General features: G+C 44.5%; 1 protein-coding gene across 2 annotated transcripts; it reads right to left on the bottom strand.

Moving 5' to 3' along the window:
- Nucleotides 1-35,015: 35,015 nt before the first annotated feature.
- On the bottom strand, nt 35,016-140,417 carry LOC143975199 (dual specificity testis-specific protein kinase 2-like). Of its 2 annotated transcripts, none has more exons than XM_077477321.1 (9): nt 140,251-140,417; nt 96,354-96,553; nt 65,057-65,178; nt 61,550-61,598; nt 59,838-59,987; nt 52,675-52,860; nt 44,832-44,915; nt 42,867-42,953; nt 35,016-41,176 (listed from the first exon to the last, which is right to left on the bottom strand). In XM_077477321.1, the coding sequence occupies exons 2-9, from the start codon at nt 96,537-96,539 to the stop codon at nt 41,072-41,074; spliced, it is 969 nt and encodes a 322-aa protein (XP_077333447.1). In that variant the 5' UTR covers nt 96,540-96,553; nt 140,251-140,417; the 3' UTR covers nt 35,016-41,071. The 2 variants fall into 2 exon arrangements, with proteins under 2 accessions (XP_077333447.1, XP_077333438.1); XM_077477312.1 differs by having other exon boundaries at nt 140,261-140,411.
- Nucleotides 140,418-144,179: the final 3,762 nt, after the last annotated feature.

Below are 144,179 nucleotides of genomic sequence, written 5' to 3'. Positions count from 1 at the left end.
GCGTTTGTGGACCAAGAATTGGTTGCGCCAGCATGACCAGTTCTCACACATGCCTTTGCTCCGTGAGATCCAGGAGAATAATCCTGATGATTTCAGGAATTATCTCCGGATGACGGACCCCGTTTTTCACCGTCTGCTGGCTTTGCTGACCCCTTATATCACCAGGCAGGATACCTGCATGCGGCAAGCCATCACTCCGGAGCAGAGGCTCATCGCCATGTTCCGCTACTTGGCGACTGGGAGAAGCCTTCAGGACCTCAAGTTCTCTACAGGCATCTCCCACCAGGCTCTGAGGATCATTATTCCAGAGACCTGTTCTGCCATCATTCAGGTCCTGCAGAAGGACTATATGAAGGTAAGTTTTATCCTTTAACATCACATACTATGTATTTCATGATTGCTAATGTTTTGAATTTCTTTCCTCATTCCCTAATTACCATCATTGCAATATGCTCTAATTTATATGCTGTGCCCCTTTATCCTCAGACATATTTGCCTCACTAACTTCACCACCATGCTCTTCTTGGCCTATAGAGTCTAGTCACTTAACAATGTCTTTTGTCAGCTCTATAGTATTGCTTTACCCTAAACACCCCCTAAAATGTCTACAAATGTGATGTGTGTGCTTCAATTCATGCAGAGTGTTTATTTTTTATTTTTTTGGGGGGGTTGTGCCAAACTCATTAGGAACCCCCCTCCCCCCAACTGCTAGCTCAGCTGATAGCAATCCTCTATCTGTTGACTTTACCAAACTCAATACACACTATACCTACCTTTTTGATGCTCACATTTATGGATGAATTCACCTAAGCATGTAGTGTAAGGGCCTGCCTCAATACGTTAACCTTTTTTTTTTATTTTTTTTTTTTTGCTTTTAACCTATTAATTATCTTGATATGTAATATGAGAATCTCAAAAAGTGCTTACATTTTGATTCATTTTTTGTATTCTGACACTTCTTACCTGTCCGGTGGGCTGCCAATAGTGTAACTAAGGAGGGGCTTCCCAAAGTATCACACATTATTTAGCTATTCAGCTCTCAATCAAGTGGAGAGGGTTACCTGTCCTAAACATCCCCCCCTCATTTTTTAGCAAGGGCCCATCAGATGGGGGGGGGGGGGTGATGACTCTCATAAGGGGACATTAGACTTTAGGCTTTAAATACTCAGTTCCCAAAATGTTTAACTAATTTTGTCACAAAATGTTTGTGTATAATCTGCTTGGAATGTTGATTGGTCAAATTAATCATTTTTGTTCTTGTTTCACTCCACAGTGTCCTTCAATGCCACAGGAATGGCAGACTGTGGCCTCCCACTTTGCCAGTCGTTGGGACTTTCCCAATTGTGGAGGAGCAATAGATGGGAAGCACGTCCGCATCGTCCCCCCACCCAACTCGGGGTCATACTATTTTAACTATAAGGGGTTTCATAGTATCGTGATGTTGGCGGTGGTGTCTGTGACATATGAGTTTTTGTATGTGGACGTGGGGCAAAATGGACGGATGTCGGATGGTGGAGTGTTCTCACGGACGGAGTTCTACTGGCATCTCCAGAGTAGCAGTCTGGGCTTGCCACCCCCAGAGGAGAATCAGGAAGGATTCCCGTTCGTCTTCGTCGCGGATGAGGCGTTTGCCCTGATGCGGCTTTTCCCCATGAGGACCCTCACCCCAGAGCAGAGGATTTTTTATTTCCGCCTGTCCAGAGCCCGAAGAGTGGTGGAGAACACTTTTGGTATACTGGCCAGCCGATTCCGCCTTTTTCTTACGCCTATTCACATGGCAGAATACAAACTGAATCACATAGTGCTGGCGTGCTGTGTTCTTCACAATTATTTGAAAAAAGTTTCTGCGAACTATGCGGTCTCAGTTGGCCAACAAGAAGCAGACTTGATGGAAAATGCAGATAACCTCACGGGCCTTCAACATGCTCATCCTGGCTTGCCCCCCCCAAAGCGCCCGTGAGGTTAGAACACAATACATGGACTACTTTGTGGGTAGGGGGGCCATTGATATGCCAGACAATGTCTGAGCTGCATTTTAAAAATAAATTTTTATCTGAAACTCCTTCATTTACTGCTTGGCTTGGTTTTATGTGTCTTGTAGGTATAATTAGGTTTGATGAAGTTGTGCCTTTTTCACCAACAGTGCAAGATGAGGGGACAGTCTCTTCTTCAGATAATGTTATTATGTTGTGGGTCTGCTACACACACACCTTCTTTTTTGTTAACTAATGTATGTAGTGCATTACTGACCCAAATCGTGCTCATTTTCAGCACCATGGCAGGAAAATGGCCTGATTGACCAAATTTACACATCACTGTGGGTGTTTTTTTAGTAAAGGCACATCCACTATGCACTACAAGTGCACTGCAAAAGTACACCTGAAACTGCCTTGGGAGTGCAAAGTGGAGTTGCCTTTATTAAATCACACTCCTTCTCAGCACAAACTTAAATTGTACTCCAAATACATTTTTGTTGCCATGAAAAAAAAAGCCACACATTGTTGCTAATTGAACTGTTTAATCCAACCACATTCACATGTGCGTTTTGAAAAGGTTTGTACAACCAACCTAAAAATTGTGTTTTTCCAAAACTGAGTTTATTCAAAATTTGGCTTAATTATTGTTTTTGTGTAAACAGGCATGTATCTAACTGTAAAATACAGAACACAGGAACTTACAAAGTTCAACTTTGAAAAGTGAAGACAATATCAGACATGAGTATGTACAAACTGGGCTGATATTGCCTTCATCACATGGGGTGTCACCCCTGAAAAATCAACATGTGCTATCTCCCATCATGGGGGATCAATGTACATGCTTTGGGGCTGCAACCCCTTCATCTCAGACACTAAACACAAAACACATACATTGATCCCCCATGATGGGAGATAATGCATGTTTACACACTCTGTGCATCTTCCAAATGTCGAATTTGGAGAACTACAACATTTTGTTATTAAAATTCCAAAAATAAGACCCTATCTAGTTTGGGGTGTTTCACACTCTCCCCAAAACATCAATGATGTTTTTCAAATTTAAATTAACATTATTGATGTTTTGCAGGATATGTTCCCAATACTTATTGCACCCCATTATCTCCCCGATCTGGGCACTTTCACTGGTAAAACGGAAATCTTCTTCCACATCACCTACAAAACAAAACAAAAAAAAACATGTAATTTAAATATGGTGACATACATTGATGAGCTTACCGGAGAGAACACAGGTGCGCACTAATAATCTGTAAACAGAGGGAGAAGCTAAGGCGAAGAAAGCGCAAACGAAGGTAACATTTTGAACTTGGCACATCACTAGGCTACACTGCTTCTAGATTGAGGCCTGCATTAGTGGAGTTTAGCCTGACATTAGGGTTTGTCTTGTGTTGTGTCTTGCAGACATGGATGGGTTTAATGACTACAGCTTCCTCCCTCTATTCGTCGATAAATATCGAGACATGCCAGTCCTGTGGCAAAACACCCATCCTTTCTATAGTAGCAGACCAAAGAGGAAGGCAGCACTGTTGGAACTGGTTGAGTTTGTGAAGCCGGTGGTTCCCAGGGCAGATGAGAAATATATCAAAAAGAAAATTGGGAACCTCAGGAGTACATATCTGAAGGAGAGGAATAAGGTGCTGAAGTCCATGAAATCGGGAGCTTCAGCAGCTGAGGTTTATGTTCCCACCCTGTGGTATTATGACAGGATGAATTTTCTCGCAGACCAGGCTGAGGCCAGAGAATCCCTCTCTACTCTTCCTTCCACGCGTCCTTCTATGCTCCATTCCACACCCGCTGAGTCTTCCGACGCCCAACCTGGGCCTTACACTCAGGAAGAACTGGAGGAGCCCAGCTTGAGCCAGGTATAGTATTGTTGTACATATTTGTGGATTTAAAATGAATGATGTTAACTTGATTTCTGATCCCTAATTGCTGAGTTTTGAAAGTGTTTCACATATCAATAGACAGTAGTGGCCAAAACCTTTGGGACAAGAAAGAAAAATGCTGGGCTCAGAATGATAGTCTTTTCTATTGGTTACCAATTTGCAACAGTGTTGATGTGAAAATTGTGTGTGTTTGATGAACCAAAAACTCAAACTATGTCCCTTTTTCATACACAGGAAGAACTCAGCCAGGACCAGGAGGGTGTGGAATGCAGCAGCCAGGAGGTGGCTGTGGAAAGTGGCAGCCAGGAGGAGGCGGGGGTAAGCGGCAGCCAGGCGGTGGGCAGCCAAAGGAGCCTCACCGAATGCCAGGTCCCTCCCCTCCGCCTTCCACGTAGAAGGGCGAGAAAGGGGGGGAATGTTGAGGAGTCGGCCCTGAGGCTGATTGGTGAGGCTTCTGCGGCCCTCCAAGCAAAACCAACCCACCAAGAGGCCTTGGCCGCCTTGTTTGTGTGCAAGCTTGAGAAAATGGAGCAGGGGCAACAGATCTTGTGTGAGCAGGTTATTCTCCAAACCCTCAACACGGGTCTGTTGGGCCAAATGACACCAGAATCACACTTGTGTCATTTGGCCCATGCCCCTACTCCTCCTCCTCCTCCTCCTTCTGCCACACCTCCAGCACCACAGCCACAGCCTGGAAGGAAGCATGGAAGGAAGACCAGAGTGTGATGACCTGGGTTCAGTCTGGTCTGCCAGAAGATGCAGCCTGTTGTAGTACCACAGCCTGGGAACATAGATGTCATCTGCTGCTGTTCTGGGTTTCATGGACTTCAGGACCAGACTTCTCTCCCTCAGATATGTACTCCTCAGGCCACCAATTTTTGCGTTGAAATATTTGATGTGTGCCCTGGGGGCCAAAGGCTTCACAAATCTTCCCAGTTTCAACATTGCTGCCTCCCTCTTTATCTGTTACTGACACCGAAATAAAGGTATTTTTTGTTTGGATGAAATACTTGCATATGTGTTTTCCTTCCAAAAGGCCAGTTTATTTGTGAGCAGGCAGGTACATTTCCAAAAAACAAAGTGAAATAAATAACAAGGGGTGTTAACACTAAACAACCTCCTGTAGATTAAAAAAGAAAAACAAAATCTCAAAAATCGAATAATGTTGTTGTTGTAAGTTTACACAAAAATAAAAAATAAAAATAAGGAGAAATGAGCAAAGTGTCTTTAAAGGAGAATTTTAGGGAATCCCCCCACAAAAACATCCAAAAAAGAAAAAAACCTAATCTAAAATTGTGTAGATGTGACGCAAACTAAAATTGTATTGCTGAAATGGTTAAAAAAGAGTAATGAAATCCATTCGGGAGAAGTGTGTGTGACTATGAGCATCAAAAGAAGTTGGTTGTTGCAGCATTGTAAAGAACAAGAGAATGCGCTTGATGAATGAATTTTTAACATTGCAGCGTGACGAATGTGCTATATCGCTTACGAGCAGTTTTACCTGAACGAGCGCTTCCGTGTCGGAATTTGAATGTGAGCATGCGTGGCACTTGGTCCGATGAAAATGCCCTACACATGATCGGATTTGGTCCGACCGGCCCAGTTGGTCGGGAAATATTTCCAACATGTTGGAAAATTGGGTCGGACAGAGATTCGGACGGAATCAGTCCGATGCATACCACACACAGTCGGATTATCTGACGACACGGTCCGATAAGACGCATTCCGACAGATTCTCCGACCGTGTGTACAAGGCTTAACAATGACTGATCTTACTCTCCCTCTTGGGGGAAAGACTCTCCCTCTTGGTGAATGAAATCTTATGACTGTCAGGAACCATGAAACAGACAGAGACAGAAGTACAATCAAATCACACTTGTTTATTAATAAAATAAAAAGGTAAATAGGAAAAAGCGTAGTCAAGCAAGCCAGAGTCCAGTAGCCAGATCAGGTAGTCAGCCAGTCCAAAGTTCATAAACCAGATCGGGTAATCAGCCAGTCCAGACGTCAGGGATCCAAGATGAGCAACTGCAAGCAGGATGGAAGCCAGGTGGGATGTCAGCAAGCCAGTCTTGCAACAACAGCGGGAGATGGTTCCTAGTGATGTGACCAAACGTGAAGGCAATGGAGAAATGAGCTGGAGACTTTAAATAGGCTGGCCAGACGAGCATCATCGGAAACAGCTGGTAACAGTGGAGAGAGAAGAGAACTGGCAATTAGCCGACAGCTGAGCGGCCAGCCCAGAGGAGGAAGGGCTAAACCAGCCCTGACAATGACTACCAATATAACCGACCCTTGCAACTTCAATGAGTATAGGTTAAGGCCCATGTCCAATCTAGCATAGAGAACAACTAATGCAGTCGCCACTGGAGGCACAGCAGGATCAAAGCCGAGAAAAAAAGAAGCAAATTGTTTCAAACTTCAGCCCAGATGCCATAAGCATAGTGTCCTCTAGCATTCAACAAAGTAGAAATCACTCTGGAGCAACGCGGGTTCTACAGCCTTTCCCCTCACCCGCCATGCCTGCTGCTCCAGCCTGCACATGTGCAGAGGGGAATCAGCCTCGGCATCCTGAAGTGAGTGTTCAGGGAAAACCAAGGTCCTCGCGGCCAACATGGAGGAATGGCCATGGCTACCCTGCTCTTTCAGGGCAATCCCATTATGAGAGATGTCGGTGGGAAGATATATCGGATAGATTGCAGTTCCAGGAGAGACCAGAGCATCTGTCCCCTCCTGGGGATACCAAAAATAAAAAAGGCTGCTTGAACTTCCAGCACATTTGAGACCACCCCCTTTTGTTTGGGAATCTCCACTTGCCTTGAACCGACAGTCACTCACAGTGCGCCCCCCCCCCCCCCCGACTGTCTTGCTGACATATTTTATATCAGCAACCAGTCTGCCAACAAAGCAGCCTCACTGTGCCCATCAATGCAGCCAAACTGTGCCAACAATGCTGCCTCGCTGTGCCCATCTGCAGCCTCATCAGTGCCTACAATGCAGCCTCACTGTGCCCATTTGCAGCCTCATCAGTGCCAACACTGTAGCCTCACTGTGCCCATCTGCAGCCTCATTGTGCCAACAATGCAGCCTTGTCAGTGCCCATCAATGTAGCCTCACTGTGCCCATCAATGCAGCTTCACTGTGCCCATCTGCAGCCTCACTGGGTTCAACAATGCAGCCTCACAGTGCCCATCTGCAGCTTCACTGTGCCAACAATGCAGCCTGACTGTGCCCATCTGTATCCTCATCAGTGCCCATCTGCAGCCTCACTGTTCCCATCTGCAGCCTTACTGTGCCCATCTACAGCCTCACTATGCCAACAATGCAGCCTCACTGTGGCCATCTGTATCCTCATCAGTGCCCATTTGCAGCCTCACGAGTACCTTGATTACACACAGCGGGTATCTCCCACTATGTCATGCAGCCGCAGTCTTAACTGTTTGGCGTCCACTGTAACAAAGTCCCGTCTCCTCGTCCATGATAGGCGGAACACTGAACACTGATACAATGCAGGGAAATTGAATCAGTGTGCCATCAATCACAGATGAGGAGGCAGGGCTTTGAAACAGTTAAGACTGCTGCTGCATGACACAGTGGGAGACACCCGCTGTTTGTGATTATACAAACAGAGAGAGGGAGAGGACTCTGCATTTGGATAGGTCCTGGGCACCACTGCAGCTGCAGCTCAAAGAGACCCCAGGGCAAGCGGCCTACTGGGAAATTTCTCGGTTTCCTGGTAGGCCAGTCCAGCCCTGGCTGCCTGGCCGGAATAACTGAAGTGTGTTTAAAATAGAATCTCGCACCATAAATAATAAAGACATTTGGTGGGCAGTCTTTACTCACCAACGTATGAGGTTGCTCTGGGGAAGAGGCAATAAAACGTCTTCCTTGAAACTTTTTCCCTTGGGTGGGTGCGGCATCCATGGCCACACCAATAGATACGGTAGTTTATTTGCTAGCGCTTTGCCAACACATATGCTGCGAGGGAACACTTAAGGCAGCAATTTGCATGTACATGTACAGATGCCTGTACTAAAGAAAAAGACAAATAAAATAAGTGAAGAGAAAAAACAGGGGAGAGCAGGGGGGACCTTCTGCATGTCTTCCAAAGAGTGACTGTGAAGTAATTTCTGGTGGCTTTGGCGGGCTCACAGCTATTACTCGCCCTCTGCCTCTCTCCATAGGACACAATGCTCAGTCTGTTCCCTCCACAGTCATGTCACTCTGTGCTTAAAGGCACAGTGTGATCCTGGATTGCAGTTGGTTCTGCACTCCTGTGACCCATTTCAGCAGACAACGGGCTTAGCTGTCAGCTGATGTGCCAGAGCCAGTCCAGACTGAGAAGAGTTGGCGACCATATGGCACCCAGAACCCTGGACCAGCACCTGGCTCAGCCTCTCAGCGAGCTGCTGAGAGCCTGAGCCAGCCGTCTCGACAGTCCAGCGCTCCAGTGAGTGCCAGAGGGGCAGAGCAGAGAGCGGTGACTGACAGTCACTAGTTCTCTGCTCACAGAGCTGTGAGAACCAAGTGATCAGCGGTGATTGATTGCTCAGTTCTCAGTCTTAGAGGAAGCAGGGGACAGATGCAGCATTGGGCCGATGCTGAATCCACCTAGGTAAGTATGATTCTTAAAAAAAATAAAAATAAATCCTGAACTTTTAAGCAAGGATGATTATTTTAAAGAATGCTATTCCAGTTTGAGCAAGTTGAATGGATTCAATTTAATAAAAGCACAGATGTATTGTACCTGTGCAGTTCTCTCCCTCCTCTAGTCCAGACTGTTTGTGTGTAAATACAGAAGAATGTGGAATCAGTATACATATAGCCAGTGGTGAATAATATGAGGCAAGAGTGTGCTGTGGTGGTTAAGCAGACCAGTAAAGGCTGATATAATAAGCTCCTGGGGACTTTGACAGGGTGATAATGACCAAGGAAGCAGGAGGGTGCTTTCCTCCATGCCGATACAGAGCCAAGGACTCCATGGAAAGAACAGGCCCAGAGCAAAAGGGAACCTGGGAGAAGGGCTTGCATGACTGGAGGGACAGCTATGGAGGTAGCACAGGTTAATTCCTAGTTAAAAGTGGTACAGGTCAAAGGGGGGGGGGGGGTATGGTCAGTGGGGAGTTGGCAGGTGGGGCATTAGATCATTTTGTCCCTGGTGGGGGAGGGGTCATGTCACGTACCTGGTGGTAGAGCCCGACCTGCAGGAAGAGACCTCTCTTGCGGCTCCGACTCGAGGGCCCTGGTAGAGTATACAGGTAGCACAAGAGTCTGGAGTGGCACGAGTGCCTGGCAGGATCAACAGCAGCAGCGGGCTCTGGAGCCCAGGAAGAACTCGTAGCAGGACTCCCAGCTGGATCAGGGGATGGCTGAGACCAGGAAGGAACAGGATCAGCAGGCAGGTGCAGGAAGTTGAAGACACCAATGCAGGAACTCACGCAGAAGCAGGACTTCAGGTAGGAGCTGGAACCAAAACTGGAGGTAGAGCAGCAGACGGGCACCGGAACAGGAGGCTGGCAGCAGAGCAGTCAGACAAGCCGGGTCGGAGGTCAGGCAGTCAGCGAAGGTACCAAGGATCAAGCAGGTGAGTAGTCGGACAAGCCGGGTCGGTAAACATGCAGGCAGCAGAAGTACCGAAGGATCAAGCAGAGGGGAAGTCAGACAGGCCGGGATCAGATACAGGCGGATAGCAGGAGTAGTAGGTAGACAAGCCGGGTCAACAGGTCACAGAAGGCAGGTTCTCAGAATCAGGATACTCGCACTCTGTAGATCAGACAGTAAGAACTGGATGTGACAGACTGAGTTAAATAGCCTGCCTGGCGCCAACAGGCGCACGCACACGCGCACCCACGCACACAGGCGCGCACACGTGAACACGCGGCGGAAGGTCCGGACTGATTTCTGCTGGCAGGATCTTCCTGACATTGCCCCCCCTCAAGGGGCAGCCTCCGGATGCCCAACCGGGCCCATCTTTCAGGGTGAGATCTCTTGAAAGCTTGGATTAAAGTCTTTGCATGGATATTCTCCTCAGGCTCCCAAGAATTCTCCTCCGGGCCATAGCCTTTCTATTTGATTAAAAATTGGGCTTGATTATTCCTTTTCCTAGAATCCAGGATAGCTTCAACTTCAAATTCTTCCTCCCCATCCACTATTACAGGGTCCGGAGGATTCACATTCCGGTAAGGAAAAGGATTGGGACAAAGGGTTTCAACAGGGAGATGTGAAAAACAGGATGGATCTTGAGTGAATCCGGGAGCTCCAGCTCATAAGCCACCTCGTTAATTCTCCTTTTTACAGGAAAAGGGCCCAGGAATTTGGGGCCCAATTTCCTGGAGGGACAAGAGGACAACCATACATGGTTACCCGGTTCGAGCACCAATTTACCCCGCTTCTTCCTGTCGAACACTTCCTTATTTTGCTCCCGGGATCTTGCCATGGTCTTCTGTAATAATTGATTGTTCGAGCAGAAAAAATTTATAGTTTCTAGGACCGCTGGCACAGAACATTCAGGAATGGAATTAGGAAGGAAAGCTGGATGAAAACCGTAATTAGCAAAAAACAGGCTTTGCTTTGTAGCAGAATGCATGGAATTATTATAAGCAAATTCGGCCAAAGGAAGCAGTGTGACTCAGTCATCTTAAGAAAAGGATGAAAAACAACGCAGGTATTGCTTGAGGGTCTGATTGGTCCTCTCAGTCTGGCCATTAGTCTGAGGATGGTAAGCGGTGGAGAATGATAGTGCAATTCCCAGGACTTTACACAGCACTCTCCAAAACCGCAAGGTAAATTGCACTCCGCGGTCAGAAACTATATTGGAACTATTGACCATTTACTAGGCCCTCCCAAGGCACAATCTAGTATTGGTAATGCGACCACTTACCCAACTCAAAAGACTGTCCGATCGACATAATTACTTTGACCTCTATACCCTCTATAGGTTACGATGCTGAAACACATCCTCAAATGGGATATTCCTTTCACTCTATTTATAATATACACCTGCTATGGCACCTGGCAGTTACCCACTCCCCCTCCAATTTTTCCCCTTTCTTAATCCCCCCCACCCCTCCCCCCCCCCTCCCCCTCTTTTAAAAATCTTGGTGGTGTGCTGGACACACACACCAGTTATAGCCTCAGACAACAACCTATGCAAAACATATTAGATACGGTCATCAAAGCTTATCATAAATTATTATCCCATACCGGTTTCCTTAGGTAACTGCTTCAATAATGGCAACAACTCATATATATTTTTTCATCAGTTACTTGTGGGTTGTCCAACTGACCCGCTGCTCTATTAGATATCCAGTTACTTCACAACGTGACCCACTTACCCTCCTCTTGCTTTATAATAGTCATCAGGATGATTAGTAACAAGGGTTTGTTTGTTGTCCTTCCCTAGGTTGTTCAAAATGTTGTACTTGCTATTATGACTAGTCATATGTACCATATACACCTGTTTCCATGGTATATATAACGTTGTGTTATGTATTGTTCCTTTTTCTCCAATAAAAAACATATAAAAAAAAAAAAAAAACTATATTGGCCGGGATTCCATGAAGTCTAATTATTTCCCTGATGAACATTTGGGCTGTTTCAGAAGCCGAGGGAGTACCCTTCATCAGAATGAAATGGGCCATTTTAGACAGCCGATCTACCACCACAAAGATGGCAGTAGGCCCAGCTGCCGGGGGTAGGTCGACAATGAAGTCCATAGACAACATCTTCCAAGGCCTGTCTGGAATGGGCAGAGGTTTCGATAATCCCCAGGCTCTGGTCCTACGGGGCTTGTTCCGAGCAGAGGTGGTGCAGGACTCCACGTAACCCCTACAGTCCTTAAGTACTTGGCGCCACCAGAAAGTGCGCTGGACAAGATCAGCAGTCTTGGAGACACAAAAGTACCCTGCTTGTACATGGTCATGGCAAATTCGAGAATAGACACCCGTAAGCCTTCAGGTACAAAGATTTTGCTCCCGTACCAAAACAGTCCATCCCTGGCCTGTAACTCTGTTCCAATGGTGGGTGCTGACCCAATTGAAGCTTGCTTCAACCATGAGAGCAGATTTTCCTGTAGCAGGAGGAAGTTCCCTGGGGCCAGGATAGTGTCAGGGGGCGAAGTTTCCTCGGATTTGTGGAACATCCTAGAGAGGGCATCGGGTTTCGTGTTTTTAGAGCCTGGCCGATAAGTAACATGGAACAAGAACCTGGAAAAGAACAGGGCCCACCTGGCTTGTCGCGGTCTCAACCTCTTTGCAGGCTTTAGGTATTCCAGGTTCTTGTGATCTGTGTAGATCAGGATAGGATGAGCGGCTCCTTCTAACAGGTATCGCCATTCTTCCAGGGCAGATTTTATGGCCAGTAATTCCCGATCACCTACATCATAATTCTTCTCCGCGGGGGACATTTTTCGGGAAAAGAAGGCAACTGGGAACAGTGAGGCTTTGGTACCTTGTCGTTGGGAGAGGACAGCTTCAACTGCGATTTCTGAGGCATCTACCTCCAGGACAAATGGCAGAGAAGAATCAGGATGTTTCAAGACATCAGCGGAGGTGAACAGTCTCTTGAGGGACTCGAAGGCGGCTTGAGCTTTTGGGGACCAATGAAAATGCACCCCTTGCTTGGTTAGTTGCGTGATTGGGCAGATGATAGCGGAGAACCCCTTGATAACTTTTCTGTAAAAATTGGCAAAGCCAACAAAACGTTGGACCCCTTTCTTGTCTGTGGGAGCTGGCCAGTCAAGAATTGCAGACATTTTTTGTGGATCCATCCTTATTCCTTCTACAGAAATAACTAGGCCTAAAAATTAGATACTTTCTTGTTCAAAGGCACATTTTTCAGCCTTGGCGTACAGTCCGTGTTGTCGGAGCCGGTTCAGGACACATTTAACATGTTTGCGGTGAGAGTCCAGAGAAGGAGAAAAAATGAGGATATCATCTAAGTAGACTATGACGAACAAGTCTAAATAGTCCCGGAAGACATCATTTATGAAATACTGAAAGGTAGCGGGGGCATTACACAATCCGAAGGGCATCACCAGGTATTCAAAATGCCCAAAGCGGGTACGAAAAGCTGTCTTCCACTCATCCCCACTTCTGATACGGACCAGTTTGTAGGCCCCTCTGAGGTCCAGCTTAGTGAAGGTAGAGGCAGTTCCCAATCTCTGAAATAACTCTGGTACCAGAGGAAGCAGGTATCGATTTTTAACTGTTATTTTATTTAACTCTCTATAGTCAACGCAGGGCCGGAGGGTATGGTCTTTCTTCTCCACAAAGAAGATGCCCGCACCCGCTGGGGAAGTGGAAGGTCGAATGAAGCCCTTCTTCAGGTTTTTGTCAATGTAAATTTTCAGGGTCTCCTGTTCTAGTTCGGTCAGTGGAAAGATCCTGCCAAAGGGAACCTCGGCTCCGGGAAGGAGTTCAATGGAGCAGTCATATGCCCGATGGGGAGGCAGAGCTTCTGCCTCCTTCTTACTGAAGACGTCTAGGTAGTCATGATACACTTCAGGAACTGCTTGGCGAAGTTCAGAATCAGAGTCCAGACATAGTAAAGCAGGGGATTCGCCAGGATTCTTCAGGATACAGTACTGCTGGCAATATGGAGAGAGGAATGTGATTTCCCCGGTAACCCAGTTTATAGCAGGGTATGGGCCTGCAGCCATGGCATGCCAAGAATGATTGGAAACAAAGGAGATGTAATAATGTCCAAACGAAGCAGTTCTTGGTGCAGGTTGGAGATAGAAACTGAAAGGGGAGTAGTCTCTTGTGTAACTGGCCCATATTTTATTGTTGAGCCATCGGCCAGGTGGATAGAGAGTCCTTGAGCCTTGTGCAGCAGAGGGATTTGGTGTTTACTGGCAAAGGAAGAGTCAATGAAACAACTACAAGCCCCCGAGTCAATGATAGCGGGGACTTGCAAAGTCCTTCCTGGGAGCTGCAACGAGACAGAAAGGGCAAGGTGAGAAGAGGTCTTAAGCCAAGCAGTAGTAGCGCCAGATGAGACAGACATGCACTTACTGAGCTTGGTAGGGCAGTTCCTGATATAGTGCCCAGGTTCCCCGTAGTAAAGGCACAAGTTGTTGACCCGACGACGTTGGCGTTCCTCCATCGTGAGAGCAGGGCGAAGAACTCCGAGCTGCATAGGTTCAGAAGTATCAGGTGCCGGAACAGGACTAGGAGTGGGAGCCGGATGGGAATAGTTAGGTACCCAAGGCAACATCCAGGAGGGGCGAGTAGACCCAGCACCTCTTTCAGCTCTTCGCTCCCTCAGCCGTCGATTAATTTGAATGGCCAGGTTAATCAGGGCATCCAGGGTTTGTGGGATTCCCACACGAGCCAGTTCATCTTTCAGAGGGTCTGAGAGCCCCATACGAAACTGGTAACTGGCACTCCAACGGCGGAATTCAGCGACATAGTCCTCTACGGCCCTACGCCCCTGCTGGAGGGTATGCAGGGCGGCTTCTGCCGTGGCGGAGAGTTGAGGGTCCTCGTAGAGCTGGGCCATTGTATCAAAGAAGGTGGTCAGGTTAGTTAGGACCTCTGCTTTCTGTTCCAGCAAACGATGAGCCCAAGCTTGAGGATCTCCCAGGAGCAAAGACACCACAAACCCCACTTTGGTGGCCTCAAGTGAAAAGGTGCGAGGTTGTAGGGCAATGTACAGTTCACAAGAGTTCCGGAATGCCCTGAATTTACTTTGCTCTCCAGAAAACTTTTCAGGCGTGGGGACCCTGGGTTCAGGAGGCAACATTACCACTGTCAGAGAAGAGGTGCTGGAGGCAGAAGCGGACAGAAGAGGAGGCCCCTGAGTGGTTGTGGGTGAAGCTTGGACCTTTTCTTCCAAACGAGTGTATCCCTCCTGGAGACTCTTGACGGCCTGGGTAAGGCCAACCAGATGCAGACAAAGTTCGTCCATGGGAGAGGCTCCCTGCACAGGCTCGGTCATGGCTGTCTGATACTGTCACGTACCCGGTGGTAGAGCCCGACCTGAAGGAAGAGACCTCTCTTGCGGCTCCGACTCGAGGGCCCTGGTAGAGTATACAGGTAGCACAAGAGTCTGGAGTGGCACGAGTGCCTGGCAGGATCAACAGCAGCAGCGGGGTCTGGAGCCCAGGAAGAACTCGTAGCAGGACCCCCAGCTGGATCAGGGGACGCTGGGACCAGGAAGGAACAGGATCAGCAGGCAGGTGCAGGAAGTTGAAGCAGAGCAGCAGGTGGGGTAGCTGGACCTGGGACACCAATGCAGGAACTCAGGCAGAAGCAGGACTTCAGGTAGGAGCTGGAACCACAACTGGAGGTAGAGCAGCAGACAGGCACCGGAACAGGAGGCTGGTAGCAGAGCAGTCAGACAAGCCGGGTCGGAGGTCAGGCAGTCAGTGAAGGTACCAAGGATCAAGCAGGTAAGTAGACGGACAAGCCGGGTCGGTAAACAGGCAGGCAGCAGAAGTACCGAAGGATCAAGCAGAGGGGAAGTCAGACAGGCCGGGATCAGATACAGGCGGATAGCAGGAGTGGTAGGTAGACAAGCCGGGTCAACGGGTCACAGAAGGCAGGTTCTCAGAATCAGGATACTCGCACGCTGTAGTTCAGACAGCAAGAACTGAATGTGAAAGACTGAGTTAAATAGCCCGCCTGGCGCCAACAGGCGCACGATCGCGCGCACGATCGTGCGCACGCACCTGCGCACACACGTGCACCCACGCACGCGCGAACGCGCGGCGGAAGGTCCGGACTGATTTCTGCTGGCAGGATCTTCCTGACAGGTCAGCTCAGTCTGGGGGCAACAGTAGAAGAGGCAGCACAGAAGCAGGAATATTGTTTTTCTGTGTGCTAATGGAGGCATTTGACAGACTTCTAGGCCAGTTGCGGACGGCTGCAGAGAAGAATAGTACATAGTGGCTGAACTCTCATCTGACTGTGTTGCTGCCGAACACCTCCCAGTTCGGCTTGCATCAGAACATGCGAAACAGGCAATAAATTTGTTCTAACATCCGAACACCATTAAAGTCTATGTACAGTTATGGGACTCGAACATGAAAAATCTGAACATGAACTCGAACATGAAAAATTTTGATACAAAAAGGTTTTAAAGGCTTATGTGCAAGTTGTTGTCATAAAATGTGTTTGGGGACCTGGGTTCTGCCCCAGGGGACATGTATCAATGCAAAAAAAGTTTTAAAAGCTAAAGTTTTTTCGGGAGCAGTGATTTTAATAATGCTTAAAGTGAAACAATAAAAGTGAAATATTCCTTCAAATTTTGTACCTAGGGGGTGTGTATAGTATGCCTGTAAAGGGGCACTTGTTTCCCATGCTTAGAACTGTCCCTGCACAAAGTGTCATTTCTGAAGGAAGGCTATAATGAATTGTCGGCTCCCGTAATACAGAGAACAGTCATTGAAAGGCATTGATAATAAAAAAAAAATGTGTGGGGGTCCCCCCAAATTCAAGTACCAGGCCCTTCAGGTCTGGGATGGATATTAAGGGGAACCCTGCGTCCAATTTTTTTTAAAAACAACGTGGACCCTGGACCTGGAGAGGAGAGATCATCCATCGCTGGACCCTGGAGAGGAGATCACCCATCGCAGAATACCGAGAGTGGATTACCACCATTGGAATTATTATTATTTTTTTTTAATAAAGGACTTATCCCAACGGTGTCTGTATGTTTTTTTACAATTTTTTACACTTTCTTTGTGAAATGGTAGGGGTACAATGTACCCGTTACTATTTCAAAGGGGGGGCAGGATCTGGGGGCTTCCAGATTCCGCTAAGCCAATAAGGCAGTGGCAAAGTTTGTGGTGTGTAATGGGGGACTGGTGGTCCGCCACGTGCGAGTTGGAGGGGAACAACGGCCTGTACTTAACAGCTGATGGGGTTCACTTGTCAGCAGTGGATATTGACATGTGGTTCCTGGGACTGCAGCGGGCCTTGCGGCTGTTGCAGGCCTCCCACATGTGAGGTGGTCACTGGTGGGAGTCTGTAGCAGGGGTCCCTGGTTCATGAAGGTTGGAGCAGTGGAAGGTAAGCACGATATGGTGTGTAGACAGGTTGGACCTATCTCGGTATGGGTACCCTCCCTATCTGGAAATAATGGGCTATTGGTCATCGAGCTGCATTGGCAAGAAGGTGGCAATAGTGTGTCCCTGAGCTGGTGGGATCGCGGCTGGGGGCCAGGAAGCCGAAGTGGTGGTGGTACAGCCAATGCAACAGAATACCTTCCATCATGAATCTCAGACATAGCAGCCAGTTTAAAAAGTTGGGGTTATATATGTTGTATATATATATATTTCATTTATATATATATATATATGTAGCACTTACCCCTGAAGGCTGAATTTTTTCTGGGCTTACCGATTACTTCCACCAGTTGTCCTTGTCTAGGGGTTCCTAGGGTTGATAACCCAGTAATTGTAGAGATCGACACTTGAATTCCTTGTTAGGACTTTTATTTTGCATAAAACAGTTGAACAAACTCAGTCTCTAAGTTTGGAATAGAGGGTATCAGGATAAAGTTTAGCTCAGGTGCTCGGAACTGCTCACTTCAATAAAGGTCTCTCTCTGTACATAATCCAGGGAATAGCCACTCGCAGCTGGACTCTTTAACTGTTGGATAAATCCTTGAGCTTGGATTTAGCAGCCAACAGGTAATTCTAGCTTCGCAAAGTCTCTCACACAGACTTGGTTGATAAACTTAGTTGTAACCGGAAGGATAGAAGTAGGAACTTTTCTTACTGTACCAGAATCTTTCAGCCAGTCCGGCGATACCGTAAGAAATGTGGATTTAATCAATGTCCATGGCAGCTCAGCTTCCAGGCTCTTACCAAGCAGCCAGCCTTGTGCATGGCTCTCTTACTGAAGAGTCCTGCCCTGGTTGCATGTAGAGTTGCTGGGTCTCTCCAAACCCGAGACGGCACCGGAACACCTTAGAATCCTCCTTCCAGTTACTGCACCTCAGACTAGCCAGTTCCGAGGCTCGAAAACGGACGGATCCGCACCCCAGGCCATGAGGGCCCTCGGGGGCTGGTCAGGAGGACCAGGACCACGGAGTCAGCAACAACTTCTGGACCGGAACCCAGAACCATGTGACTTCAGCACCTTAAGTACCCTCTCCCAGAATACACAGCGAGACAACTGCCCACTGATTGGCTCCGAGAGAGAGAAAGATTGGTACCTAATGCGTCCAACCAGACTGCATTCCAATGCCACTCACAGGTGCGAACCCCACCTATGATCAGGCCGAACCTTAATACAGCCCAGCCAAACTGATGCCAAAGCACAATTTAGCACAATTAACCCCAAAAACTACATTTACGAACATAGCGCATACTCATTAGGAGTACCGGCGCTACATATATATATATATATATATATATATATATATATATATATATATATATATTTATATTTAAAAATGTAGTTATTTTTATGGAAATTTGTTATATGTTAATAAAGGGACGGCCATTTAATCTAGATGAAGTGGTGTACTTATTTCTTTACGTAAGTCAAGGTAAAAGGTTGGGTTATGGTTTTCAGGTGGGCAGACGGGACATCAGCTATACACCAGTCAAGGTATTTGGGAGGATTCAGGCAGAGTGAGAATAGGGGACGAAAACAGGTTAATGCGAGGAATTAGGCATGTTTCATTTGTGGAAGAACGCAGCCACAACTTAGGTTTCAGTGGTGCATGGCCGACGACCAACGCCCATATGGCTGCCCAGAAGGGAACCTCCTCTCATTGCTCAGTATTACTGGTGCTACTTGCTCCTCTCCGAGAGATGCATTTTTTGAAGCCTTCAAACTTCGAATGTATAATTGGAGTCTCACCACACTGCTTGACCACTCCTACACTGACCATGGGTATTGACAAAGCTAAACTGCAAACACAATGTGCATTTTTAATAATCCCAGGGTGATCAGTTAATCTATTGAGACAATATTTGATTGGTGTACTGGCCATGGTTTATTGGCATAGACTCAGAAAGGGGTGGGCCGATAGTCTCTTCTGTTTATTTCACATCCTTTGAAGGCAAAAGGCATTAACCAGTACTGTAACATGACCACTTGTATTATGAAAGACATTGTGGACTATTCTCTTGCAGCACTCCCTCCCACTTTACGAGTCCCTTTCTCCACAGATCCAGGACACATCTCTTGTACACCTTACCAGGCCGTAATGAACACAGCGTCCAGACCAGTCTTCATTAAACAATATCCCCTTTCGGAGGAAGGTATTTAGGCTGGTTATTAAGACATTATTGACAAAGAGAATTATTGCATGCACAGTTTTACCTTATAATATGCCTTCATTAATATATTATTCTATTCTAAAACCAGGAAGAGATTATTACAAACACAGGACTGGAGAGTGGTGAATGCTCTCGTCCAACCACTTGTAATTATTATACCAGATGTTAATGCCATGCTTATATGTATACCACATGATTCTTCCCACTTCAATGTAATCAACCTCAGTAGTGCCTTCTTTATCATCCTGATAGACCCTGACACAAAGCCACTGTTTGTTATCATGTATAACGGGGGTTAATACATGGAATAGATTGCCCGTCCAATGGCTATTGTGACTCCCCTACTGTCTACTCTGCGGTGGTAAAGAAAACGCTGAAGTCATGGGTCCTGAAGCATGGTTCCGCCTTTCTGTTGTATGTGGATGGTCTTCTCCCCTGCAGCCAAGAGGTGTGTCACAAAGACTTCATTGCTCTCCTCAAGCACTTAACAGACCAATGTCACTCTAAAAAAGTTACAGTTTTGAGGTCAAGGTGCCTGGCTTTCGTTCTCACCGAAGGCCAATGTGTCCTGGCTTCAGAATGCATTCAGGCTACTGTGACTCTGCCAAAGCCTACTACAAATGTTGCCATGGTGTGCTTGGGAATGGTAATTTATTGCCATCAATAGATTGCTGACTGTTCACACTATGACTATATATTGAGAGTGTCAACGAAGAAAGCTGCTCCCGGTGTCATTGACTGGACTTGTGAAATGGACGATGCATATCAAGCCTTTTAAAAAGGTACCGTGTTCTGCTTCAGCATTGTTGCAGGAGTCCTGATCCAGGTCCACAGTAGTGGATATAGATCTGTCGCATTTTATTTTAAGCATAAATTGGTTCAGGACGTTACAGCCTGCTTATAGTATTACTAAAGCCAGGACCCTGCATTCACTATATGCGGTCTCCCACAGTACACGGAACATGCAATTATTTTAGTAAATAGAAACTGCTAAATATCTTTTCTCATCAGCAGTTAGAGCAGTCTTGCAACTTCTATAAGTGTCTGGTTAAAGTTTGTAGGGTGAGTTTTCATTCTCCTCTGACTGTCCTATGAGGCTGCATGACCCCTGACCCTCTGTCTGAACAGTGCTGATTGGCCCTATGCTGATCACATGCACTCTCCCAAAAAAGAAAATAACCTATCTGGCAACACACACCACACACTTTCAACAGATAGATTGGGAACTGTGGAAAAAGGGGGGGGATTCAGAGGAGACAGGATCAAACAGCCTTTTTACACAATGCAGAGGATTAACTCCTTAGGTTCCATAGAGAGTATAACAAGCATGATTTACTGCATATACAGACTGATTCTACTGTTCTGGGTTTAGTTACACTTTAAGGGCAGTGGCCGCCTGTGCCATTATGGTCGAGACATGTCAAAACCTTGTTCTCACACCCATTGATACTGTACAAAACACATCAAGTTATTTATGTACATGTATTTATGTAACATCACTACACGTCATACAATGTCCAAAAAGGGGTCTGGTTATGAAACTAGTCTTACCTGTACTCAGAATCTTACTGTTAAATATGCACCTTCCATTTCAAGCCCAGCAGTTTTGTTACACAACATGTTAACTACCAACGACCCTTCCATAGAAGAACATGACTGTTTAGAACTTATTCATGTAGAGACCTCACCCAGACATGACTTGCAGAATAACCCATTGGGGTATGGATAGACAGTCTTTGTAGATGCTTCTTGTTCAAGCCCATCAGACAGGGTGTTCCACGTGGGATAAGCCAGTGTATAATTGCCATATAAGGTATTAGAGGCTTTTTCCATTTATTTTGTCTCTGCTCAAGCAGCCGAAATCATTGCTCTCATGCAGGTATGCAAAAGCAGGTCACACCTGAAGACAATGATTTTGGGTGATAAAGATTTAACAAGCACTACTTTCATTTTTGTGATTTTTGACATATAGGGATAGGCCAGACACATACTTCTGAACATTAGGTTTATGTGCAGAGACTTACATCAACTTATACAAAGTTAGGTAGGTAGATGCCATGTGCAAGAAACAAACCAGGAGGACTGACATTTGAAAAACATGACCATATACCTCTACCAGATGGACCAATGCAAGATTTTCAGATATACTTCACCCACATGCCTTGATGTAGAGGATTCCAATATCTGTTAGTTATTACTGAACAGTTCAGCATGCAGGCAGGTTGCCTACAGAGATGCTTGTTTTCTTTGGTGGCTGGCCCAGGCTGGAGAGAAAGAGTTGATGTGTGTGCTGCAGTTGCCGGGCTTTTTGCTTCGGTGGTATCAATTTGGGGGAACCAGAGGTCCGGAGATCAACCAGCACATGGAGAACACCAATATGGACTACTAAATTACTATGCCTGGAAAGCCAGCTAGGGATAGTTATGGATATTCTGAAGCTAATGTTATTGGACTGTAATGCTGAAAGAATCAAAGTAAATTATTAACTGCCCTAAACCTGGTCTGAAGTTATTTAAAGGGGTGCATGTTGGTCCTGGCATATTAAAAGAACTTGGTTCAGAAAGGCACATGTAGGGCATGAAACTCTACTGCTACGAAAGGTCAACAAGACAAGCAAAAGGAGCAATGTAGCTTTGTGTAGCTCATAATGTCGCTATGGGTAACCAAGTGTTAGAACAAGTTACATTGCAACCAGACATTAACCGTGGTATCTGGTATAGGTAACGGCCCTCCAGTAGTGAGGGAGTTGATATTCTGGCTTTCTCCCCAGCGGCTGGTCTCCAGTAACTGGAACCGAACCCGCATTACGGAGATCTATGACCTGTTCACATGGGTACTTGAGTGAAGGAGTTAATATGTGCACGGTTTGACCCCATTCTATTCTGTCACTGGGAGTGAGGTGGCAAAGGTACTCTGGATTGGTGGATAGGGCATAGGCTCAGCGATGTCCCTCTCTATGCAACACATATCAGGCAACATTAAGCAGTGACATGGGACAGCACTTTTCAGAGAAACCACCCTTTTTTTTACTGCAAAGTGATACAGCTCATCTATAAGTAGAGGAACTGCCTTAATGTTAGAGTTTTACATGACTGCAGTCCCCGCCTGGTCACGGGCTTTAGTGAGTGCATTCATGAGAAAGGTACCCCCACAAGTGGCTGTCGCCGCCCTGCCCCAACAAGCAAATGTCCAGAAGTTTTTTTCTGTAGGATCAGAGAATGCCAGGACAGTTTCCAAAATGTAGTTTTGTTTTTATTTTGTGTCAGAAAAAAAAATACTAGTGTGTGCTAGGCTTTACCTAGAAGATATATGAATTACTTTGTATTAATTGGAAGTTTCACATCCCCTATCACCCACAATCTTCAGCACTGGTAGAAACATGCAATAGAATCCGTAAGGACACAATCCCACAAGGTAGCTATCATTGCAAGGCCATAGATCAGAACCATTTACTATCGCTTTCGGCACTCACCAGGGGTGCCCGCTTTCTCCTCTACTATTCATAATATCAGTGGAGATCCTGGCTATAGCAATTCGTCAGGACCCTAACATATCAGGAATAATGAGTGGGAATCAAAACCACAAATGCACACTATTTGCAGATGATCTGTTGCTATTTGTTACCTTCCCAGATACCACCCTGCCACATTTATTCTCGTTGTTGGATCAATTTGGTTAGATCTTGGACCTATTGCTTAACAGTTCCAAATCAGAGGCCTTAAACCTTAACCTACTGGAACCAGTGCAAAGGATTCTTCAGGCTCAATACTCATTTAAGTGGCAAACTGCATATTTTCCCTACCTTGGGGTCAAATAGACTTCCCAGATTTCGTTACTCTATAAAGCAAACCAACCCGGTGCTCTTTAATAAATTGTTGGAGAATGTGAGGACGTGGTCTGATGCAACCATGTCTTGGATGGGTAGAATCTCAAACCCGGGAAGATGATAGTATTGCCTAAAATATTATACTATTTCAGAACGCTACCTATTTCAGTGCCACTGGAAGCATTATGGCAGTTCCAAACAAAGATTTTATCTGGGAGTCCAAAGGCAGTAGACTGGCTTGGACTACAATGTATGCACCTAAGGAGCTGAGGGGCCTGGGGGTCCTAGACTTTTGGAAATAATAGGATTTTTTGTACTCACCCTAAGAACATTTTCTCTGTAATTCACTGACTGACACAGCTGATCTCTTTAGACCATTGGGTTGTCATGCCACCTTCAGGAGAGGACTAGGCATTACATTATACGTTAACATATGATAATAAAACTAGAACTTTCTAGTTCCGCCCAAGGGGCGGTCCCTTAGGTAATAACTCCTCAGCATGCTACTGCAGCCTCAGTACTTCAACAAGCAGTATAACATAAAGAAAAATATGAGGGGCGGGTGCTATGTCAGTCGGTGAATTACAGAGAAAAGGATTTTACGGTGAGTACAAAAAATCCTATTTTCTCTTATATTCACCGACTGACACAGCTTATCTCTTTAGACCATTGGGACGTCCCCAAGCAGTGCCAAAACGAGTGATGGGAAAACAGCAAAAAACTTCATCCACCATGGCATGTGGGAGATAGTACAAACTTTACCCACATAAAAACTACAGTGTGTGGAATAACCACCACAAAAAAACAGGGTGCTCCTCAACAAAGCGCTACTCTCAAACCACACCAAAACTGCGGCAACAAACGCAACAGTGCATTAACTGAAAGGTACTGTGTTTTTACGCAAAAAACAGGAAAAAAAATTGTAAGTGCAATTGCCATTATCCAGCCGCCTTCAAAACTTTGCGGCCAAAACAGGCATCAGCCAATGCACTAACATCTACCTTGTAGAATTTTGTAAAAATGTGAACAGACGACCAAGTCGCCGCTTTACACACTTGAGCGACAGATGCTTGATGTCGGAAGGCCCAAGACGTTCCGATTGTCCTTGGAGCGTGGGCCGTGACCGGAAAGGGGGCACCTGCCACTTCAAGGCGTAGGCCTGTACAACAATCTGTCTAATCCACCTGGAAAAGGTGGCCGAGACTGCCATGCCTTTTTTCGGACCAGACACCGAAATAAACAAGGAGTCTGACTTCCGGAAGGGAGCCGTGACAGACAAATACCCCACAGAGCCCGAAGCACGTCCAGGGAATGGAGGGCCACCTCCTTAGGATGTGTCGGCTTAGGACACAGAGATGGTAACAAAATGCTTCATTGATGTGGAACGTCGAAAACACCTTCGGCAGAAAAGACGGTTGCGGACGCAACACCACCCTATTCTGTGGATAACCAGATAGGGCGACTTGCAATGCAAGGCCGCCAGTTCCAAAACCCTCCTGGCCGAGTGATGGCCATTGGAAAAAACACTTTCTGGGAAAGAGTCAACAGGGGAATCTCTTTGGTATATTCAAATGGCAGTTTCTGAAGCGCTGCAAACACCAGATTCAGACCCCACAGGGGTAACATTGGACGCACCGGAGGAACTACATGTCGGACCGTTTGAACAAAATTGCTCACTAGAGAGTGAGACGCCAGGGGTCGCTGAAAAAAGACAGCCAAAGCTGATATTTATCCCTTAATGGTGCTTAAAGCCAATTTCTGGTCTACACCTTGCTGTAGAAACAGCAGGATCCTGGATACAGAAAAGGAGCGCGGACGCCATCCTTTCTCTTCACACCTGGAGATGTAGGCCTTCCAGGTACGATGATATATCTTCTGAGAAGAAGATTTCCGTGCTCTCAGCATAGTTGGGATCACCGAGTCCGAAAGACCCTGGTTCCTCAACACCTGGCTCTCAATAGCCATGCCGTTAAAGCCAGCGATGGTAAGGCAGGATGGAGAATTTGACCTTGAGACAGAAGGTCCTCTCGCAACGGCAGTCGCCAGGAAGCTTCTGCTCCCAGATGCACTAGGTCTGCGTACCAAGGACGCTGAGGCCAATCTGGGGCAATCAGTATTGCTGGGATCCCTGCGGCTTCCACTCTGCAAAGCAGACGTGGTAACAGTTTTAGTGGAGGAAAGGCGTAGATCAGCTGGTACTGATCCCACTGAGCCACCAGCGCATCTGACGCGTCTGCCCACGGATCCCTTGTCCTGGACATGAATCTCGGCACCCTCTGATTGAGACGGAAGACCAGAAGATTCATGTCTGGTGTGCCCCACTGCAGGCACAGTAGCCTAAACACCTCCGGATGCAACGCCCATTCTCCTGGGTCCAGCATCTAGCGACTTAGATAGTCCGCCTGCCAGTTCTCCACTCCCGGGATGTAAATGGCCGACAGGGCCAGTACATGTTGCTCTTCCCACTGAGGTATGTGAGCGACCTCTCGTACGGCGGCCGAACCTCTTGTTCTTCCTTGGTGATTGACATGTGCCACAGCTGTGGCGTTGTCTGACTGGATCCTGATCGGACGCCCTCGCAGTCTCATCGACCATGTGGAGAAGCGTAGTAGTAGAGCAAGCCAGAGAGGCTGGCGTCCGTTGTGATCACCATCCCTTTTAGAGGTAGGAATGACTTCCCGGTCTGAAATACCAGGGACCTCAGTCACCAGATCAGGGAATCCCTGACTAACTGGCTCACCTGAATCTGTCGATCCAGGGACAACGGCGATTTGTCCCACTTCTTCAAATTCTCCTTCTGCAGAACTCTTGTGTGGAACTGGGTATATGATACTGCCTCGAAGGAGGCCACCGTGAGCCCCAGGACTCGCATGCAGAAGCGTAGTGATGGTCACTTGCGGTTCATCAGCAGTTTCACAGCAGCTCTGAGTCAGCTTGTCAGAAGGGAGAAACACTGGAGTCCAGCAGCAAGCCTAGGTACTCCAAACGCTGAGTCGGTACGATCCCCAACTTTTTTTATGTTCAACACCCACCCAAATTCTTGCAGGGTCTACATGGTGATCGCCACATCCTCCTCTAACTCTGAGGCGGAAGATGCTCTCAGGAGAAGATAGTCTAGGTAACCCACAATCACGATCCCGCGTTGTCGCAGCAACGCCATAACAGGAGCCAATACCTTGGTAAAGACTCGAGGGGCTGATGCCAAACCAAAGGGAAGAGCCACAAACTCGTAGTGGGCTTCCCCAACTGCGAATCGCAGAAACCTCTGATGCCGAAGGCATAAGGGTATGTTCAGGTACGCATCCTGGATGTCCAAAGACTCCAGGGAGTCCCCTTGATGGAGTGCAGCGACTACTGAGCGAACTGATTCCATTCTGAACCCCTGTACTTTTACAAAGTAATTGAGGGCCTTTAGTTCCAAGATTGGACGTACCCCTTCCTTCTTGGGGACGACAGTTTGAGTAGAACCCCTGGAAACTTTCCGATTCTGGAACAGGTACTATCACCCCACGATTCAGCAGCTCTCTTACCGCCCCCAAGAGGGCCTCCCGGCGAGCCGGGAGTACACGTATGCCGGAGGGGAAGAATCTGTTTTGCAGCCAAGAGAGGAACTCTATCTTGTAGCCAGAGTAAATCAGATCGCAGACCCATTGGTCGGACAACTGAGAGGTCCCCCGGGCTGCAAACTCCCGAAGGCAAACACTTTTGCTCACAGGCTTGTTAGGCTAGAGGTTCCAGGGACATTTTTGTCCTTCAGAAGCCGTCCTGTCAGGCTGGGGATGTTTGCCTGAAGCTCCGGGTGGACGAAAGCTGCTTGTGAGCGGAAAATGAGGGCCCTTGCCTACGGCGTGGCTTCTTAGCCTTCCTGGCCTGTGGGAGTAGTGTACTCTTACCACCTGTGGCATTTTTAATAATGTCATCCAAAGAGGCTCCAAAGAGTCGGTCGCCAAGGAAGGGTAGATCCGTCAGGGCTTTCTTGAATGCCTGGTCAGCCGACCAGCATTTTAACCAAATTAGGTGGCTCAGTACCATTGCTGACACTGAAGCCCTGGACAACAGAGGGGGAGTTTCCAGGTCCGCGTCACAAACGTACTTAAGGCCTGCACTAGTTGGTCTGCTAGTTCCACGCAGACAGGAGAAGCCTGTTCTCCCAGTTCACGGTGCAACAGTTTTGTCCACTCAGTGTTTGTGACACAAGTGCAGATGCCAGTACTGGTCGCATGGTTGACCCCACAACCGTAAACAAGGAACGAGCCACTGCCTCGGCCTTCCTGTCCATGGGATCCTGAAATGCAGGGGTCCCCTCTACCGGGATCGTGTTTACTTTGTTTAATCTGGATACTGGGGGGTCCACGACCGGAGGAGCCGACCACTTCTTGAGAAGGCTTTCCTCAAAGGGGTTACGTACCGCCATATATTTGGGGACCGAAAAGGTTCATTGAGGTCTACCCCATTCCTTGTAAATGAACTTGCCAAAATAAGTCAGATACGGGAACACCTTAGGTGAATGGGCTGGCTTACGGGACCCAAAAGGGACCGCTACATCAGAAGAGGGATCTGCTGGCTCCTGAATTTTCAGGGTATCAAGCACAGCTGTGATAAGTGCTCCAACAAGCGGTTTATTGTGCACGGACCCGGACGGGGACTCATCCTCACTGTCCAAACGGTCCTGATCAGCGTTGTCTAAAATGACAGAGCAGGGGTCACCAGCCTCAGCAGGGCCCGAGTCTGCGCCAGAGTTCTCCCCGGAGGGCGGGGGGGCAGGGGCCACTTTATAGCACCCTGTGCCCATGCACCGCCTCCATCTTGGCAACGACCGAATTGAGGACCGCCGACAAAGCGTCCAGGGGCACTGCGCATTCCGCATGCGAACTGGTTGCAATTGCCTAGATTTCAGCGCAAGAAACACCAGTTTCTGAAGCCATGCTGACCCTACCCTGTCTGCCACCTGTTGGGGACTTAGGACAGTGATGGTCCCACCCTCCTTACTGCTGCTGGTTGAGGGGCTCTTTCCCGCAAGACTCGCCACCCTGACAGGTTCTGCGCTGTCCAGCAAGTAGTGCCCATGTTCTCTGACAGCTCCCAGGTGCAGAGGAATTTGCACTGTGTCATTCAAAGTTGCTGCTTATGGCGCTAAAACCACTCTGAAATGTTCTCGGGCTCAAAGAAAATGTCCGCCAAGCGTCCAGCATAAGGACAGAAAGCGCTGGGAAACGGACTACAGGGACACATGCTGCCTCCAGAGAATGCTGAAAAAACGTGCTCAGGCTTCAAGAAAATGGCCACCGGGCATCCAGTATAAAGGACAAAACCAAAGGGAAAATGTCCGTCGAGAAACAGGAGAGCACACTGCCCATACCTTAGATGGCCGCTGATAATGAAAAACCATGAGGTACAGTGACTGAAAATGGCGGTGATCAGCGCTGCAGAGATCACAGACACAGCCTCACGGGCACCTCCAGGGAAATAAAAAAACACATCACAGGACACAGCCAGCCAGCGCAGCCCCCCACAGGTGAGAGCCCCCCACCCCCGGAGAGCCCATGCACAGACACACACACCGCTCAGCAGCCACATGCAGCATCCCCCACAGGGAGGGGGAGGGAAGATAGGGACAGGGAGACAAGAGAGGGAGGTGAGGGACCCCCGAATCGACCTCCCAGGGAATGCCCAGCTGCTCAGCCCCACCGAGGCAGGGAGAGCTGTACTTACCAGTCCTGAAGAGCTGGGAGACATTCCATCACAGACCCAAACTCTGATCAGTACAGGGTGGCTGCTGGCCTCGGCACACTGACGCAGACATCAGTAGCCCGGTCACATGTGCGCCCCGGACCATAAAAGCTCACCGACCACGCCAGGCTGGAGAGACTACCAGGATAAGAGTATCCAGCCTGTCACCCAGCCCGCTACAGATCACAGGCTCATTCATCTTGCCCAAAAAGCAAAGTTTCTGCAGAAAAAAACAGGAAGCGATGGGCCCATCAGGGTTCCTAGGTCCTTCTCCTTCACTAGACAAAATAAAACTGAGGCTGCAGTAGCATGCTGAGGAGTTGTTACCTAAGGGACCACCCCTTGGGCGGAACTAGAAAGTTCTAATTTTATTATCAAATGTTAACATGTAATGCCTAGTACTCTCCTGAAGGTTGCATAACAACCCAATAGTCTAAAGAGATAAGCTGTGTCAGTTGGTGAATATAAGAGAAACTACATTGCAGCCCAATTAACACAACTGTGTCAATTTCACTACAATCACTATAGGACAGACTGGGTGTCAGCAGAGGGCCAAGCCTCATTGCCAATAGACTTGGTGCTCTGGCTTCCCTCCAAATTTCGAAAGGCCATTTTGTGCCCTACACGTTCCCACTCAATTGGCCTGTGGGAATCAACCTATAAACGATAGACTCTCTGTTTTGCCCATACTCCTGTAGCGCCCCTATTTAATAATCCTCACTTTCCACCAGGAATGTCACCTGCTCTTTTTAGATTGTGGACAAACAAGGGACTTCATCGCATAGGACACTTCCTCGATCATATAGGGGTATGTCCCTCTTCGTATTTTGTGCAAGATTTAGAGATTCCCCCTCTGAGAATTTCCATTTACAACAAATACATAATTTCCTGCATTATCTGCAGAGAAATAGTACCGATCTTGCAGTTTGAAAACAGATGCATACAAGTGACTCTCCGGGGGGGGGTTGCATTTCCATGTTGTACAAATCCTTTGTCTCTCCCTCCTCAAAATTTCACTACCAAATTGCTTGGGAGAGGGACTTGGACATCGCTCCTAAGTTGGGGGACTGGCAAACCTGGACTATGCAAGTACATAAGGGCATTGTGAATGTAGCCCTGAGCAGGGTATAAGGTGCTCACAAGATGGTACTTAGGGCCAGAATGTACCCGGATTTGTTAACCCCCTGCTTCAAAGGCTATGGCCAAGTGGGCTCTGCTCTCTGCATATGGTGGACCTGCCCTAAAGTCCGGCAATTCTGGATACGAGTTAATTACCAAATTTACTTGGTTACCTTGGTTAACATTATAAAAGATCCTCGGATTGCACTGCTTAATGAACCCATAGAAAATATTCCTAGATCAACACAGACTTTAATATATTACATGTTTTTGGCAGCCAAAATAGCCATGGCTACTGCATGCAAAAGGCCAGTGATCGATTTGGCCCTAATTAAACAAAAGCTTACTTGAATGGTTAGCGTCCTATGGGATAAACCATACCTGTTTGAAAAGGTATGGACCCCTTTGTTCTCTTACCTACAAGTGCTGGACACGGTTGACATTGGATTGTTGTTGACAAACTCCTGGACAAACATACCCTAAGGCTACTTTCACACTGAGGAGCTTTACAGGCATTATATCGCTAAAAATAGCACCTGCTTAGTGCCTGTAAAGAGCGTATCCTCTCACTCCAGTGTGAAAGCCCGAGTGCTTTCACACTGGAGCGGTGCGCTGGTAGGACATCAACAAAAAGTCCTGCAATCGCATCTTTGAGGTGCTGTAGGAGCGGTGTATACACCACTCCTACGGCGCCACTGCCTATTTAAATCAATGGGCAGCGCTGCCAAAGGGCCGGAAAAGCGCCGCTAAACACAGCGGCGCTTTATCGCCTACGCCCCCAACACCCCAGTGTGAAAGTAGCCTTACTCTTTGTTTTTTCTCTCTTGCCCCCCTGCTTCCCCTCCCCCTTTTTTTTGCTCTTTAATTGCTTGAATTACCTTTATACTTTAGTACATTATGGGTCTTTTAACCGGACATTTGAGCCATTGTGGATCATTTGGGGCTATGTCACTACCACCCTCATTATGGGCATGAGCTCCCCAGTGCTCCTTTGCCTTCTTTTTGTCCCCAGTCTCCTACTCTAGATTATTTTCATTATTAATATTGTTGAAGTATTTTTGTGAGTTTGTCCTTCATTTCCTTTTTACATATTCTGTTATATTCTTTGTAACATTTAAATAATGATAGTGTTTCTTCCTTTTTATACATTTTTAAAAGCGCTTTTCTTATTATTTAAACCTTTTTTTTTAACATTGGCCGTGAGTCACATTTTGTTTTTAGCCCTTTATACTTTGCAGGGAGTTTCCCATTTCTGTTTTGTGCTCATCAATGCCAAGTCCCAAGTCTAAGTCTTGGAGAGCAGCCCTCATCCTTGGAAAATTTGCTCTCTTAAGGTTAAGTGCTTTTAGAATTCCCGTATATGTTTGTAGCTTACAGCAACATTCCCCATCCGTCTGGCAAATTGGATTGGATGACAGTTGGATAGAAACTGAAAGGCGGTCTGATCCATGTGACCACCCCATAGAGAACAGTTGGGCTGTGTTCCTGTCGGCTTTGCATAGCGGAACGGACACAGACTTGTCATCCGCCTGCTCAGTAGGGATCAGCGGAAAGATGCCCTGCTGAGCAGGTGATGCGCTTTACCGAGTCTGCCCCCCCATGTGAAAGAGGCCTTAGATCTCACATTATTGCTAATTGTTCCAGTCTACCTGGACATTTTGTGTGCATTCCAGCTCCTTCTATCACATTCTTGATTAAATAAAATAAGCAAATGCAGAAGGATTAGATATAAGAAACTATCAGGAAAGTAGACCTGAACTCAAACAAATGTTATAAAAAATATTTCTATGTACTGTTTTATTATTTCTCTATCTGATCCCCAGTCATCAAGAGGGCAGTTCTGATATAAGGTAGCAAAGACCAGCCTTTATCACAGAGACACAATGCAGCGCAAGGTATGTTAATTCACACCTGGAGAAAAAAAGCCTAACCTTGTTCTGGGCTCAACCACCACAGTTCATGTCGTTTTCAACTTTCTATCCACTTTTTTATTATTATCTAAAAAATAAAATGCAGAACTATTCATCCTGTGAAACTGCATGTACATTTGCTTTTTACAAATGGGGACAAAATTGAATGTTCTATCAGACTATTTCTCTCCAGGTCAAATGTCATACATTCATACAGAATACAGTGAAATTAGGAAAATACTGCGTTATGGACACTAGATGGAACTGATCATAGGAAATACATACTTTAGTTCCTATGATCATCAGCTCTGTCTACTGGCCAAAATATGGCATTTTCCTGATTCACTTGATGCCTGGATGAATGAAGAACATTTGACCTGGAGAGAAAATAGTCTAACACTCGATTCTGCGCCCATTTGCACAGAATGAATAGGCATGCAATTCACAGGGCAAATAGCTCTGCATTTATTTTTATTTTTTGTATATAAATACAACCCTAAATAATAACTAGTGTGCTGACCTTTGAATGAAAGATGTCAAAAAATATTTTACATCGTATGAAGATAGATATTCAGTCACCAAATTTAAGCTTGCATTTTCAATGAAAACTATTCTTTTATTTTACTCAGAGAAATAGGCATACAGAAGTTTCTTACAAATATTCAGGACCTGGGGCGGGGGTATGGCACAACAAAATGTTGCTGATAAAATTAACTGAAGGTTGATATTCAGTTTTGGGTGGGTATCAGACAGACACATTTCTGAGGGGTTTTCATTGGTGAGATTACCAAGGAGGGTTGGGCGGAGTTGGGTATTCTGGTTGGAATGTCTCACCAATGAATTTCCCAATATCTAGTAGAGACTGACACAAAACTCGGTTTGCAGGTGACCACCTAAGACTAAAAATCTGTGTTGGACCCTGCCATGGCAAATGTCTCCTCTTGAAAATGATTGTTACCAGACTTTGTTGCTGATCAAAACACATTAATCATTTCTGTTTTATCAATCAAGAACAAGTATGTGGACAATGAGTTTTGGCTTCTTTTTTGGTCAGAAAATAAATAAAGAAAATGGATCAGCATGAAAGCCAGGCACCTAGAACAATTTGTTTGTTAGGTTCAGGTTTATTTTAAATGTAGTATCTCAGGATGTTGATTAGATTTCATTAGTGGTTGCAGATGCAAATTGTAGGCAATCTGGAAAAGCAACCGTGGACTTCCACAAGGGGAAGATACCATGTGGAGGGGTAGCCAAGGCCTTTGGAGTTAATTCACCTTTTTTTATGAAATGGTGAACTTAACCTCTAAGGCTGGATTCACACCTATGCATTTTTAGTGCTTTTTGCAGATTTGTACTACAGAACATGTTCCATAGGAAGCCATGGTAAATGTTCTGTAGTGCAAATCTGCAAAATGCAAAAAGCACTAAAAATGCATAGGTGTGAATCCAACCTAAAGCTGCACTTCAGTCAAACGGAACAGTACACAGCTTAAATACCTTTATACGAGACACTCATTTTACCTACTAAACGGATTTGTGTCCAGCCATTCCTAAAATTTACACAGGACAGCCAAGTTGCTGACCTAATTTTTCTCTGCTGCAATTAATTAAAGTGGACCTTCCGCTCATTGGAACCCTCTCCCCCTCCGGCGCCACAATTGGCACCTTTCAGGGGGGAGGGGGGTGCAGGTACCTGTACAGTACAGGTATCTGCACCCACTTCCGGCGTAGATTTTGCAGAAGGTACGCCCCTTTCCGCAGAATCTACGCCCCTTTCCGAAGGTCCCCCGCTGCCTGCTGGGAAACACACAGATCCCAGCGACAGCTGGAACCATCCTTATTGTGCAGCGCGACTCGCGCATGCGCAGTAGGGAACCGGGAAATGAAGCCGAAAGGCTCCACTTCCTGATTCCCATACCCAAGATGGCGGCGGCAGCACCCGAGAGACGATCGAGAGGTTGGCTTCGGGTGCCGACATCGCGGGCGCGCTGGGCGGGTAAGTGTCATTATTTTAAAAGTCAGCAGCTGCAGTATTTGTAGCTGCTGGCTTTTAAAAAAAAAAAAAAAACGGCGGACTCCCGCTTTAATACACCTTTGGTAACTCTCCTGTCCTCAAACCTATGATCGGATAATAAAAGGAAGAGCAGCAGACTAATGAGACCATCGTGCTGCTCTCTCCTATTTTCAGTATATTCATGGTCAGCACATACTGTATGCAACTATTTGCACCTGATTGGTTCTCATTGCTGCCTTTCCCTCTACCAATTAAAAATAATTAATCACAATTTAAAATAAAGAATTCATTGGATCTTTAACACAACTAAATAACATTGTATTTTCTTTTTTTGCCTGGAGTTTGGTTTTCATTTATAATCATATAACAAAACTGTAGATTGATAGTGGTGAGATAAAATATGGGAATAAATGTTTTTTAGGCCAAAAATATTTTAGCTGTCAGCTTTTTTTTTTTTATGGGGTGTCACGTCACATTAGGCTACCCATTACATTTTGCTAGGGAAGAGACCACCCACTGCATATACTGTGGTAGGGCGGCTCTATTGCGTGAAACAACATACCTGTATGTTGTTTTGTGCACTAGATACTGTGGGCACATGGACGCTGCACAGCGGAGAGCCAATCCGCTGGTCCAGCGCACCTGATGTCTGCCAGCCACCTGCGATCGCTCCACAGAAAGGCAGAATGGGGATATGCCTATGTAAACAAGACAGATTTCCATTCTGACATGGAAGTACACTGAGATCCTCTGTTCCTAGTAATCAGCAACAGCGATCTCTGTGTTCTTCCTGTCAATCCATCCCCCACACAGTTAGAAAACATGAGCAGGGAACAGTTAACCCTTTGATCACCCGTTATCCCCTTCCCCACCAGTGTCATTTATAGTGATCAGTGCATTTTTTTTTTAGCACTGATCACTGTATTGGTGTCACTGGTCCCCAAAAAGTGTCACTTAGGGTCAGATTTGTCCGCCGCAATGTTGTAGTCCTGCTAAAAGTAGCTGATCCCCACCATCATTAGTAAAAAAAATAAAAAATACAAGTAGAAAAATTAAAAACCCCTAAAGCTATCCCATAGTTTGTAGATGCTATAACTTTTTGCGCAAACCAATCAATATACATTTATTGGGATTTTTACCAAAAACATGTAGCAGAATACATATTGGCCTAAATTGATGAAGACATTTTTTTTGGTTATGTATTATAGCAGAAAGTAAAAAATATATATATTTTTCTCAAAATTGTTGGTCTTTTTTTGTTTATACTGCAAAAAATAAAAACCGTAGAGGTGATCAAATACTGTTGGAAGGCAACATGGTTTAATATCACATTTCTGGAGTTTCACTTCTTGGTTGTTGCAGACAGGTAGCCTTTGGAATGTAACAAGTTGCACATCAAAGATTTGTAACACAAAAGCTTGGCTCCTGTCCAACTGGTGTGATAAGATGAAAATCCTCGATTAGAACTCTGCAAGCAAGCTTCAAAAAGGACCATGGCTGACGCGATGAATATCCTGCTACAGAAGATCAAAGAGCCAGCTAAGCCATGGACGCATTTCTTGGGAAATAAATAATGTAGCGTGCACAAGACCGGACTTCGACGGACTAGGTCCGACAGTCTTCCCGACAGACTTTAGTCAGTGTTCTGATGGACTTTCTGAACAAACGGACTTGGCTACACACAAGCACACCAAAGTCCAACGGATTTGAACATGATGACATACGACCAGACTAGAATAAGGAAGTTCATAGCCAGTACCCAATAGCTGCCTTAGCGTCAGTTTTCGTCCATCGGACTAGCATACAGACAAGCAGATTTCTCCATAGGAACTGGGTCCAGCGGAAAAATTCAAAACATGTTCTATTTCTAAGGTCCGTCAGATTTTTGGACAGCAAAGGTCCAATGGAGACCACACACACGATGGAATTGTCTGACGAATTAGTTCCGTCGGACCTTTGCTGTCAACAAGTCCGGCCGTGTGTACGTGGCATAAGACGTTGTTTTAAGCAGTGTGTTTGTTTTCATAGCTAACCTTATATTATTGTGCAATCAACAGTAGCATTATCAGCATTTTAATAGACTAGCTAACTATAGGAAGAGACACATTAATACATACCGTATATACTCGAGTATAAGCCGAGATTTTCAGCCTCTTTTTTGAGGCTGAAAGTGCCCCCTCGGCTTATACTCGAGTCACCGCTGTCTGACTGCTCGATCAGCGTATCGAGCAGACAGACGGCGGACATTAAAATTCAAAAGCCGCGCCTCCTTCTCCGCCTCCGCCTGTGATAGGCGGAACACTGAATTTCCCAGCAGTCAGTGTTCCGCCTATCACGGACATCCGCTCATTCTCATACTACGGACGAGTATGAGAGGATGTCCGTGATAGGCGGAACACAGGCTGCTGGGAAATTGAGTGTTCCGCCTATCACAGGCGGAGGCGGAGGCGCGGCTTTTGAATTGTAGAATGGCCGCCGAGAAGAGCGGCGATCCTGGAGCGGCGATCCATCGGCACGACACGGGACGGAGGAGGCACGGCACGGGACGGAGGAGGCACGGGACGGAGGAGGCTCGGGACGACGGCGGCTCGGGACGGAGGCTTGGGACACAGGTAGGCTGGACACACACACAAGGCTGCACGGACACACACACACACACACACACACACACACACACACACACACACAGGGATGGATGGATGGATACACACACACACACACACACACACACAGGGATGGATGGATGGATGGATGGATACACACACACACACACACACACACACACAGGGATGGATGGATGGATGAATACACACACACACACACACACAGGGATGGATGGATGGATGGATACACACACAGGGATGGATGGACGGACACACACACAGGGATGGATGGATGGATGGATGGACACACACACAGGGATGGATGGACGGACACACACACAGGGATGGACGGACACACAGGGATGGACAGCCATGTCTCACCCTCGGCTTATACACGAGTCAATAAGTTTTCCAGTTTTTTGGGGGTAAATTGGGGGCCTCGGCTTATATTCGGGTCGGCCTATACTCGAGTATATATGGTATATGGAATAAATAGAGGGAATCTGTAACCACCCTCGTAATAATATTTATTTTAGAAGTTATTTCAAATACCATCAAATTTGGGGGGGAAAAAAAGGACATTGATTTAATTTGGGTACAGTGTCGCATACCCACGAAATTGTCAGTTAAAGTAACGCAGTGCCGTATTGCAAAAAATGGCATGGTCATTAAGGGGGTAAAACCTTCCCGGGGGTGAAATAGTTAAACCAAACCCTTTACCAGTGGTCGCCAAACTGCCCTTGCCTTTGAGGCATTATTCCTGCCATGGACACCAACAATAGGGTAAAATTCCTGCCACTGACACCAACCATAGGGCACGATTCCTCCCGCTGACACCAGCAATAGGGCATGATTCTTCCCACTGACACCTACAATGGGACATCATTTCTTCCACTCACACCGGCAATGGGGCACCATTCCTCCCACCAAAGATGGGGCATTTTTTTTTACATCCACTAGACATAGTCCAGCCTCCCTAGAGTCTGAACGACAGTAAATTAGGGCTATGTTTAGAAAGCATGGAGACCGACCCCTGCCCTATACAATGCAGATGCAGCCCTCTACTTGCCTTCCTTCCACTGACACAATCGGGCATATTTCCTTCCACAGACACCAACAAATCGGGCACTACTCCTCCCTCAATGTCAAAGATGGGGCATGGTTTACTCCCACTGGGCACAGTCCAGCCCCCCTAGAGTTTGAACGGCAGTAAACTGGGGCTTTGTTTACAAAGCTTAGAGATCCCTGTCCTATACAATCTGATTGTAGAATCCCTGTGCAATCTCCTTTATCTTATTACATTTGGTAAATATAAACCTGGACAATGCATTCAAATTGTATGAAATAAGGCAGGACCTTATACTACACAGTTGATAGTAGATATAAAGGAGATTATACAATCAAATTTTTTCTTGTATAGTGACCTTTATGCAGGCAAAGTCACATGCGTTTCAACTGCAACAGACACACAGGGTGCACTAATGCACTTAAAAAGGAAAACTAATACAGCCACCACATCCAAGGCCCCATTCGCACCTTGAAGTTCTTCACTCAGAGACACACAGAAAATGCACTCAAAGGCGCACTGTGCTTGCGGTGCCATTAATATTTAATGGTACTCCAAACACAGGTAATTTTCAAGCATTTTAGCGTACAAAACGCGTAGGTTCACTGCAAAGAAAAGATACAGGAGCTACTTTGGCGCAATTGTTTTGCATAGGGCAGCCCGTTCAAGCGAATTGGCTGCCCTATGTCATGCAACGAATGCGCAAAAAAACAGAAAGCACTACAACATATCGCACAGGTGTGAATGCTTCCTAAGAATTTGTAAGCTACAATACATTACATTTTTGTTTTTCAGCTTAAAAAAGCTTCATGTCAGTGCACACGTTTAAAGAAGTAGGATTGTTCGCTTTTAAGTGTAAAAAAGAACCACAGGCAGCAGTGAATAGGTAGGTATAAAAGGATCGGAACATCTCACACTGTTTTTTGCCCCAGCTTTGGCCATAAATAGAACAGTATCTATCACACAAGCCTCCCTCTGTTAAGGCCGGGGAGAAGGGAGGATAAGGTGCTTCCATAATACAGACTGCCCTGAAGCCGGCTTGGATTAGGGAAGACATCACATAGGGTCTTCTGTCCTGTCAAGTTGCTTTTCCCCTGGAACTAAAAAATATCTGAGGCATATCCTGTCTATATGCTCAAAGCTTACCAGTCCTTAGATGTGGTGGCTGCACTAGTTTACATTTTTTTAGCCTTTTTTTTAACTTATTTGTCACCTGGTAATCTTGTGAAGAACACACTTCCTGTTGGCTACACTTACTCTTCCACTGTATCTATGGAGGGAGCCATTGCTGTCACCCAGGCTGGACTACAAACATTTCTGCTTCTCTTCAACACATATAGGCTAATGGGATCAGTAGTACACGTAAGAAAGATAAGGTTGTTTGTGCTTTCAGTTCATCTCAAAAGAAGAGACAAGGACACTGCATTTCTGGTAAACTGCAATATATTACGGTTTTGTTTTTGGGTTTAGTTATCCTTTAAAGAGAATCAGTCACTCCCAGTAGGTTAGTAAACTGCCTGAAGGTACCCTACTTTCCCTTTCATTCAGGAGCCTCAAAATCCTTGGAGCTTAAGCTGCAAATAGCGGAACAGCCAGTTTGGGTGCAGGAGATTAGAAGCCACAGTAAGAATGAAGGAGAGGGAAACTGCATAATTACAGATAAGGTCAGTCAGGCCTTTAAGGTAAAGTGTGGGTCCAGGCATTATCTTAATTTACCCACACCTCAAAATATGTCCAAATCTTTTTTTTTTCTTCCTTTTATTCCTTTCTGTGATATCACCAACAGGCTTAAACGATTCTTGCAGGGAGCACTACTGAGGAGGTGGACAGTTCCTACTGATGCAAGCACACCCCCAGAAATACATCTGCCAAAAGTCCTTTCCATCCACCAAGTGTGTGTAAAGGCTCTTGGAAGGCAAGGCAGCCATAATGTATTGCTGGGAAAAAAAGAAAATCAATGCATTCATGTGAAGAGGGGTGGGGAATGGGTGGAGTTGTGTAGAACCGTAGCCTGGGCTAACAATGCTGGTTGGGATTTTTGGGTTGGATGTTGTCAGATCTAACAGAAGTTAGGCGCACAATTGATTTTTGGCAGATCAGCAGGTATTGTTTTGTAGTTACAGCATTTTAAAGGAATAAAGCATAGGGAACACCTTTATTTCACAGATTTGCTGATTATGTTTTTTTTTTTTTTTGCTCCGCTAATCACATTACCAATACTGGGGTTTGGTGCTGAAAACCCCCTTTCCTTCAAGATGGCCAAAAAAATAGAGCAGCCATTCTCAACCAGGGCTCCTCCAGAAGCTGCTAGGGGTTCATTAAACTGTGGCTGGTTGACCTCCCAGCTGATGGTGCTCCAAAGTTTTGGGTCCAATGCCATTCGGCAGAGCCAGCAGCGTGCCACTAATAATCTTTTTAGCTGTTTGTATGGTTTCCATTCTTTCCACTGATCACCAATGTAATAACCAATTTCAGCAGGAGTTCCCCCAAGCCCTAAAAAAGCTCAACCAGGGTTCAGTGAAACCTTAGAATTCCTCCAAAGGTTGACAGGGGTTCCTTGAGCTGTGTCAGATTGACACCCCCCCCCCCCCCCCACCACCATCTGATGATGGGTAAACACAGAGCCAGCTGCATGACACCACTGATCTTTTTAGCTGTCTGTAAGGGGGGCAATTTGACCATCACTGTAAAGGGGGCATTCTTCCATTGACCACCAATGTAAGAAACATTTTTTATTTTTTTGCTAACCATTACATTTGTTTTCAGCAGGGGTTTCTGAGACCTGAAAATTATTTCAAAGGATCTGGTGGGGTAAAAAGGTTCAGAAAGGCTGGCTGAGAGTAGAGCACACCCTGTCTTGGAGCTTATGCACACCCCGATGCAGAGATGGAGGCTGTCATTTGGATAGAATTCATCATGGGATTGGAGCTTCATAGGTGCTCTACAAGGGAAAGTAGATAGAGGTAAAACAAAGTGCTCTTTTAAACTTGAGCTGGCAGTTGACCTACCAAATATTAAGGAAAGGTTCCCTTTAACCTGTGGGGTAGTCCCTCTGTTTTTTCCATAGTGCTGTGAGCACACTAATAACCACATAATTTCTAGACTTGAAAGCAGACTTCTCCGAAAAACCAGAATGTATGTGTCCACGGTGTAGTCTACATTCAAGACCATACCTTGAGAGCCACTTTTTGTACAGTCACCATGCCGTTAAAGCAGCACACAATGACCATCTCACTCATTTTAGTTGTGAATCTTACATGTGTTTTTCCATTTACCAATTTAACACAATGAAATGTGTTTTCCAGAAAATGCAACCAACTCAACTTTTTTGCCAATGAACTAGTATAAAATGATCTCAAATGAAAAATTCTGCGCCAATATTATTTGAGAGAAGACAATGGTCCAAACTGGAGGCCACCAAGTGCTAATCTCACTTGGTGAGGCTTTGTCCATTGAATGTTCCATTTAAACTTGAAGAATCTCCTGTACACTTTATTGTCATCAAGTGCAAATCTCACATGGTGAGGGTTCATCCATTGAATGTTCCATTTAGAGTGGAAGAATCTCCTGTAAGCTTTAATGTCCAGAAAGAAGAATGAAATAAATACAAAGTCCAGATCTCTCCCTGGGATCTGCAGTCCATCTGTACAGTTATTTACATGAAGGCAAATTTATATGTAGATCCTCAACATGACAAATTCTGTGTCTCTGTCTGGGATTCTAATGTCTCTGAAATGTCTTCAAGTTCATCCAAAACCTCACTGAATGACGGTCTCTTAAATGCCTCCAACTGTATAAAAGAAAAGAAACATGTTTTATACAACCTGAATGGCTACTCAAAATACAGCAACAGCCAATAGCAAAATGACTTGTGTTTGCTTACAGAGGGATGCACAGGTGCAACACTCACCCCTGTGCAATTAGCCCTATTCATGTCAGACAGTGTACATTTGTGGCTGTGCAGCTGTCCAATTGACATGAATAGGACTGCCTGCACAGGAAGCATGAATCACCTGTGCATCCCCATGCGGAAAAACCCAACCCTCGCATGGGTTTACTCTGTAGTACACCTATGTGAACGAGGCCTTATTTTTTTTTTTATTCCTGACCATAATTAAAAAAAGGAATGTATAAAAACATTCTCCTTCATTTTATAGGTCCTCTGTATTCAAAACATACAGGTGCATCTCCAAAAATTTGAATATCGTCAAAAAGTTAATTTATTTCATTATTTGAATGACAGCATTCAATTCAAAAAGTGAAGCTCATATTATATAGATTAATTACATGCAGAGTGATATAATTCAAGCATTTCTTTCTTTTCATTTTGATGATTATGGCTTACAGCTAGTGAAAACCCCAAATTCAGTATCTCAGAAAATTAGAATATTACATAAGACCAATAAAAAAAAAAAAGGATTTTTAATACAGAACTGTTGGCTTACAGAAAAGTATGTCCATGTACAGTATATAGTATGCACTCAATACTTGGTTGGGTTCATTTTGCATGAACTATTGCATCAATGCGGCGTGGCATGGATGCGATCAGCCTGTGGCACTGCCGAGGTGTTATGGAAGCCCAGGTTGGTTTGATAGCGGCCTTCAGCTCGTCTGCATGGTTGAGTCTGGTGACTCTCATCTTCCTCTTGACAATATCCCACAGATTCTCTATGGGGTTTAGGTCAGGCGAGTTTGCTGGCCAATCAAGCACAGTGATACCATGATCATTAAACCAGGTATTGGTACTTTTGGCAGTGTGGGCAGGTGCCAAGTCCTGCTGGAAAATGAAATCAGCATCTCCATAAAGCTGGTCAGCAGAGGGAAGCATGAAGTGCTCTAGAATTTCCTGATAGAGGGCTGCGCTGACTTTAGACTTGATAAAACACGGTGGACCAACAACAGCAGAGGACATGTAATAGTCTAATTTTCTGAGATACTGAATATTGGGTTTTCACTAGCCGTAAGCCATAATCCTCAAAAAGAAATGCTTGAAAAATATCACTTTGTGTGTAACGCATCTTTATAAAATATATTACCGTAGTTTCACTTTTTGAATTGAATTTGTGAAATGAAATAACTTTTTGATGATATTCTAATTTTATGAGATGCACCTGTATGTGGTTTGCAGGTTCTTTAGGCGAGTAATGTGTATTCATGGGGAAAATTGGCTTGGCAGTGAAAGCATTAAGTCCCAAATCACACTGATGCAGTGTTTCACGCACCACATCACAATCACACTGTGTTCATGCAAACCCATGAGAGTGTCAATGTTCATTTAACGACACCCCAAAAACGGTTTGCAAAATGCAGTGTGATTGGCTGGTTTAGATCCGATTCCAGTGTGAACTGGAAAAGGTGCCTGCACCTTTCGTGCGGGTGTGGTGCGATTTGCTGTGCGATTTGAGCCATACAAAATAAACGGCTCAAGAATCTCATGTGATTTGAACAGGATACCTCAGCCCAAAAATATTAACCCTTACCCTGCAACAGCTGGCTGCTAAGTCCAGGACTCGTTTGGGACAGTCTTTAACTAGCGCTTGAAAAGCCACCACGTCCAAGCCATAGTCCTGAAAAAGAAAGCATACATAGAGCTCAAGCATTACATAAATGATAATGAATGCCGCTCCAGACATAAAACACAGAACAGAAATGTAAAGGCGGACCGCTATTTCAATTATTATAATACAGGATTTGTATAGCGCCAACAGTTTATGCAGCGCTTTACAATATGAAAGGGAGATGGTACAGTTACAATACAATCAAATACAAGAGGGTTAAAGAGGACCCTCCTCATAAGAGCTTACAATCTAAGAGAGTTTTGGATATTTCATAGAAACCTCGAGAAGAAAACGCTAGGTCTTCAATAAATGGTGGAGCGGAGTCCAGGCCGGACCCAGTGAAGCTCCAGTTCCGGAACATCAGCCCACCAGTTTGCAGCGCTAGATCCCAGCTGCACTACCACCTATGGTTGCTAGGATCGCCAGTGTCCTAACAACCAATTACATCACTTGTGTGACCCGTCCCCTCCAACAAATTTCTCCGCCCACCCGCCTCCGGGGGTCACGCCGATGGGGACACCAGCTCCATGGGGTCGCGCCGATGGGGACACCAGCTCCATGGGGTCGCGCCGATGGGGACACCAGCTCCATGGGGTCGCGCCGATGGGGACACCAGCTCCATGGGGTCGCGCCGATGGGGACACCAGCTCCATGGGGTCACTCAGATGGGGATAAAGGAACCAATGAATCTAGTCATGTATGTCAACATCATTTAAGAAAATCATTACATTTATTTAAAATTCTTGTAATCCCCTGCACAGCAGCACAGGGAGGAGGGAAATAGGCATTAGCCAGGGTCCTGAATTTACATGTGCTGACATGCTGATGGGAGGAGACAGCAGAGCGATAACTCCACCAGTCTGTTTGCGGTTTAATCACAGACAATGAGGTGACCCAACTGTGTTTCTTAACTGCAGCAAAGTCAGGTTACCAAGCTGGCCATACTGTGTGGTAGAGCTATGTAAATCTCAAGACTGGATGGGCCGAAATGTATTTTTTTTTGGCAGGTAAGACAGTTATTATACATGTATTTAAACTCTGTATTTAGTTGTTTGACTTTAGCACATTATACAACCAGAACATGGCCACTATAAACTGCCTGAAAATATTTTCTTAAAGAAGACCTTCACTCAAAAGTGAGCGTGCCGTATAACTCCTTTCCACCGCTTAGGCCCCTTTCACACTGGGGAGGTTTTCAGGCGCTACAGCGCTAAAAATAGCGCCTGAAAAAAACGGCCCCTTCCACTCCAGTGTGAAAGCCCGAGGGGCTTTCACACTGGAGCGGTGCGCTAGCAGGACGGTGAAAAAAGTCCTGCTAGCCGCATCTTTGGAGCGGTGAAGGAGCGGTGTGTATTCACTGGGACAGCGGTGCTTTGCGGGCGGTTTTAACCCTTTTTCGGCCACTAGCGGGGGGTTAAAACCACCCCACTGGCGGCTGCAGACCGCCGCTAAAACAACGGTTTACTGCCGACGCCCGCACCGCCCCAGTGTGAAAGGGGCATTACAATTTTACTGGGGGGTTTTTTGGAGCAGTATCTGCTCCCACTTTCTCAGTCCGTGCCTAGGCGAGGATAACGTCTGCTTGGGCACCCTCCCCGCCCACACCTCTCACCCACAGGTCAAATCCCAGGAGGCTGCAGAACCAGTCCCACAGTACCATGCAATTTTGCAGATACACAGAGGGAAGCCAGCTGTAATTTCTCAGGAAGTCACAGCTTGTTCCCAAATCCAAGATGGCTAAGCCAGGAACCAGCAATGGTGAGAAGAACTAGCTGTGGGAAGACAGTGATGGTCTCCAGTCATTGAAAAGTACTGATAGTTAGCATCCCAGCACCTGTCCATGTACCCTATATAATACCTAGTGCTCCTGTGATGGAGTTCACTTACTCTTGTTCTCGGAAGGATCTCAGGATCTGCTGGAATTCGACCGATAATCTCACAAAGGACAATTCCAAAAGAAAAGACGTCAACCTGAACAAAAAAAAAAAAAAAAGGGGGGGGGGGTCAATACATTTTGTAATGGTTCCAATTATTTTTTTCTGATTTGCACTGCAACAAGCAGCAATCCAGTTCAAACATTCACATTCCAAATGCCATTTTGTCCCTGCAGGTATAAATCTGAAAAATTACTAATGGCCAAATAAAAAAATAAAAAAAGGGAGACGGCTTCATTAAAAAGGGCCAGTTCACCCAGAAAGGCTACTTCAGTTCATGGCAGACCCTGGAGGATAAAACCATCCAACAGTTCTTTTTATCTCTCGGAAAATCTATTGGTGATATCTGTGCACTAAGTTCCCAGGTCTATACACCTGCTATGACCAATATCAGGGTCTCTCCCACTACCCCTGCAAGACTTTAAATAATAAAATAGTGAAGGATACTCCAGTGAAACTCCATTCACACAGGGGCAACACGACTTTTGGAGGCAACTTGGACACGACTTGAGTATGAATAACAGGGAACTTGGAGCGACTTCAACATGACTTGGGGCGACTTACAACACGGCTTTAAGTCTACCCAGGCCAGGCGACTTTAGCCGTGGCCAATCAGAGAATAATAAATCAGGGAATAATCAGCTCTCGAGGGGGAACTCCACGCCAAATTTTAAATAATAAACCGGCATGGGTTCCCCCTCCAGGAGCATACCAGGCCTTTAGGTCTGGCATGGATTATAAGGGGAACCCCCACGCTGAAAAAACGGCGTAGGGGTCCCCCCAAGATCCATACGAGACCATTATCCGAGCATGCAGCCTGGCCGGTCAGGAAAGGGGGTGGGGACGAGCGAGCATCCCCCCCTCCTGAACCGTACCAGGCCGCATGCCCTCAACATGGAGGGGTGGGTGCTTTGGGGAAGGGGAGTGCCCTGCCGCCCCCCACATCCCAAAGCACCTTGTCCCCATATTGATGAGGACAAGGGCCTCTTCCCGACAACCCTGGCTGTTGGTTGTTGGGGTCTGCGGACGGGGGCTTATCAGAATCCGGGAGCCCCCTTTAATAATCCCGGCCCTCCACCCTATGGGAATGAGTATGGGGTACATCGTACACCTACCCATTCACCTGGGAAAAAAGTGTCAAAAAAAAAAAAAAAACACAACACAGGTTTTTAAAGTAATTTATCAGCTCCGGAGGTCTTCTTCCGACCTCTCCGCTCTGTTCAGCCTCTTCTCCTGGTGTCCGGCCTCTTCTCCCGCTCTCCGGCGTCGCCTCCCGCTCTTCTGCCGGGTCCTCCACTATCTTCTTGCAGCTCTTTTACTAGCGGAGGAGCCCGGTCTCCTCCATCCTTCTTCCTTCTCTCTTCTGTCTTCTTTCGATGTTGACACGACGCTCTCTCCTGCTAAATGCAGTGTGCGACGTGCCCAGCGACTTATATAGGTATGGGGCGTGGTCACCGGGTAATGTCACATGGAGACCACGCCTCTTATGACGTCAAGTCCCGGGGCATGCTGGGACATGCAGAGTGGAGACAGCCAAGCAAGTCTGGGAGAATGACAGAGCCAAGGTGACTAGGCAAGTCCAGGGGACTGAGAGAATCTGAAGTCTGGGACTGAGTCTCAAAGAAGTGAAAGAGCACAGGGCGTCAAGAGAACCCCAAGAGGCCAGGGAGTCGGCTCCTGCAGCAAAGTGCAGAAACTGAAATGGCAGAGATAGCCAGGAGAGCTGAACGATGGACACAAAAACACAAAGATACTGACTGTATGAGACGGTCTGAGGGACCAACCCAGGACCAACGTTTAATGGCTAAATAGCAGCGTAGCTGAAAAGAGCCAGGTGGCTCTGTATTTTGTTAATGGTGAAAATCCTCTGTGTGGGCAACCATTTTCTGTTGAACTTTAATTTTGTTTAAAGTGGGAGTAAACTTCCATGCATGACTTTTACCTATAAGGTAAGCCTATAGCAAGGCTTACCTAAAGGTACAGTAAATATCTCCTAAACAGTTAACCCTTTCATCGCCCCCTGATGTTAACCCCCTTCCCAGCCAGTGTAATTTTTACAGTGACAGTGCATATTTTCAGCACTGATCGCTGTAATGACAAATACGTGTCAAAAGTGTCAGTGTCCAATTTGTCTACCACAATATCAGAGTCCCACTATAAGTCGCTAATCGCCACCATTACTGGTAGAAAAAAAAATCCATACACAGATCCCATAGTTTGTAAATGCTATAACTTTTGCGCAAACCAATCAATAAATGCTTATTGTAATTTTTTTATTTTATTTTTTTACCAAAAAATATGTAGCAGAATACAAATTAGCCTAAATTGATTTGATTTTTTTTTATTTATTGGACATGTTTTATAGAAAAAAGTACATTTTTTTTTTCAAAATTGTCATTTCTTTTTTTGTTTAAATATAGATTTGTAGCGCAAAAAATAAAAACCGCAGGTGTGATCAAATACCACCAAAAAAAAAAACTGAAATTTTATTTGGGTACAGCCCTTGCACGACTGCGCTATTATCAGTTAACTACTTAAGGACCAGCCGCTGTCGTTACACGTCGCTACTTTAAAGTTAAATACCATTGTTATGGCAGCAGCTGTCCCCTTTAAGATAAAAGTGGTCTCTGTGGCAGATTCGCTGCAAAAATCACTTTTATCGGGGGTGGGAGAGGGACCTCCCCCCACCACCACGCTCCAGTCATCTCCACTGCTTACTGGACCCCTCACTGCCTGGATGTTGAATGAGGGGAAGATAGCCCCAGCTTGGCTCCATAGCTTTGGAGGGAAGAAGTGACACCAAACGTCACTTCCCCCCCAATGGAGAAATTTTTTAATTTTTCAAATCTCATTTAAATTTTTTGGGGTTTTTTTTTTTTTTATGCATTTTAGTGTAAATATGAGATCTGAGGACTTTTTGACCCCAGATCTCACAATTAAGAGGTCCTGTCATGTTTTTTTTTTTTTACAAGGGATGTTTACATTCCTTGTAATAGGAATAAAAGTGACCACATTTTTTTTTTTATAAAGGACAGTGTCAAAATAAAAAAAAGTACGAAAAAAAATAAAAAAATGAAAGAGCACCTCCCCGTTGAGCTTGAATGCCGGTCACGCCCGCATATGAAACCGGTAGTCAAACCACACGTTAGGTATCGCTGTGATCGTTAGAGCGAGAGCAATAATTCCAGCCCTAGACCTCCTCTAACTCAAAACTGGTAACCTGTAGAAATTTTTAAATGTCGCCTATGGAATATTTTAAGGGTAAAAGTTTGTTGCCATTCCATAAGTGGGCACAATTTTTAAGCGCGACATGTTAGGTATAAAATTTACTCAGCGTAACACCCTTTCACAATATAAAAAAATTATTGGGCTAACTTTACTGTCGTTTTTTTTTTTTTTTAAATTCAAAACAGTGTACTTCTAAGACCACTGCGCAAATACGGTGTGACAAAGTATTGCAACGACTGTCATTTTATTCTCTGAAAAAAATATATAATTTATTGTGTGTGGGGGTTCTAAAGAATTTTATAGCAAAAAAAAAAAAGAAGATTTTAACATGTAAACACTGAGTCTGAAAAATAGGCCCGGTCCTCAAGTGGTTAAAGTAACGCAGTGCCGTATTGGGGGGGAATGGGGTAAATATTCTGGAGCTGAAGTGGTAAATAAAATTAGGCTGGCATGGCCTCACTAAAACTGCTTCTACCACTGAGAAAACAACCCCAATATCACACCAAATAAAAGTTTTGAAAAGTGTTAATTTTGCCAACTAAATTAACACTATTTTAGTTGACTAAAATAGGACTAAAACAAACAATTCAGATGACTAAAACACAAATAAAACTTGAAAAAAAATAATAATTTTTTAATATCAATCAGTTTAGGGTGTATGGCACTTCTGTTTGTCAAAAAGCAATATCTTTTGAGTGGATGACCCTTTAAGTAATGATAACAATACCTAAGTGTCCATTGCAAATAACAAACGGAATCTCCTTTAAGAAATCTTGGCGGTAAACAAAAACGTAGCTTTTGACGTTAAGCAGTTTGCTTACCTGAACCATGGATTTAGTAAAATTACATTATCTGGTAGGTAAAACATAGAGCAATACATGCTGAATCCTGGTACAGAGACACATTACACCTTTCACTGCACAATCCTAACACAGAGACTGAGCTATCAAAGACAGCTCTTGGTCCAGGCTAACGATCGGTAGCCGGCGGGACCAGCTCCCGATCATATGACCACTGTGACAGCCAACCACAGTGTTAACTGATACAAGTGCTGCACTTCACCTTAAAATAAAAAAAACTGCGTGTGTGTGTATTTATGTCAATGTGGACCCTGCCACTAAATTGCTTTAGACACTTAGTGCCAATTAACTGTAATTGTGTGCACCTCAAATCATGCTACAGATGAAAAGGAATACGATATGTCAAATTTAATAAAACTACAATAAAATGAAAATAAAAATGCCATCAATTAAAAAAGTTCAATATATGTCACCTGATGATACAAGGCCAAATACATGAATCCCTGTGATAATTCAGTGTACTTCAATCAGTTGACAATCTATTAAAATACGTATTTCTCGTGCAACATGCTGTGCTCTATTCCTCCACCGGGTGTGCTCTCACCTGGAATAATGGATCATATATGAATGATCAGATAATGTTTGTGTCCCTTCCCAGGGGTCTAGAGGCGTGGTTTCTGTGGATCAATACTGCAATCACTTCCTCCTTCTCCTGCCAGGTCTCTCCCATCAGCCAAGAACATATAAATATATAAAAACACCAATAGTGCTTTATCTTTCAAAACACTCCATTTATTGCTAAAAATCTTCACACATTACACTTGCACGTATAAGGTGCTTGCAGCACATCACACTTAGAAATGCATATCAGTTATATACACCAGCGTGGACTATGGAGATGTTGTGTTACCACTACTAGCTATTCAAACTCTGTGTTCCTCTGTGATCTCTGGTTGAGCATCGTGACATCAAAGCCACTCCCCTACGTGTTGCGCCACAGGGGCACATGGCTTCCTCAGGGGGATAAGATATTAGAAATAGAGCACAGCATGCAGCAAGAGTGATGCACATTTAATGGATTGTCAATTGATTGAAGTATGGTGAATTATCACGGGGGTTTGTGTGTTTGGCCTATCATCAGACAACAGATATTGGACTTTTGTCATTGACAGACTTTTTTTTTTTTTTGCATTTCCATTTTATTGTAGTATATTCAGTTTGACTACCGGTATATTATATAATTACTTTTCATCTGTAACATGATTTGAGGTGCACACGATTACAGTTAATTGGCACTAAGGCTGGGTTCACACTGCTGTGGCTGGGAGACCCGGATGTGATTCGCACCGCACTGCAGTGCAAATCACATCCGATCTCTGTGCGATGCGAGTTCAGCCATACAGATAGTATGGCTGAATTCGCATCGCACCCGCTCCAAACTCGCACAGGACCTCTTTTTTGGTCCGCAGCAGAATCGGATCACATGGGTGTTCACACCATGCGATCCGATTCCTGTCCGAGTTTGCAGATCGCACTGCGATATGCGAACTGATCTGGGGGTGTCATTAACATTTCACTGACACTCCCAGCATTTCGCATAGGGCAGTGTGAACTGCCGCCGGGAGGCATGCGATGCGGGAACCCGCCGCGGATTTGCGGCGTTCCCGCATCGCTGAAATGTGAACCCAGCCTCAGTGTCTAAGGCAATTTAGTGGCAGGGTCAACATTGACATATATACATACACACAGTTTTTTATTTTAAGGTGAAGCACGCTTGTATCCATTAATATATATATTACAGTGCCTTGCGAAAGTATTCGGCCCCCTTGAACTTTTCAACCTTTTGCCACATTTCAGGCTTCAAACATAAAGATATAACATTTTTATTTTTTGTGAAGAATCACCAACAAGTGGGACACAATTGTGAAGTGGAACGAAATCTATTGGATTTTTGAAACTTTTTTAACTAATAAAAAAATGAAAAGTGGGGCGTGCAAAATTATTCGGCCCCCTTGCGTTAATACTTTGTAGAGCCACCTTTTGCTGCGATTACAGCTGCAAGTCGCTTGGGGTATGTCTCTATCAGTTTTGCACATCGAGAGACTGAAATTCTTGCCCATTCTTCCTTGCAAAACAGCTCGAGCTCAGTGAGGTTGGATGGAGAGCATTTGTGAACAGCAGTTTTCAGCTCTTTCCACAGATTCTCGATTGGATTCAGGTCTGGACTTTGACTTTGCCATTCTAACACCTGGATACGTTTATTTGTGAACCATTCCTTTGTAGATTTTGCTGTATGTTTGGGATCATTGTCTTGTTGGAAGATAAATCTCCGCCCCAGTTTCAGGTCTTTTGCAGACTCCAACAGGTTTTCATCCAGAATGGTCCTGTATTTGGCTGCATCCATCTTTTCCTCAATTTTAACCATCTTCCCTGTCCCTGCTGAAGAAAAGCAGGCCCAAACCATGATGCTGCCACCACCATGTTTGACAGTGGGGATGGTGTGTTGAGGGTGATGAGCTGTGTTGCTTTTACGCCAAACATATCGGTTTGCATTGTGGGCAAAAAGTTCGATTTTGGTTTCATCTGACCAGAGCACCTTCTTCCACATGTTTGGTGTGTCTCCCAGGTGGCTTGTGGCAAACTTTAGACAAGACTTTTTATGGATATCTTTGAGAAATTGCTTTCTTCTTGCCACTCTTCCATAAAGGCCAGATTTGTGCAGTGTACGACTGATTGTTGTCCTATGGATAGACTCTCCCACCTCAGCTGTAGTTCTCTGCAGTTCATCCAGAGTGATCATGGGCCTCTTGGCTGCATCTCTGATCAGTCTTCTCCTTGTCTGAGCTGAAAGTTTAGAGGGACGACCAGGTCTTGGTAGATTTGCAGTGGTCTGATACTCCTTCCATTTCAAAATGATCACTTGCACAGTGCTCCTTGGGATGTTTAAAGCTTGGGAAATCTTTTTGTATCCAAATCCGGCTTTAAACTTCTCCACAACAGTATTACGGACCTGCCTGGTGTGTTCCTTGGTCTTCATGATGCTCTCTGCGCTTTCAACAAAACCCTGAGACTATCACAGAGCAGGTGCATTTATACAGAGACTTGATTACACCCAGGTGGATTCTATTTATTACCATCAGTCATTTAGGACAACATTGGATCATTCAGAGATCCTCGCTGAACTTCTGGAGTGAGTTTGCTGCACTGAAAGTAAAGGGGCCGAATAATTTTGCATGCACCACTTTTCAGTTTTTTTATTTGCTAAAAAAGTTTAAATTATCCAATAGATTTCGTTCCACTTCACAATTGTGTCCCACTTGTTGGTGATTCTTCACAAAAAATTTAAATTTTTTATCTTTATGTTTGAAGCCTGAAATGTGGCAAAAGGTTGAAAAGTTCAAGGGGGCCTAATACTTTCGCAAGGCACTGTATATCACATTAATTTGAGTGTGTGGAAGGTGTGAGCTGATCACCAAATTTTCAGTTTTGAAGCACAAATTTTATTGATTATAACCCCTGGCAGCATGGAGTATCATTATATAAAATTTTCAATAGTCAATTACAGTGGTCACATGACCTCTGACCCCCCCCTTTCCCCCCCAACTTTTTAAAGCGATGCAAAGTCAGGCAAGAAGGTGTTAAAACCAGCACTGGGAAAACTAGGATGCCCACAATCTAGTGGTAACATTTTAATGAGGTTGGACAACAAACGAAAAAGCACATTTCCTTTTGGCAACCTAAATTTGATAACGTATCATTTAAACAAACCTTGCGGTCATAAGGTTCCCCACGTAACATTTCAGGAGCCATCCAGAAGGCAGAACCCACAAGAGACAATTTTCTTTCACCATTTTTTTCACCATTTTTTGCAGGCAGGTCCACCACCTCCCGGGCAAGACCAAAATCTGTCACCAGAGCTTCCCGCCCCCGCGGAGCCACTCTGATGAGGCAGTTCTGTAAAAATAAATCATGATTTAAAGTTTATTTCTGGAGGGGAAGGATAGGGATTAACATATGTGTACCATTTGTTCATAGGTTTTCATTTAGAAAAATGAATTACAAATTCAAAAATATATGGTTTATTATATATATATTAGTGATCGTAACCTAGCACTTGATAAATTGCTACTCCATGTATACAGTAACTCTTCTGATACAGATTGCATTTTATTATGTACAGAGTACTTACATTTTTCCATTCTGTCCAGAAGAAGCAGAGTTTGGTCTGTGAAATGCATTTCCAGGGTCTCGCTCTCTCTGTTATATATATATATATACATATATATACATACATACATATACACATACATACATACATACACACATACATTATATATATATATATATATATATATATATATATATATATATATATATATATATATATATATATATATATATATATATATATATATACACACACACACACATACACACACACACACACACACACACACACACACATATATATATATATATACATATACACATACACATACATACATACATACATATATATATACACACACACACACATACACATACCTTCAAAAACACATTTTAGAAGTATGCCCTTTCACACTTGTGCGATTTGTCCTGCGATTTAGGACTGCAAAGTCACATGGCAAGTTGTACCCCATGATTTCCAATGAGTATCTGTGCGACTTCAAGTCTCAACGACTTCAAAGTAGCCCCTGCACTACTTTGGTCCGACTTTGATGTGACTTGAGGTCCACAGACCTCAAAGATTACACTGGCATTGCATCAAGCTGCATCAAAGTCGCGCAACTTTCAGGTCGTACAAGTGTGAAAGGGACCGCTGTTAAGATAAGATATCAGTCACTCAAGGAGTGCATTGTTTTCAGCTCACTCCTAGGGGTCTATTTATAAGATTCATTGAAAAAAAAAATGTCAGAAGCATATCGGTCAAGTTGAAAAAAATGCTCCATATCTTTGAATGATGCCTGTATTGTCAGCTCCATATAGTGGTCAAAATGCAGTATAATTATCTGAAATATCTCAAGGAGATAACTATGCTACATTTTGGCCACTAGATGGTGCTTACGATACAGGCAATGATTTCTTGGGAAAACTATGGGACATTTTGTTCAACATGCACAAATGCTTTTGAAATTCAAGCAATGTATGTTATATAAATTGAGGGGTGGACTAAAAATGGAGCACACAGAATCTGGTATTCTGCATACTAACCAATCAGCTTTCAACTTGTTGAATTAAGCTTTGAGAATTAGCACACGTTCACGCCGGTGCGACTTATCATGCGATTTGACAGGTCAGCAATAGCACTGTTCAAACTGGCGTGACGCTGACTTTGTGGTGCCACACTGATTTGAAAAAGTATTTCCTGCACTACTTTTGGCAATTTCTGGTGTGACTTGCACAGATATCTGTGCATGAAGTCGCACCTGAAGTCTTACTGACATGCAGCTTTGAAATCGTGCCATTCAAAGTGAAGTCGCACGATTTCAAAGCTGCATTCAGTATGAACCAGGCCTAAAACCTAGAAGATGAATGCTTTCTATGCACAGCTGCACCAGATTCTGTAATTCAGTTTTTAGCAAATCTCCCCCATAGACCCCTTAGCCTTGTCTTGTGAAAAGGAGCAGTAAAGCACAGCCATTGTGTAGCCCTTCAAAGCAGAGCCTGCGCATTTAATGGACAAATATGGCTGCCCTCGGGTATATACATGATTACATATTTTAAACACAAAGTTAATATTTAAACAAATTGAGGATAATATTTACATCTTTTACACATATATCTCAAAGGGGAACTTAATTTTTTTAAATAAATTTTCAACATCAGTTCTGTAAAACCTTTACTTAATTTTTTATCATTTGCCTACCCGTTCTAGCCTCCTGATTTGCATCATGATGATTTATTAGACTATTACTGTGCACATTTTTTCCACTGTATCTGCTTAGGAAAAGTGCCAGCATACATTCAAGTCTTTGGAGGAAATAGTATTAATCATTCATTGTTTTCCAGTTGTGAACTTGCAAACTCCTTATAATGAAAAATGAATCACTGACAGCATTAAAAATGCATACTGTGAATGTATGATCCCAAAGGAGAGCTGGTTTCAGAATCCTGACATGTTCTCAGAACTCTGGCTATTAAAATTTGCCTGGTGCTCAGTGTGGTCATAGATTTGACATATAGCTAGCACTTTATTTTTATTTTTAAATGACATTGGATGGCGCAGTAGCTTACTGACTAGCACTGTTGCCATAATAATAATAATAATAATGCATTTTATTTATAGTGCCCTTTTCATCAAAAGATCTCAAAGTGCTACATGTAAAAAAATAAAATAAAAAAAAAAGTGTAATTTATACAATGAAAATTAACATCTAAAAAGGGACGAAAAGCTTTGCTAAAAAGAAATGTCTTAAGACCTTTTTTAAAGCAGTCAGTGGATTGAGGAGCCCTCAAAGTGTCAGGTAGGGCATTCCTCAGGCGCACTGCACAAAAGGCCCGGTCTCCCATTGTCCTAAGTCTAGTTCTGGGTATATGAAGAACGTTTGAATGAGTGGAGCAATGGTGACGTGTTGTGTTTTGTGATTTGAGAAGCATGTCTATAAATGCATTTGTGCGCGAGGAGGGAAAACTTTGTACTCAATCCTGGTGGAGACAGGAAGCCAGTGGAGTGAGTGAAGAATGGGGGTAATGTGCTTATGTTTCCGCACTCATCAGGATTAGAGGTATATCGGCCGATATTTGCCGTTTTTTAATTAATCAGCATCGGCCGATTGTGCTGATAAAAAGCCGATTTAGAACTACAGTGTGACTTTGAAATTACTTCTGTAATAGAAGTCAGTGTAAGTTGCCTGAGTCCTCATAGAAACGTCTTTCCTCCTCTCTGGGCAGGCTGCCAAGAAAAGAACAGAAAGATACAATGTTTACACTTCAATGAATGAAGTCATCTTAGTGTGTAGAAGTTCTCAGTTTAACCATTTAAAGACTAAATCTTTTCTGACACTTTTTGCTTACAAGTAAAAATCCTGTATTTTCTGCCAGAAAATCACTTAGACCCCCCAAAAATTATATATATTTTTTTAGCAGAGATCCTAGGGAATAAAATAGCGGTTGTTGCAATATTTTATGTCACACGGCATTTGCACAGAGGTCTTTCAAATGCATTTTTTTGGGGAAAAAAAATACACTATTTAAAAAAAAAAAAAACAGTAAAGTTAGCCCATTTTTTTTTTTCGTCCAAAAGTTTTGACTACCTGTTTTTATTTCATATATATATATTTTTTTATTTTTATCTAAATCATACATACAAGTAAACTGATTGGAGGTTTGTTTTGTTTAATAAATGTTTAAATGTAAGAAATTTTCTGTATCACTTATGAAGGCTGCCTTCACACTGGAGCGGGCAGGCGTTGATGGTAAAACGCAAGTTTTAGCGGCTCTTTACCTTTCATTTTAGCGGTGCTATTTGGCTGCAAGTGGGGCACATATAACCCAGCTAGCGGCCGAGGAAGAGGTTAAATGCGCCCATGAAGCACTGCTGCCAAATCGCATTGCATGTGCTTCGGCAGTGGTGCCCATTCATATCAATGGGCAGGAGTGGTGGAGGAGCGGTATACACCACTCCAAACGTGCTGCTTGCAGGACTTTTTTTTTTTTAAGATCCTGCCAGCGCATCGCCTCAGTGTGAAAGCACTCTGTCTTTCACACAGACTGCAGGGGAGCCATTTTGCAGGCACTTTACAGGCGCTATTTTTAGCCCAAAAGCACCTGAAAAATGCCCCAGTGGGAAAGGTGTGTTAGATCAAGGGGGATTAAAAAGAAAAGAAAAAAGAAAAAAAGAAAAAAAAAGAAAAAATAAAATAAAAATCGGCCTAACATATCGGCCCAAAAAAAAAAAAAAAAAAAAAAAAAATCGCCATCATATATCGGCTATCGGCCGCCATGATTTCTAAATATCGGCATCGGCCAGAGAAAAACCCATATCGGTCGACCTCTAATCAGGATCCTTGCTGCAGAGTTTTGGATGTACTGAAGCCTCTGCAGACTCTTTCTAGGAATCCCAATGAGAAGTGTGTTACATTGGTCCAGTCTGGAGGAGACAAAGGCATGAACCAGTTTTTCGGCGTCTGGGAAGGAAATAATAGGATGGAGTTTAGAGATGTCTAAACATCTAGAGAGCCTAGTTTAGAGAGCCTTACAAATACTGAAATCCTGGGTTCCAAGCCTTACAGTGCTGAAATTCTCGGTCCAATGCCTTACAGTGCTGAATTCCTGGGTTCAATGCCTTACAGTGCTGACGGTTCAAAACCTTACATTGCTGAAATCCTGGGTTCAAAGCCTTACAGTGCTGAAATCCTGAGTTCAAAGCCTTACATTGCTGAAATCCTGGGTTCAAAGCCTTACAGTGCTGAAATCCTGGATTCAAAGACTTACAGTGCTGAAATCCTGGATTCAAAGACTTACAGTGCTGAAATCCTGGATTCAAAGCCTTACAGTGCTGAAATCCTGGGTTCAAAGCCTTACAGTGCTGAAATCCTGGATTCAAAGACTTACAGTGCTGAAATCCTGGATTCAAAGACTTACAGTGCTGAAATCCTGGATTCAAAGCCTTACAGTGCTGAAATCCTGGATTCAAAGCCTTACAGTGCTGAAATCCTGGATTCAAAGCCTTACAGTGCTGAAGGTTCAAAGCTTTACAGTGCTGAAATCCTGTGTTCAAATCACACCAGGATATCAATGTTTATGCAGGTTGCAGTGCTGAAATCCTGGATTCAAAGCCTTACAGTGCTGAAGGTTCAAAGCCTTACAGTGTTGAAATCCTGGGTTCAAATCACACCAGGATATCAATGTTTATGCAGGTTGCATTTTGGCTCGAAAACTGTCCTAATTCAAATTAAAAACATAGCATAGATTGAGGAAGATCTCTATTAAGCAGTGTTAATTTCAAGTTGTCCACCTAATGTATTTTTTTTCAATGTTGTGACTAACATTTGAGGCTCTGGGGTCTAACACAGGCTATGATGCAGAAAGCTCAAACATGCATGTATCAACCCTGTCCTCAGGGCCCACTAAGGCCAGGTTTTATGTATTACCTTGGGGATACGCAGGCGAGAATACTGCAATCACTGAGCAGCAAATGATATCACCTGTGATGTATTTCAGTTATCTTGCAAACCTGGTCTGTTAGTGGGCCCAGAGGACAGGGTTGATGACCACTGATCTAAGCGAAACCTTACAGCAGGCAATGGATGTACACAAATAAATAAAGCCTAGTCTACATTGGTTCCCTACAGATATGACTCTACAATTCAGCCACTACTAGATGGTGCTGTGTGCGTATGAAATAAATCATCACTGCACACATAGATTAAAAAACAAACAAACTTGTCCCCCAGAGGCTGAAATTCACATATTGCCCTTCTCAACAGAAAACAGCCATGACCCATATGAGGACAATGAATTATTTTGGTTGTTGGGTTTGCCAGGGGGGAGCTCATCTGCATATTTACAGCTTAGGCAGAGCTCAGTAAGTACAAAAAATTATACAACAATATACTTTTACATACAGAGTAGTATTACAAAAATAGGTAGCAGTTTTGGCTGACTGTAGAGTTCATCTTTAACTGGCCTTAAATCAGAATGGATAGAGTAACTGAGCAAAGAATTGTCTTATATTGATCATTGATCTATGAGTCACTATCACTTTATATTCACCCTCTGATTCAGCTCTATTTACTTTGGCTGAGATTAACTGTAATCTGGCCATAGATGGTTCAGTTATTATTGATAAGCCAGACAACTGATCAAAAAAAAAGAAAAAAAAAAAAAAAGATAGAAGAATGGATTTCCATATCCACACATTCGAGGTGGTTGAAGGAATCCTACCCGCTGTGTCAATGTATTCTGACAAATGGGGAGTCCTCCACTCCCAGAATACACTGATCAGCAGTGCAGCTGATTGCACTGATCAAATGCAAAATTCTCCAACATTCCCATTCCAGAGGAGTCGATTACTAGATGGACTCCTCTGGAATAGTTACGATCATAGATGGATCAAAAATCAGCCTGTCCCTGCTGAACCGACCAAATTTTGATCCATCTATGGTCAGCTTTAGAGTAAGTAACAGGACAAACAACTATGGGACCTATCGCTAAACACCACTATGCATACCAAGGAGCTGGGAGACAACATGTGTTCTTAAAGTGGTTGTAAAGCCTTAGAATTTTCACCTTAATGCAATCTAAACATTAAGGTGAAAAACCTGAGCTACAGCTGCCCCTCCCCCCCCCCCCCTTTTCCTTATCTGAGCCCGATCCGATCCAGTGATGTGCACAAGCACAGTGGCTCCAGCCGAGGCTGCCACTCTCCTCACTGGAAAGATTGATAGCAGCAGAAGCTAATGGCTCCTGCTTCTGTCAATCAAAAGCTGCGACACAGGAGCGGGCCCCCCCCCCCCCCCGTCCCTCTGTCTGTGTCAATGGATGCAACAGCAGTACTCAGAAGTGAGCCTACATGGGGGGTGCCCCCATGGAAAGTGGCTTTCCATGGGGGCACCCGATGAAGAGGAGGGGCTTGGAGTGCCCTGTAGAAGAGGAGGATTGGGGCTGCTCTGTGAAAAACCACTGCACAGAGCAGGTAAGTATAGGCATGTTTGTTATTTTTTATTGTTTTTTGTTAATTGAACGTTTACAATCTATTTAATATCGGGGCAAGAGCTGAACAGCAGCCATCAGATAATAGGAGCAGTCGTTGACTCTAAAGAAATAATTGTAACAATTTAACAAAGACTATTCCCATTTTCTATAAGTCCAAATGTGATTGATTTTATTTTTAGGACAGCAGCCAACCAGATTTCTGCCTGCTGTAGACAACCCTGTGATGCATTCTGAGGAGCGGCTAGGCCATGCAATTTGCACGTGAACATGAATACCTTAGAGTTCAGGTCCCGATGGTAAATGTTTTTAGAGTGTAGGTAGACCATCCCCCTGCTGATGTCACATGACAGGTCCACTTTTTCTTTCCAGGTAAGAAAAATGTCTTTGTTGGCAAGTAATTCTTCCAGGCATCCCCCATTCACATACTGAAGACAGAAAAAAAAAATTAAACAGGTTTTTGGTGTCCACAGCAACTACAGCTACTGCTACTTCATTTCGTGTATGTAATATATATTAACAAGTATGTCCACCCAGAACTTCAGTTTTTGGAAAATCCTAAAAAGTGCAACCATCTAATGGTTTCTTACACCTTTCTAACAGCAAGATCTCGCTGCCTGTACATTTGCGGTGAACACAACAACAGCGTCACTCTCCATGTTGGCTTTTCCATCTTATATTATGCAATATGGAACAGCAGGAGAAGGGACTTACAGAAGGGACAGAGGTGGGCAGGAAAACCAGAAACTCTAATGGGGTTCCGAACGGAGTCAGAACTATGGCAAAGAGATCTCAAAGACCAAAGTCCCCAAGAAGCTCAGCAGACTTAACCTCCAAGTCCAATACAACTTTAATCAGACCTGATCCAGTAAAAAAAAAAAAAACCCTGGATCATGAAAATCCCTGCAAAATCTCTACGTATCAAATGCTTCCACTGGTGAGACTCATTATCAGCCCATATGAAAGATATGAGAGGAAGCAGCAGCTTCAATCAAAAAGATCTAACCAATGTATCTTTCAAAGGGAATTATAGCCAAAGCCAATAGGGCTGTCCTCCTCTTGTCAGTCATAAGAGTGCAGTTCATTCTGCACTCTTGTGACCCATTTTCAGCCGACAACAGACTAAAGTCTACTGTCGGCTGACGTCACTCAACCAGTCCAGGCTCAGGAAACATCCCGGCCATATGGGATGCACCCAGGCACCTGGCTCCGCCTCTCAGCAATCTGCTAAGAGCCTGAGCCAGCCCCTCCCGCCCCCAGCACAGCCCTGCGCTCCAGAGAGCGCAGGAGAGGAGAGCGCTGACAGAGTCATGGCTCTCTGCTCAGAGCGGAAGGGGAGAACTGAGCAATTAGTGGCGTTTAACCACTCAGTGCTCATCAGAAAACCGGCAGGGGACAGACACATTATCAGATCACTGCTGCATCTACCTAGGGGAGAATAAATGTTTTTGTTTTTTTTCTAGTAGTCCATACTTCTCTTTCAAAGTGGAGCTAAACTGAAAATGCTATTTAGTTCATTTTTAATATTCAAAGCAGGCACACCAATTTATTCATGTCTCCATGCTGTATTTTGTTGAGAAATCACTTTAATAGCTGCTGCCATCTTGAGTAAAGGCATCTGTCCTTAGCTCAAGCATACAGACAGCAGGGTGTTTTTAGCTGAGGGAGCCCATCCTCCAGATGAAAGAACAAAATTCCCATGGACACACCTGAGATGGATGACATCATATGGCCTAGGTCAGAAACCAACAAAAGAAAAGAAAAAAAAAGAAAAAAAATTCTGCTTTAACGGTCACTTGTTACAAAGCCTCCATTTAGCTGTGGCTCAGTACTAGAGATTCTTGGCTGGGCCATCTCAGTAGAAGGGCCCTTTAATGTATACCCGGAGATAGTAGTAGAACTTTTATATTAAGAGGGGGTCAGCTGCTCCTATTAAAAAGCTGGAGGGAGCCTCAGAATGTCTGATATATAGACTGCGGAAAATGCTCACCTCCAGAATTGGATAGAGTTTTTCATCTTTGACACATATCCCAAGATACCTGCAATTATTAAAAGAGATAAGTTCAATTACATACAAATCCTACATAATTTCCAAAGGCCATTACGTTTAAGCTAAAGCATCACAAATTAGGGTCTGGAAGAAGACCGGTGATAGGATTGTAAAGTATGGTCAATCAGAACACTTCCGTCATTAAGTTAGCAAGTTGCTGGTTGTTCCAAAATATAGTAGCAAGCTCTGTGTTTTCGCTTTCTGATTTCTCTGAGTTTAATAGGAAACCTACATTTTGAGAAATCCAGAGGCAATCATTGCTGACACATTCTGAAAATACTATGCCTGGCTGTCCCTGGCTCCAATATACTTCTTCCAATAGTTCTGGCGACAGCCCCGGGATTTTCTCTCACTTGCTGTTTTGGCTATGGGACAGGAAGTGAAGGGAAATCTCCCTAATAGGACACAGATGGCAAAAATGAAACCTGGCAGGGATTATAACCCTCCCTTACTTTATACAAAGGGGGAAAAAAGTTTTGCCTTAGTTCTTCTGCCTTGCAATAGTCTTATTCTGCCACAAGATGGTGACAAAGACATCAGCTAAATCATCTGTATTCAACTGGTGTCAGCAGTGAGTAAAAAGAACTCTCTCCATTTAAATAATTCTACATCTAAACATTTGCCTGAGGGTTATGTGCTGGAAGATCAGTTTCTGAAATAAGCCTATAATCATTTACTTGCCGATCTGACAAAAGGGGAAGAAAAGCAGCGTTAGCGCAATATAAATAGATTTATCCACGCATAAAATGTATTATTTATATACAGCGCTGGACATTCTCCACTGCAGTATGAAATTCTCTTCCACTAGAAGACGCAGCCTGCAGATGTAGTAATAAGTGTCAGATAATGAACTGCACTGGGCACTTTGGTTTAGTGATCAACCCTGGGGTCTTGCAGTGTTAAAGTCCTTGGAGCTGTGTACTAAGGACCTTGATACTACAAGACCCCAGTGCTGACCATCCAGCCAAGAGGATCCATTATACTGAGTTATGATTTATAACACAATAGTGGTGTAAGCTGCATTTAAGTGTAAATATATGTGGATACCGAAAAATTCATCGGGATGGCTGTGTGTCAGGATGTCCTTATCTATTATTTATTAGAAGAGGTATTCATATACAATTTTGAAACACTTTACATACTGTACATTCACATTAGGCCCTGCCCTCAAGAACCTTACAACCCATTTACTACACAATCTCATATCCATATATTACACATACTACGGCCATTTTGGAAAAGAAGCCATCTAATCTACCTGCAAGTCTTCAGAGTTTGAGGAAATTGGAGTACCCGGAGGAAACCCACACAAGCACTGGGAGAACATGCAAACTACATGCAAGTGTAGAACCAGAATTCAAACCAAAAACCCTAATAGTGTACCAAAATTGGACATTGTTGTACACAAATGTGCATATATGGAAGGAGCGCCAGACCAAAAGATAAGAGAGTCTAAATTAATTTATTGACCTTGTGTTCAAAAGACATCCAATGCTTTTCGGGGATCAATGGAACTCCCCCTTCATAAGGGGTTCAGTTAAAAATGAGAACCTTGAGTGGATCCAAAGTAAGATTTTCCTATTTGAATCTGTGCAGGGAAGATAACTGCTGGATTAGGATCAGCTTCTTATTTTGACTGCTGATGCAGATACTGCTGGCCAGGAATTCTAATCCAGCTGTTCTCTTCCCTGCACAGATCCTAACAGGAAAGCCTTACTTTGAGTCCACTCAAGGTTCTCATTTTTAACTGAAGCCCTGATGAAGGGGGGTTCCTTTGACCCCAATCAACACCCACTCACCCCCCCCCCCCCCCAGAAACGTGTTGGCTGTCTTTTAACACAATATCAATAAATTAATTTGGACTCTTATCTTGGTCTGGCACTCCTTCCATATACACACACACACACACACACACACACACACACACACACACACACACACGCGCGTCTTTTCCTGGTACCCTGCTGGAGTACCCACAGTAAGGTAGCCTTGCGTGTTGTAAGCTGCCTAACTTGAGCGAATGGGCTCTTCAAATGTTTTCTTGCCCTCTCACTACCTTTATAAAGTCCCAGTGCCTCTTGGATGCCCTTTTACTCATTGGATCCTGGACATAAATGAGCAGCTATTTCTTGCTATGTAGATACAAGCCCACAGCAAGGGAGAACTTTTCCTTTTACCAGCCCAGCCTAGGCAATTCCAGCAAATGTGGGAGCGAATACTCACCAAAACCAGGTACCTACTCCGCTTAAAAAGTATAATTGTCAGGCCTGGGCTCAGCTCTTCCTTTTCGGAGCTTGGCGCTCAGCTGTTGGATAATTGCCAGCTCCTCTCTCGCCACAGTTACTCAGCTGTTGATGATATCCTGCTTGTCATCCTGCCTGCTTAACCCATCCAGCCCAGAGGATGTCTGCCTTCACCTTAGTCAACATCACAGAGATGCTCTCCTGCATTCCTGTTAAGATTTACTTGGCTGACATCCCTTCTGGCTCCTGATCCTGCTTACTGTTTTACTACGCTCATCTCCGGCTCCCTGACGTTTGGTTTGTTTGACTATCTGTTCCGGTTCAGGTACTCTGGCTATGTTTTGACTACATTTGTTCTATTTACTTTTATTATTAAACAAGCGTTATTGAACTGTACTTCTGTCTCGGTCTGATTTCATGGTTTCTGACAATTTGCCAAAAATGTTTGGGAGAGGAACAAGCGGGACATCTAGCGAAACTTCCTCTTTAGGATTTGGTTCAGTGCAAAGAAAGTTACATGGATGTTGGAGCAACATTTTTTTTTTTTAGTTTCATAATTGCAATATAGACTTGCCTGGAAAATAAACTAGGGCAACCACCAGTTTCATTATATTTACACACCTTTTGCAGAACCTCCCGATAAAGATTTGGTTACGTGGGGGTGGAGCTGCTCGCTTGTCCCCACCCCCTTTCCTGGCCGGCCGGGTAGCTTGCTCGGATAAGGGTCTGGTATGGATCTGGGGGGGGGACCCCCACGCTGTTTTTTCGGCGTAGGGGGTTCCCCTTAGAATCCATACCAGACCTAAAGGCCTGTTATGCTCTCGGAGGGAGAACCCACGCCAAATTTTTTTAAATAAATTTGGTGTGGAGTTCCCTCTTGAGAGCTGATAATTCTGTCAGAGTCGCCTCCGTATAGACGGAGATCCGACTTTGAGGCGACCTCCATTGAAATCAATGGGTACCGGTCGTCTACAAGTCGGATTGAAGTAGTACAGGAACCTTTTCTGAAGTCGGAGTGACTTCAGTAGTGTGCATTAAGACGGCTCTCATTCACTTACATTGATTTTTACATGTTGTCCGACCTGAGGCGACTAGGGGCGACCTGAAGTCGGATCTGAGTTGCCCCTGTCTGAACGGACCCTAAATAGTTACTAAGGAAGAAAAATTGCAAAGTAAGAATTCACAATTTGCAAGACATGCTCACCTGACGATGTTGGGGTGAGACAATTTCTGCAGAAGAGATATCTCTCGGACGATCCCCTCCTCATCCACCTCATTTTTATAGATCTTCACCACCATGGCCTTGGAGCCCGCACTATGAGACACCTACAAGATGACAAAACAGAAGTACCAATCCTGAATGGCTGACCAAAGGAACCAGTCAAATTTAATTTGGCATTCACACAGTGCATGTTGGAAAATAAAAGGAAGAATTTTGGGCTTATCCAATAAGTACTCAAACAAACAAGAATTCACCCTCGACTGATTCTGTCCCCCTGCCATAGGTTAGTAGAGGGGTGGTGGAGCAGACTAGAACCTCAGATTCCCAGGAGTTGGTGTCTCTCTCCACCTTGAAAAAACCCTTCTAGTTTTTACCATCGTAGTGAGTGGCTGGGGAGCAAAGAGAAGGCCTTTAGGCTAAGTTCACACTTATGCAGGTTGGAGTTGATGCATTTCCTGATGCATTTTGCACTTTTTCACAAGCTTTTTTGGGATGTGTCTGTTATGCGGGAGAAACCAGCAACAACGCAGCGGAAGTGCTTCAAAAACACAAGTACTGCGTTTTTTTTTATGCATTTCCATTGCACACTATGGAACCAATAATGTAACCAGCTGCAGGCACAAAAAAAAATCAATGATCAATGTAAACATGAGAAATAGAGAAGGTGAATCTCCCTAACAAGGACACAGGTAACAAAAACTGTCAGGTGTTCTAATCCATCTGCACTCTATCCAAAATGAAAAAAAAAAAGAAGTTTTGCTTTCAGTTACATTTTTAGACTCCAAAAATGAGAGGGTAAAATCGTATAATTCAAAGCAGAACTAAATGTTCTCAATCAACATTCACTATTAAAATCCTTATGCTGCCAGCATTAGCAAAAAAGATAGGAAGGTATATTATGTTTCCTTGTTTGAACCTTTTATTTTTGTTGTTTCCTGGTTTCTGGCCTAGACTAAAAAGGATGCCATACATCTTAGGAGTTTTTATGGGCATTTTTTTCTTTACCATCTAGGAGGAGGGGATTTCTCAGCAAGACACACTCTGCATGCCTGAGTTAAAGGCAGATGGATTTCAGGAAGTAAATGCTACAGCCATGTCCAAAAGTTTTGAGAATGACACAAATAACATTTTCACAAAGTCTGCTGCTTCAGTGTTGTTAGATCTTTTTGTCAGATGTTACTATGGTATACTGAAGTATAATTAAAAGCATTTCATAAGTGTCAAAGGCCTTTATTGACAATTACATTAAGTTTATGCAGAGTCAATATTTGCATTGTTAACCCTTCTTTTTCAAGACCTCTGCAATTCGCCCTGGCATGCTGTCAATCAACTTCTGGGCCACATCCTGACGGATGGTAGCCCATTCATGCATAATCAAGGCTTGGAGTTTGTCAGAATTTGTGGAGTTTTTGTTCACCCGCCTCTTGAGGATTGTCCACACGTTCTCAATGAGATTAAGTTCTGGGGAGTTTGCTGGCCATGGACCAAAATTTCCATGTTTTGTTCCCCAAGCCACTTAGTTATCACTTTTGCCTTATGGCAAGGTGCTCCATCATGCTGGAAAGGCATTGTTCATCACCAAACTGTCCTTGGATGGTTGGGAGAAGTTGCTCTCAAGGGATGTTCTTGTAGCATTCATTATTCATGGCTGTGTGTTTAGGCAAAATTGTAAATGAGCCCACACTCCCTTGTCTGAGAAGCAACCCCATACAATAATGGTCTCAGGATGCTTTACTGTTGGCATGACACAGAACTGATGGTAGAGCTCACCTTTTTCTTCTCCGGACAAGGTTTCCAGATGGCCCAATCGGAAAGGGGATTCATCAGAGAAAATTACTTTACCCGGTCCTCAGCAGTCCAATCCCTGTACTTTTTTCAGAATATCAGTCTGTCTCTAAAGTTTTTCCTGGAGAGAAGGGGCTTCTTTGCTGCCCTTCTTGACACAAGGCCATCATCCAAAAAAAAAAAAAAGTCTTCTCCTTACTGTAAGGGAAGGGATAAAAAAAGCACCAAGCAGGCATCATGTAGCACATTTCATTAAAAGAGAAAAAAAAACAATATAAAAAGCAATGGCACTCACAAGTAGGTGTGGTTGGGATGATTAATGCTCACAGTAGCTATGGGGGTCTTTATCCGTTGTAGGAAGAAGGCAAGCTGTATAGAGGGAGGAAGATCAGCCCAAGATCCGTCCATAGGGAGCTGGTGTCAAGCTGCCCTGTATAGCCGGGATGGGTTGTCTGGTGTTCAGATATCCGTTCAAAGTATGCATCTCCAGCGGGAGCGTAGAGAGGAGCTGTCAGACCGTCCACCGTGCGAGCCAATGGTAATGCGTTTCGAAAGCAAGCCACACTTCCTTCATCATCCTAAATCTCTGATGAAGGAAGCGTGCCTTGCTTCCGAAACGTGTTCTCGTTGGCTCTCACGGCAGATGGACTGACAGCTCCTCTACACTCCCGCTAGAGATACATACTTTGGACGGATATCCGAACACCGGATGACCATCTCAGCTATACAGGGCAGCTTGGACACCAGCTCCCTATGGATGGATCTCAGGCTGATCTCGCTCCCTCTATACAGCTTGCCGTCTTCCTATAACAGATAAAGACCATAGCTCCCGGGTTACACTTGGACTTCCTATCCACTGTGAACTGCCATCATCCCCCACCGCACTCACTTGTGAGTGTCATTCTTTTAATAAATTGTGCTACACAATGCCTGCTTGCCGCTTTTTTGCCCTTCCCTCTTGCATTTCAGATGGTGGATCCCCAGCCCACTACTAAAGCCATCCCTGCAAGCATCTATGGTGTTAGCCAGTCTTATTATTGACATTTATTGCTAAACCTCCGGGAATAAGACTTTTTTTTGTTTGGCTGTTTATTTTAATCAGTTGCTTAATTATAACTTATGACCACGGGATTGGCACAGAGCTAGCTAGCTCTGTAGTGTATTGTGTTTTGTGCTTCTCTTCACTATGTGTGCAGATGTACTCACACTTGCCTACTGACATTCCTGAACCAACTCTCCCACTGGTGGTCCCGGATTCCACAGCTGAATCAATTGTAGGATGGTCCTGGCACTTGCTGGACTTTCTTGGGTGCCCTGAAGCCGCCTTCATAAATGCAGTGGAAATGTTTTTCATTGGATTAAGTTAATTTTCATGGCAAAGAGGGACTTTGCAATTCATCTGATCAATTTTCATAACATTCTGGAGTATATGCATATTACCATCATAAAAACTGAGGCAGGAGACTGTGAAAATTAATATTTACGTCATTCCCAAAAGTGTTAGCTAGGGCTGTATATGAATCATCTGCCCTTACTCAAGATGGCCACGGCCAGAAATGTTTCGGGTGCGTTTTTCAGAGTGATTTCTAAACAAAATAAAGCATGGAGACATGGATGGATGGGTGAGTATGCTTTAAATATTCAAAATAAATGAAATAGAATTTTCGGTTTCTGATGCTCAGATACAATTAAGTTCCGCTTTAGGAAGAAAATTGTTAAAAAATTTTACCATGCTCACGCAATGGATTCTAAATTTTGTGAAACAGATTTAGTATTATTTTTTGGAACATAGTAGAATCTTTCCAGTTCAAGGAAACATATGCTTTGAGTGTGGCTAGTTTGTTCGCTCTTCAATATTTGAGTATCGATGACTTAATAAAAAATCTGATTGAAGGTTTAAAACTTTGTAAAATATGTAGACAAATATTAAGGATTTAATTGTTCGCATATGTCCTGTTAAGGTTTTAAAGTTTGCATATTTCATTGTAAAATGTAATAGAAAAACAAAAATAAAAACTCTTCTGCACTTGACTGAAAGTAGGCTTTAAGGGCCCATCCACACAGACATTTGCAGGCAATTGTTCCAGTGTTTACACGACTGCGGCCGCATTTTATGTGAATTGGATAAAACAAATACAGTAGAGAAATAGTGAATGATCTGTGTGTGTAGAGGAGCCATGAATGACATCATATAGAGAGAATACACACATTGTGCATTGTACAAACACACACAGAATGGAGACTCTGTTCTCCATCAGATAATATGATCCACAGGGAGCAATAGGGATCATCTGAAAACTCATCCAGATCAATAAAGATGAACTTTCACATGATGGCAAGACAAAAACATAAAAGTACACAGCCGAGATTAACTGACATCATCATTGCCCATCCCTTTAACCTTCTACCATGCAGTATTTACCTATATGGAATATATAAAACTGAAAGACTGTATTTAGTCTGATAGGTACTCATACTACATAACTTGGTAGCGCTAAATAGTATGAGCAACTTAAAGAAGAATTATCACAATTTTACATTATTTAACTCCTGGTGGGATAAAATACATGTAGCACATACTCATATTCCTAGGCACCCTGTAACAATAGTTGCAATTTCGGACACACCCTTAGTGCACAACCACCCGACACTAGATGGTGGATGCTTTGCTAGTGAGTAGAGCTGCATGATTCTGGATAAAATGAGAATCACATTTTTTTTGCTTAGAATAAAGATCACCATTCTCGGCGTAACATCATCTTTCACATTATACAAAATAAAATGGCCTAACTTTAATGTCTATTTTTTATTCATTAAAGTGTATTTTCTCCAAAAAAAAATAAAATCGCATTTGAAAGACCGCTGCGCAAATATAGTTTGACATAAAATATTGCAACAACCATCACTTTATTCTCTAGGGTCTCTGCTACAACAAATTATATATATATTTATTGATTTGACTGATTTTTAACTTGTAAGCAACAAGTGTCAGAAAAAGGCTTAGGCATGAAGAGGTTAAACTGAGATCATTTGCACACCAAAGTTCATCCCTTTGGTCTAAAAGAACCAAATTATACAATGTCTCTCTTTAAGGCCCGATTCACACCTATGCAGTTTTAGTGTTTTTTGCATTTTGAAGATTTGCACTACAATCCATTTAACATGGTTTCCGATGGAAACCGTTCTGTAGTGCAAATCTGCAAAATCCAAAAAAGCACTAAAAATGCATAGGTCTGAATCAGGCCTTAGTCAGCGCTGAGTAATGTTGTGATAAACTTTGCTGACATTTTTTAATTTATTTTTTTGACAGCTGTGAGCAGAGAACGGCTGTGCACTGAATCATGAAAATGGCAGATTAAGGTTGTGAGGGGGGTTAAATCGAGAACGCGATTTTTTACGATTAATCATGCAGCTCTACTAGTGAGGGTTTGTTTCCGACTCCCAGCACTAGCTGGCAGGCACCAGCAAGAAGAATGCAGAGGGAAGTGAAGACTGTCAGCCTCCTGTCCTTTTGCATTCCTCTTGCCGGTGCTTGCTTTGGGCAAGTGCTGGAAGATGGAGAGAGGTGGTTGCTATCAAAGCAGCCGTTTCCGATAGCTGCCTTGTCAAGCAGGCATATGCAAAGGATGGGGGCGGGTGGTGGGGTGCTGCTCTGTCCAAAATTCCAACTAAAGTTACAAGGTGCCTAGGAAAATAGGATAAAGTACTTTATATACGGAATAAGGTACAAAAAAGTGATAATACTTATTTAGGTTGGCCAACTTTTTGAAAACAATGCATAACCTGTGTAGCTGATATATCACCAGTTTTACAGACCAAATCCAAGTCATGCACTCCCACAGCCCTCTGGTGCCATTAGCTACAGCATTCTGTTGTGAGGCGAGGTTGGCCTGGACTCACACAAAGTCTGGGCACCAATAAAAAAAGGGGTTCAGAGCCAGAAACAAATGGAGTATTGCAACAAGAGTTGCATTTGTATTTTAGGAACTATAGAATTTATTTTTAGAAGTATGTTCTCCTTATAGTGGTCAGCTTTCAAATCTCTACAATAAAGCGTAACTAAAGCCTCCTATCCTTTTCAGTCAAGGAGGCTGCCACCTCGGACTCTTTGATCTTCAACTGCTATGATGCTGCACATGTGATCAGTTATGACTCCAGTCATTTGATGGTATGGTTGAGAGCACAACCAATGTGACCATTCCATTCCTGGCAAATACCAGGAATGCAACAGTTTGTTGAAACTGTTAAATTTATGGTTTTAATTCCACTTTAAGAGTAGATTTGCACACGAGTCTAATCTGTCTTTCTCCTCAAGCCCAGCCAGTGTTCGGATCACGCATCAGAGGCTACTAACAGTCAGTAAGAAAGCCATGCAACACCTGCTCACTGAGTAGAGTGTATTGTCCGGCAATCCTGGAGAGCCTGCCGAGCGAGAGATCAGTCTAGGGAGAGCCAATGCCGGAGAGACCAGGGAACACCGTTGTAATGTGTCCAGAGCTGGGATGGATGCCCAGGGAAAGTACCTTCAGCTGGTGTGAATGAGCTGAAAGCCCAACAATCGCAGTAGCCAAAAGGGACGCATTTCAGAGGCTGGCCACACCCGAGGCGGCCTGTAAGAACCAAAATTCCTCCTCTGCGCTTAAAAGCATTTGAAACGCCAAGATCTGCGTTTAGTTTTTGAATACTTTTGAATTTCAAACACTGGCGCGGTTAGGATTCTGGCAAACCGAAATTTATGTCATATCATCGCTTCTGGGTTACCATAGCAGCAGCTCCATAAAAGCTTTCTTCGAGTCACCGACTAGCCGCCAGACTACTGCCCGCTAGTAGTTCGGGTCTCCCGGTGGGATGGGAGAGCCCAAATGAGTCGCGGGAGGAGGCATGCGCTCCCGCTGCTTGTAGTAGCAACCAAGCGGCTGGTTAGCCACCCTGGTTGTTTTTACAAGAGAGCTGGCCGACGTCTCTAAAAAAAATATGGTATCGGGGTGATACCTGCAGGCATCACAGCGGTATAACCAGTAGTAGTCAAATGACATACCAGGTATGTGATTTGGTAGCATGTGGTTAACCTGCTAAATCATTTTAAATGGCTTTCATTCATTCAAACTCTGACAAAACAGCAGCACTACAAGTGCAGTGCCTTAATGCATTTTTCACTTTAGCATTTACTAAAAGCATTATGCGTAAGCACTGAAATGCGTCCTGCAGTACTGCGGTTCTGCTAAAATTTGAATGGAATCAGGTTTTATTGTACGCATGGGCCAGAACCTACAACATGTTATTCACTTAACCTGTGAGTGATCTTCAGGTTATGGCTGATCAGTGTTATTTATATTATTAACCGCTTGCCGCCTGCGCAACGTCATATGATGTTGCCAACTTTGAGCGGTGATATCTGAAAGAGGCCTGAAGCTACAAGCCTCATTCAGATATAGTCTTTTAGAGTCACCCATTCCCTTCCCTGTTCAGCTGCTTGATCGGCAAACTGGAGAAGGAACCGACCGACCTGGATGCTGACCATAAAGATTTCCGGCAGGCCAGATGGTCCCCAGAGTTTCTATGATCGTTCGGAGACGGGGCAGGATGTTAGGACATCAAGCCCGGCCTCTGCATTGGAAAAAATGCCGCAGCCTAGCTTGGGAAGCCAGGATTTTTTTGGGGGTTTTTTTTTGGGGGGGGGGGATTCAGAGGCGAGATGTGGGGACTTATAGACCCCATATCTCACTGTAAAGAGGACCTGTCATGCCCTATTCCTATTACAAGGTATGTTAACATTCCTTGTAATGGGAATAAAAGTGGTCACATTAAAAAAAATGGAAAAAGAAAGTGTCAAAATAGAAAAATAAAAGTAAAAATAACAATAATAAAAAATATTGTTTAAATGTCCCCGTGAGCTCGCTTGAAGAAGCGAATGCATATGCAAGTCGCGCCCACATATGTACATGGAGTTCAAACCACACATGCGGTATGGCCGCGAACAATACCGTAAGAGCAATAATTCTAGCACTAGACCTCCTCTGTAACTCAACACATGGGGATTTTTAGACACTGAAGTTTGGCCCTCAATTACACGAGCGTGTGTGATTTTGAAGCATGGCATGTTAGGCATCTAGTTACTGGGCATAACATCATCTTTCACATTATACAAAATAATTGGGCTACCTGTACGGTTTTGTTTTTTAATGCCTGGAAAAAAAAAAAAACGCATTTGAAAAATTGCTGTGCAAATACCGTGCGAGATAAAAAGTTGCAATGACCGCCATTGTATTCTCTAGAGTCTCTGCTACAAAAAAAAAACCCACATACATAATGATTGGGGGTTCAATGTAAGCTTCTAGCAAAAAAATTTAATAAAAAGATTTTTACATGTAGGAGAAAAATGTCAGAATTGGCCTGGGTAGAAAGTGGTAAAAAAACAAAAAAAAACAAACACTGTACACACAGTATTATTAGATGATATACTCTGTGTCTGGATTATGCAACCAAGGAATTCCATGTACCATATTGGAATGTCATGCTATGTTATATTTGATGCTTTGAGTATTATGTTTTGTTTTCTATTCAATGACGCATCTTAGTATTGACAGCTACACACTATTATTTAGTTTATATGGATCACACTTGTGTCATTTCCGCTAGCGAGATTTAAACAGACACTTTGTAATTAATATTAGACAAGTGTCAGATCTGAGGAAATCCGGATACAAGCCTGAAATTGTTTTGTAATCACAAACGCTTGGCTATTCTGCCGAGTATCGAATGTGCTGTACTGCTGATGATTCATCAATAACAGATTTGGAGTCCAAGTCCATAGACTGTGTGTGTGTGTGTGTGTGTGTGTGTGTGTGTGTGTGTGTGTGTGTGTGTGTGTGTGTGTGTGTGTGTGTGTGTGTGTGTGTGTGTGTGTGTGTGTCCAAAATTTATAATATGTGTATGTATATTATACACACACACACACACACACACACACACACACACACACACACACACACACACACGGTGCCTTTGCGAAAGTATTCGGCCCCCTTGAACTATTCAACCTTTTGCCACATTTCAGGCTTCAAACATAAAGATATAACATTTTTATTTTTTGTGAAGAATCACCAACAAGTGGGACACAATTGTGAAGTGGAACGAAATCTATTGGATTTTTGAAACTTTTTTAATTAATAAAAAAATGAAAAGTGGGGCGTGCAAAATTATTCGGCCCCCTTGCATTAATACTTTGTAGAGCCACCTTTTGCTGTGATTACAGCTGCAAGTCGCTTGGGGTATGTCTCTATCAGTTTTGCACATCGAGAGATTGAAATTCTTGCCCATTCTTCTTTGCAAAACAGCTCGAGTTCAGTGAGGTTGGATGGAGAGCGTTTGTGAACAGCAGTTATCAGCTCTTTTCACAGATTCTCGATTGGATTCAGGTCTGGACTTTGACTTGGCCATTCTAAGACCTGGATACATTTATTTGTGAACCATTCCTTTGTAGATTTTGCTGTATGTTTGGGATCATTGTCTTGTTGGAAGATAAATCTCCATCCCAGTTTCAGGTCTTTTGCAGACTCCAACAGGTTTTCATCCAGAATGGTCCTGTATTTGGCTGCATCCATCTTCCCCTCAATTTTAACCATCTTCCCTGTCCCTGCTGAAGAAAAGCAGGCCCAAACCATGATGCTGCCACCACCATGTTTGACAGTGGGGATGGTTTGTTGAGGGTGATGAGCTGTGTTGCTTTTACGCCAAACATATCGTTTTGCATTGTGGGCAAAAAGTTTGATTTTGGTTTCATCTGACCAGAGCACCTTCTTCCACATGTTTGGTGTGTCTCCCAGGTGGCTTGTGGCAAACTTTAGACAAGACTTTTTATGGATATCTTTGAGAAATGGCTTTCTTCTTGCCACTCTTCCATAAAGGCCAGATGTGTGCAGTGTACAACTGATTGTTGTCCTATGGACAGACTCTCCCACCTCAGCTGTAGTTCTCTGCAGTTCATCCAGAGTGATCATGGGCCTCTTGGCTGCATCTCTGATCTGTCTTCTCCTTGTCTGAGCTGAAAGTTTAGAGGGACGGCCAGGTCTTGGTAGATTTGCAGTGGTCTGATACTCCTTCCATTTCAAAATGATCGCTTGCACAGTGCTCCTTGGGATGTTTAAAGCTTGGGAAATCTTTTTGTATCCAAATCCGGCTTTAAACTTCTCCACAACAGTATTACGGACCTGCCTGGTGTGTTCCTTGGTCTTCATGATGCTCTCTGCGCTTTCAACAGAACCCTGAGACTATCATAGAGCAGGTGCATTTATACAGAGACTTGATTACACACAGGTGGATTCTATTTATCACTATCAGTCATTTAGGACAACATTGGATCATTCAGAGATCCTCGCTGAACTTCTGGAGTGAGTTTGCTGCACTGAAAGTAAAGGGGCCGAATAATTTTGCACGCACCACTTTTCAGTTTTTTATTTGCTAAAAAAGTTGAAATTATCCAATAGATTTCGTTCCACTTCACAATTGTGTCCCACTTGTTGGTGATTCTTCACAAAAAATAAAAATTTTTATATATTTATGTTTGAAGCCTGAAATGTGGCAAAAGGCCGAATACTTTCGCAAGGCACTATATATATGCACATATACATACATACATACATACATACATACACACACACACACACACACACTGTAGATATAAAAAGTTAGGTTTCGGTGATGTTAAAAAATAAAAAAATGAGCCAGAGATACATAATTTCAGAACTTTTTCCACCCTTAATGTAACCTATAAAATGTACAACTCAATTGAAAAACAAACTAAAATCTTTTTGTAAAAAAAATAAAAATAAAAAATAAAATAAAATAAAAATGTGGTTGCACAAGTGTGCACACCTTCTTATAACTGGGGCTGTAGCTGTGGTCAGAATTAGGCAATCACATTCAAACTTGTGTAAAATAGTAGTCAATACACGCCTGCCATCATTTAAAGTGTCAAAAAAAAGTTCAACTGTTCTAGTAGGTCTTTCCTGACATTTTCTTAGTCACATCCTACAGCAAAAGCCATGGTCCACAGAGAGCTTCCAAAGCATGAGAGGGATCTCATTGTTAAAAAGTATCAGTCAGGAGAAGGGTACATAAGGATTTCCAAGACATTAGATATACCATGGAACACAGTGAAGACAGTCATCATCAAGTGGAGAAAATATGGCACAACAGTGACATTACTAAGAAGTGGACGTCCCTCCAAAACTGATGAAAAAACGAGAGGAAAACCGGTCAGGAAGGCTGCCAAGAGGTCTACAGCACCATTAAAGGAGCTGCAGGAATATCTGGCAAGTCCTGGCTGTGTGGTACATGACATCAATCTCTTGTAATTCTTCATATGTCTGGGCTATGGGACAGAGTGGCAAGACTTTTCTTATGAAGAAAATCATCCAAGCCCGGCTACAATTTGCAAAAACACATCTATAGTCTCCCAAAAGCATGTGGGGAAAATATGTTATGGTCTGATGAAACTAAGGTTGAACTTTTTGGCCATAATTCTAAAAGATATGTTTGGAGCAAAAACAAAAAACTGCACATCACCAAAAGAACACCATCCCCACCGTGAAGCATGTTGGCGGCAGAATCATGCTTTGGGGCTGTTTTTCTTCAGCTCGAACAGGGGCCTTATTCAAGGTAGAGGTAATTATGAACAGTTCCAAATAACAGTCAATATTGGCACAAAACCTTCAGGCTTCTGTTAGAAAGCTGAACATGAAGACAGGGGCGGATCCAGAGTCTAATCTCGGGAGGGGCACTGCTATAAAATATGTTTTTTGGGGGGCAATTTATATGGGAAATGGCTGGTATTGGCGCTTCAATCATTACGGCACCATGGTTGTTATGGTGTCAGGATGATTGAAGCGCATTATTTCTATTAATACATTGTAATATAAAATTAAATGGTTCAACTCACCATATTGCAGAATCAGTGGGAGCCCTGAGGATGTCACTTGCCATGTCGCCTGCCACCAAATGTGGATTGTCACTTGTCACCAAATGCGGATTGTTACTTGCCACGTCACCTGCCACACATTGCGGATTGTCACTTGCCACGTAGCCTGCCACACATTGCGGATTGTGACTTGCCACGTCACCTGCCACACATTGCGGATTGTCACTTGCCACGTCGCCTGCCACCAGATGCGGATTGCCACGTAGCCTGCCACACATTGCGAATTGCCACTTGCCACGTCACCTGCCACACATTGCGGATTGTCACTTGCCACGTAGCCTGCCACACATTGCGGATTGTGACTTGCCACGTCACCTGCCACATATTGCGGATTGTCACTTGCCACGTCGCCTGCCACCAGATGCGGATTGCCACGTAGCCTGCCACACATTGCGGATTGCCACTTGCCACGTCACCTGCCACACATTGCGGATTGTCACTTGCCACGTAGCCTGCCACACATTGCGGATTGTGACTTGCCACGTCACCTGCCACATATTGCGGATTGTCACTTGCCACGTCGCCTGCCACCAGATGCGGATTGCCACGTAGCCTGCCACACATTGCGGATTGCCACTTGCCACGTCACCTGCCACACATTGCGGATTGTCACTTGCCACGTTGCCTGACCCACATTGCGGATTGCCACTTGCCACGTCACCTGCCACACATTGGGGATTGTCACTTGCCACGTCACTTGCCACGTCACCTGCCACACATTGCGGATTGTCACTTGCCACGTTGCCTGCCACACATTGCAGATTGCCACTTGCCACGTAGCCTGCCACACATTGCGGATTGTCACTTGCCACGTCACCTGCCACACATTGCGGATTGCCACTTGCCACGTAGTCTGCCACACATTGTGGATTGCCACTTGCCACGTAGTCTGCCACACATTGCGGATTGTCACTTGCCACGTCACCTGCCACACATTGCGGATTGTCACTTGCCACGTCACCTGCCACACATTGCGGATTGTCACTTGCCACGTCACCTGCCACACATTGCGGATTGTCACTTGCCACGTCACCTGCCACACATTGTGGATTGCCACTTGCCACGTAGTCTGCCACACATTGTGGATTGCCACTTGCCACGTAGTCTGCCACACATTGCGGATTGCCACTTGCCACGTAGCCTGCCACACATTGTGGATTGTCACCTACTGGTGGTCTTTTGTTGGGTCCCAGAGTGAAGATAGGCAGCAGAGAGATGATGCAATCTCTCTGCTGCACACAGCTTCCTACACAGTGAGGGTGGAACTGGAGGGATGCAGGGCAGTGAGAGATGATGTCATCTCCCTGCTCCCCTGCCTGCTGGCTTCCTGATTGGCCAGCAGCCCTCCTAAGCCGCCCAGCTGCCCCCCCTCACTCGTCCACTAAGCGCGGGTACCCGCGGAACCGGCCGCGCGGGTACCCGCGGAACCGACCGCGATTGGACCCGCGGAACCGGCCAGCGGGTACCCGCGGAACCGGCCGCGATTGGACCCGCGGAACCGGCCGCGGGTACCCGCGGAACCGCCAGCGATTGGACCCACGGAACCGGCCCGCGGGTACCCGCGGAACCGGCCGCGATTGGACCCGCGGAACCGGCCAAGCTGGCGGTATTCTCGGAGGGGGCAATTGACCCGTTGCCCCCCCCCTGGATCCGCCCCTGCATGAAGAGGAACTTCATCTTTCAGCATGACAACGACCCAAATCATACATCCAAATCAATGAAGGAATGGCTTCACCAGAAGAAAATTAAAGTTTTGGAATGGCCCAGCCAGAGCGCAGACCCAAATCCCATTGAAAATCTGTGGTGTGATCTGAAGAGGGCAGCGCAATCCGACAGATTTGGAGTGTATTTGTAAAGAAGAGTGGGCAAATATTGCCAAGCCAAGATGTGCCATGCTGACAGACTCATACCCAAAAAGACTGAGTGCTGTAATAAAGTCAGAAGGTGCTTCAACAAAGTATTAGTTTAACCACTTGCCGACCAGCCACTGTATAAGGTGGCAGGTCAGCTCGATAGCTCAAACCATATTTTTTGCGCTATTAAAACAAAAAAAGTGTGACAATTTTGAAAAAAAAAAATATTTTACTTTTTGCTATAATAAATATCCCCCCAAAAAAGAACTACAAAATATTTTTTTCCACAGTTTAGGAAGATTTGGATTCTTAATAAATCGCAATAAGCATATATTGATAGTTTGTGCAAAAGTTATAGCGTCTACGAAATAGGGAATAGATGTATGGCATTTTTATTATTCTCTTTTATTAGTAATGGCGGCGATCAGCGATTTTTAATCATGGCCGCAACACTGTGGCAGACAGATCGGATACGTTTGACACCATTTTGGGACCAGTGACAATTATACAGCGATAGGTGCTATAAAAATGCACTGATTGCTGTTTAAATGTCACTTGCAGGGAAAGGGTTAAACACTAGGGGGCATTAAAAGGGTTAAATGTCTTCCCTCAGCGTGTTCTAACTGTAGGGGGGGATGGGCTCACTAGAACAGGACAGATCACTGCTCCCGATCACTGGGAGCAGTAGATCCCTGTCATGTTGCTAGGCAGAACAGGGAAAAGCATTGTTTATATAGGCATCTCCCCATTCTCTCTCTCCCTGTCACGATCGCGGATCACTGCGGTACACGCGCCCACTAGCCTGTGATGTAAATGGGTTGTACGGGTACGCCCATTTGCGCAGCCATGCCATTCTGCCGACGTATATCATTGTACGCTGGGCGGCAAGAGGTTAAAAAAGTGAGTAGAGTCACTTAAATCATTATAATAGCTTTGATTTCCATACACGCAAATACATTAGGAACACCGCGCAGTCTATTCCAAATCAAAACATGAACAAAAAAGTTTAAAATTTGTTTTTACTTTACAGAAAGTGAAGAAAAATGCTTGAAGATTTAGCTCTCCTGTGAATCACTGAATATTTAGTGGTATGAGTACGGTTTCTGAGAACTGCTCCACATCTGTGTTGCATGGAGTCAACCATCTTCTGGCACCTGTGAACAGCTATTCCAGCCCAGAACAATTGCACTACATTTCACAAATCTCTCACATTTCTTGGTTTTACCTCAGAAACAGCATTTTGAAGGTCACCCCACACGTTTTCTATTGGTTTAAGGTCCAGGGATTGGGCTGGTTACTCCAGAACGTTAATCTTGTTGGTCTAGAACCAAGATGGCTCGCTTACTGGTGTGTTTGGGGTCGTTTTGTTGAAACCCCCAATAGCATTTCCTCTTTGGCATAAGGCAACATGACCTCTTCAATTATTTTGATGTATTCAAACTGATCCATGATCTCTGTTAAGCGATAAAAAAGCCCAACACCATAGTATGAGAGCCATCCCTATATCAGGAGGTTTGCTCCACCATGCTTCACAGTGTACTGTTGCTTGAATTCAGTGTTTGGAGGTTGTCTGACAAACTGTCTGCAGCTCCTATACCCAAAAAGAACACTAATGCCGTGTACACATGACAGGACTTTTCGACAGCAAAGGTCTAACGGAACAAAGCCGTTGGACAATTCGAACGCGTGTGGGCTTTATCTGACCTTTTCCGTCAAAAAATCTGATGGACTTTAGAAATCGAACGTGTTTCAAATCTTTCCGCCGGAACCAGTTCCCTTCAAAAAAAATGCTCGTCTGTATGCAGGTCTGACGTACCAACGACGACGCAAGGGCAGCTATTGGCTACTGGTTAAAGAACTTCCTTTTTATAGTCCCGTCATACGTCATCACGTTAAACAATCAGACTTTGGTGTGATCGTGTCTAGGCAAGTCCGTTTCAGCGGAACTGTGTCAGAGTTCATTCCGATGGAAAGTCCAGTCATGGGGGGGGGGGCTTGTTGTCGATAGCTTGGCTTCCCATAGATGTCCAATTGTTACAGTTCTCACAGGTAACATTACACCTTCTTTCGTGCCCCTGGAGCTGATCATTGGCTGAGTTTTTGCCATTTTGGCTATTCTTTCATCCATTCAAATGGTAGTATTGTTTTTTCCCTACGTCTATCTGGTTTTTGTTGCTATTTTAAAGCATTTGAGATTATTTTAGCTGAGCAGCCTTTCAGTTTCTGCACTTCTTTATATGTTTCCCCCTCTCCAATCAACTTTTTAATCAAAGTACGCAGGAACAAGCCATTTTACTCAGAGAGAAATGCACTATACTCAGCATGTACAACATTTGTTGCCTTCTTCTGTTTGACATCTGTTTTTTCACAGACTAAGACTCCGCACACACTATACAACTTTTGTTGTCCGATTTCCTTTAGTTTTACCAAAACCATGTAGTGCAAGGGCCTGATTGCATACAAATTGAAACTCTTAAGGTTAGACCGCACATTATATGGTTTTGGTAAATCTAAAGGACAAAATCTAAAGAGAATTGTATAGTGTGGATCCAACTTTGGACTCCATGTGGACTAGTGTTTTTTTTTAAGCTCCTAGAAGCTGGTATTAGCATTTTTCCTCGAAGCTAAATAGTGTTATCCTGTGTCCATGCAAACTACTTTAGGCTATTAGCATTTTTTGCGCTTCAGTGTCCAGGAGCAGAAAAAAAAAATGCTCCAAACTGCTTCTAATGCATGGTCAAATTTCGAACTAAATTTTCTTTTCGAAATCAGAAAATTTATTTTTTGTGATCCGATGGTGCCACCATTGATTTTCGAAATTCGGCCGACCAAGCCTTCAATTTCACCTCATGTTGCTACAGAAAAGAATTTGTGGTCGGGAATATTCTTTTCTCTCCGTCAATTTTCTTTTCTTATTAAATTTCTCGCACGATTCTCCCATCATTGATTAGAAAACCGTTAGTTTCCAATATGTCCGATTCCTCAAATTTGATTTCCACATGAAAAATCGGCTGTTGCTACAGCCTACTAATGGTGCGAAATTCATACGTAAATTCTTAGATACGATTTTCGAAAAGAAAATCCTTTTGAAATTTGAACCGTGTATGGCCCGGCATGAATGCCACTAAAAGATTTTTTTTTTTTTTTTTAATTATTTTTACTTCATGTACTGCGAGAATACCAATGCTCCTAAATGCTTCTAAAAGCTACTAAAATGCTACTAGAAGCTGCCACAAATTGCTATTATCAACATTTTCCAGCGTTTTTTCTAGCTTTTTTTGAGCTTATGAAAAATGGCAGTGTGCATGGAGCCTGAATGACCTCACAAATTGAAATCCACATGGCTACTATTTTGAATGTGCCTCTTTCAATGAATGATTACACAGAATCAGCAGCATGCATGTCATGACTGTTGGTTTTCTACTACACCTACTAGTAAATTATTTGCCATGTAGAAATATAATTTATAGCAAAAACAGTGAATGATCTGGTTAGTGATGTTGGACTGCTATTATTTTGAACACAACTGTGCGTGTATATATACATATAATAAAATATATACAGTATATATTATATATATTTTTTTAAATAATATATATATATATTTGTTTTTTTATAATATATGTATATTATATATTTTTTTAATAATTATATATATGTATTTTTTTAATAATATATGCATTATGATTACAGTAGAACTGAATACGGTGATTAGGAGTTCCCCATCGACTTAAAGCCAAGTCCAGGATGCATACAACATGGCATCCCCAGTAATATCCTGGGTGTATTGCACTGAAGATGATAACTTCAGGGTGCTGTGATGAATTCAGGAAGCCATGTCTAGCACCTTGCCAACTCCTCCCACTAGCCATGATCTGCCTGCATTGCATACAGAAGCACAGAGACCCAGTGATGGTATCACTGAATATAAAAGGTTTTATTTAAAAATGGAATGTTGAAAAAGGGGGGGGGGGGGGAATAGAAGTGGATTATACTTTAAATATACAAAGAAATGTTTTGTGAATGTGTATGTACATACGGGCAGCCAAATGCAGCAGAAAACACAGAGTCGCCCAACAGTCAGACTGTGTAACTCAACTCCATTTATATTCAAATGACTGGAGTACCAAAAGTGCAAAGTCAGCTATAGAAGTGTTCTGAGCCGTGTGGCAGCACATTGTGTTCACCAATGACGTCGGCAGGAAGCAGACGGGAAGCGCAGTCAGCTCTAGGCTGCCCATTAGAGGACCCTTTAATGAGCTCTGTGCTTCCTGACACTGACAGCAGAGGAGAGAGGGCATCGGGCACGGTCCTCGTCACGCCCGAAAAATCGGCTTGCCAGTTTTTGCTGCGGGAGTTTAAAGCTCCAGGAATTGCAGCACAAACTATTTCAGCTGTAATAACTTTTACAAGTGAACTCCATGGAAATTGCTGACTTTTAATTTTAAATAGGCAAGCATGAAGCTGGCCAGTTTAGTAGAGCCGGGCAAATTGCAATCCTTGTATGGCAGTTCCCCTGATGTCGATTTGAATAAAATGTCGGGGTTCTCAGAAACCTATTAGCTCTTGGGCTGAATTTGCTGGCCAACCAGTCCTGGAGAAATGAGCCATCATTTGAAATCCATGTCACGTGTAGGTTATTTTCCTTGCAGTGGAATGGCTGATTTAAAAAGAGAAGGCCAGAATTCTCTTCTAGATCGGGAATGGCTGACATTACAAAGCCACTCGAGACTCTGGAGGGATCCCGACAATAATCATGGGATTCATCCAGATGCCTTACCATCTGGATGAATCCCATGATTGTCGGAATCCCTCCAGAATCTCGAGTGGCTTTGTAATGTCAGCGATTCCCGATGAGAAGCTGAGAGCCTGAGCCAGCCCCGCTTCCACCACCTTTTCTGCCCGGTGCTCCAGTGAGCACGTTGTAGGGACAGAGCAGGGAGTAGGGTTGCCAAATTATGTGTCCAGGTTTCAGGCGGACTGAAAACCCAGACACATTATTCAGACTGGGCTGTGGCTCCCCAAGTAATCAAGATAGTCGCACACAAATCTGTTGCCTTCTGGGAGCTGTGGGCTGTTTGTAGGCAGGTTCGGCGATGGTGTCAGCAAGAGAATTTGGCCACACCCACTTTTTGCTATAGCACGCTATGCGCACTGCATTACTAATCTCCTTGAGGCAAAGGTGTCCCAGGCCGCTGAAGTGTTCAGGTTTGTCTTGAAGAAAAGGTGGCAACCCTAACAGGGAGGGTGACTGGCAGAGCAGACTCGAGAACTGAGTGATTGGCAGTCATGTGATCACTTAGTTCTGGGGCTTAGAGGTAGTGGGGAACAGCTGCAGCAGGTAGGTAAGCATGTATGTTTCTATGGGTTTTTTTTTTTTTTTTTTTTTTTTTAAACATTCCCACACTTCTTTAAAAAACGTGGCATTTTAAATCCCTTGCCAGACTCATAGGCATCCACATCTTTCATTCTGACAGCCCTAGGTCCTCTATACATGGAGTGTATAATTTTACATAGGATTTTGAGAATAGCAAGATCCTTCGTAGAATCAGGTCTATATACTGTGCGCACATAACATTTCTACGAACGTTTACATACAAACAGCATATAATGTACCCTATTGTTTTTTAGAATGCGGTTGGCTCCAATAAAGTATATCTGTATTGTAAGCATGTACACATGTAATGTAAAATTTGCTTACTAAGCAGGTCCTTCAATGCAGATTTTTCTGCAAACCAATAAGGACCAGTGTGCAGGGGCCATAGACTGCAATACTGTTTCAGTCAAAGCTATATAAATGCCAGATCAGAACGCAGAGTATTGTATGTCCATGTGCATGAGCCCTTTTGATCTTGGCATGACGTTACTAAACATGTAAATAGCAAGAGAACACCAGACTCTAGATATGCAAGGTTTAAAGAAGACAGGATCCACCTGCATACTCCATAAGGATCACTGACACCTAATCTGAAACACCAGATTCTAAATCAAGGCATGCCATAAGGGTACATTCACACTGAACGCGGGTCTAAAATCGTGCGAGTTCAGCGAGTTCAGCTGAACTCACACAATTTAAAACCCACATTTCAGTGCAAGTTCAGGGGCGATGTGAAAGACATCTGTGTGGGTTCATGCACAGATATCTATTGAAAATGGATGCAAAAAATCCAACAGGCTGGTTGTACTGAAGTCGATCAATGAATTAGCTTCAGTACAACCAGCCTGCCTATAGATATGGATTTGCACAGAGCAGCCCGGATCCTCCTCTTCTCAGGTCCCTCTTCTGTGCTCCTGGCCCCTCCCTCCTGTTGAGTATCCCCACAGCAAGCAGCTTGCTGTGGGGGGCACCCGAGCCGAGCTGTAGCTCCTTGTGTCCACTTTGAGTGAGAGCCACGGGAGCCAATGGAGGCACTGCTGTGTCTCAGCCAATCAGGAATGAGAGTCTCGGATGGCCGAGGGACTGTTGGACAGCAAGGGATCTCCGGTAAGTATTGGGGTGCTGGGGAGGCTGCTGCACACAGAAGCGTTTTTTATCTTAATGCATAGAATGTACTAAGATAAAAAACCTTCTGCCTTTACAACTTCCTTTAAGATGGCAGCTTCCTAGGAGAGGAATTTTTTATTCTACTTTAAGTGGAAGATGTGCTTTATGCTTTGTGCTTTATGTAGAGATGTGCTTTATTCTTCCACATGACAAAACTGCATTTTCTCTCATTTAGATTACAAAAATGATTACCGTATTTAAAATCAGGGGCAAATCGTGGGTGCGTGTTATATGCCGATCCCCGCTGATCTCCACTGACTGAGCGGAGATAAGGGAGCGCCGCCGACATACAGAAAGCCGAGTATATTCAGCTAGACTCGGCTCCTCTCGCAGTCCCGCCCCTGACTGTGAGCAGAGCCGAGTCTAGCTGAATACACTCGGCTTTCTGTATGTCGCCGGCGCTCACTCATCTCCGCTCACAGTCAGCGGAGATGGGCGAGACTGCGAGAGGAGCCGAGTCTAGCTGAGAACACTCTGCTTTCTGTGTGTCGGTGGTGTTCGCTCATCTCCGCCCTCAGTCAGCGGAGATTGGCACCAATTTTAAATAATCAGTGGCTGCAAAGAGACTGGCAAGGCTGCAATGACGGACAAGGCTGCAGATGGACACTGATAAGGCTGCATTGATGGGCATTTAAATGTAAGTTTTTTTCCTTAAAATTCCCTCCTAAACTTGGGGTGGGCGTGTTATACTCTGGTGCGTGTTATAATACGTCGATAAATACGGTACATCATGCTATTCTATGTCATTTGTTCAATTATATCACCCTTATCTGTAGGTACTGTTTGAAAGCAGATCTAATGTTTGCCTGTTCAAATATGTTGAAAAAGTCAACAATTTTTAATGGGTGTATTTTTCAGATACCTGTATATTTGTACACATATCTATACATAGGAGAAAAAAAGTATATTTAAAGTGGGAGTAAACTTCCTTGTATGATTTTTACCTATACGCAAGCCTATAAGGCGGCTTACCTATACATACAGTAAATATCTCCTAAACGTGCACGGTTTAGGAGATATTTACTTTAGATGCAGCTGTTGACGTCACCAGTGCATGCACTCTAAAGGAATGGCATACCCGCCCCGTAAACAGCGACTCCTGCACTCTAGCAAGGAAGTGTAAGGCTTCATGCACACGAGACGCAGATGCAAACTCTGCTGGACACATGTTTTTAAAAGCTGAAACCGGCGTTTAGAAACGCGCGTTTTGCCGTGATTTTTACCGCGATTTAGCAGCGTTTTACCGCGTTTGCGTCTAGAAGCCTTTAGTTAAGCTAACATCATAGACCCTCCCCAGCTCAAAAAACAGTATTATTAACTATTTCAGCAATTTTGTGAGACCAGAGTGAGTAGCAGCAGCTGTGAGAGCTGCAGTGTACTTGTATTTAGCGTGTCACTTGCCACAAGTTGTGGATTGTCCACTTGCCACATGACTTGCCACATCACCTGCCACGTCACTTGCCACGTCACCTGCCACAAGTTTTGGATTGTCCACTTGCCACAAGTTGGGGATTGTCCACTTGCCATGCCACCCGCCACAAGTCGTCGATTGTCCACTTGCCACGTCACTTGCCACATCACCTGCCACAAGTTGTGGATTGTCTACTTGCCACGTCACTTGCCACATCACTTGCCACGTCACCTGCCACAAGTTGTGGATTGTCCACCTGCCACGTCACTTGCCACAATTTGTGGATTGTCCACTTGCCACGTCACCTGCCACAAGTTTTGGATTGTCCACTTGCCACGTCACTTGCCACGTCACCTGCCACAAGTTGGGGATTGTCCACTTGCCACATCACCTGCCACGTCACTTGCCACATCACCTGCCACAAGTTGTGGATTGTCCACTTGCCACGTCACTTGCCACATCACCTGCCACGTCACTTGCCACATCAGATGTGGATTGTCCACTTTTCATGTCACCTGCCATGCCACCTGCCACAAGTTGTGGATTGTCCACTTGCCACATGACTTGCCACATCACCTGCCACGTCACTTGCCACGTCACCTGCCACAAGTTTTGGATTGTCCACTTGCCACGTCACCTGCCACAAGTTGGGGATTGTCCACTTGCCACGTCACCTGCCACGTCACTTGCCACAAGATGTGGATTGTCCACTTTTCATGTCACCTGCCACAAGTTGTGGATTGTCCACTTGCCACGTCACCAGCCACATCACCTGCCACAAGTTGTGGATTTCCACTTGCCACGCGACTTGCCACATCACCTGCCACGTCACCTGTCACAAGTTGTGGATTGTCCACTTACATCACTTGCCACGTCACTTGCCACAAGTTGTGGATTGTCCACTTGCCACGTCACTTGCCACAAGTTGTGGATTGTCCACTTGCCACGTCACTTGCCACAAGTTGTGGATTGTCCACTTGCCACGTCACTTGCCACGTCACTTGCCACAAGTTTTGGATTGTCCACTTGCCACGTCACTTGCCACGTCAGCTGCCACAAGATGTGGATTGTCTACTTGTCACATCACCTGCCACGTCACCTGCCACAAGTTGTGGATTGTCCACTTGCCACGTCACTTGCCACATCACCTGGAACGTCACTTGCCACAAGATGTGGATTGTCCACTTTCCACATCACCTGCAATGCCACCTGCCACAAGTTGTGGATTGTCCACTTGCCACGTCACCAGCCACATCACCTGCCACAAGTTGTGGATTGTCCACTTGCCACATCACTTTCCACGTCACCTTCCATGTCACCTGCCACAAGTTGTGGATTGTCCACTTGCCACGTCACCAGCCACAAGTTGTGGATTGTCCACTTGCCACGTCACTTGCCACATCACCTGCCACAAGTTGCGGATTATCCACTTGCCACGTCACATGCCACGTCACCTGACACAAGTTGTGGATTGTCCACTTGCCACGTCCCCTGCCACAAGTGGATTGTCCACTTGCCACAAGTTATGGATTGTCCACTTGCCATGTCACATGCCAGTCACCTGCCACAAGTTGTGGATTTTCCACTTGCCGCGTCACCTGCCAGGTCACTTGCCACGTCACCTGCCAGGTCACTTGCCGCGTCACCTGCCGCAAGTTGTGGATTGTCCACTTTCCACGTCACTTGCCACTTCACCTGCCACGTCACTTGCCACAAGTTGTGGATTGTCCACTTGCCATGTCACTTGCCACAAGTTGTGGATTGTCCACTTGCCACGTCACTTGCCACGTCACTTGCCACCTGCCATGTCACTTGCCACAAGTTGTGGATTGTCCACTTGCAATTGCAATTGTTTAAAATATTTTTCTAATGGTTTTTCATCATTTGCAATCATTTTTGAGATTTTTAATGTAAAAAAAAGGTCACCTTTAAAAACGCTTATAAACGAAAACGCGGCAAAACGCGGTAGCAGCGTTTTGCCGCGTTTTGCGTCTGAAACGTGGAAAACTTTTGCGTCTGAACCTATTTTTTTGCTTCTGGAAAAACGAGGTTAAACGCAACTGCATAAAAACGGCAAAAAACTAGACTGTATGCATGGACACATAGGACAACATTGAATGAGTTCAGGAGCAGTTGAAAAAAGTGTCCAGCTGCCTCTGAACACGCGTTTAACTGCGTCTCGTGTGCATGAGGCCTAAATCTCAAAAATGGACAGAGATACAAACCTTTGGGCAGCCAAAGCAGCTCCCATACACATGCCAACTGTGCATTTAAATGTTAAATTATAGTGTAGCGCTATATAAAATATGATTAAACCACTAAGTGATGTGACAATAATATATAAGTATCAAAATTGCATGACATACAAAAGTGCTTGCCCAAACTGCCCAGCAATTGCATAAATAATTTATTGCATTATTTATGCAATTGCTGGGCAGTTTGGGCAAGCACTTTTGTATGTCATGCAATTTTGATACTTATATATTATTGTCACATCACTTAGTGGTTTAATCATATTTTATATAGCGCTACACTATAATTTAACATTTGGAATTTTCTTCACTACTGTATATCCTTGTGATTGTGTTAGCAGCTTTTTTGTATGTAATTTTTGGGGTTAGCGCAGTGTTGATTGTCATTGACAGTTTTTTTTGGATACACAACTGTGCATTTAGCCATTTTTCTGATCAGCTTTAATGTTTCAATAACCTTGTTACTTTGTACAATATGTAATTTGTACATACATGTATATCGGGCAGACGTATTTGCTTGTTACATTTGCAGGTTCTGCTTCTTGCATACTAGCAATGCACAGTGGTTGCACTTTACAGTTATCTCTTTCTTTGCAAGCCAAATGTTGGCCATACATGGAAACATTTAATTAATGTAAAGCTACTTTCAATAACAAGTAGACTTAATTATCTCAAACTGACCACCAGCAAATTATATTGCTGCATCTTACACCCCCACCCCCCAAACCACCATCATGATCCGCAGAAATCCTGTCATCTCATATCAGCTTATTTACATAATAGGGATTAGCTTTGAGTGCCAAAGGTAGTGCGCCTACAAGATCCAAAGATCGATATCAGTTCCTAGAAACCTCTTCGGGAATCGGAACAGATGCTTAAGATCAGGACCATCACTTGTGCATCTGCCCAGCATCATCTACACCATGACTGGTCTCAATAGATAACACATGATCATGTGCAATGGTCACAGCTAAACCTTGCAAGTTCCCAAGTCTGCTCTTGTCAGACATCATTATCTTAGCAGCGACAGACTCCATGCCAATGAAGTGGGAGACTGTATCCATATGCCTCCAGCAACGCAGCCAGCACACACCAGGCACGCTCAGCCCTGACTCATACAACAGGAAGGACTTGTTATTTAGTGAAGAGAAGACAAAAAAGCAGACAACACTTCACCACAGGTCTACCCAGGTCTTGCCAGCTGCTATAGAACTACTAGTCCTAGCATTGAAAAGCAGCAAAGAGAACTTGAACAAGATCAGGGAAAATAAGACTGTTCAGTGAAGACACATATGGACTAAAATGATTGTCTCCAACACAGAAGGGTGAAGGGCTTTTAAAAACACAACCATGGTCTGACCACACTTTTTTCTGCTGCAGTTTAAGCAAAACAGCTTGGTCGAGGGCCACCCCGGCCTGCTGTCATGCCGGTTGGAGGTCTGATACCGGAAGCATTCCAACACCTGGTGCCACGTACTGGGCACCTAGGACATGTGGTGGACAAGGTCATCCAGCGCCCAGGGCAAAGATGTCAAACTGCACTCCCCCCCCCCCCCCCCATTCATGATGTGCAAGTCCCGTGGAAATCAGGATGGTTGAGGGGTATGTGATTTAAAGACAGAATGAGGTATTTGACCAACATTTAAAATGTATGCCAAGCCAAAAATTGGAATAGGTTGGGAAAGGATCAGAACTCCTAGGTTTTTAGAGCTCCATTTGAGAGATTTACCTCCATAATATCAAAAATAGAAGGTGGATAATCACCCAACGATACCAATAAAACGCAAAGTTTATTGCAAAGTCAAAACATCAAAAAGTCCAAAACACAGCATACAGAAAGCAAGCGTTGGCACATTTCACGCCAATGGGTGTCCAATGCTCCCGAGGACATCAGGACAAAACACGTTGGGGCGGAGCTACAGGAGGTGATGTCATCCTCTGCACAGTACACCCGCAAGTGAAGTGGTACACCCGCAAATGTGAGTTCATAATTGGGCACAGGAAATATCGGTGCAGGTGTCCTAAGCGAGAACACGCTGTTAATAATTGTGTGCGGGACATTTGCATCCCACAATGTGAGTGGTTATTTAAATGATTTTAATGGACAGGTGGAGGAGGCCCAGGGTGGTGTAATCCCTGGGGGAAAAAAGCATTTAATGGCCCACTGGATGCTAGGGAATCATGGAAATCTGATGAGTTCTCTGGTGAGAAGGTAGAGAATCACGCAGAGTGTGGAGCACAGACAGCATTAATTGTGATTGTTGGAAGAAAAGTTGCACAGCACTGAGCACTTTTGTTTTGTTTTCTAAATACAAACAGTGGTGAATTTAAACAGAGTTTATGAATTGATTTGTATATGTAGTGCTGTATAAATTTGTGGTAATTGATTATTTAAATGACGGAGCCTCCGTGTATATAATTTGTTATGATTGAGCGCCTGTTGGAGTGAAATGCGTCAACACTTGCTCTCTTTCTGTGCGCTGCTTTATTTGGACTGTGATTTTGAACCTTTATGGAAGTGTTCCCTTCACTTCCTGTCTGAGAAAATGTCAGGACAGGAAGTGTTCCCCTCACTTCCTGTCTGGGGAAAATGTCAGGACAGGAAGCGTTCCCCTCACTTCCTGTCTGGGGAAAATGTCAGGACAGGAATCGTTCCCCTCACTTCCTGTCTGGGGAAAATGTCAGGACAGGAAGCGTTCCCCTCACTTCCTGTCTGGGAAAAAAATATAAGGGCAGGAAGTGTTCCCCTCACTTCCTGTCTGAGAAAATGTCAGGACAAAAAGTTGGGATAAATATCTCTAATTGAGCCCCAGATAGCAGTAAAAAACCCTAGCAGGAGTTCTGATCCTCCCCCACTCTATCCAAAACCAAGGGAGAAAAAAATTTGGCTTGACAAACTTCAAGCATAATTTTAATAAAGGGAATAAAATGGAAATTCTAAAATTTTCCTTCACTTTTGCTTTAAATATTTTTCTACACATTAAAATGAAGAATGAATGAAGCATGAGTGAAGCATGAGTGAAGTTTAACACTTGTTGTCACTGAATCCCTCCCGAGGCCATTACCATTATAATTCATTTCTAAAGGTTACATACAACAGGGAACAAAAAACAAACATGCAGCCAGACATCCTTACTTATCCCCTAATCTATCCTAATGTTTGAAACCAGTTTTGCAACTTTGGCCTGTGTCTGTAAAACATATCATTGCAACTACTCGGTGTATCCAGGTAAACTATACTAGGACAAATTGGGCTTTCATTTGGTGGTAAAGATGTATGGATGTCTCCACACTTTGTTTATTATCAAAAAAAGTAAAAAAAAAAAAAAAAAAAATTGCATTTATATTTCTAACAATTACCATAATCCCCCACCAAAAAACTAACCAACATAAAATTCTCCTACTTCTGACGATTGTTGTGATACCACACGTGTATATTATTTGTGGTTTATAGCCATAGTAAGGCATAGAAACAATATTGCGAAATTGCTTTATTTTTATCCTATCCAAAAACTCACTGACCCTGACCCGAATCCTGACCCTGATCTACAGTAGATCAAACCCTGATCTAGCTTTTTTACTACAGGAACATATATGCAGCCCCACAGAAAAAGGCCCACTTCACCTACACATTTTTGAGCATGGGTGGACTTAAAGCGGGGGTTCCACCCAAAAGTGGAACTTCCGCTCATTTGTCTCCCCCCCCCCCCCAGTGCCACGATTGGCACCTTTCGGGGGGGAGGGGGAACAGGATACCTGTGTTTGTCTGCACCATGGCCCATGATGTCACCGAGGGGCTCCCTCCTCCTCCCCGTCGCTGGGTCAGTAGGAGAGAGGAGCGGGGACTCGCACATGCGCAGTAGGGTTCCCGGTGTGAAGCCGTAAGGCTACACTGCTGGGTTCCCTTACCTGCAATGGCAGCGGCAGGACCCAACAGCTGATGTCAAGGACACCGGCTGCCGCCGATTAGAAGAAACTGGGCACTGGAGTTTAGCAGTTTAGGAGAGTTTAGGAGCAGTCATCGTTTTTTCTGCCGAAATTCTGCTGCTCCAGAACGCATTGGTAGTGGACTTTGTTTTCTGCCACTAAACTCTAATGCCACAAAATGCTGCTAAAAGGCTATGTGTGCATGAACACATACGATAACATGCAAGGGAGTTTAGAGGCAGTAAAAAAAAAATTCTAAAAAATGTCTGATGCCCCTAACAGTAGCATAAAAAATGTCCAGTGTGCATGAAGCCTTAATTGTGTGTGGTCACTCCAGAGTTGGGTTATAAAACACAACAAAGGGTAGCGTGTTCAAGAAAAAAAGTCATATGACTAACGCCTTGAGGAGGACCATATATGACTGTTAGAGAAGTTAGCTCTTTTATAAAAAGAGACTTATTAATGACACAGATAATAGGAGAGATCGCCAGGTAAGAGAAGGCTCTACCTTATAGGAGGCATAGGTTAATAGGCACTAGATGGTCATCTTATGGGTTTAACAGACCCAGTGACCCATTATACAACCATAACAACTACAAATGGTTTATATTACTGCCATTGACCCCCCTGTTCTCCAGTGAAGAACACAATACAGCTGATCTTTCATGACAACATACCGATTAATATTTAAGCAGCAGTTGCATTGGGCCGGTTAACCCTTCACACGTCAGAGCAAAGCACCTTAGAGACAGGAAAAGAGGTTGAAAGCACACAGGAAAAAAGACAATCTCCAGGAGAGCGGGTTCAGACAGTCTGTCCTCATTAACGTCGATGTCCTTGAGCTGCTTTAATACGCCATAGAAGACCCGGTGACATTTTACTGTAAACAGATTAACTGATTGAAATGGAAATTTTTCCAAAAGCCGTCTTGTAATTTGCACGTTGGGCGTTCCATTGTTTTACTTGGCAAGAAGATTTTGAAGATTTTAAAATAACAAGATGTCAAAGGGTCTGGTAATATTGAATGGAATGGCTCATTATTATTAATATTTAACTCCAGGCTAAAAAACGCTAGTCAGTCATTTGGTTTTGTATTTCTTCAAAACCCAGAAAGGTTTTTTTTTTTTAGTTTGGTTAGTGGAATGGAATAAAAACGTGAAAAAACAAGTTTATTATACCACTGACCATAACCACACAGCCACAAGTGGTGACCACCCTGCAGACTACCCTGCAGTTATAAGTGTTACTAAACCCCGGACCCTGCATTTACTATATCTATATATATGTCTCCCACAGTACACAGAAACATGGAAATGCAATTATTTTAGTAAATATAAATACCTTTGAATACCTTTTTTCATCAGCAGTTAAAGGGGTTGTAAATCTTCAAGTTTTTTTTTTTAGAATGCATTGAGGTGAAAAACCTCCTGTAATGCAGTAGCCCACCGAGCCCCTGTTTTACTTACCTGAACTCCCTCTATCACATCCCGGGGATGAGCACACCAACAAAAGCCGGTGTCTTGGGTCCTGATTGGATGGATTGATAGCAGTGCAGCTAATAGCTCCCGCTGTTGTCAATCAAATCCAATGACCCGGGCGCTGGGGTCGGGGCCGAGTCATACATTTAGCTTCTATGGGCGCCAAATGATTGACTCGGGAGCACGCCCACAAGGTATTCCCCTGGGAGAGCGTTTCTCCTAGGGGGTTAACTAATGTAGGGAGGAGCCATGAGAGCCGCCGAGGGACCCCAGAAAAGGATGTTCGGGGGCCACTCTGTGCAAAACAAACTGCACTGTGGAGGTAAGTATGACATGTTTGTTATTTTTTTTAAACAATGCTTTAGTGTCACTTTAAAGCAGTCTTGCGACTTCCAACAGTGTCTGGTTAAAGCTTGTAAGAATTTTCATTCTATGCTGACTATCCCATCAGGCTGCAGGACCCATGAGCCTCTGTCTGGACAGTGCTGATTGGCCCTGTGCTGATCACATGCACTCTCCCAAGAAAAAAAAAAAAAAAAACTCTCTAGCAATACACACCAAATGGAGCATGTGCAGCTTGTCCCCAAGGCTCTGCTCCATCAGCAGATGGATTTGGAACAGTGGAAGGAGGAAAGGATCAGAGAAAACAATGCTTTTTACACAATGCAGAGGGTTAGCATACTTTACTGCATATATAGACTGATTTTACTGTTGTGAGTACTATCTACTAGAAGCAAGAGAAAAGGGAGATTTAAAGGGGACCTTTCAGTAACTTCTACAAGCATGCATAAAAATTTCCTTAACATGTTACATTATACAAAAGACAAGATCATTTTTTCTGAAATTTGCACCATAAATAGTTAAAAAGTCAAAACCTTAGCCCCAGGTAAGGACCTTATGAAGGATGAGCACAGTAATCTAAAATAATCTGGTCATCAGTCTGCTGCAGGCAGCAGAAAGCATTTCCTTAGTCCTTTCTCTAGTAATTGCTACCAAAAATGGAAACTGAATCACCACACCATTGCTAAGGTGTCTAGCTACAACATTTTTTTTTTTAAATTAAAAGTCAGGGGGATTTTCAAAGAGTACCCAACACATTTCAGGGGTCTAAATACACCCCCCTCCCCCCATTTCCGTATTAAACGAACAACAATGTGAAGGGACTAGAAGCGAACTGGATCTTCAAGAGTATTTCTTCCAGTGTGATTATAAGCACAGATCTCATCAGCAGCAGGTTTGGCAGCAACCAAGTGATTACCAAGATTTTACTGTGTAAATTAAAAGCAACAGCAAGTCTTAAGGTGCAGAGGATGAGCTGTGTGAGATGCATGTTCACCTGAGCGATTTGAAGCAGGTTTCCCAAAATGTTCAACATCAAATTCCCATTATATTCAATGGCAGTAGCCGACTGGTGCTCAAAATTTTTGGGGGGTGCAAACAAACTGAAAAACACTGAAACACCCCCCCCCCCCCAATCAACTGCAGCCTCACTGTGCCCATCAACTTCAGCCTCACTGTGCCCATCAAATGCAGCCATTGTGCCCACCGACAACATCCCCCCCACTCGCCAGGCTCACGGATCTGGCAGTGCATCCAACCCCCCGTGCACGGCTCTGGCAGAGCATCTAACACCCAGCCCCCCCGAGTGTGGCTCTGGCAGTGCATTCTGTGGCCCGAGCCCACCCTATTTTGAAGCCTATTAGTGCCTCTGGCTCTAATCAGGTGATTAAAAAATAAATAAAAAAATACCATACATACCATATATTATAATAAATTAATATTTTATATATATATATATATATATATATATATATATATATATATATATATATATATATATATATATATATATATATATATATATATATATATATATATATATATACACACACATACACACACACACACACACACACATATACATACACACTTTAACAAACAGTAGTGATGGTGCAAAAGGAGATGAGAGAGCTTATGTGAGAGGAGAAAGATCTTAAAGAGCAAGATAAAGTATTGGATGTTTCCTATATTCAAAGGTCAGTCCTCTTACTTTATAAACTTTGGAGAAAAATCCACTTCCAATGGCTTCAGCGCTGAAACTTTCCCAGAATTCCAGTTTCCTAACTGCCGTGCGAAGTCTCTGCCAGCGGTCCACCTGGTAGTAGGCATCTGAGCATTCACCATAGTATGGCCCAGGGCTTGTTGGCTCAGGAGGAAAGAGCGTAGATTCATACATGGTAGGAACTGCCACTAAAAATAAAAAGCAAACATTTTATCAGAAATTAGAAACAAATATATGGCTCCATATGCAGAAAAAAAAGCATTTAAAACAAACAAACAAACTCTAAATATGAACCATGTAACATATATGAAAATTAGAGTATAAACCAGCCAATTTCAACCTTGTCAATACAGGGGAACCCTTGAAATAACTTTTCAGCATCAGGGAACCCCCTGCTAAAAATGACTATGAGCCTTATACTTGTGGTCATTGGGAAAAATGACCTCTTTACAGATAGCTAAAAAGATCATTTGGGTCAGCGGATACTTATCTGAGAGGCAGAAATTGCTCAAGGAATCCCTAGCAACTTCCAGAGGAGCCCTAAGGTTCCATGGAACCCTAGTTGAAAAACCTTGATACATACTATTTGGCCATACATCTGTGCACACAACCATCACACTCATATGAGCTTGTTGGGCATCCCGTTCCTAAATCATGGGCATCAATATGGAGTTAGCCCCCTATCTGTGGCTATTACAGCTTCTACTCTTTTTAGGAAGGATTCCCTACAAGATTTTGGAGTGTGCCTGAAAATGTCCATTCAGCAAATACTGCAATTTAGAAGTCAGGTACTGATGTTAGTGAAAAGATCGGGCTATCGATCAATATTCTAATTAAGTCCAAGAGTTAAGGTCAGGCTTCTGAGTAAGGCCCTCAATTTCCTCCACACCAGACTCAAACCATGGCATTACGAACTTGACTTTCTCTACAGGTGCACAGCCATGCTGGAACAGAAAAGAGTCTTTATCAAAACTGTTGCCATAATGTTGGAAGTGAACAATTGTCAAAATGTCTCTGTATTGTATGCTAGAGCATTAAAGGTACCCTAACTGTAGCAATATATTTATATACGTACAGTCATACAGCCGCTACTCTTCGGCACTCCGCCGGTTGCACTGTGACATCATCACAATGCAGGACCAACAGTCTCACACTGTAAGAAAGGACGTTGAGGGTCTACCCCTTACTCAGAGTATCAGTGGGAAGATGAAAGGTGGGTGAGGAATAAAGTAGGTAAAATTGCTTTTTAAAATGGTACCTTGAACAAAAAAAATGAGCATTGAACACTTGCAGTGGGGGGAGCACCACTCCAAGGGTAGTTTTGGTTTCCCCAGCAGTTCACTGCACTATGAGTGTGTATATTCTTTTGTTGCCATTAAAATACTTGATATACTGCATTCAGATGGCGTCGCTCTCTTTCCTTTGCTAGCGTCAACACTGCGGCATTCTGATGGCACAAAGTGAGTGGAGCTAAGCTCTTTATCTCAAAAACATGTCATAGGTAATATTTTTGAGCAATTTTCCTCATGGTCACACCAGAGTAATGGTTACAATATTTTTTTCTGATCTGATGCACTACATGAACTACAGTCACTGTTTGCAGTGCTCAACCCACACCTTCCTTCCTTTGACCCAGTTGGAAAAAACACGCAGAAAGCCTGATGACAAATACAGACACCAGGCCTCTCGTGACTCATACTGCAAGATCAATTGAACGATTAATCCCACAAACATTAAACGCCGTAATACTGGCATGATTAAATTCCGCAGGGGTTTCAGATAATTTTGCTTTGATTATAAACAGGACATTTTGTAATTCGTTTTTAATTGTGATTTTTTGTGATTATTTTGTCATGTGATTCATCTACTTCAGAAGATGGCTAACACAAAACACGTTGAGTTGAACTCCGAACTGGACATAGTCACCCTACAAATGGTTTCCTATAGGTAGTAATACAATAGGGATAGGTCTCCCATACAACCTGCGGCTTGAATTACCTTGTGAATTTCATTTCCTACTAGGTGTTGATGGTGTTTTCCAGCAAATGAGATTGTTATATGCTTAGAAAAGTTGCGAGCGAGAATGTTTAACAAATTTTTGTATATTCAATAAAGTATTTATAAATTTTTAATGCGATATGAGTTTTGTTGTACATTTTCGCCTTTATCAATTTATATTACTTTAGAAGACAGGTGAATGCACTTGCTTGAGTAGCATCTTCAGGAGCAAAGAGATAAATCACATTTTTTAAAGGTGCACTTCAAACAAATATGGTGCTGCCTTTAGACCCAGGTGATACAGCATACATAACTACCCCTGGCCTACCCCGCTTCCCGACCAAATCCCTATGGTTGTCAGAGTCAACATTTTCTGAGCCCATGTTCTCTGGTTTTACTACCAGCTGTAGAAGAAGAGTTTGGAGTCAACTATAGCGATTTTATGAATTAGAGACCTTAAAGCTATCATAAATTATTTAAAACTGAACGCCAGTTTTGTTTTTTTTGTTGTTTTTTGTTTTTTTAAATAACAAACATGTCATACTTAGACCTACCTGCTCTGTGCAAGGGTTTTGCACAGAGCAGATCCGATCCTCCTTTTCTGGGGTTCCCCAGCAGCGCTCCTGGCTCCTCTCCTTTATGCGGGTGCGCTCACGAGTCCCACTGGTGAGTCCATTGACACAGACAGCAAGACTCTGCCTTTACCCCTGCCTCCCGTGTCACTATATTTGATTGACAGCAGCAGGAGCCAATGGCTCCTGCTGCTATCAATCTATCCAATGAAGACGGAGACAGCAGCTGGAGTTTCTGGGCTTGTGCACATCACTGGAAAGACCAGGTTCAGGTACAGGTAAGAAAAAAGGGGGCTCTGGGGGCAGCTGCAGCACACCATGAGAATTTACAACCCTTTTAACTAAATCCAGATGTTCTCTCACTTGAATCTTGGTGTGCTTTGTGTGTATCTTCAAAATCTGGGCAATGTAAAACTTTGTCTCTGTGCAGGAACTTCCTGTAATAAAGAGCGCTCACTTCTGCACTCTCTCCTTCAGGGTGACTGGTCTAGTCTCCGCCCCTCCTGCAGTTTTCAATAGGCAGTCTGTAGTGGATGGGCCTGCTGGGCTTCTCCCACAGCTCTGCTCTCTGCAAAGGCTAAGTGATGATGTCATTAATACTTTTATATGGTAACAGCTGAATCTGCAAAGGCACACAAAGTGGATTTATATTCTTGGTGACTACTAAAATGTAAATTTAAAGTTCTGCTTTAAAGGGTCAATCCTACCAAAGTGATGTTTTAGTAGTAGATGGAGCTTAGTGGGTCAAATCGGCTTCTGGCTACTTATGGGTTTTGGATACTCCAAATCTGAGATTTCCCAATTCCTAACTCTGTTCCTGTACACCTATGAGTTTTGAGTGTCGCAGCCCCTTTTGTGTTCCAGCTCCTCCTATAACATTTTCTAGAATAAAAAAAAATGTAAATAAAAAAAATTAAAAACTGACACACATCACAGCCAGAAGGAGCCCCTCCTATTAGTCAAAGCAAGTGCGCAGACCCGGAAACCTACATGAGTCCATGGGAGATACAAAATACTTTCAGGTACAGTAGTTTAAAAGGATAAGTTGACCTTTACAATAAATAAATGCATGTCATAAATAAATATGCAGTTTATTTTTTGTAATGGACCTGTAAATCACTGGACCCACAAATCGGCAGATTGTGGGTGTAATGCCACGGTCCTGCAGACTGTCTGTGTAGCTCATTGAGAACTACAAGCTGACGGCCTTTGTTTTTTTTAGATTTCCCATTCATAAAACACTGTGAATGGATAACGAGGCCGGAAAAGGTTCGCACGGCCATGTTTTTTTGCAGAATGGGGGTGGGTCGGGGGCTGGTAAGTCTGTAACATGTTACATGTTACACCCTGAATATGGGTGTGACGTGTTACAAAGGTGAACTTACCCTTTAATTATCCACTTTCTCTAAGCATTGACATGGTGATGAAAGTGAAAAAAAGGAGACCAGAAAAGGCCCTAAACATGAAAATTTCAAAATACACCATCACTAGAAGAATAGTGGATCAGTGTCCTACCCTCTTCCATCAATGGCAATTGTTTACTGCTACAATACAGGTGCTCTTGATCACTGAAGCTGCCAGGGGTGGCTTGGTAATTGCAAGGCTTTCCAGTCTTCTATGCCAGGTCTGGGACTCTTATGTCAGTCCGCTCCTCTTGCGCCATAATAAGAGGTGAAAGGGGGTCTGTGGTTTATCAGTCTGTTTGGCATCACTTGCTGACAACTTGGTGACGTCCAGCAAGGCCATGGGCCATTAAGTCCCTAACTATAAAACAATGAATGACACAGTCTGGCTCGTACAACAATGGGATTCTCCTGAATACCGTGCTGGCATTTCCATCCAAAAAGGTTTTTCTTGGTTACCACGGCTACCATTTCACAATATCCATCACCATTGTATGAAATCTTTCATGCCTTCTTTCCAGATTCCTCCCCCATCTCACCTCAGGGCCAGAAACACATGTTCCCCACAAAAGTCCCAGTGACATCTGCAAAGCGTCATTTGTCCCCTTGCACAATTAGGCGACTCGCCATCCCTTTGTGCAGAGTTATCTTGGCTGTAGCTCCACTTGGCACAGCTGAATGCTGCAGCAGACAGTACCAGGGCCCAGCTGATGCCAAGTGTCCAACCCATAAAAAGACTCAGTTAGACTTACCGGTGACGGTATTTCTAAGAGCCTTTCAGGACAACCCCGGAGAGAGTAGCTCCACCTTGCAATCAGGAAACACATGCCCACTTTAAAAACACCTCCTCCTCCTCCATGGCTTCAGTTATTGTGGCCTTCCGACGCTGGAAAACAAAGCACAAAAAGCACAACACCATGGTAGAACTTAATACATTTACTAAGCATAACCTAGGGAGGGAAGTAACGGTTGTCCTGAAAGGCTCTTAGAAATACCGTCACCGGTAAGTCTAACTGAGTCTTTCTCAAATCGCCTTTCAGGACAACCCCGGAGAGGATAACCGAGAAACTTACCCTAGGGCGGGACTACTGCCTGCAGTACCTTCCTGCCGAAGGCCTGATCTGCTGCAGACAGTAGATCTAACCGGTAATGCCGGAGAAATGTCGAATAACTGGACCAAGTGGCAGCCTTGCAGATTTGTTCAGGCGTGGCACCGGCCCTTTCAGCCCAGGAAACTGCCGTGGATCTAGTAGAGTGGGCAGCAATACCTGAGGGAGGTATTTCTCCTTTTGCTTTATAGGCTTCTGTTATAGCCAACTTAAGCCACCTACCCAGCGTACTTTTAGAAGCTTTCTCCCCCTTGCGTGATCCAGAAAATATCACAAAGAGGGCGTTTGATTTTCTAAATTCTTTAGTAACTTTCAGAAACTGTAAAAGACATCTTCTCACATCCAATGTGTGAAAAACTTCCTCTCCTGCATTTGCTGGGCTTGCAGAGAATGTAGGTAACACTATTTCCTGTGATCGATGGAAAGTTGAGGATACTTTCGGTAGGAATGCTGGATCCGTCCTCAGTACCACCCTGTCCTGATAAATTCTAAGGAAGGGTTCTGTAATAGCTAGAGCTTGGAGCTCGCTGACTCTCCTGGCCGAGGTGATGGCCACCAAAAAGATTGTTTTTAAAACCACCTTCTGCAAAGAAGCTTCGTGTAAGGGTTCAAACGGTGCTCCCGAGAGACCCTGTAAAACTGTAGACAAATCCCAACTGGGAAAGTCTTTAAGGGCTACTGGTCTATTTCGAGCAAGAGCCCTAAAAAATCTAGAAATTAAAGTTTCTTTAGATAAAGTCTTTTCAAAGAAAACTGATAAGGCAGCCACCTGAGTCTTCAGGGTACTGGCTGCGAGACCCTTCTCCATTCCTTCATGGAGAAACTCCAAGACTGACACCGTGCTCTTGACCTTGAGTTCTCTAGAACTGCACCAGGAGTTGAACTTTTTCCAGACCTTCATGTAAATTGCCTGTGTAACTGCCTTCCTACTGGACAGCAGGGTCTTTACTACTTTATCTGAGAGACCTTTAGCCTTTAACAGGTCCTCCTCAGAAACCAGGCGGTTAGCTGCAGGAGTTCCACTTCTGGATGACTTACTGTCCCCTGGGATAACAGATCTTTTCTGAGTGGTAACCTCCATGGGGGCTTCGAGGCTAGGTTTCGAAGACCCGCGAACCAGGGTCTTTTTGGCCAGAAAGGAGTGACTAGTATTAAGTCTGTCCTTTCTTCCCTGAATTTCCTCAGTACTAGTGGAATTAGAGGAAAGGGGGGAAAGGCATAGCACAGCTGGTAATGCCAGGGGTGAGCAAATGCATCCAACCCTATTGCTGCATCTCCTCGGTGAAGAGAAAAGAATCTGTCCACCTTTGAGTTCTGCTGGCTGGCAAAAAGGTCTACCTGAGGAACCCCCCAGGCCTCGGAGATCATCAGGAACACTTCCTGATTCAGACTCCATTCTGCCTCTAGCAATTTGCGCCTGCTTAGGAGGTCCGCAAACAAATTCTGAGAGCCCTTCAGATGCACTGCCGATAGTGAGGCTGTGTTCTGTTCTGCCCAGGCTAACAACAGATTGGCCAGCTCCATCAAGCTCCTGCTTCTGGTTCCCCCTTGCTTCATAATGTAGGTAACCGCTGTTGTGTTGTCTGACAACACCTGAACATGGTGGCCTCTCAAACTCTGCTGAAATGCCACTAAACCCAGAAAGATCGCCTTCAACTCCCTCCAGTTGGATGATCTTTGAGCTTCCTGTTTGGACCAGACCCCCTGAGATGTCTGACCATCCAGATGGGCTCCCCAGCCCCAGGCACTTGCGTCTGTAGTAAGGCGCTTGTCCACAGGAAAGGTCCACACCAGGCCCCTTGAGAGGTTTGCCTGGTCTCTCCACCACCAAAGAGCCCTTTTTGTCTTTGACAAAATTTTTAGCTGTTTTTCCAAAGGATCCTGATGGGACCAGCTTGACAGAACCTCCCTCTGAAGGGGTCTGGAATGGAACCTGGCCCACTGAACAGCCGGGATTGCTGCCGTAAGCAGGCCCAGAACTGCCATAGCCATCCTGACTGAGACTGTCTGGTTGCTCTGTATCCGCTGTACAGCTAGCTGTAACTTTTCCTGTTTTTCCAACGGCAGGAAAACTTTCTGGAGAATCGAATTTAATGTATACCCCAGAAATTTCATTTCCTGTGAGGGGGTCAGGATTGACTTCTCTAGGTTTAGAAGCCATCCCAGGCCCTCGAGGTGAGACTGGGCCCTCTGGAGATTGACTAGGACCTGCTCCCTGGAGTCTGCAAAAAACAAAAGGTCGTCCAGATAAGGAACGACTGGAATCCCCTTCAATTTCAGGGGTTCCAAAGCCTCTGCCATAATCTTCGTAAAGACCCTGGGAGAGGACGAGAGTCCGAACGGCAGAGCCCTGAATTGGAGGTGCCATACCGAACTCCCTACCTTCAATGCCAGGCGCAGGAACTGCTGCGATGCCTGATGGATTGGTATATGAAGGTAGGCATCCCTTAGGTCCAGGGATGCCATGAAGCATTCTGGGGTCAACAGCTTTGTGATGGAGAAAATTGTATCCATCCTGAAATGTTTGTACCGAATGAACCTGTTCAGGAATTTCAGATTCAGGATTAGACGGTACTTCCCTGAGGGTTTTTTCACCAGAAAAATATGTGAATAAAAACCCCCGCCCTGCTGGTTTACTGGGACTTGAATCAGAACCTCTTGCTGTATCAGCTCCTGTAACAACAGCTTCATTGCAGAGGCCTTCTCCTGATCCCTTGGCAATGTTGTCACATAAAACCTGCTCGGGGGTAGTTCTGAAAACTCCAACCTGTACCCCTGATCGACAACGCTCTTCACGAACAGATTTGGAGACAGCCTGTCCCATTGTTCGCGAAAAGCTGACAGTCTCCCCCCCACTGGGGAGATATTGTCACTTGTTCTTAGGGGACTGCTCTGTGGGGGATCTAAAGAGGACTCCACCCCTGCCTTTGCCCTTCTGTGAACCCCATCTGCTCTTGTGCTCCTGGTCTTTTTTATGGGACTGCTGAAAAGCACGAAAATTCTTTTTAGCAATCTGCTTTTTCTTAACTGGAAAAGCCTTCTTTTTATCGGCTGTTCTATCCAGCACAGACTCTAAATCAGGACCAAAGAGCAAGTCACCCGAGAAGGGAAGACCACACAGCTTGACCTTAGAGGCAGTGTCCCCAGACCATGTTTTCAGCCAAACTGCTCTCCTGGCTGAATTTACAAGAGCCGAAGACCTAGCGGCCAGTTTAACTGATTCTGCTGATGCATCCGCCATGTATTTGACTGCATTCAGGATCAGTGGAAAGGACTCTAAGAGATCCTTGCGGGGTGTCCCCGCCTCAATATGGCTCTTCAGCTTCTCTACCCAACATTCCAGATTCCTGGCCACCACCGTAGCTGCCATTGCTGGTTTTAGACTGACTGACGCAGCATCCCAAGCTTTTTTAAGGATGGAGTCAGCTTTTTTGTCCATTGGGTCTTTAAGGATCCCCATATCTTCAAAGGCTAGATCCGTTCGTCTGGATACCTGCGAGAAAGCTGCATCGACTCTGGGTTTCTTGTTCCAAACCTCTGAGTCCTTATCTTCGAAGGGAAACCTTCTTTTGAGAGCTTTAGAGAAGAAAGGGGCTTTTTCTGGGTCCTTCCACTCCTTTCTCACTGAGTCTGAGAGGACCCTGTGGACAGGAAAAACTCGCCGTTTTGTTTCGTCCAACCCCTGGTACATTTTGTCATGAACTGACAGTTGTACTTTTTCTTCCTGAATTTCTAGAGTAGTGTAGATTGCTTTTAAAATATCATCTACTTCCTCTAGTGATAGCTTGAATTTGGAGCCCCTGCTATCTTCTTCCTCTTCCTCCTCCTCAGAATCCCTGAAGGAGATGAGAGTACTACCCCCTTCGTCTCCAGACTCTTCAGTTTCCACTTGTCTGGATGACGACGCCCTGGGGCTGGGCGGTAAGTTCTGGGGCTCGGTCTGTGCGGGAGGGTTTTGTATCAGGATGGACTTGACTGAACTCAAAGAGTTTGTCAGCTCTTTAACCGAAGAAAACAAATCCTTATATTGTTGAGATGTTTCCTCTTCCACCAATTCTCTGATACAATTTCTGCACATTGCCTTCTGCCATGAATCTCTGAGGGGGGTTTTGCAAGAAGGACATTTTCTCTGACCTGGTCTAGCTTTTCCTAGTGATTTTTCCTGAAACGACATACAGGTTTAATTCACTAAAAGCTCTCAACAACCAGTTGCTTAACACCAAGCCAGTGCAGAGACCCACCACCAAACAGACCTACTAGTGAGACCCCAGAACTAGGCTGCAAAAGGTCAGAGCGAAGTCCACCTCTGACCTGCAGCGACAGGCCCCCAAGAGGGGGGAACAAACAAAGACATACCCACAGTAAAGCAGAGGGTGCCAGTGCACCTTACGTACCTGGGCTGGACCGGTGCTGGGGGCGCCTGTCTCCGCCATAGCTGGCTTGCACTCTTCCATCGTTTGAGTGAGGCAGCTATTTTACAAACAGCTCTCATTTTAAATTTTCCCGGCCGCCGCGTCATCAGGGCCGGCCGGAAGCGGAAGCACGCGGTCACCTGACCCGCCCCATGACCCCTGCGTTCCAGGCGCTGAACCACGGCGCCACGCCCCCTCAGAGCGCCCGCGCGTCACCGTGAACGACGCCGTCGCCGCCCGGGACCCGGCGCCGAAAACGGAGCCATGCCGCTGACCTGCAGCGGCCTCCGCCAGCAACAGAGCCCTCCCTGCGCTAACAAGCGGACACCGGGCACCCGACGCCGGCACTCCGAGGGTCCTTACTCCCGTGAGATGGCGGGACCAGGAGCTCCAGGAGTCCTCTCCCCGTGGAGATGCTGCTGGGGGTCAAAGAGAAACAACCTGCAACAAAAGGTAAGCCTTACTCCCCTGCAGAGAGTGTAGCTCTCCCTGGTTCAGGCACATGCTTCCTCCAAGGAGGAAACACAATAACTGAAGCCATGGAGGAGGAGGAGGTGTTTTTAAAGTGGGCATGTGTTTCCTGATTGCAAGGTGGAGCTACTCTCTCCGGGGTTGTCCTGAAAGGCAATTTGAGAAAGAAAGGACACACACTGCTACTGTACAACACGCTAGTTTCCCTTGGTTGTAGCAAACACATTTCTTGTGCGCAAATATCTCAGTGTAAATAGTTTAACCGTGACCTGGGAGGACTGCACGGCCTCATGAGTAAGACTAAAACAGTATGTAAACACAAAGTGAATCTGTGCTTTATCCACGCATGGCAAAGCAAAGGCTTCACCTTAAACTGCCTATACTGGTTAACTCCCCACTACTTTGTTCAGTCATAGTAGCGGAGTGAAGAGACAATGTTTAAATTTCAGGCTGCTCGGGATGTTCTCCTTGCCAACACATGACAAGCACTGCTTGCCCAAGCAGGTAAGGCTACATTATCCCCAACCCTTACCCCATTGCTTATATTCACCTTCTCTTTGCTCCCCTGCTGCTTTATTCAGCCATTAGAAAAAGTCCTAATCAATCTGTTCAGAAACGCAGGGAATCTCTATCTGTCCCATGTGACCACTCTGAATTCTCATTTCTTTACAGGCTGAGCAATTAGATTAGAACTTTTCTGGTGGGTGAATGATGCAGAAGAGGTGCAAAGAGCAAGGGAGAGAGAATGGAGGATAAAGTGGACCTTTGCTGCTTAGACAACCAGTGCTGTCTTGAACATTCAGTGAAGAACGTCCAGGGTAAGCTCTGACTTAAGCAGTTTGGAGCTTTTACATGGCCTCTAGTCTTCACTACTTTGTCTGAACAGAGCAGTGGAGGAGTCAACCGAAGGTAAATATAAGCAGCTTCTATAGCCGTTGATTTGCCTTGCATGGGTAAAGCACTGGTTCACATCAGATGTCTGCATACCGTTTACCCATGTGCATGTGGCCGTGCAGTCTTCTCCTCAGGTCAGGGTTAAGCTCTTGTGATATGGGGTGATTAGACTCAGAGATGGTCAGCATTTTTAAGAAAACCCACAAGAGACAGGAACTATTGTTAAGGGCTCGGCAGCCAACTTTTATTGAGACACAAAGTCCTACGCAAAGTTTAGTTCAAACTGGTTGCCCACTCAGGGGTTCTTCTCCAGCAACCGTATACAATGCAACGCGCCCACTTGGCTAAGCTTCAGCAGCACTGCTGCCATTAGCTCTGATCTCCCAGACCACAGGTTCTTCCGGGTCACTTAGCCTTTTTATCACAGCACCTTGCTGTACTGGCCCACTCCTGGTCTCTAGATCGTGTTCCCAAGCATCCCGGGTTCTCCCACAATTCTTGGAAACTCAGACTCCCTACTCCCCACAGCTTTCTAATGCCTCGTACACACGATCAAACAATCTGGTGGAAAAGTCCCGTCGTGTGTGGGCTCCGGCTGACTTTTTTACCCAAAAGTCCGGCGGACTAAAAGTATTTTCTTACTCGCATTTCGGCCGACAATCCGGCCATGTGTGTGCGCCAGTCCGCCGCACTTTTGAAATGAACAGACTTTTCCCACCCGGAGAACAGAAGGCCAGAAGACAGCGGCGACAGAAGACCGGGCCACCGCGCTTTCTTCTAGCTCTTTTACAAGTGGTGGCCCGGCAAGAACGGAAGAGGGGGACAAGACCCCCAAAGTCAGAAGAGGGCGGCGAAGAAGAAAGCTCCTCCGCTAGTAAAAGAGCTAGCAGAAGATAGTGGAGGAGTCCGGCGAGAAGACCCCCCAAGACAGAAGACCCCCGGAGCTGTGCAATAAACTATTTTAACCCTTGCGTGTTGTGTTTTTTTTTTTATATTTTTTTCCACAGGTGAATGGGTAGGGGTACATTGTACCCCATACTCATTCCCACCCGCAGACCCCGACAACCAATAGCCAGGGTTGTCGGGAAGAGGCCCTTGTCCTCATCAACATGGGGACAAGGTGCTTTGGGGTGGGGGGGCCGCGCAGCCCCCCTTCCCCAAGGCACCCCTCCCATGTTGAGGGCACGCGGCCTGGTACGGCTCAGGAGGGGGGGCGCTCGCTCGTCCCCACCCCCTTTCCTGGCCGGCCGGGTAGCGTGCTCGGATAAGGGTCTGATATGGACCTGGGGGGGGGACCCCCACGCCGATTTTTCGGCATAGGGGTTCACCTTTAAGTCCATACCAGGTGACGGGGCCAGCGACGCCTCCTTTGCTGGCCCCGGCTACCTGGAGACGCGCTCAAAATGAGCGGACTTTCCTCCGCGTGTGTGGGAGAGTCCGTTCATTTCAAAAGTACGGCGGACTTAGTACGCCGTATTAGTCCGCTGAAAAAGTGCCGTGTGTGGGCAAGTAGCTCGTTCGGAAAGTCCGGCGGACAGTCCGGCTGGAAGTCTGCCAGACTAAGTCCGCCGGATAGTCGGCTACGTGTGTATGCGGCATTAGTCTCCCAGACCCATGTAGTGGTCTTGACTCTCCCAACCCTGTGGACAAAAAGTCCCTCCAACACAGGGTCTCATCTCCCAAGGTCACCCCTCCTGGAGCATACGGCTGCAAACAATAGTGTCTTTGAATGGCAGCAACTGCCCTGAGCTTTCACCAGACCTGGCTTATAATGACCCTGCACACCTGTGTACTCGACACACGATTGAAGGTTCCCTCCTGCCCGTGACACTTTGAAACCTTCAAATTCCAGGCCCAGATCTGAAACTACCACCAAGCTCAGAGAAAACCTAAAGCACAACTTTTTTTCCACTCATAAAAAACACTCTGGAGCCCCACATTAAAGTATAATTAAAGGCAAAACGTTTTCTTTCGTTTTGGATAGAGGGGATATGGATTAGACATTAGGGGGCACCTCTCCCCCCCTCCCTCTCGGCAATCATCTGGGAGACATCACAGGTCCCAGATGATTGCCAAGAGGGAGGGGGGAGAGGTGCCGACGGTGCGCCGGGAGGAAGTGGGACCCTGTAAAAAGAGGGTACCGGCTCCCCCCCCCCCCCCCAAAAAAAAAAATGACATGCCAAATGTAGCATGTCAGCAGGTCCCCTCCCTTAAAGTGGAAGTTCCATTTTTGGGTGGAACTCCACTTTACTGTGAATCCTGTGTCATTTCTACCATCATTGCCCAGATTCACAGTGGCAGAGCTTCACACTGTCACACTATTGACACTGGGATATTTACTCACAACAAATGTGCTTGCTGCAACCAAGGGAAACTCATGTTGTACATAAGCAGTTGGCATGATTTGGGCCCTGCAGGTGTCCAGATATAGGACTCTAGCTTGCATTCAGGACCTTAGGTCTGTATGCACATGTCAATTAAAGCTTGTAGCAGCATATACCTGCGTACAGCTGCCTACACCTATTTACAGTTAGGTGCATATATATATTTGGACACAGGTACAATTTAAGTTTTTTTTCCAGGTATTTACCAAAACATAATTAAGTTACAGTTATAAAATGGAAATGTGCTGAAAGTGCACACTCTCAGGTTTAAATTTGAGGGTATGTACATCCAAATCTGAGGAAAGGTTAGGAATTACAGCTCCCCCCATATATACATACATATACACATTATATATATATATATATATATATATATATAATTTTTAGTAAAATGGCAAAAAAATAAAAAATAAAATTGGAAAAAAAAAAATTAAATTAACTCACCTCTAAACGCCTGTTGCTAGGGGGTCCCTCGTAGTCTGCCTCCTTCAGTGCCTGGGCACCTGACGTCACTTCCCCTTGGCGCAGTCAGTCATCTGGGACACATGACAGGTCCCAGATGACTGCGCGGCGTGTGACTGCCCACAGTAAGAATTCCGGCGCTGCTGAGCGGGGGGGGGGGGGGGGGTGGTGACGAGCGGAGCTGCCGACTTAATTTTTTTTAAGGGGCACCCCACTTTAAGCAGGAAAAAAAGTTGATTCTTAGTGTGCTATTTGCATTTGGAATCTATTGCTGTGAACCTACATCATGAGTTCAAAGGAGCTGTCCATACAAGCGAAACGGGGCCTTTGTAGTAAAGCTTCAAAAATGAAACAAATCCATCAGTTTGGTACATTCTGTGGAAAGAAGAGTGCACTGGTCAGCTCAGCAACATAAAAAGGCCTGGACAACCACAGAAGAAAACAGTGGTGGATGATCGCAGGATCTTCTCTATGGTAAAGAAAAACTCATTTAAAACATCCAGACAAGTGAGGGGCACTCTTCAAGAGGTGGGCTCACTGTCAAAGTCTACAATCAAGAGAAGACTTCATGGGAGCAAATACAGTGGGTTCACCACAAGGTGCAAACCATTCATAAGCCTGATAGAAACGCTAGATTAGACTTTACATCTAAAAAGCCAGACCAGTTCTGGAAAAGCATTCTTTAAACGGATGAAACTAAGATTAATCTGTACCAGAATGACGGGAAGAAAAAAAAAAAAAAAGTGTGGAGGAGGCTTGGAACAGCTTGGAGCAGCTCATAATCCAAAGCGCACGTCATCTGTAAAACATGGTGAAGGCAGTGTGATGGCATGGGCATGCATGGCTTCCAGTGGCACTGGGTCATTGGTGTTTATTGATGATGTGACAGAAGACAGAAGCAGCCGGATGAATTCTGCAGCGTTTAGAGATATACGGTCAGCTCAGATTCAGCCAAATGCAGCAAAGTTGTTTGGATGGCACTTCACAGTACAGGTGGACAATGATCCAAAACACACTGCAAAATAAACCCAGGAGCTTTTGAAGGAAAAAGAAGTGGACTATTCTGCAATGGCCAAGTTAATCACCTGATCTCAACACAATTGAGCATGCATTTCACTTGCTGAAGGCAAAACTAAAAGGCAGAAAGACCCACAAACAAAAGAACTAAAGACAGCCTGGAAAAGCATCAGAAAGGAGGAAACCCAGTCTTTGGTAATGTTCATGGGTTCCAGACTTCAGGCAGTCATTGCCAGTAAAGGATTCTCAACAAAATATTATATATATATATATATATATATATATATATATATATATATATATATATATATATATATAATTGAACATTTCATTTATGATTATATTAAATTTGTCCAGTTACATTTGAGCCCCTGAAAATGGGAGGACTGTGTAAAAAATTGTTGGAGTTCCTAAAATTTGTACTTGATATTTATATGCAACCCCTTGAATTAAAGCTGAAAGTTACCTCTTTTGCATCAATAGTATCTTTAAGTGACCAAGTCAGACCACAGAGAGGACTTCTCTGGCTTTCCTGATCTAGGTTCAAGACTAAGAAAGCATTGAAGACAGATGATCGGCAATATAGCCTGGTAATGAGAATTCTCAGATAGCGATCATGACAAGCCTACTTGTGCCCATAACGGAATATTAGTTTTGTTTAACAATGTAGCTTCAGACGTTATGAAATCCTCATCCATAAAACGACCTTTATGTGTAAAAGGATTCCAGACATTGCAGCATCACAGAATCCCGCGCCATTCAGCCTGATCTCTGCATACACATCTCTTCACAACCATAAAGAGTTCCTTTATAGAAAGCACAATACGACATCTGGGTTTGGCTCCAAACAAAGACTTGATGTGTAGCTTCTCTAAGAGTGCAAAGGGAAATTTCTCCCTCAAAGCCATGTGCCGCTGTGAACGGAAGTAGAAAAGATGTAGCTGGATAGCCGCACTCCAAATTATTCAACTTTATTTCAAAAATGTAATTAAAAATCATAGCATCTAGGCTGGCAAACAGACTAACTGCACAGCCGCTGACATGTTTCACACCGAACACGGTGCTTAGTCATAGCCGCTGTGAACGGAACTTGCTGGGGTACCCTATATCTACCTAAAAAAAATACCAAAAAAACTTGCAGTTACTAGCTGGCGTACCCCTTTGTTGCTAGCTGGCGCTGGTCTCCTAGCTCAGAACCCCTGTTGATTAGCTATTTAAAATGTTGCTATCCAAAGGCAACTTTTTCCTAGGAGTGGTGCTGAGTCATGTACCATGAGAGGTTTCGGCACCTAAATTGGTTTCTGAAGATGGTCTCTGCTTGTACACCCCAGCCTGCTGCCAACCGGTGGTAGACCTGTTGCTGCTGGGAGCATTGTTAAAGGACAACTTCACATGGGTGAAGCTGTCCTTTATGGCCCCAAGTAAAAGCATGGGCAAACACGTAAAAGGAAGCTTAAAGCTCCACCTGGTGGCTTGAATTACCAACACTTTTGCTGAATTCTTCAGTAAGGTCCGGGAAAATGACATGCAGCCCAGTGTCTGAAACTCTCCTGCATTTTGTGCCTCTGTCCTTTCCAATACAGTGGTGTTGATTTACTAAAACTAAGGATGGGCTCAGGCACAACTCCGAGTGCCCACGCCTGGCAGGAAGCTGACACTGCAGCGCTAATCGCAGGCACATGGGTGAAGCTGTCCTTTATGGCCCCAAGTATAAGCATGGGCAAATATGTAAAAGGGAGCTTAAAGCTCCACGTGGTGGCTTGAAGTACCAACACTTTTGCTGAATTTTTCAGTAAGGACCAGGAAAATGACATGCAGTCCAGTGTACACTGGGGTTGATTTACTAAAACTAAGGATGGGCTCAGGCACAACGCCACATGCCCGCCAGGAAGCTGACACTGTGCAGCACTAATCACTGATCTGCAGCTGCACAAATCGGGAAAGTTCTCACTACCTGTGATTAGTACTGTACAGCGTTAGCTTCCTGGCTGGTGCGGGCATGGACACGTGGCATTGTGAACACACCTGAGCCCATCCTTAACTAAAACTGGAGAGTGCAATATGTCGTGCACCTATGCAAAGAACCAATCAGATTCTGTTTATTTTGTCAAAGTTTAATTAAACAAGCTAACTGGCCACCATGCACAGCTGCACCAGATTTTGCACCTTGCAGTTTTAGTAAATCAATCCCAGTATGTCAACTGAAAGAACAGCTTATAAAAAGAAGTCTATAAGATAGGCACGTGTTTGCTGGTTTTCCTAATTCCTAGGTTTTATTGCTCAGCAATTACACTTTTTTATGCTGCTGTTATAAAAACAAACAGCCCCAGTACAGGTCTGTAGTAAACATATGTACTTCCTTTGCCACAAAAGATTTACAAGCTATTACACTGTTAAGAGGATTAGAAGGAAAACTCAGATTCTAATTAGCCACGGGCCTAGCCAAGTACGGCAGCTCAAGCGGAATCCCCTTCTGTGCAATAATAATGCTATTAGTATACAATGTGCTTTGCTACGGGTGTTATTGAAGCATGACCGCTTCTAGATAGCTGCAGAAGAGACAGAAAAAGGGCCACTCTACAAATGATAATGACTTGAATGGATTTGGCCTGCTCTGCAAGACACCTAGGAGACAGTCTGTCCATTTTGGAGTTCTTATACCACATAGAAGTCCACACTTAAGGCTCATTTACACTTGCTTCAACGTCAACACACATTAAAGCGCCTACCATTTTATCATGCCTTTTTGATGTGTTTTCAATGCTTCGGTGGTGCTTTGATGATGCTTTGGTGGTGCTTTTTTAGGGCTCATTTATACTTGCTTCAAACACGCTTTTTTTAAAGTTCTGTGAACACCAGTCAAAGCTCCTGTCACTTAATAAAATGGATAGCTTGCAGTTTTGCTTTGCTTCAAAATTATACCCCATGTCACTTTAGTGGTGCTTCCATAGAAGTCTATGACAAAGCTCGCTTGAAGCACCTGAAGCTTTTGAGAGGCTTTAATTCAGCTTTAGCGTTGCTTTGTTGTGGAGGTATTGCAAGTATGAGATATCAATACACACACACGCATGCACGCACACACAGGGCATCTGCCAAGCTTTAAGACTTCAAAAAAGCACCACCAAAGCATCAAAAACACATCAAAAAATGATGCTGAAGTGATAGTCGCTTTAATGTATGTTGAAGTTGAAGCAAGTGTAAAGGAGTGTTACTAAACCCAGGACTCTGCATTCACTATATCTGGTCTCCAACAGAACATGAAAATGCAATTATTTTAGTAAATATAAACCGCTAAATACCTTTTCTCATCAGGAGTATATAGCAGTCTTAGGACTTCTGTCAGTATCTGGTTAAAGCTTGTAGGAGTTTTCATTCTACTTTGACTATCTTATGAGCCTGCAGGACCCCTGCCCCTCTGTCTGGACAGTGCTAATTGGCCTTGTGCTGATCATATGTACCCTCCCACAAAAAAAAAAAAAAATCACTAGCAATACACTCGAAACTGAGCATGTGCAGAGTGCCCCCAAGGCTCTGCACTGGAGAGGGTGCCATTACTGTCCTTCCAATGAGATTCTGAGTAATGTGGGGAATTCCCAAATCCATCAAGAAAAAGTTTCAGTACAGCACAAAAGCATCTTTCCACATGATCCGAGATCCTCATTCTTCCCAGGATCTCCCCAAAAGGACGACAATGTCACCTGTGCCGCTTCTATCCACAGTATTCAGAAGCTGGGAGGGTGAGGATGTATTATTCAGATTTTTAACTTTCTCCTCCACTAGTTGAGGTTTTTCTACATCCAACATAAAAAGGGAAAGGGAGGGTCTGATATAACGAGCAGGCCTTGCTTTCTAGTCCAAGGTCTGCTATAAAAAGTGGACCTGTTGCTTTGCCCTGTGCAACGTTCCCATTTTTTTTCCTGCGCCAATCCTCTTCCAGAACAAGCTTTAATAAACTTTTCAAAGGCAAGGTGCTGCGGAAAAATAGATTTCAAAAAAATGTTTTTAACAGAATTAAAGAAAAAAAAATTGTATTTTGGGTTTATCAAAGATCAGTGACGTTAATGTTTTGATGCTCATTCGACTGTAAAAACCCGCGTCAGCATCACCGGTCATGTCGCCAGCGTTGTGTTAGCAGAAGGAGCACAAAACCTTGTTTTGCAGATAAGATCCTGATAATGAAATCACGCTGAAGCCAGCTATACTGTGACTAAGCTTCTGCCAAGGGCACGTGGAGGATTTTTATGTGTAAATAATCATAATTTGTACACGGAAGGATACCCAAGTTCAAGTATAGAGGTTTCATAACTCGCTTACCTTGGCTCGGTTATAAAAAAATATATATGTTAAAGGCAAATATAAGAAGTAAAAATGTAAAAAGTTAAAATAAATAGCCTCCCGTCAAAAGAAAATGAAAGTTTATGAATAGCCAGGCTTCTTAAAGAGGAATTTTCGCCTGGTCCCTCCTCCATCGCATGGCCACCTTTGAATGTCTTGCGCATGTGCAGATGTTCAGGATACCGCTACCAGGCATGCTCATAAAACATTGGTTTTTAGTTCAGGCGCGCGCTACGGACAGAGCGCAGGGCTCAGGCGCGCGCTACGGACAGAGCGCATCGCTCAGGCGCGCGCTACGTACAGAGCGCAGGGCTCAGGCGCGCGCTACGGACAGAGCGCAGGGCTCAGGCGCGCGCTACGGACAGAGCGCAGACCTCAGGCGCGCGCTACGTACAGAGCGCAGACCTCAGGCGCGCGCTACGTACAGAGCGCAGACCTCAGGCGCGCGCTACGTACAGAGCGCAGACCTCAGGCGCGCGCTACGTACAGAGCGCAGACCTCAGGCGCGCGCTACGTACAGAGCGCAGACCTCAGGCGCGCGCTACGTACAGAGCGCAGACCTCAGGCGCGCGCTACGTACAGAGCGCAGACCTCAGGCGCGCGCTACGTACAGAGCGCAGACCTCAGACCGTACAGCGTGCTTGTGTGTGGCCGTTCATTCGGAAAGTCCGTCGGGAAGACTGTTAGACCAAGTCCGTCGAAATGTCCACTCGTGTGTATGCGGCATAAGAGTGACTGCAGGAAGCGGAGGATGAAAGCCGGGGAAGGTGGCAGAATAGAGTTCCGCCATGCACTGGCTGCAAAAATGGGTGCAAGGGCCACATGACATGGCCTGGTGGGTTGGATTCAGCCCAAGGGCCTTGTGTTTTACATGTGTGTGGTAGTAAAGGGCTCAGAAATCCAAAAGGTTACAGTTGTCACCAGATCAAGAGGTTGCTCGAAAAAAGTCCCACCTTTGTAAATATTGCTTCTGACTGCTGTTCTGCCACTGACATAGGCACTTTTTCTAAAGTTTATCCTTCGAGTTGAATGTTTCCAGGAAATCTGCTATGGATCCCAGTGATATCTAGTTTATTTTTAAGTCCAGATGAAGGGAGGTTCTGAGCACCTGAAATATGTTGACTGCCTGGCGGGGTTTTTTTTTTTTTTTTTCTGCTATCATTCGCAGGATCGGTATACCCCTTTTGTTTGGCGCCCTCTTTGGCTGAAATGCTCACAGACTTCTCAAATCGGGCAACTGCTGTCTTTTGGGAGAGGCCCTTGTTTTGTGGAGACACAAGCCATGCAGCAGTTTCGTTACACTTCAATCCACTCCAATCTCTTGTGTCGATAATCATGTGATCTGAGAATTCCTGCTTGTGATGAATCAGAGCAGTTCACAAAACATAACTTATGCAGGCTCCTAGTCATCTCTCATATCTGATGCATCAACAAGTCAGTATCAAGAACTATCTCCCAGTCACCATTAACATATAAATCTGCCATAAGTCTGAATCTGATTGGTGTCCTGAGATGCATGGTTTAGGAGATATTCACCCTTCATGCAGCCGCTGACGGTCCGGCGGCGGCCCGTGCCAGAACAGGACTCCCGTACGCATGCGCGGGAGTGACGTCATAGCGGCTCCGGCCACTCACAGCGATGGAGCCCGTGAATCCGGAAGATACGCCAAAGGAGCATGTCATCCCCCTCGGCGGTGACCGGGCGATGCATCCTAGCACTTTATTGTCTTACAGGTTTTTTTTTTTGGAGGGGGGGTTTTTTAGGTGGTTTACTACCGCTTTAAAGTTACTTACCTGTTTGTCCGCACTGCACACTGCGCTGCTCATGTGCTTGATAAACCATTGTGACAACATCATGTGACAAAAAATTGCCACTACTGCCATTAAAACTTGCTAACCGGCTCCTGTACATATACGTCGGCGCTTTGAAGGTGGATATCTCAGTAATGGCAGCAGCTGCTGCCACAACCAAGGTATCCATCTTTGGAGCCGGCGGCTCAGTTTACCATAATGGTGGTCTCTGTGGCCACCCTCCTTCCCGCCGCTCTGCCATGCCCTCTGCCGCTTACCGGAGTCGTCCGCAGCGGCAGAGGCGATCAGCACCTGTCCGTGCTGGGTATGGAGACGAGTGAGGCTAAGATAGCCCCCACCCGTCTCCATACCATAGCAGGGTGGAAGCGACGTCAAAAGGTCACTTCCGCCCATACGTCTTTAAGGACCATTTTTCTGTTGTCATTTTTTCAATGACAAAATTAAATATTTTTTTTGCATTGAGTCCAAATATAAGATCTGAGGACTTTTTGACCCCAGATCTCATATTTAAGAGGACTTGTCATGCTTTTTTTCTATTATGTTTATGTAAGGGATGTTTACATTCCTTGTAATAGGAATAAAAAATTTTATATTTAAAAAAAAAAAAAAAAAAAAAAAACAGTGTAAAATAAATAAAATCAAATAGAACAAATAAGAAAAAAACTTTTTTTTTTTAAGTGCCCTGTCCTGACGAGCTCGCACGCAGAAGCGAACGCATACGTGAGTAGGGGGTGCAACGGATCGCCACCGATCCATGATCCGAATGGGTCACATGCCGCGTTCCGCGGAGCACTCCGCGGTCTCGGCCTTAGGAAAGGCCGCGGCTTCGGCCTAGCTCCGAAGCGGCGGCCATCTTTCTACACCCAGGCTGTTTACACTGATCGCTCCGATGGAGCGATCACTTGTAAACAAACCGGTGTCATGTCATGACGCCGGTTCCTCTCTCCCCTCTCTGTACTAACCTGTACAGTGGAGGGGAGAGATCCTGAGATGGAAGCAGCCATCCCTCCATACCCTACAGTACCCAGCAATACCCCAATACTCTAGCAATATGTGCCCATACTCTGCGATACCCAGCCGTACTCAGCCAATATTACAGTGGGGGAGATTGTGGATATTACAGTGGGGACTATATGGTGGTGGAATTTTCACAGGTTTTTGCAAATTAAATTATTATTTGCTGATCTGAAAAATGATCCAATCCATGACTCTGATCCGAGGAACGATCCGATCCGTGAGTTTTTTGATCAGTTGCACCGCTATACGTGAGTAGCACCCGCATAGGAAAACGGTGGTCAAACCACACATGTGAGGTATCGCCACAATCGTTAGAGCGAGAGCAATAATTCTAGCCCCAGAACGCCTCTGTAAATCAAAACATGCAACCTGTAGATTTTTAAGGGTAAAAGTTTTATGCCATTCCACGAGCGTGCGCACTTTTGAAGCGTGACATGTTGCATATCAATTTACTTGGCATAACATTATCTTTCACAATATTAAAAAAAGAATGGGCTAGGTTTACGATTGTCTTTTTTTTTATTCAAAAAAGTGAATTTTTTCCCAAAAAAGTGCGCGTGTAAGACCGCTGCACAAATCCAGTGTGACAAAAAAGTATTGCAATGACCGCCATTTTATTCTCTAGGGCGTTAGAAAAAAAAAAGGTATAATCTTTGGGGGCTCTAAGGATTTTTCTAGCAAAAAAAAATGTATTTTTAACTTGTAAACACGGAGTCTGAAAAAGAGGCCTGGTCTTTACGTTTTTAAGTAATCTCCAGGCCTAAATTGATTTCTTAACCAGTTCCCGACCAGCGCACGCCGATGTACGTCGGCAGAATGGCACGGGCAGGTATATTGGCGTACAGGTACGTCAAATCTTTAATGCCGCCCTGCTCGCGTGCTGGTCGGGACCCCCGTGAGTCTGGTCACGGGTCTCGCGGACTCGATCGCTGCGGGCATACCCGCGATCGTATCACGGGGCGGCTGAACGGAGAGATGCCGTTGTAAACAGCATCTCCACGTTCTGCCTAGCAACAAGTGACGCTGATCTCTGCTCCATGTGATTGGAGCAGAGATCAGTGTTCACTAAATGAAAGCCCAGTCCACAACAGTTAGTAACACACCCCTAGGAACACTTAACCCCTACACTGCCACCCACTGGTTAACCCCTTCACTGCCAGTGTCATTTACACAGGAATCACTGCATTTGTATAGCATTGATTGTTGCATAATGACCATGGTCCAAAAAAATAAATAAATAAATAAATATCGCTGATCGCCGCCACTACTAGTAAAAAAAATAAAAAATTATTATTAAAAATGCCATAAAACTATCCCCTATTTTGTAAACCCTATAACTTTTGCGCAAACCAATCAATAAATCGTTTATTGCAATTTTTTTTACCAAAAATATGTAAAAGAATACGCATCGGCCTAAACTGAGGGGAAAAAAAGTTTTCTCAAAATTGGCGCTCTATTTTTGTTTATAGCGCAAAAAATAAAAACCGCAGGGGTGATCAAATACCACCAAAAGAAAGCTCTATTTGTGGGAAAAAAAGGACATCAATTTTGTTTGGGAGCCACGTCGCATGACCGCGCAATTGTCAGTTAAAGTGACGCAGTGCCGAATCGCAAAAAGTGGTCTGGTCTTTGGCCAGCACAATGGACCGGGGCTGTAGTGGTTAAACCTGTGTGCAAAGAATGCAACAACTGCTCTGGCAGTGGGAAGAAAAAGCACATGGATGCACCTCCTGCCTGCAGGCAGTATAGACAGCAACCAGTTTGCATGTGAATCTTCGGGGCTGACCAATGTCAACATTTGTCAGGACTAGAACAACATTTCAGGACTTCTATAGCAAACCAATCAGAGAACGTACTTAGTTGTCGTTTTGCATAAAACTACTTATGTGTTCAGGCTTACCGGCCCTTTAAAATCCAGCGACTGTTCCAAGATCTTTGCATTCTCCAGCAGGGATGGGGTTTTATTATCACAAAGATCTTTCACAACATAAATTAATCATCAGGCAGAGAAATCGGAATTCTTCCAGCTCGCCTACCTCTCCTGCAATGTGAAATATCAGACTGGGAGGCCCTCTGCCGAAAAACCCAGACTGAGACTGACTTTGTTCTTACATATATTTCAATACTGCGGAGCCCACTCAGCGAAGAGAGGACCCTACCAAACCGACCTCTGTGGATAAATAGGACTGCGCTAATCTACACACACACACAGCCTAAGCTTGTTTACACTTGCAGCTGGGGGGAGGTAAACGCACATAAATCAGCCACTTTTATACCGCCCCCAACCACTCTCCCTTAAAGCAGAGCTCCAGGCTGCTTCAGAAGATTTTAAAAAATACTGTAGCTGCGGACTTTTAAATATTAGGACACTTAACTGTCCAGGAATCCAGCAGTGTCTTCACCGCTAGCTCATTTTTCAATTGGCTCTCGGGTGATGCGCCGCCATCCCGGCTGAGGGAAACTGGTAATGAAGCCTTGTGGCCTCACAGCCGGTCCCCTACTGTGCATGTGCGACGTGCGCTGCACTTTGTGAATGGCCTGGTGGCGGGGGGGGGGGCGAGCGAAATTCCAGCTAAAGTCTGTGGCAAAGTCACCCGGAAGTGGGAGCTGTCAAACTGGTACCCGCTCCCCTTGAAAGGTGCCGAATATGGCAAACAAGTGGAGCTTCCCCTTTTAGGTGGGGGCTCTACTTTAAGCTAGAAAGGCAGTGAACAGGGGTATATGCGTGCCACAGCCGTAGCAAGAATTAAACCCCCTGTCATGTTCAGCGGGCTCTACGATCTACTCTCTGCAACCTATTCAAGTGGACAGGGGCACGCTGTAACCACCCAGCAAAACTTGCAATTGTGCTGGGGCAGTATGACATTTACAGGGCCAAATCAGGTGGTGAGGAGATGACACATTACCTCCTTGCCACTTGCAAAATGTCTCAGAAAAGTGATCTGATCACAAAGAGGTTTGGAAGCTCATGGGAGGTAGAAAAACACAATAAAACCAGTTCATAAAAAAAAAAAAAATAAAAAAAAAAAAGTTACGGGGGTCATTAAATGTAGAAAAATAGGCAAAACATTTTTTCCCCCCATTTTGGATAGAAGGGAGGGTTATAACCCGTCAGTTTTTTTTCCCCCACCATCTGTATCGTATTATGGAGATTTCTCTTCACTTCCTGTCCCATAGACAAAACAGGAAGTTATAGGAAATCCCTGCAATCTAAAGAAATTCCTTGGGGACCCCCGGGTCACCAGAACTAGTGTAAGTGGAAGATTTCCCCTCGATTACTTTTCTGGGGAGAACCCAAAATTTGTGATTTTCTTTCACTTTCAATGATAATGGTACACAGGTCAAATAGAGAGGAGGCATCTCCCAAACTAGGGCACAGCCAGCAATAAAAACTGACATGTGCTCTAACCCCTCTCCAGTCTATCCAATACTAAAAAAAAAAAAAAAAAAAAAAAAAAAAAAAAAAGGTTTTGGCTTTAGTTATACTTTAAGAAGTGGATGTCTATGTGTTACTTTTGGAAAATAAGGATTTAGTCAAGGCTCAGTTCACACTAGTACACCTTGTCATGCGACCTGAGGAGGAAAGCCCAATGGCACCCGTTCCAATCTATATGACTAAAGTTGCAGCGTTTTTTTTTTTTTTAAAAGGTCCCTGCATTGCTTGCTGCTTTGATGCAGCTTTCTTGCAACTTGAATGCCATAGACTGTAATAAATCACAGGACTTGAGTCGCACTAGGCCACGTGCTGCTCGAAAAAAAGTACATAAACGTCAAGCATTTTTTGCCCCAGTGGACTTCAATGGAAACGCATGAAAAATGTGTGGAAACCATGCAAAAACCACACAGCGTATTTTTCCCCTAGTAGGCTTTCTATTGGCTAAAAATATATATATATTTTTTTTTTAAAGAAAACAAAAATACCCCAAAAAATGCCCCAAAAAAGTCTGTAAAAATGACACTCAGCTCACGTGTGAAGTGCTATACAAAAAAACAAGGGCCCATTACAGACAACCATTTGAAAAATGTGGGTATGTCTGCTCCTGAGACAGATGACAAGTCTGATGTGCCGGGAACAGGTCCTCTTCACAAAGAGACGTGAAAGTCGTACTCGGCATTGATGGCATCACTCCGGTCAATTCGAAAGGTCAATCCACAAGAATTTGATAACTCAGCTTCAGATTCTGTCAAGCTGACTCACCTACCTGCTTGTACAATCTTTCCACCCACCTGCTTCAAGTTTTATAGAGTGGTGGTAGGAGTGGGGGGGAGGGGGAATGAAGTCATAGAGTTCCTTTATGCGTCCTCTATAATTTTGCAGGTTTTTGTTCTTTTAAGTACTCCCCCCTGCTTTAAACTGTGGTTTTCCCTGCAAGGCCCTACAAGACACAACAGTGGCATGAGGGCTGCCGGATCAAACCAATGAGGGTATTGGAGGGGAGCAGGAATCTAACATCTCAGGAAGGGTGGGAATCTGAGGGATCTTCAGAATTTTTTTCAGGTTCCTCTTCCATTTTGCAGAGATTGACAGAAAAGCCGAAAGGCAAATCGAATATTCCACATCTTCTTTGCAGAGAGCTCTTTATTTTAGCAACAGAGCTGTTTTAACATCTCTTTAACTGGTCTCCTTGTTATAGTGTGATGAATTGAATACATTGTGGGGCCTTTTAGATGCTTTTGGGCATTTTGCTACTTTTGTAACCACAAACGGGGGGGGGGGGGGGGGGGTAATCAAATATATACATAAAAGCGAGTGTTATCATTGAGAGGGATATCATCTTGGTCCAGCCAAAGGTGACCCGGAAGCAGACTGGCCAAAGATGCCAGCGCCTCCCAGGGAGCTCTGGGACACCATAGACCCAGATAGAAGATGAGTATAGTTCCATTTTCTCTCTTCTTCTGTTTACTTCCAGGTGTCTTTCATGGGGTGTCCAGATCACTGCCTGCTTAATATGGACACCTCCTATTGGTTAAGGTGATGCTTCCCATGGCTGGGTCCAGAAGCTAGAGAACTCGGGGGTGGTAAGGAGACCAGTGCACAGAAAGACAACAAGCAGGAAAAAGGTCTGGTCCCCAGGGAGGGGTATGGGCATGGGCGAGGGTCATACAGTAAATCATGACTTTGATCCATTACACTTCAGTATGGCTTGGGAAGAAGTGTTTGGGATCAAGTCGGCGTAAGGTCATTAATGTACAACGTGTTACTTAAATTTCATTTTTGGGTAGGGTTGGACTTTAAGCATAGACTGCACACTCTTTAAAGTGTACCTAATAGAATTTTGGCATGTAGAAGGGTTACAACCTCTGTCAGGCTTTTGATGTCTGCTGGGAGATTTATTTGGCCTGGGGATCATTGTCAACAGGACTTAAACTGGTTGTTAGGCCACTGAATGTTCTTGCTACAATCTTCTCTGTTATAGTAAATAATGTGCCCCAGTGTATGCGTTTTTTTTTTTTTTTTTAAATAAGCCGCTATATACCTTATTTTATAGCACCACTCACGTGACCACCCACCTTTTTCCTCTCTAAATCTGACAGCTACAATGGGAGGGAATGAGAATCCCCCACTGACGTCAGCCAGGAGGAGGAGAGTGGAGGGCGGTCACGTGAGCGCAGAGCAGCGCTATAAAATAAGGCATACAGTGGCTTATTTAAAAAACAAAACAAAACACACATACACTGGGGCACAATTTACTATAACTGACGAGATTGTAGCACACATGCTCAGTTATTTTAACAGCAGAGCAGAGTGGCACTGTCACAAGCTGACAGGCGAGAGGGGGTGGGGAGGACAGAGGAGAGACAGCGGGATGACAGAGGCATGTAAACTGACCACGGTGTCAGGGTTCAGCAGCCATAATACACCGTGGTCAGTTTACAGGAGGGGGGGGCAGAACCAGGCAGGATCAGCCAGATATAACAGGTGCTACACGGGGCCAAATTACACAGAACAAGCACTGTGCTGTATGACATGCTTTAAAAACGGAGAAGATCTATTTTTTTTTTTTTAAGGTTACATATGCTTTAACTAATTGAGCTCTGGAAGGTTTTACCCCCTTCATGACCAGGCCATAATTTGCTCTTCAGCACTGCGTTACTTTAACTGGCAATTGCGCGGTCATACAACGCTGTACCCAAACAAAATGTATATCATTTATTTTTTCACACAAATAGAGAGTTTTCTTTTGGTGGTATTTGATCTCCACTGGAATTTTTAATATTGTTGTATAAATGTAATCACTTACGGAACGCCGCACACTGATATATGCCCTAAATTTGAAGAGGAATATCTTTATGGCAGCAGCTAGATGTCATAAGCCCGGTATCTTCTTCTTCGGCCGGCAGTCCACTTTCCAATAAGAGTGGTCTCTGTGGCAGATTCACCGCAAGATAAAAAATTTTTTATCGGCAGCGGGAGAGGGGGCCCCCCTCCCGCCGCGCTCCAGTGCCCTCCGCCGCTTACCGGAGCCGTCGGGCATTGTCTCTTCCTGGGTATGAAGACGAGTGAGGGGAAGATGGCCCCCACCCGTCTCCATAGCATTGCAGGGCGGAAGTGACATCAAAAAGTCACTTCCGCCCATAGCTCTGAAAAGGGATTTTTTTTTTCTTTTTTTTTTTTTATTGCATTTCAGTGTAAGTATGAGATCTGAGGTCGTTTGATCCCAGATCTCATATTTAAAGAGGTCCTGTCATGCTTTTTTTCTATAAGGGCCGGTTCACACTGCAGGCGAGGCGAGGCGACTCCGACTTGCCTCGCCGCGACCTGCAGCGGCCTCGGCGGCGACTTGCAAATGACTTCTGTATAGAAGTCAATGCAAGTCGCCCCGAGGTCACCCAAAAGTAGTACAGGAACCTTTTTTCTGAGTCGGAGCGACTCGAGTCGCTCCTCTCAGAACGGTTCCATTGTACAGAACGGGGGCGACTTGCGAGAGCGAGGCGAGGCGTGTCGCCTCGCATCGCCCGCTGTGTGAACCAGCTCTTACAAGGGATGTTTACATGTCTTGTAAAAAAAATAAAATAAATAAAAAAAAAAAAGTCACTTTTATTCCTTTTTAAAGAACAGTGTAAAAATAAAAAATTAAAAAGGCAAAATAAATAATTTTTTTTAAGTGTGCCCCATTCCCACCGAGCTCACGTGCAGAAGCAAACGCATACATGAGTAGCGCCCGCATATGAAAACTGTGTTCAAACGTCACGTGAGGCATCGCCGCGATCAGTAGAGCAAGAGCAATAATTCTAGCCCCAGACCTCCTTTGTAGCTCAAAACGTGCAACCTGTAGAATTCTTTTAAACGTCGCCTATGGAGATTTTTAAAGGGTAAAAGTTTGTCGCCATTCCACGAGCCTGCGCAAATTTGAAGCATGATATGTTGAGTATCAATTTACTCGGTGTAACATTATCTTTCACAATATATTAAAAAAAAAAAAAAAAAAAAGGGCTAACTTTACTGTTGCCTTATTTTTTTAATAAAAAAAAGTGTATTTTTTTTCCAAAAAAAAAAAAAGTGTGCTTGTAAGATCGCTGTGCAAATACGACCCCACACCATAATATCTCCTTCCACCTAATGGTTTGGACCAGTGCACAACGCAGAGGCATTGGAAGGTTTTTTGCAAGAAATGCATTAGGGTAAAAAAAACCTTTGCCTTTAGAACCACTTTAACCAGTTCAGCCTCGGACCATTTGGATGAAAGACCAGAGCACTTTTTGCGATTCGGCACTGCGTCACTTTAACTGACAATTGCGCCGTCATGCAACATTGCACCCAAACTAAATTGACGTCCTTTTTTCCCTACAAATAGAGCTTTCTTTTGGTGGTATTTGATCACCTCTGCGGTTTTTATTTTTGCGCTGTAAACAATAGAATAACAGAAATAAAATAAAATAAAAAAATGATATACATACATTATATATATATATATATATATATATATATATATATATATATATATATATATATATATATATATATATATATATATATATATATATATATATATATATATATATATATATATAATAAATTTCCTCAGTTTAGGCCAATATGCGTTTATTGATTGGTTTGCGCTAAAAGTTATAGCGTCTACAAAATAGGGGATAGTTTTATGAAATGTTTTACTAGTAATGGTGGCGATCAGCGATTTTTATCAGGATAGCGACACTATAGAGGACACTTTTGGTGCAATTTTGGGACCATTCACATTTGTACAGCAATCAGTGCAATTAAAAATGCATTGATTAATGTGTAAATGTGACTGGCAGTGAAGGGAGTTAACCACTATGTGGCGCTGTAGGTATTGTGTCTTAGGGATGTGTTTTAAGTGGGGGGGGGGGGATGTGTGTGATGACATTAATTACCGCTACCGATTACAGTGTCACTAGGCAGAAAGAGGAAATGCTTGTTTACATCAGTATTTCCCCGTTCTTCCTCTCCGTGAGACGATCGTGGGTGTCCCTGTGGACATAGAGTCCACGGGACCTGTGATCATACTCACGGAGCTCCCAGCGGGCACACACGCGCAAGCCACCTCTTAAAGGGCAACGTACAGGTACGTTAATCTGCCTGTACGTGCCGTTCTGACACAGTATATCTGCCTGAAGGGGTCGGGAAGCGGTTAAGACCCCTTTCACACTGAGGCGCTCAAAAAATGTCCATAAAACATTTGGCAGTATTGCGGCGCTTTTGTAGCTTTAGCGGTGCGCTGTTTTTAGGGTCACTGCACTGCTGTGATCCATAAGAGAAGTACATCTAAACGAGCTTTGGCATACTTCTCCTTTAAAGGGAATTGTTGCTAATCTGACAGGCATAGCAAAAAAAATAAAAAATTTACAGCTTGTAGGTGGTTTTAACTATTCCAAAAAAATAAATAAAAAATGTAAAAACCCATACGCTTGTATGTAGAATTTATTTTTATTATTAATAATAATAATAGTAGTAGAGTAGATCTTTTTTAAGTTGTGTTTGAGTCTGGTCACAAAAGGTAAACTTGATAGTAATGAGTCATGAAGAGTTATTTAAAACTAAAAACATTCAGATCATAGGCTTGCTGGCCCTTTAAATGACGTCACACGCAGAGGATCCAGGAAACCAGAAGACATCACCGCATCCGACAGAACACAACCGAGAAACACTGTGTACTTTCCAATCTGCAGACTGATTGCCAGGTTCTGTACTCCTGCACTTACATGACATCGGTATTTTTACTTTAAATTTTGTATTAGTCACATAGAAGGAAGAGAAGTGTGTCATAGATAGGTGATAACAGACTGAACTTTATACATACGCCAGTGTAGGACCGAGGATGACAATGATGTCATTTTCTCATTACTAGACATGGAGCAGATAGTCAGATTTATAAAGCCCTGTTCACATCTGGGTGTTCTAGATTCACAGGCACAATTGTATGGTTCTGAAACGTGGTAAAATTGCGGAAAAATGCGCAATGCATATTTGGGTGCCAACATTTTGTAGCTTTCCAAACTTAATAAATAAATAATAAAAAATAAAAAAGGCACAGGAGCTACTTTTGTACATTTTTGGAGCAGAGAGCAGCCCAGTCAAATAAATGGTGCTGCTCCAAAAACATGGCAAAAAAAAAAATTCAAGCTAGACTTACCGGGAACTTGTTTTCCCCAAGAGTCTTACAGGAAAACAAGTTACTGGTAAGTCTAACTTGAATTTTCCCAAAACGTCTTTCAGGACAGCACCCGAGAGGATAATCAGGACTTACCCCATTAGGGTGGGACAACAGCCTGTAAAACTTCCCTTGCGAAAGCCTTTCCTCCTGCCATCAGGAGGTTTAACCTATAATGATGGGCAAAGGTTGTCAGACTCTTGTAGAATGAGCCTGAATACTAACTGGACTCTGTTGACCTGAAAATCTGGCAATGGTTGCCCTGGTAGCTTGTCTTCCTTTCTTACTACCAGCATATAAAACAAATAACGCATCTGAACGCCTAATGTCCTTAGTGGTTTCAAGGTAACTTAAGACTGCTCTCTTAACATCCAAAAGTATGGAATTCTTTTTCTTTCTTTCCTGGTGGATTAGAGCAAAAATGTAGGAAGTATAATCTCTTGAACTCAATTTTGGACCGAAGTGACCTGTCGTTATAGCCACTAAAAAAACAGTTTTTAATGTAATCAGTCTCAGGGAGGCTAAATCAATAGGCTCAAAGGGTTCCCTGATCAGAGGCTGCAGAACAAAATATAAAAGTCCCACTTTGGGCAGCCTCTGATCACAACTGGTCTGAACTGGGTGAGGGCCTTAAAGAATCTAATCACTATGGGTTCCGGTGATAGGTTTTTTCCAAAAACACCCCCAGCGCAGCAACGTGGACTTTAAGGGTAGGACTGCCAAAACCTTAATCCGCTCCATTTTTCAGGACAGAAGAAATATCCTCGAAGGGCCGACCAGACATAGTGCACCAGGAGTTTAAATCTTTCCAGACTTTGGAATAAAATTACTCTGTTAACATACTTTCTATTGGATAGGAGGGTAACAACTAACCTATCCGAAAATCCTTTCTTCCTCAAAAGCTGCTCTTCAGAAGCCAGGCTGTGAGTTTTAGCTTCGCTACCTCCTGGTGAAATAGAGAGCCCTGTATCAGCAGGTCCTGTCTCAACAGAAGGTGCCAATATGGCTTAAGCTGTATCTGGAGAAGGGATGAAAACCAAACTCTCTTCAGAAGGTTTTTGGCTGTGAAGGTGGAATCCATCTGAAATCTTCTGTACCCCAACGAGCGATTTAGCTTTTTGAGATTTAGGATGAGAGGGCACTTTCCTGAAGGTTTCTGAAGTGAGTAGAAGCTCTGTAAAAACGCTCCTGTAGGGGCCGGGAACAAATGACTCTCTGTGATATCAGTTCCTGAATTAGGTACCGTACTTCATGGCGAGAGCCCTGATTGGATCCCTTGGAGAATTTGTCACCAAAAACCTTCTCGCCTAACCCTGGATGAGTATGTTAAAAATAAACTTTTCTCTGCTGCAGAAGAAAAATCCTGGAGCCTTCCCCTGACTGGAGGAAGGTGTCACTGCAATTTTTCAGAAGTCGGAGAAAGATTGAAGATCACTCTACTCCTACCTTTGGGTTTATGGAAGGACCATGGCCTCCTTTTCCCCTGCGTTTCATCTTTCTGCTGCCCTTTCTGGGGATGAAAAAAAAACAAAAAAAAACAAAAAAAAAAAAAAACGCCTGCTTGTCTGCACCTTCTTTTTCTTGACCAGAAACATTTTATTTTTACCAGCTATGCAGTCAAGAATGGATTTAGCAACCCAAATAGAAAATCCTTGGAAAGGGGGATGCCACACAGCCTGTTCTTTGATGCTGCGTCTCCGGGCCAGGTTTAGCCATGACATCACTGACCTCACAAATGCGCTTCTGGAAGAATGGTCAGACATTCCCATAGACACACTCCGAAACCTTGTGGACAGCCTTCTCAGGAGAGTTGAAGCTGTTATAGCTGCAAAGGGTGGGCCAACTCAATATTGAACCCTATGGACTAAGACTGGGAAGCCAATAAAGTTCATGTGCATGTAAAAGCAGCTATCCCAATACTTTTGGCAATAAAGTGTACATTTTTATTATATGTACAGCATTGGGGGTTAGTAGTTAGCACTTCTACTTGGTAGCACTGAGGTCCTTGGTTCGAATCCCATCCAGGACACTACCTGCAAAGAGTTTGCATGTTCTCCCTGTACTTGCATGGGTTTCCTCCAACACTTCAAAGAAATGCTGGTGGGTTAAATAGCTCATCTCTAAACTGGCCCTGGTATGTGTGTGACAGAGCATGTTGGATTGTAAGCTCCTAAGGGCAGAAACTGATGTGAATGTACAAAGTAAATCACTACATGAACTGTTGCCACTATATAAATACTATTGATAACAATAATAATAATAATGCAGAAACAATAGCAATAGGTTGGAAATCTCATTGCAAATGTTGATTTCCCTCCCAGGGTTGGTCAGTGAGATGATATACAGTAAGAACACATCAGAGGTTCTAACACATCCTCAATCTAAGAAAGTTGTTTTTTCTTTTTGCTGTAGGTGCCTCCATTGAAGGAAATCTCCAGCAATTTAGACGCAGCAATAAAAACTGAGACAGATTCTAACCATTCTCAAAAAATATATATAATAATCTGAGCTGGAGGTGGACTTTAAGGGCTCATTTACATCAATATGACATTCACTTTGGTGCACCCACTGCAGTCACTTTCCTCAGGATTTTCATCCCAAGGGCTTGCAGCTTTTTGTCACAAGATCTTTTTTACATGTTGTCACTGAGACATGAAGTGGGAGGAATTTAAAACAAAGTTTTGGCCCGAAGTATGTTGAAGTCCTCACACATCTGTCAGCTATGCATGCCATTGGGCTGGTCGGGGACGCTTAAGGAGCTCTAATGTGGCAATTTCATGTCTGCTCGCAGCGTGTAATAAGTGTCTGTTGAAGCTTCCACCCTTGTCTGTCTGGAACAACACCCCGAGCCCCAGGGGGGAACAAGCCTTGTGTGAGAATACATGAGGAAAACGATCACTATATCAGCCAAAAAACAATCTCAGCTACAACTTCAGCACCAACTCGCACAAAGGTGTGGCATCAACTACCTGCGCCAAGTGCTGGTCACCATTTTTGGCACCTGAGCCAGCGTTTCTAAGAATTAGATCTAATCTACTGATGAGGAACTGATCACATATCCAATGTGAGTATAGTGTCACCAATATCTGGGCAATGTGACCAACTTCTCAGCGATGTGCCAGGCATGCCAAAATGTAAGACTTTACTGTGCACACTTTCGTCTTTAACCACTTAAAGTGGAGGTCCACCCTAAAGTGGACCTTCCGCTCATTGGAATCCTCCCCCCCTCCGGCGCCACAATTGGCACCTTTCAGGGGGGAGGGGGGGTGCAGGTACCTGTACAGTACAGGTATCTGCACCCACTTCCGGCATAACTATCTGCGGAAAGGGGCGTAGATTACGCCCTTTTCCGAAAGTCCCCCTCTGCCTGCTGGGAAACACACGGATCCCAGAGGCAGCGGGACCATCCTTATTGCGCAGCGTGACTCGCGCATGCGCAGTAGGGAACCGGGAAATGAAGCCGAAAGGCTTCACTTCCTGATTCCCATACCCAAGATGGCGGCGGCAGCACCCGAGAGACGATCGAGAGATCGGCTTCGGGTGCCAACATCGCGGGCACGCTGGGCGGGTAAGTGTCCTTATTTTAAAAGTCAGCAGCTGCAGTATTTGTAGCTGCTGGCTTTAAAAAAAATAAAAAAAAATAAAAAAAAAAAACGGCAGAACTCCCGGCAGACTCCCGCTTTAAGCTCCAGACCAATTTGCAGCCAAAGGATCAGGCCCTTTTTGATTCGGCACTGCGCCGCTTTAACTGGCATATGCGTGGTCGTGCGACGTGGCTCCCAAACAAAATTGGTGTCCGTTTTTTTCCCACAAATAGAGCTTTCTTTTGGTATTATTTGATCACCTCTGCGTTTTTTATTTTTTGCGCTATAAACAAAAATAGAGCAATATTTACTTTTTGCTATAATAAATATCCCCAAAAAAATATATTTAAAAAACATTTTTTTTTTCCTCAGTTTAGGCCGATACGTATTCTTCTACATATTTTTTGGGGGTGGAAAAAACACAATTGATTGGTTTGTGCAAAAGATATAGTGTTTACAAAATAGGGGATAGTTTTATAGCATTTTTATTAATTTTTTTTTTCCACTATTAATGGCGGCGATCAGCGATTTTTATTGTGACTGCTACATTATAGCGGACACATCAGACATTTTTGACATATTTTTGGGACCATTGTCATTTATACAGCAATCAGGGGGCGTGGCTTGGCGTCTGACATCACTGATCGTCTTTACCTATAACAGGGAACAGACGATCAGTGACAGGCTCAGTAGGAAGCACAGGGAGAGGTTTGTTTACACAGACCTCTCCTCGTTCTTCAGCTCTGTGACCCGTGCGGCGATCGGGTCTGCTGGTCCCGCGGCCACGGTCACGGAGCTCAGGACCGGCTGGGCACTTAAAGAGCAACGTACCTGTACGTGCTTGTGCCCAGCCGTGCCATTCTGCTGATGTAAATGTGCAAGAGGCGGTCCTTAAGCAGTTAAAGCCCAACTCCAGTGAAGGTAACAAGCCTCTCTTCCAGTATCACTGCCCCTACAAGGGTTTTAATGCTTTCCTCCATCTAGGCCAGTGGTTCTCAACCTCAGTCCTCAAGTACCCCCAATGGGCCATGTTTTGGGAACTTCTCTTACATAAAATAGCTCTTATCAATACCATGTCATTGATATTGATTTAAGGCAGCTGTGCGAAGTAAAGGAAAGCCTGAAAACATTGCCCGTTGGGGGTGCAGTTTAACTTACCTGATCCTCCGCTCCCTTCTTGCAGTTGGCTCTTCCTGTGTCCTCATGTCCCGTGTAGGGCTATCTAACCACCATAGCATACTGGAGAAAAGGCTGCAGGCACCGGTCTGGAGAAAAGACTGCAGGCTGCAGTGTGGAAGTAAAACTGCTGTTCCCAGTTCCCTGGATGTAAACCAGCATTTAAAGTGTAAGTTCACCTCACCATGAAAAATGACAAGGTGAACTACCCCTAAATATCCTCTCATTGGTCAACAAGGGTATGCCACTACATGCATTATGATGGATACTCACTGCAGGGCTGTGTAATCTGGTGTACAGACTATTACACTGGCAGCACATCAAGGCCACCATGTGCGGTGGGGTCTGGAAGGGTGGTCGGGATATCTGGGGTTAGTTCGCCTTTTCATTTTTATTTTTTTTGGGAAAAGGTGAACCTACCCTTTAAAATGCTCATTTTACTCTAGGGCAGTGGACTCCAAACTGCAGCCCAGGGGCCCTTTGCTTTCTTTTATCAGGCCTTTGGGGAACAATTACCTTCACTGACACCAACGACGATGGGGCATAATTCATCCCACTGACCCAACAACAGGGGTATAATTGTACCCAAGAACAACAATGGGGCACACTTCCGCCCACGGACACCGACGATGATGGGGCACACTTCCTCCCACCCACACCAGCGACGATGATGGGGCACACTTCCTCCCACCCACACCAGCGACGATGATGGGGCACACTTCCTCCCACCCACACCAGCGAAGATGATGGGGCACACTTCCTCCCACCCACACCAGCGAAGATGATGGGGCACACTTCCTCCCACCCACACCAGCGAAGATGATGAGGCACACTTCCTCCCACCCACACCAGCGAAGATGATGGGGCACACTTCCTCCCACCCACACCAGCGAAGATGATGGGGCACACTTCCTCCCACCCACACCAGCGACGATGATGGGGCACACTTCCTCCCACCCACACCAGCGACGATGATGGGGCACACTTCTCCCCACCCACACCAGCGATGGGGCATTTTCTACTCCCACTGACCTCAGTCCAACCCCCCTAAAAAGTCTGAAAGATACTAAACTGGCCTTTTGTTTAGAAAGTTTGCCTAGGGGACTGGGAACAGCAAAATTACTTACACAGCCTCTTCTCCCATATACTCTGAAAGTTGGATGCCATCATCAAGATCGATGTAGGGCCCACAGACCTGCACTGGGCATGCAAATGTCTAGAGACGGTCCACTGTGGTAGCATTGGACATGAGGGACAGTCCACTGCTGGAGTGTATGGGTGTGCCAGCTTACAATGGCAAGGGCTTACCGATTAGCAAGGTCATGTGGTCATGCTGACCAATAAGTGCTTGCTATGGCAAGCATTAAGATAGCTACTCTGGGACTTTGTATTACAATGTATGGACCACCTGCAGGGCTCCAATGAGGAAAGTGGCTGGTTCTGCATCCCTTTAGATGCGATTTCCCTTTAGGGGTATCTCATCAGAAAATTTCATTTTTGTTGCAGGGGATGCTCAAAATCTGATTTGTATCTTAGTGCAGACTTCTGGGAAAATCAGTCAGCCAATCACACAAGCAAGAAATTATGTTTCTGAGGGAATTTCTGTACCCAGATGGTTTCCATATTGCATTGCACTTTACAGAAAATTACAGAGCACCAGATTGAAAAGGAAAGGTCATTTTTAAGAACATTCAATTACAAGGACTTGCAATTGTTTATGCTATATTATTATTTTTTACTATTTTTTTTTCCCGTGAAAAGTGGAGTTACCCTTTAAGCACAACTCTAGGGGAAAAAAAAAAGACTGAACAGAATAGCTACACACACCATATTGTTCCGCTCTATAGGAACAACTGCTACACAAGAGAATGATTTCACCCCTCTGCCTTACATAATCACATTTAGGGCCGGTTCTCACTGCTGCGTGGTGCGCAATCGCATGTGAATCGCACCACACTGCAGTGCAAATCACATGCGATGTCCGTGCAATGTGAATTCAGCCATACAGATAGTATGGCTGAATTTGCATCGCATTTGGATCAACCACACACAGGACCCTTGTTTTTGGTCTGCAGCAGAATCGGATCGCATGGGTGTTCACAGCCATGCGATCTGATTCCTGTACGAATTTGCAGATCGCACTGCGATATGTGAACTGATTTGGGTGAGTCATTAACTTTTAATTGATAATTGCAGAGGTCCGCATAGGGCAGTGTGAACTGCCGCTGGGAGACATGCGATGCCTGAATCCGCAGTGGATTCGCAGGGTTCCCACATTGTTGTAGTGTGAACCGAGCCTAAGGCTCGATTCAAACTAGCATGTTTTTTTGATGCATTTTGCAGAAATGCAAGGACATTTTTTTAAATGGGTTCCTATGGAACATGTTCACATCAATGCATTTTTGTGCCTCTGCGTTTTTGGAAAGGGTCGGGGACTTTTTTTCATGCAAAATGCAGTGTTTTGCATGTAATAGAAGTCAATGGACCTGCATCAAAAACGCAAGTACCGCGTTTTGTTTTTCATTTTTTTTCACTGTGTGTATACACATACACATATACACATATACACATATTATATATATATATATATATATATATATATATATATATATATATATATATATATATATATATATATATATATACCCTACGTGGTTTTGGTAAATCTGAAGACAAAAATCTGCAAAAAATCTAATAGTGTGTATGAGGTCTTAGCCTAGGTTCACACTATAGCGATGCGGGAACCAGAGCAATTCCAGCGCCAGTACCCGCATCGCATCCCTCCCGCAGGCAGGCAGTTCACATTGCCCTCTGCGAACCGCTGCGGGTGTTAATACAATGTTAATGACACCCCCAGATCTGTTTACAGATCACAGTGCGAACTGTGGATTCGTACAGCAATCGGATCGCATGGGTGAGAACACCTATGCGATCCGATTCCAGTGTGGGGAAAAATAAGTCCCTGCACCTTTTTCTGTGCGAATCCAATGCAAGTTCAGCAATACAACTGTAAGGCTGAACTCACATTGCTCAGACACTGCATGCGATCGACATCGCTGTGCGGTTGCGAATCACATGCGATGCCTGAGATTGCCCTAGTCTGAACCTAGGCTGAGCAGAGAGAAAATAACGCAATACACCGGTGTCAGCATCCCGTTACTTCATCCAAGATTTATCCTCACATTTTATTTTTACATTCAGTGCCATTCATTATGCAGGTGGGGCGACGCGGACGAGCCCAGGAAATTAGCACATACCGTCATTACCACCGGGCAGGTATGTGAAACACGTGGCGAGGAGAGTGATGCCATGAAGGACAGTCAGTGAAGATGGCAATTAGTCAGTGCCTTGGGCAGCGGGTTTATCCACTCCGCCATCCATCCGCCACACACACGTTGTACACAGGACTGTACGAGAACACTTAACCCTTCACACACACACACACACACACACACACACACACACACACACACAGGACTCGCCTAATTACAAGTCATGGATTGCTAATCCACAGAACATCTGATTGCCAAAAGCTCACCACATACATTACAATCCGATTGTGCAATCTCCTTTTAATCTACTGATAAGTAGTGCAAGGACCTGTCTGATTGGATTATAAACTGATCGAATAGTTCAGGTGGGCCCTCATATTACATAGTTATTGGTAGATCTAACGTTGATGGTACAATCTCTGTACCATTAACCTTCACATAGATCTATCAATAACGATGTAGCATACGGGCTTGTTCAACCGTTGTTCAGCCTCCCACACAAGTGAATGGTTGTACACAATTGTAATCATGTAAACACTGATGTGAATATTTAGTGTTAGAGAAATCCATTGTACACAAGTGTGGGGAAACACCGATGAACAGACTCATTCACCCCGCTACAGCCAGACATGCCCTTGTACAGGAGGCTGTATGTACCAGCTTGGGCTCCCCGGGGGCAGGAAAGTGCTGGGCATAGAGAGAAGAAGAAGACTGAGCTGGCAGGCAAAAGGGGGGGGGGGGGGGGTGCAGAGACTTCAGCAAAGATTTTACAGAGAGACAAATAAAGCTGGTCTGAGACATCGGCATCATAACGAGAATACCAGCGTTGGCTGGAGTGACCCTTTAACAAAGACAAGTTTAAAGACAAAGGTTGTCTGGCTCAGGTGGCAATCTAATATTTATGGGTTGCCCCAAAGGAGACTGCAATTGGAGAAGAGAGAAAAACAGGCAATCGTAATTGCTTACCCCGAGATAGGCCAACCCTAGAAGATATTTATCACCCCGCCCACCTTAGTAGTTATTGTAGGTCTATGAAAAATAAACCCCCTTACATCGAGTGTCCCCATCACATATCCCCCCTTACATCAGCTATCCCCATCACATCGAGTGTCCTCCTCATATATATCCCCCCCTTACAACAGATGTCCCCGTCACATATCCCCCCCCTTACAACAGATGTCCCCGTCACATATCCCCCCCGTCACATATCCCCCCTTACATCAGATGTCCCCGTCACATACCCCCCCCCCCTTACAACAGATGTCCCCGTAACATATCCCCCCCCCTTACAACAGATGTCCCCGTAACATATCCCCCCCCCCTTACAACAGATGTCCCCGTCACATATCCCCCCCCCTTACAACAGATGTCCCCGTCACATATCCCCCCCCTTACATCAGATGTCCCCGTCACATATCCCCCCCCTTACATCAGATGTCCCCGTCACATATCCCCCCCCTTACATCAGATGTCCCCGTCACATATCCCCCCCCTTACATCAGATGTCCCCGTCACATATCCCCCCCTTACATCAGATGTCCCCGTCACATATCCTCCCTTACATCAGATGTCCCCGTAACATATCCCCCCCCCTTACAACAGATGTCCCCGTAACATATCCCCCCCCCTTACAACAGATGTCCCCGTCACATATCCCCCCCCTTACAACAGATGTCCCCGTCACATATCCCCCCCCCCTTACAACAGATGTCCCCGTCACATATCCCCCCCCCCTTACAACAGATGTCCCCGTCACATATCCCCCCCCCTTACAACAGATGTCCCCGTCACATATCCCCCCCCCCTTACAACAGATGTCCCCGTCACATATCCCCCCCCCCTTACAACAGATGTCCCCGTCACATATCCCCCCCCTTACAACAGATGTCCCCGTCACATATCCCCCCCTTACAACAGATGTCCCCGTCACATATCCCCCCCTTACATCAGATGTCCCCGTCACATATCCCCCCCCTTACATCAGATGTCCCCGTCACATATCCCCCCCCTTACATCAGATGTCCCCGTCACATATCCCCCCCTTACATCAGATGTCCCCGTCACATATCCCCCCCTTACATCAGATGTCCCCGTCACATATCCCCCCCTTACATCAGATGTCCCCGTCACATATCCCCCCCTTACATCAGTTGTCCCCGTCACATATCCCCCCCTTACATCAGATGTCCCCGTCACATATCCTCCCCTTACATCAGTTGTCCCCGTCACATATCCCCCCCGTCACATATCCCCCCTTACATCAGTTGTCCCCTTCACATATCCCCCCCTTACATCAGATGTCCCCGTCACATATACCCCCCTTACTTTAGATGACCCCGTCACATATCCCCCCATACATCAGATGCCCCCCCTTACATCAGATGCCCCCCTCACATATCCCCCCTTACATCAGATGCCCCCCTCACATATCCCCCCTTACATCAGATGCCCCCCTCACATATCCCCCCTTACATCAGATGCCCCCCTCACATAGAGTATCCCCATTACAATCGCCCCATCACATATCCCCATTGCAGTGCCCCCTTCTGTGTGTGGTAATAATCATTAAAAGCAGTATTAAACCCAAAACCAAAAATGTATTATATTGCAGCTTACCAATCATTAGATGTGGTGGCTGCATTTTTCTTCTCTTAGGCGTTTTCCCCCTTTGTTTTCACCTATTGATCTGGCCAGTAACACACCTCCTATATTACAGTGGCCCCTACTCTGGATGAAGGTGTACAGGGGGAACCTTCGGATAGCAGCATTGTTAGTCTGGGGGAGGAGAATGTTAGGTGTACTAGCAGATTTAGATACACTAACAAACTGAAGCCTAACCCAGCTCACACGTTATAAACAGTTACAGCAAACAGTTTAGTTCCTTTTTGGAATAAAGGTTTTACATAAATAAAAGCTGATCATAAATGGTTTGTCTCACCCATGTAAACTGATACATTCTGCTGAAGAGCTTGTGCTTTTGAAAAACAGACTTACGGCCAGATGAAAATAGAAGAAAGCTTAGAAAATCAAACTAAAGCAGCCATCATAGCTAAGAATTGGGAAGCTGCAATATAAGAAATATTTGCTTTGGGTTTTTTGCGGCTGTAAGTAGTTACTAAGCTCCTGTACCTTTTCAGGCGTCTAGCTTTAACGTGTATCTGCGTGCCGGGTGCCGGAGTGCCAATAACAACGAGGCTGGCTTCACACTGATGCGATCTGCCTAGCGCACGTCATTTGTACAGGAATCGCACCAGATTTCGGGACAAACAACATTCGAATTCAGCCATCCATTATGTATGTCTCTATTCACACCAAAAACGTGCAGGACACTGGAATCGAATCGCATGGGTGTTCAGACCCATGCCATAGTTCTCACTGCGAATCGATCTAGGGGTTCCATTAACTTTATATTGACACCCAGAGCAGAGGGCAACGTGACCTGCCTGAGATTCTGATGCGGTGCGAGAACCCGAAGAGGAATCGCTGCGATGCGGGAACCAGCGAGATTCGAGTGATGGTTCCCGCATTGCATGTCACTCGCAGACAGTTCACACTGCACTATACCAACCACAGCGGGTGTCAATACAAAAATGAATGACACCCACAGATTGGTTCGCACATCGCAGTGCGAACTGTGAATTCAGACAGGAATCGTGCATGCCCATGCCATCCGATTCTGGTGTGGACCAAAAAAAGGGGTCCTGCACAAGTTTGGTGCAAATGCAATGCAAATTTGCGTCGCATGTGATCTGCACAGCAATGCGGTGCAAATCACACGCAATGTCTGCCATTCCCATCAAGGAAACATTTGAAGATTTCTGGTCCAATCGTACAAATGTTCCCGGAATAAAGGCGAGATCAGCGTCTTCCCCAATCAGATGTCGGCATTGTAGCGGACTCACTGCGTAGAATTACATTGAGCACGTTGTCCAATTAGCGATGTAAATATTTAATTAGCACCCCGTGTTTAAATATTAAAATACCACACACACACACAGGAGGATCTGATTACACCAAGTCCTGCGCCACCGCCAATCGTTTATAACCATTTCATAGTGTACATCACTGCGCGTTAACCCCGTCCCAGGACAGCGCAGACCAATAAATTGTATAAAGTTTGTAAATAAAAAGTGTCAACTAAAACACAGAATTTTAGCTGGCCAATAGGAGACGAGCGATGAGCTGTAACTAGGGGTTACCTCCAAACCTGACATAAATTAACAATGTGCACACAGTGCTCCTTCCTCCAGCTGATTACATACAATCAGGCTGCAATGTGACACTATCAGAGCTCATCCCACTACACCATACACCAGACACAGAGCAGGGACCCCCCACCTATACTCACTGGACCCGATCAGATCGCTCCTAGTACCGGCAGATCCCAGACAGACTTGTAGCTCTGATCATCGCTCCGTATACTGATCGCACCTGACTCTCTCCGCTGCTGTCACATTTCAGCCAGTTTAGTGCCTCTGGTGGCCGAACGGAGTAATCGCAGCACTGCCTGCGCGCTGCCCTCTGGGTAATGTAGTTCTCTAGGCGGAAGCGCACTTTGTGTGGAAACTTTTCTGGTGTCATAAGGCAGAGAATAGTTGGGGGGGGATTTATCAAAGCTGGAGCAGCTGTGCATGGCAACCAATCAGCTTGTAGCTTACATATTCAAAGCATTAGAGCTCAAGCACACAGTACTTTTTTTTTTTCCACCCCTGGACACATTTGCTCCAGGAAAAATGCACAAGTCTTCACACGTTTGGCACTAATGCATTCTGTTGGCCAGAAAATGTATTTATTCCGCCTATTAACCACTTGAAGGCCAGGCATTTTCTGGCACCTGTTTATACGTTTCAATCAGTGTTTTTACCTAGAAAATTACTTCTAACCAGTGGCGGCTGGTGCGCCATCGCTCGCCGATCGTTCGCCACTTACCCCATCCAGGTTGTGGCTGCGGCTTCCCTCCTCCATATCTCAGCAGTCGCTGCTTCTCCTACCAGGCCAATCGGGTCTTCAGACTCCTAGCCAATAGGGTCTTAGGACTCCCAGCCAATCGGGTTTCAGTACCCGTTTCCTGATTGGCCGGAAGGAGAAGCAGGAAGACATTAGCAAATATTAATTCGCTATTGTCACACAACTGGGTGGTCTCAGGGCGCAGTGCTCTATGCCCCGAGCTCACTCTTCTTTGAAGCCAATTAGAGCCTCAGTCTCTAATCACGTGCTTCAAAAAACAAAATTCCCCATTGGAATCCATTCGTCCAGTGCCCCTTTAGCGCCATTTAGATTAAGGGGCCGGGTGTATGGATGGGGGGGCTGCACCCTAATGGATGGTCTGCCACTGCTTATAACCCCCAAACTTTATATATATATATATATATATATATATATATATTAGCAGAATAAAATGGTGATCGTTTCAATTTATTATACCACACGGTATTTGCGCAGCAGTTTTTTAAATGCAATTTTTGGGGGAAAATACACTTTAAAGCGTTTTTTTGTGTGTGTGTGTTTTGATGCACGATGAGAGCAGCAAAATCATACTGCGTTTGGGGTGCCAATAGGAAATAATGACAGCACAACAGTGTTCAGCGTTTTGCTGCGATTCTGGAATCACAGGCAGAATAATGCGATTTTGCCCGTGATTCCAAAACGCCAAACGAGGCCGAATTGTAGCACCCTCCTGACAGAACTGCATATCAGTTTTCTTTTTTTTTTAAATCCTTTTTTAACTGCTTGCCGACTTCCTCACGCCGATATACGTCAGGCAAACATTGCCCTTTAAGAGGCAGGTGCATGCTCCGTGAGTGGGGTCCCGCAGACTCAATCGCCACGGGGATACCCTCGATCGCTTCACGGGGCGGAAGAACAGGGAGATGCTAATGTAAACAAGCATCTCCCCATTCTGCCTAGTGACAGTGTCACTGATCACAGCTACCTGTCATCGGGAGCAGAGATCACACGTAGCCACGCCCCCCCACAGTTAGAATTACTCCCCAGGACACACTTAGCCCCTACACTGCCCCCTAGTGGTTAACCCCTTCACTGCTAGTGTCATTTACACAGGAATCAGTGCATTTGTATAGCACTGATTGCTGTATAAATGACACTGGTCCCAAAAATGTGTCAAAAATGTCCAATGTGTCCGCCATAATGTCGCAGTCATGATAAAAATCGCTGAGCGCCGCAATTACTAGTAAAAAAAATAATAATTAATAAAAATGCCATAAAACTTTATAAACGCTATAACTTTTGCGCAAACCAATCAATAAACGATTATTGCAATTTCTTTTTACCAAAAATATGTAGAAGAATACGTATCGGCAAAAAACAGGAAAAAAAAAATTTTTTTATATATTTTTGGGGGATATTTATTATAGCAAAATGTAAAAAATAATGTGTTTTTTTCAAAATTTCCATATTTTTTAGTTTATAGCGCAAAAAATAAAAACCGCAGAGGTGATCAAATACCACCAAAAGAAAGCTCTATTTGTGGGGGAAAAAGGACGTCAATTTTGTTTGGGAGCCACGTTGCACGACCGCGCAATTGTCAGTTAAAGCAGCACAGTGCCGAATCGCAAAAAGTGCTCTGGTCAGGAAAATTCTTCCGGGGCTGAAGTGGTTAAGGCTTCCCTCCCTCTACTACCATATTTCCCAGCCAGGCAAAAATGATGTAGTTGGTTCCAACTCTCCGCCAGTTTAGATATGAACATCATATATCCCAGAAGTCTTCAGGCACCTCCTAAATGTTTTGGATGTGCACGCGCCACTAATCCTACACATGCGCCACTAATTCTACACATGCGCCACTAAGCGTACGCATGCACCACTAATCCTACACATGCGCCAGTAATCGCACGCATGCGCGACTAACCATACATGTGCGCCACTAATCCTACAAATGCGCCACTAATCGTACGCATGCACCACTAATCCTACGCACATGCCACTAATCCTACGCACACGCCACTAATCCTATGCACACACCACTAATCCTACGCACACGCCCCTAATCCTACGCACATGCCACTAATCCCATGCACGCGCCACTAACCCTATAAATGCACCACTAATCCTACGCTTGTGCCACTAACCCTACGCACATGCCACTAATCCTACGCACACGCCACTAATCCTGCGCATGCGCCACTAATCCTATGCATGCTCACCCAGCGATCTACTGTATTATTTACGCATTGCCAATACCGTAACAGAGGCGGCTGATCCTGTGCATGTGCAGCTGCATAATTGTATTACTTACACATTGCTGATTCCATGGAATTATATAAATGAAAAGATTCCCCAGCTAGGATGCTGACTGCGCAGTCACAGGATCTTCCTCTTCATCATCATGGCCAATATTACTAAGAAGGGTTGGGACAGATAACTCGCCACCCTTATTGCAAATGGCCTCCAGGATTTGTCCGAGGAATATAAAAAGTTCAAAAATATCCACAAAACCAATAACCTGCATTCGCCAATAAATATCTATTTTTACACTGACATTTTATAAAAATTTTAATGGTCTCCGGTGTAGTTCTCCTTCGATATGTACACCTGAGCGGGATCGGTAACTCTTCAACAATACTAAGCGGTGGCTTGATGAGCGATGGCGTTGTCACCCGGCTTTGGTACATCAATATTGCCCCTTGTAATGTGAGCAGCGGAAGGTGGCGGAAGCCGGATCAATACTATAATAGAGAGCTTCCTCCATAATAAAACTCAGCTTTCCTGCTAATCAATAACCTTAACAGTCACATCAGATCCACTTACACAATGCCCATAAGAGAATTGTACACTGTCCAGCTGCATAACAGGCACAAAAATTTGCCAACAACTTGGCATTCTGGGTAATATGGTAATCTCCAATGTGAAATAATAGTAAACGCTAAAAGGATAGAAAACTGCATGGTGTGCGTCTCGTCCGCCGCTCTCTTTTAATGCATTTGAGTGATTGTTCCAATTCTGCAGAATGATGGCAAAGGGACATCAACCCTGCCCGCCTTCTCCTGGACGTCACTTGTGTCCCTATTAGAGGATAGATTAAAGGGAACCTGGCCCCGTGGATAATCCCAGGACCCGATCCCCTAAGGATTACACTCTTTTCATGCTGCCAGCCCAGAACAGTATGCAGATTTCACAAAGCTCCCTTATTACTCTCACAAATGACTAAGAGCAGCTGAGTGGGAGACTAGAAGTTGAATATTATATGAAGTCTTATCCAGAATACTGTCTGTGCGGGGGAATAATTACTGCATGATGAGCCAGAGATA

This window comes from Lithobates pipiens, unplaced genomic scaffold, assembly GCF_037356315.1.
Source record: "Lithobates pipiens isolate NorthernLeopardFrog02 unplaced genomic scaffold, aLitPip1_a1.2 Scaffold_1, whole genome shotgun sequence".
NCBI classification, from domain to species: Eukaryota; Metazoa; Chordata; class Amphibia; order Anura; family Ranidae; genus Lithobates; species Lithobates pipiens.
The sequence above is the reverse complement of the archived record's forward strand: the minus strand, read 5'-3'. Positions and strand labels throughout refer to the sequence as shown.

Bases quoted from the DNA above. Each gene is read 5' to 3' on its own strand.
- LOC143975199 (XM_077477312.1), bottom strand. The intron at 65,179-96,353 runs GTAAGAGGACTG...GTCATCTTGTAG, and splicing joins TTTTCTCCAAAGTTTATAAA to GTGTCTCATAGTGCGGGCTC. The intron at 59,988-61,549 runs GTGAGCATTTTC...TTCTGTCTTCAG, and splicing joins AACTCTATCCAATTCTGGAG to TATGTGAATGGGGGATGCCT.